General features: G+C 41.5%; 7 protein-coding genes and 1 non-coding gene across 10 annotated transcripts in view; 2 read left to right on the top strand and 6 right to left on the bottom strand.

The window, feature by feature from the left end:
* OTOA (otoancorin) overlaps positions 1-23,713 on the bottom strand; it is a 32,569-nt gene extending 8,856 nt beyond the window's left edge. Inside the window, exons 1-22 of the mRNA XM_077786951.1 lie at positions 23,094-23,713; positions 22,727-22,755; positions 22,603-22,633; positions 22,482-22,509; positions 21,543-21,630; positions 19,951-20,082; positions 19,117-19,352; positions 18,802-18,905; positions 16,311-16,417; positions 15,727-15,866; positions 13,165-13,288; positions 12,592-12,807; positions 11,909-12,076; positions 11,463-11,603; positions 10,825-10,880; positions 10,334-10,451; positions 9,741-9,814; positions 8,341-8,476; positions 7,294-7,484; positions 5,780-5,873; positions 4,536-4,665; positions 1,076-1,263 (exon numbers count right to left, since the gene is read on the bottom strand). Of these exons, the coding sequence (XP_077643077.1) occupies positions 1,076-1,263; positions 4,536-4,665; positions 5,780-5,873; positions 7,294-7,484; positions 8,341-8,476; positions 9,741-9,814; positions 10,334-10,451; positions 10,825-10,880; positions 11,463-11,603; positions 11,909-12,076; positions 12,592-12,807; positions 13,165-13,288; positions 15,727-15,866; positions 16,311-16,417; positions 18,802-18,905; positions 19,117-19,352; positions 19,951-20,082; positions 21,543-21,630; positions 22,482-22,509; positions 22,603-22,633; positions 22,727-22,755; positions 23,094-23,172 (2,610 nt within the window). The 5' untranslated portion in view covers positions 23,173-23,713. The remainder of the gene's footprint in view (positions 1-1,075; positions 1,264-4,535; positions 4,666-5,779; positions 5,874-7,293; positions 7,485-8,340; positions 8,477-9,740; positions 9,815-10,333; positions 10,452-10,824; positions 10,881-11,462; positions 11,604-11,908; positions 12,077-12,591; positions 12,808-13,164; positions 13,289-15,726; positions 15,867-16,310; positions 16,418-18,801; positions 18,906-19,116; positions 19,353-19,950; positions 20,083-21,542; positions 21,631-22,481; positions 22,510-22,602; positions 22,634-22,726; positions 22,756-23,093) is intronic.
* A 4,076-nt stretch (positions 23,714-27,789) lies between these two features.
* Positions 27,790-45,204, bottom strand: METTL9 (methyltransferase 9, His-X-His N1(pi)-histidine). Of its 2 annotated transcripts, none has more exons than XM_021539766.2 (5): positions 44,935-45,204; positions 41,331-41,521; positions 38,943-39,152; positions 38,327-38,511; positions 27,790-28,516 (listed from the first exon to the last, which is right to left on the bottom strand). In XM_021539766.2, exons 1-5 carry the CDS (start codon positions 45,106-45,108, stop codon positions 28,314-28,316), a joined length of 963 nt encoding a protein of 320 aa, XP_021395441.1. In that variant the 5' UTR covers positions 45,109-45,204; the 3' UTR covers positions 27,790-28,313. The 2 variants fall into 2 exon arrangements, with proteins under 2 accessions (XP_021395441.1, XP_021395440.1); XM_021539765.2 differs by having other exon boundaries at positions 27,790-28,519; positions 44,935-45,203.
* IGSF6 (immunoglobulin superfamily member 6) lies at positions 29,287-34,979 on the top strand. Its single transcript, XM_077786938.1, has 6 exons — positions 29,287-29,353; positions 30,945-31,292; positions 32,185-32,291; positions 33,304-33,357; positions 33,934-34,017; positions 34,962-34,979. Exons 1-6 carry the CDS (start codon positions 29,287-29,289, stop codon positions 34,977-34,979), a joined length of 678 nt encoding a protein of 225 aa, XP_077643064.1.
* Positions 45,205-51,027: 5,823 nt separating the features above from the next.
* On the bottom strand, positions 51,028-67,042 carry LOC116184174 (transmembrane protein 180-like). Its single transcript, XM_077786960.1, has 7 exons — positions 67,014-67,042; positions 63,631-63,809; positions 62,089-62,823; positions 59,023-59,177; positions 57,469-57,552; positions 56,301-56,444; positions 51,028-51,252 (listed from the first exon to the last, which is right to left on the bottom strand). The coding sequence occupies exons 2-7, from the start codon at positions 63,781-63,783 to the stop codon at positions 51,123-51,125; spliced, it is 1,401 nt and encodes a 466-aa protein (XP_077643086.1). The 5' UTR covers positions 63,784-63,809; positions 67,014-67,042; the 3' UTR covers positions 51,028-51,122.
* Positions 67,043-67,277: 235 nt separating this feature from the next.
* CDR2 (cerebellar degeneration related protein 2) lies at positions 67,278-82,813 on the top strand. Its single transcript, XM_021539769.2, has 5 exons — positions 67,278-67,502; positions 72,569-72,681; positions 77,145-77,293; positions 77,456-77,620; positions 78,743-82,813. Exons 1-5 carry the CDS (start codon positions 67,424-67,426, stop codon positions 79,605-79,607), a joined length of 1,371 nt encoding a protein of 456 aa, XP_021395444.2. The 5' UTR covers positions 67,278-67,423; the 3' UTR covers positions 79,608-82,813.
* Positions 82,331-111,376, bottom strand: POLR3E (RNA polymerase III subunit E). The gene is made up of 21 exons (XM_021539768.3): positions 111,265-111,376; positions 107,239-107,320; positions 106,089-106,139; positions 105,325-105,402; positions 103,701-103,816; positions 103,322-103,404; positions 102,532-102,639; positions 102,032-102,081; positions 101,617-101,736; positions 100,978-101,063; positions 99,937-99,981; positions 99,765-99,856; positions 98,950-99,070; positions 96,531-96,612; positions 94,291-94,350; positions 93,186-93,343; positions 92,835-92,899; positions 90,863-91,353; positions 86,348-86,425; positions 85,409-85,534; positions 82,331-83,176 (listed from the first exon to the last, which is right to left on the bottom strand). The coding sequence occupies exons 2-21, from the start codon at positions 107,272-107,274 to the stop codon at positions 83,120-83,122; spliced, it is 2,103 nt and encodes a 700-aa protein (XP_021395443.1). The 5' UTR covers positions 107,275-107,320; positions 111,265-111,376; the 3' UTR covers positions 82,331-83,119.
* Positions 111,377-111,467: 91 nt separating this feature from the next.
* On the bottom strand, positions 111,468-111,549 carry TRNAL-AAG (transfer RNA leucine (anticodon AAG)). Its single transcript has one exon. It is a non-coding gene; the product is annotated as a tRNA-Leu (tRNA).
* A 2,912-nt stretch (positions 111,550-114,461) lies between these two features.
* Positions 114,462-141,216, bottom strand: EEF2K (eukaryotic elongation factor 2 kinase). Of its 2 annotated transcripts, XM_021539770.2 has the most exons (19): positions 141,129-141,216; positions 136,572-136,893; positions 134,735-134,785; positions 132,969-133,069; positions 131,377-131,437; positions 130,510-130,547; positions 128,186-128,357; positions 126,921-127,070; positions 125,267-125,399; positions 124,477-124,604; positions 123,879-124,080; positions 123,557-123,609; positions 122,745-122,822; positions 121,895-121,957; positions 120,500-120,634; positions 119,336-119,524; positions 118,833-118,957; positions 118,090-118,268; positions 114,462-117,476 (listed from the first exon to the last, which is right to left on the bottom strand). In XM_021539770.2, exons 2-19 carry the CDS (start codon positions 136,812-136,814, stop codon positions 117,367-117,369), a joined length of 2,211 nt encoding a protein of 736 aa, XP_021395445.2. In that variant the 5' UTR covers positions 136,815-136,893; positions 141,129-141,216; the 3' UTR covers positions 114,462-117,366. The 2 variants fall into 2 exon arrangements, with proteins under 2 accessions (XP_021395445.2, XP_077642998.1); XM_077786872.1 differs by lacking the exon at positions 134,735-134,785.
* Positions 141,217-142,845: the final 1,629 nt, after the last annotated feature.

The following is a 142,845-nucleotide window of genomic DNA, read 5'->3' as shown; positions in this document are numbered from 1 at the left end:
CCTGCTTTCCTCCAGAGGTCACAGCCCTCAGGTCTCCAAGCCTCTTGCACTCTGTACTACTTGCAGCCAACTGCAACTTGTACATGCTTCCCAACCTCATTCTGTCAGAATGATCTGATGGAACCTAAAAAGGACTTTTACATGTTGGATCATTTTGACAGAAGGGAATTACAGAGCAACCATGCAGAGATGGAAGCAGAGAACAGATAACCTCCAGCAGATGCTGCTGACAGGAAGCTGAAGCCAGGTTGGGGCAGTAGCCTCTTTACCTCTGAGTTTTCTGCAACCAGAATAATTTGTCTTACTGCACCCTAAGGCTTTTTCTTGCTGAATTAAAAGTATGTTTGGGAATTTGCCTGTTCCCTCACAGTGCAGGCAACCACAAAGCAGCAAGAGGCCACCCCAGGGAGAAATGCAATGGCCACAGCAGGGATGGAGCAAAGCCTGACTTCTCTGCCAGCCCACTCTGTCTCAGGCAGGGCTGCTCAGAGCTCTGTTGATACCCCAGACCCAGGCAGAGTGCTGGCCTGCCCCCAGCACAGTCCTCTGTCCAACTGTGCTCCTGGTAAAGACAAAATGTAGGTGGGACTTTTCCTCCCTAAAATTTCCCACTGATGGATCTGTCCCTGCCCGTGAGAAGGTGGAAAAAGGAGCTTTATTCAGCCAATAACTGCCTATCAGTCAGTTTGGGTTCACCCCACTGTAAGCTATATTTAGCATCCACACAGACAGTTTAACATGCCAAGCTTAATTCTCAGCAGGGCAATCAACAGCCCCTAGTACTGCTTGCTGATTTTACATTTATGAAAGGAAAGTGAGAAGCAAGCAGAAAAGTAATTCAAAAGTAAAACCACTTCACTTTTCCAGCTGCCAATAGCTCAGAACTACTTGCCTGTTGACTCTAAAGCAAGGGCAATAGTCTTCTATCACCACTTCACATTATTTTTCCAATAAACCATAGATATTCTTGTGGCTGTAGTGACATTGACATAGCACAGTTATTTTAGAACTGCATAGTTCAATAACACCAAATCAAATTACAGATTTAATTTTCCTTCACAGACAGGACAGTTACCTGCTTGGCTTTTTCCTTCAAGGCAGTCAGTTGGGAGCTGTTAAAACCTGAGACACCCCCAAGAAGTTCCACATTTTTGTCAAAAGTCCCTGGATCCATGCATTTCAGTTCCTGAACTGACCAAAAGATATTTGCTTCTCCTAATTTAATGATTTCATTTGAAGAAGGAGTTCTGGTTCTCAGGCAATCTGAAAAAGGTCAAATAGCAAGAGTTTTCATTGAAGAGACAACAAAATAAATCAAAGCAATATTGATATTTAAGAGAGTAACAGACTATGAACATTTACTGCTGCTGATGTAATATTGTAACTGAAGAATTAAAAAATATTTATATTATTAATGTTCTGGATATAAAACTACCAGTATTTTGCAAGTTTCTTTCAAGTCTAATTCTCTAAAGGCATCAAAACCCAGGCAAGGGCTTGTTCTGAGTTTAAGCCACCATTTGCCGGGAGCCTTGATTCAACAGGAGTGAAATACAAATGTTTGGGATGACCCTGGTGGAAATTCACCCAAAAGAGCTTCAGCTGAATAAACATCACATTCAAACAGTGGATCCAACTCAACATGAACATAACAGACATGAGAGGTCCTTGCACTCTGAAATGCCTGATAGAGATATATGTCTTGTAAGACTTGCCTGACATTTAAACAAGGTGAAGACAGAAGCTGGATGTGTCAGAGAAGCATGGTGCTTTATCGTTATGTCAAGCCTGTTGTTAAAATGTCAGGATCTCGAGAGGACTGTACACTTACCATAGCAATGTTTGGACAGACAAACTGCCTTTAAAAATCTTATTTACAGTCAGGTTCCAGGCCTATGCATTATCAAACCAGACAGTTTCCATAGTGTGTTTTAACAAATCCTAGTCTTTGTTGACATAATCTACCTCTATTGTTGATGGAAAGCAGAAATAAGAATCCTAATGTGGTTGTTTACTGCTCCCTCTCCTGTCACTAATTTAGAGAAACCTTATTAAATAATTATCTAGACCAAATAATCCCTACATGTCTTTGGATATGGTCATTACCAGTAAAAAGCATGAATTTCACAGATGTTGTGCCTCAGCTAATCTCCCCCAGATAAATAAATTAGAGCGAGGATGTACAAAGTAGATTTGTACTTTAAAAGGAGGCAGAGGAGGGATTTATTTGCATCAAAGGAAGCTGCAGTAGTGGGTAGAACACTGAAAAGATTGAATCTGTTGAGCAAATGAAAATGCTGCTCAGCTTCCACTGTACCAGCTGATCTTCTGCTCTCCCTTTACCTCCCTCTTGTGAAGCTGCATTGTTTTCCTTTCCCTTGCTGCAGAAGGTCAGCTTTTCTCATGTAAATACTGCTCATCCAGACACAATGCAGCTCCCTTCCCCAAGTCATGAAAACCTAAGACTAGGTGTTCTTGAAAAAAAACATTGATTTTATAATTTTTAACACACAAGATACACTGATGCAATTAAAGAGGGAAATACTAATTAGGTTTTTGACCTGGTGCCACTTTGTTGTTCCTTTTGCTATAGATTTAGTTTGATGAAAAACATATATATACACATTATAACGTCTCCGTGCTTGTGGTGAGAAACCTGAATTCTTTCTCCAGCACTGCCACTGCCCTCTGGTAGCATCTCAGACACACAGTTCCCTAGTTTTGCTTTTCATGTTCCATCTTGCCTTAAGCACCTTAAAACCTTTGCTTTTAATCTTGATATAGATATAGGTGCAAGAACTCTGTAACTGGTAATTGCTACTGTTATTAAAATTAGCTCACAACTGGTCTGTGAGAAATGCAAAATAGCATTGGTGGCATGAAAAGCATCAACGTTATTCTGGAGTAATTTTCATAATACCAATTTTTTTAGTGATTTACAAATCAGTAATTAAATTTCATTCCTTACTGAAACCATTGTGTGAGTTGTATGGAGCTGATGAGATTATGTTTGATAACAGAAGTTCAATACCATGTTTGGGCTGCAGAAGCATTTCCTTCAACAAACAATGCTTCAACTTCTCATCTCCAAGATTTCCCCCAGTTGAGCTCATGGACCCCAAGTGGAGACTGAGGAGCCTCCATGGCCTTGGAACCAAGTTATCCTTTGACAAAGACCCTCAGCTTCACTGGCATTGGTCTTGCAATGCAGATGAGAGAGCTCTGCAACTGCACTGGACATGAGCTGGGCTGATTAGAGAAGTCTTTGGGATTCATGTAGATCCAGAGGCTTAAAAAAAAAACCACTTAGGGACACAAGCATACTGAAATACCTGTTGCTGAACCTTCAGTCCTATGGCCCATGTCTAAAGAAATATGACTTATGATCGGCTGATTTACTTGTTGAAGGAAGAGTGAATTTCAGGCATACAGGTGAACTAACCCCCTGCTATTTCACCAGCTGAGTCATGCTTTTTTTAGAGCCTGATGATTGTGTAATGACTTCTCCGATCAACTGAGGTTATGTTTTGTTTCAAGCTATGAAAAACACAACTCTCAGAACTGCCTCCACCTCTCTCTGCCTATGAATACAGCACTGTAAGAGGCAAATTCATGCCCAGAGACACACAGACATCATTCAGAGTTCCTGCCATACAAGCAGATGGATTTCCAGGGTGGCTCAGGGCTTGCTGAGAGCTTGAACCTCTATTCTGCCAGGCAGAGAACCAAGGGGGAGATTTTCAAAGACAAAGGCAGGCAAGATTAAATTCCTTGAATATCTTTGGGTCTAAATTCCCATTGGTGCTTTTCAAAAGCTTCCCCCACAGCAGGATTGTTTTCCATGGCATAGGATGGCACAGCTTACAAATTCTGCCTGGGTGAATTTCAGAGAAAGAATAGTTGTTATTATAATAATAGAATATAGTCAGAGTATCTATCTTATATAAAGAAAATAATCCATTTGTCACCAGAGATTCTAATAGATTAGTTTGGTTGCTAGCTAAAATACCTCTTAGATGATTACAAACTTTGTCCATTTGGACAGAAAAAACACAGTGCCACTACTGTCAGATTTAAGAACAGATCAGTCACCATATGCTCATGTCTGGCAAAGGATTAAGTATGTGCAATCTTTTGGCTCAATGGTAACTTGTCACCTTCACAGGTTTTTAATTCAAGGGGTTTCAATTAGATTACAAAGTAAAGATAAAAAAAAATTAAATTAAAAAAACCCTCTAATTCAAATAATTCATCTTTTTCCTTTGTGCACTCAGGATTCCAGGAAACGCTTAATTACGCAATCTTGTAATGAAAGTTTCAGCAATTAGTGCATTATACAACTCTGATGAGCAGCAGAATGAAGACTCTCACTGTTTTAGCCTGAAAGCCTGTAAGTTTATGAACTCAATACTTCACTTTTATCATTCAGCTTCTCAGAAGGCATTTGATGACAAAGTGAGACAAAGTCTGTTTGAATAGCACCATCTCAGCCCCAAATGGCAGCACTTTGAAGAGACCCCCGGTGCAATACTGACCAGCTCTGCTGAGAGACAGGCGGGCGCTGCCAGTGCCATTAGAGACTGACTCGAACACAGCTGACAGAAGCTCTTCAGCTGAAGAAACTGGTCCAATTGTCTTTGCTATTTGTAAAATGATATCTGGGAACTTCAAAAGGAAAGAAAGAATAAATAAGGCTTCTCTCCCTTTTAAAACAAATCAATTTGTGGAGAAAGACTTGTGCAGACCTTAGCAAAGCAGGGGTAACTAACAGTTCAGTCTCGTCCCATGGTGCAGATGTTTCAGAAAAGAGTAATTGGCTGCTACTGAAAGGTCACTGGCATACATTTGAGGGGGAAAAAATTAGAAACAAAGCAAATTCTGAGTGATTCTCCCACCTGTATGCCCTCCCAGCTTCTGGCAACACCTGAGCACTGGCTGATTGGTGTCTGTGTCCAGCCCCTCCTGGAGCAATGAGTGCCACAATTTTAATTCGGTCTTCATTTCACTTGTCTTAAATTTGCCAGATAAGTATGTGAATTGAGGATAGGGACCCAATTAAATGATGAGAAATAACTTTGACCTGTTTGCCTTCTTTAGGCTTTTCTGACCTCTCTCCTCCACCCTGCTAGACACCTTCCTTTCCTTTGATGAGTCCTATTCTATCTGGTCAATTATAAGCACTATCTCCAGTGGAAAAGCTGCTGACTGTGTTCACATATTTCTGCTGAAGAATGAATCCCTCACTTCAGTATAGTTTACTCCTATGCATAAAAAAATTAAGATTATATTAACTAAAGAGGGCAAGGAAATTACAAAGTGCAATGCTGAGGAAATCAGATATTGTTACTTGTGTTATGCTGGCCCCAGGGCAAAGGGCCACATGAGTAAATGCTAATTTGATCAGTATGACCCCATTAATAAAAGGATAAGAAACACAACTTTTATGGTTGGAAAGCAGAAGGATAGAGAAAAGAGCACTGCAAGGTGTAAAGTACTAAAAATGAGTCTGCATCACTATAAATGCCCCTTTTTCCCTATGTGACAATGTACAATTGTCATTGTACACATGCAAGTCATTGTTTATAGTAACATTACTCTCAAGAAGAAATCTCTTTGATGGAGTCAAGAATATATGAAACATTAACACAGGATTCCTTGACAAAATAATTATTTACCTAGTTCAGCATTCAGGTTAGTTAATTTAGACTGCATTATGATATTCACAAATCCAAGTTCCAAAATATATGGTACAAATTTAATTTTTTTAATAAAAGCATACCTTTTCAGCAAGGATGTTTAATTCCTCTCTTGACAACATAACTATGAATGGTCCAACATCTAATGTTGTTTCTGCTGTCCAGTTATTTGAGGAGCTGAAAAAATATTTTGAAAAATTATATTATTAAAGAACATTACAAAAAAATACTAAAATTTCAGTGTTTTTATAATACTTTCTCATACAGGAAACACAATTCTATGCTAATGTGATGATTCATTGTTATAAGCATCAGATTGCATTTTCTCATCTCTCTGGGCATAGGGCACTAGTGGAACTCACAATATAATCAGAAAAACCCTTCAAATATGGTGGTGATGGAGCTCTCCCTCAATAGTCAAGTGTTCTTAGTGTTACAGTGTTTGAACTAGGAGAAATAATTCTTTCTTTGAAAGAAATTTTACCATTTTCTGTCAGTTCATATTGCAATAGCATTCTGAAAATTGGTTATCAAAAGAGAAGTAGAAACATCATCCAAATCTGACAAATGTCAGTCAACCCATTTGGTGGGTGAATTAATAATGTACTTAGATAAGTTATTTTCAGCCTGACAGAGCCTATAGAAGAGTGTAGTAACAAATATGTTACTAGCTCATGTCCCCACAAACAATTTTATTTGCTTTGTTGCTCCACTATGAGGATGTTTAAATATCTTCAAAATTAAACTATAAAAAATAATGTAAAATCTTATTTAGCACAGTGAGCATGATTCAATAAAACTGATTTGTATCAAGATCAATGCAGGGATGGGATCTGCTGGAACATACAGCTATCCTATCACAGAAAAATGCTGACTAGCTGGCAGCTGAACAACATCTAACGTGATCAGGTGGATCAAGTGACTGACTTCAGGGTGAAGGAGTGGTTAGAAACTGTGCAACCAGTCTCCCTTTTCCAATGCAAGATACTTCCAAAGAACAATGTAAAACAGAAACCGTATATTCTTGCCAGATAGAGGATGGCTTTGTTCTTAGCATGACTGATACCAGTGAGGTTCCATTCGCCCTCCAAATCTGAGTCCTTAGTGACAACCAACACAATGCCCACTCTGCTGCTGCAAATGCTTGAACTTAACATCCCTCTGCTTCTTCTCTGCTGTCTCCTATTACCACAGCTGCTTGCAGACTTATTTACTTGTCTTCTCACACCAGCACACCAAGTACCCCACTTCCATTCTCCCATTCTTTGCGTTCCTGCACCATTCTCTGTTCATAACTCCCTTCTCTTGCCAGGCCAGTGAGTCTATTTGCCTGTCATCCCCTAAACATTACACTTTCCCTCCTTTTCCTCTGGGACTTAAGTCATACAGGGTGTCCTTGGGGTTGTATTTTGTTCCACAGTTATCACATTACACACAAGAACAGAAATGTCGTTCTAGTGGACAAGACTCTGAACTTGGGCAGTGACAGAAGCTGCTTTGTGCTGGTTTCACTGCAGTTCATCTGGGCAAATCAAATGCTTGGTGTTTGCATGGCCTAACCAGCATCATGACCACGGTGGTGTATCCAATACCTTACCCATATAACCGAAGGAGTTTGTATTTAATTTCAGTCTTCTGCTCGTGGCTGAGCTCTTGGCAAAGTTTGAATTGATGTAGGGCTGCTGCCATTGCCTTCAGGGACATTCTGCCATGTAGAAAGGCTGGAGGTAAGTGGCAGATTAGATTTCCAAGGAGGTCAACATCATATTCATCAGCAATGGAGCTGTTCTGAAACAAGAAGCATTTGCCCTGTTGGCAGACCTAACCTGGGCTCTTGCCCTGTATCACTTAGCTGCATCACAACTCATTTAAGCTATAAGGAACAAAGACACAACAGTTTGCACTGGCAACTTAATCTACATTTTCTGCTGAGACTACTTTACGTTTTTTGTTTTACCAATCTAAGTGGTAATATTTCATAAGCACTTCCCAGAGCTTTCAGTATTCTTTATTCCATACTGAATCACATAAAGAATGTGACCACCCAGCACCTGCAGAGCTGGTGCAGTTCTGTCTGGGCAGCACAGCCTTCACGTGGCCCCTTGCAGCAGAGGGGCCCCAAGCTCTTGCTGTTGGAAGGTTGAGCTCTAAGGAGTTTCTCAAGCAGCTGCCAAAACATTGGGGATTATACAGCTGGTGCTGTGTGTAAGGACAGGAATAGCCACAGCTACATCAAAGGGCTAGTTTCCCCTAAAAATTGGTGAGTGCTGCAGCTCTTAGACAGCAGAACTCACAAAATCCTCCTGTTACCATCACCTCTCCCATGGAGCTCCCTGTGCCACAACAGCTCTGCTTGGACTGGCACCGCTTGGACCCAGGGGAACAGCTCTAGGTGCAAACCGGTCAGCTCCAGGCTGTCCTGGCCAGCAAGGACATTTCATGAGAACACTTTCTAACATGCATGGAGTCAAGGAAAATTGCTAAACAAGCTATAAAAAGATTTCCTTAAGGAGCAAACAATAAAATTGAAACAGTACATAAATCCCCTCAAAAAATATAGATGGATGGGTGAAAAATTCATGTGGTGACTCTCTTCTCCTCCATGGTGACTCCACCTCTGCTGACCCCTCTCAGCCATACCCACCAAGCACTCCTGTACTTTTTGCAGGACAGCATCCCTTTTGTGAAGGCTTGGGTTCAGAAGGTCCATCCCAATCTTCCCCACACGGTCAAGGAAAGGGACACACAAAGGGCCTGTAACATACTCCAGGTACTCAGAACTGCAGAAAGAATGCAGAAGGTCTCAGAATGTAAACCTGACCTTCCTAAACCCACAACCATACCCATGAAATCTGATGACAGAAATATTTAGAGACAAGGCTGGACTTGAAAAATCATAAACCAGACAGGCCAAAAAAATTGCAATTAACCCTTGCCTTACTTCAAATACATCTTCTTCCAGTCCATCGGGACATGAACTGAACTTCAAAAAATGGCTAAGAATTATAAATAGCTGCAAGTGTATGAAAGTGCTCTGAGATTCTTTAACACAATATGGAACAACAGTTTACAGCTCAGAAGTTTTTCTCTTTCTCTGTTTTATTAGGAATAATTCTCCAATGAATGAAAATGTGGTGCATGGCCTGAGGACCACAAGTAGTTTTAGAGTAGGTTTCCTTTTTATCAAAATCCAAAAATCCTGCCAAATTAAAAAAAAAAATATGCTCTTCTCCACACAGAGTGGCAGATAATCTTGGCAAATAAAGCCATGGCCCACATCTGCACAGGTCCAGCCTTGACAGGGTCTGTAGACACCAGTAACTTCTGATGGCCCTGAACAGCCAACATGTGATTGTTGCCAAAAAACTGAGTGCTGCAGTTTGTAGGAAGCCTTGCATTAAAGTCTTTCTATTATTATTTTATAGTTGTTAAGTAGAATAGAGCCTTCTCAAATGGAATACTTTTCTTACTTTGTTCAATTAATAAATATTCCACAAAAAAGAAGAGCTCTCAGTCCCTTTTATCCCCTTAGGCACATAGAAAGAAAGAGAGAAAGGGCACAAGAGACAGAAAGAGAAAGTGAGAAAGAGACAAAGAAAGAAAGGAAGGAAGGAATTAACAAAATTTACAGTTCAGGAGTTCTCATCCATACACAAGTTATTTTTTCCTAAGGAAAAAAGCTGTCACTGAGAAGTTTTGCTAACTTACACAAATGTCTTGAAACACACTGGAATGTTTCCAACCATACAGAATAATATACTTCTGCAGTATCCAGTCATTTTGTCTTATATATCCACTCTTATAAAAACCCCTAAACAAATAAGCAAACCTAAACCAAATAAGCCTACCTATGGGGAAAAGAATCTACAATTGTGACAGAAATGTACTAAAAGACACAAAGTATTACCAGCTTTCACTTGAGACAGATTTTGCCTACAGTCAGTGACCACATTTGATAAATTACCATTCATTTGAATCATCAGTTTTCTTAGGACTGAAGAGATTATTTGAAAAGTGCTCACAAGTTAAGATGGACTAACTTACGGAAGCGCCAATAAGAGGAAGGGAGGAATGGATGCATTGGAGACTTTCCAAAATTTCCAAGCCAAACAATTAACCTAAAGGCAACAAAAATTTAGGATCTTAAACCTCTAGCAGTTTTGAAGAAGAATAAAAAATATGACTTGTTTATTGCAGCATATATATAAATTAGCATATATAAGACTGTGCATATTATCTTCAGAGAGCATTTTTATTTGGCTTGGTTTAGTTTTCTTTTTGTAGACATCAGAGATGAAACATTATATATTTGGGAACATGAGAACATTTGTATGTTTCTGAAACTTCTATGTATTTCCAAACAGATTACTCATGAATTAACAATTTGGAAGGGCTGTAGGAATTTCTTGCAATTTGTAAGTGACAAATGAAATTGTCAAAATGAAGTATGATAACAGACAAATTCACACATAAAAGATTTAAATAAAATATGCTAACAGACAAGTTGAGACATACAGAATTCTGAAAAAAAATCCCCAAAAATCCAAAGACAAAATAGAATGAGCCAAATTTTAATCTACCTAATTTGGATATTGGGTAGTATGTTTATGTACATAAATTCTTTTTTATTTGTTTACCTGATATGGAGAAAGCAGATGAAGATTAATTTCAAAGAATTTAAAATTGTTTAAAAATATGTCTGTGTCCATACTTTCAAAGAGTTGACAAGTTACTCCTTTCACAAGCTGTCCTGTGCTGATAGGAAAGGCAAATTTCAATCTTATGAATATTTAAGCAGGATCTAGTCCTTACTCTCCACTACCCCATTCTGACACACAGTTTCTTCACCTCTCCCATTTCCTGTAATTAAAAGGCTCTTGAAAGTAAAAATGCAAACAAATTGAAAAAATATCAACTTAAAACCTCCCTTCTGACATAAAAGGTACAATGCTTTGATCTTCATTTTGGTTTTGAAGACCCTTTTTAATAAGGAAGGTGAATTATCCTGTGGTATCCAGGAATGAATAAACATAAGGTAATACATAAAAATCACATATTGTTTACCCCAAAGTTGCTCTCATCACAAAACTACTCTTAAACCCCATTTCATAAGAGATACAGTTCATACCTTACAAGGTCAACAGGATAGTTTTCCTTGGACAGTAATTCATACAGATACAAAGCCTGAAAATAAACCCACCATAATTAAACGTAAATTCAGTTAATCCAGTTGTAAGAGATATAAACTACTGCAAGGTTTTTGTACTCTGAGCTCTCTTATGTACTCTACAGGTACTTATGTGGTCCAGCTTCAGCAACTAAAAGGTTTGGCATCCAGTTTAGATGAATTTTTTCTTCACAAGCCAAACCATCACTGCCTGGCATTATGGGATGATGTTAAAGCTGTACACAGCCCACAGCCACTCAAAAACTTAGGGCTGAAGGGAGCTCTGAAGATCATCTGATCCAACCTTTCATCTCTCTAGACATTACAAGCAAATGTCTAATATGCAGTACTGGAAAGAGAAAATTTACATGGAAGAAACCTGGGGGCTTAGATTCAACATATTAATGTTTCCTCTTCCATAGCATTGTCTCATAGTGCTGCCTGGGCTCTAAATGCCCTTTGGTGTTTATGTTGAGATTTAACTGGGGCAGTTCCTTCCTTTTACCTGTGTTCCTTGAAGACAAACACATTACACCACTTTTCCAATTCTCCCATCACACTAAATTGCAGTGGAATGGGAACTGCATAACAATTTTTACCTGGCTGCTTCTTAGTTCTTTTTCTTTCAGCATTGAAGAATAATATCCACTTTGCTTCCATAAACCAGAAAGAGAAACTTCTTTAAAGAAAGCTCCTTGTATATCTTTGACTGATGAAGAAAAATCTCCAGATGCAGCAATCTAAAAAGAGAAACACAGAAATACATGGCATTTCTGAACTGATGCTTAGATTTACAGGATTTGCCCTTCTTTCTATTCTGTGTAATATTTCTCTTAAGAGGATAAAGGAAAAACATGACAGTATTAAAAACTCAATGAAATAAGCAAGAGAGAGCCTTCAAAATACCCTTGGTGTTCAGAAAAAAAGCAGTAGAACCATTAACCATTGAGCTAAAGGACGTATCCTGGTTAATTCATGCTCTACAGTTCTGGTTATGGTGCTCTTGTGCAGAGAGAACCTGCCACAAGCTGGAGTTAATAATCACCTTCCTGAGGATGCCCTGCTGCTGTGCAGGAGATAAGTCAGACAAGTACTGGGATGTTGTGCCTCGGATGATCTGAGCCAGCTCCCTGGGGCTCATGCTGTGCAGTGACCGGGTGCCAATTCCTGCCACCAAGGCGCCCATTTGGCTCACGTTGTAAAATGATAAAACCTGCAGGGAGAACAGCACAAGCAAACAGGAAGTTTTATTGAGACCAGCAGATATATTTAAAAGCAAAAGTCAATAAATAAAGCAAAACTATTCTTCTTAAATACTTAATGCATTTCTTCCCTGGGAATGCATTTTCTGTGTCTGTCCATGAAACAAATGCCTGAAGTTTCTCAGAAGTTCCTTTTTCTGAAACTTAAACCAGGACCTGATTCCTTGCATTACAGTATACTTGAATATACAGCCTCAGATCTCTGATCATGCAAATTCTGTTTAGGGCAGTGACACAGATAAAATAATATACACAACTGCCAAATCCAAATACTCATTCTCTCTGTTACTCGAGAATTACTTTGGGATGTATAGTCTTGGATGCTTTTATTTGATTTAAACATATTTTCCAGGCCACTAACTAAATTGAATTCTTATACTAAACTTTTCAAAATCTACAGTTATTGTTGAGAAAAAGCCATTTCACTTTTAAAAACAGAAGGTAGGAAAGCTGTTCTCAGAGGTACCTTTTCATAAGAGAGATATTTACTGGATAAAATCATAACTTGGCTCTTTGCCCACCCAGAGACTTGGTTTAATGTTGCAACAGCATTATGCACTGCTTCAGGTGACAGAGATTCCAGCTGACTTGAAGTTAATCCAACCACAGCATCTGACAGGGATCCAAGGGTATCATTCAATGTCTGGTTTTGCATGGCAATGCTCAGGAGCTGAGATTTGAGCTAAATCAAACAAAAAGAGCAGATCACAAATAAAAATCTGCCAATAACCAATTTCCATTACCACCCAAAACATTAACTGGAATCTCTGGAATAGGCATTGGCAAATATTCATACACTTCATAAAATTTCAAAAATAGAACCACAGTTGTGAAAGGTATATGGAACAGGAATATGAAACAGAATGAGAAAAGAATAAGCACCCAAAATTAGTTTCTATTCTTTGCATTCTCAAGAACTATTTTCTCTTATTTCTTAAGTCCCAATAATTTTTCACTCATTTCTTTCCTTATTTAATAAGATCTTTCCTCCTCTGTTTACAGGATTATGTTAGGCAAGAAGAACAAGTGTTGTACACACCTCATGAACCTCAGCCTGGAAACCTCTCAGCTGATTGCATTTAATCATTTGATGAAGTAGAGCCCGGGCCACAGCTGCATCCATCTGTTCCAGGTCATCATAAAAACAAACCAACAAACCCAGCCTATAGAGCAGAAATACATTAGCTGCCTTCTGACATAAAAGGTGTCACTGTTGGGAAATGGAAACACAGCTTGGTACCCTCTCCTTGTGATCACAGCTTGAGCCATTTCTGTTTGTCATGAGTGCCTGAACCTGCAGTCCTTAAAACTTAGCCTGTAACAGGGGTATGAGAACATGCAGTAGCCTTTGTATTCAGCTGAAGCCTGCCTGGATTGCTTGTGCTTGAGAATTTACCTGTCCTGGATCCATTTGTTCATGGCTGGATTGTCCCAGTTAATGACTCCACTTCTCTGACAGAACAATCTTGAAAATTATGGAGGGCTATTACTAAGTCTCTAGAAGTGGCTTATTGAGTTCTTATCTGGTTTGATTGGATGTTTTGAACTCCAAGTCCTGCTTGGATTCCACATGTAACACAACCCATTTGTGTTTCAGAGCAGCAGCTGGGGCATGACATGGCCTCTTTATCATTTTAGGAATAAACAAAGCCTGCTGTATTTCACATCAAACACAGGACTGGCTGATGGATGGAGACCTGTCCAGTTCAACACTGGTCAGGAGAAAGCACATTGAGGCTCACTGCCCACTTGTGCCAGCACAGCAGTCTGCAAGGCAGGGGTTTGAACTGAGCTCACTTTCTTTCACAGTTCTCATGCTGTAATATTTAAGTTAAAATTTCCATTGACCTCTGTAAAGTGCAACCACAGCCATAGTTTTTGGAGAGGAGGAGTCACACCACCATGGAGACATGCCTTTTGTAGGTGTCCTAGCTTAGACCTAGAAGCTGCCTTAACCTGCAGCCCTGTAAAGAAAGAGCTCTGAATTGTGCATCACTATGTCTGGATTTTGAACTTGATAGTGATGGGGATGAACTGGTTTGTAGGAAGCCTGAGTCAATTCCCTGTCCCTGTAAAGTCAGGCTTTGCTTTTATAATTCACACATAACAAGAACCTTAAAGGTATGTCCAAAACCCAGCTTTCCTGCTACAGTCCCTGGTTTTTTTGCAGTTCAGTGAGACAGGCACAGGCAGAATCTGGGCAGTAATGTCCAAATGTGAATCAAATGATCAGTGGACAATGCTGCAGCACTACCACAAAATCAGTCAAATTCTGCAGCACAGAAAGGCTTTTAGTTCCTCCAGTCCCTCAACAACAACCTGCCAGCAATATAACAAAACAGTGCTTCAGCAGCACATCTGAATTCATGGGAGATCATCAAACCAACATACAAATCAAAGAAACATCTATAAGAGCATTTTTATAACAAATAATTACATTCTGTTGCATTATTGCATGGCCACCAAAAGCTCTTAATCTCCTTTGGGATTAGCAGAAATGAATAACACTACTTTCTTAAAAGTAAAAGTGCATTTAAATCAACAGTATGGTTAAAATGAGCAACATAAACTAAGCGTGTTGTAAAAATGGAATATATTAAGGATTATGGAGCATGACATTTCTCTCATCTGTGAGATTGTGGCAGCTCTTGTGAGTGACAAAATAATATTTAAGATTTCTGACATTGAAATTTAGAGTGTGGGCATAACTCTTCTCTCGCTTACTCCTCCGACAAGAGCAATGCTTCACGGAAGTCAGCGAGCTGCACTGCAGTAATGACAGGAGCTCTGAAGCTATAAAGCATATTCTCCATTAGTTTAAAACTCCAAGGTATCCCCCAAGGAGACTACAAATAATTTCAGACAGCATTATCTTGGGACTAAATACATCCATTGATATGACAATGAAAATGTAAATGTGGAGTGCAGAGCTCTCTTATGCTTGCTGCGTATTTATGAGTAACAGCAGTTTATTTTGGTTTTTTATTAGTGTTAAAGTTAGTTCAGTGCAGATTTGACAGCCCTGAAAATTCAGTTTCCTGCTTACACACTTAACATCCAAACATATTTAAGCATGGCTCATGTCTACCCTGCAGGACAAAGAGGACAGCAGGGCAGGCTTTACACTGCTTCACTTGGTGGTTTCTCTGGCGACACCCACACCAGTTTAAACCCACTCGCAGTCCTGGCTGGCAGGAGTTGAGATTTCCTCCTTCCATCCTAACTGTAACATGATTTCCACCAAACACCTCCATGTTCTATGATTCAAGCAGCCAAGACAACTCATGTCCTGCTGTCCCAGTTTATTTTATTGCTCTGTGATGTGGTGGAGCTCTGCTTAGGTCCCCCAGATACTGCTGCAGACTTCCTACAAATGCTACAGGCATTTCATCACTGCGGAGCAGGAGACAAAGCATTAGCTGATTAGGCACACTTCCAAAAAATCATAAAGTAGCAATTCTTCACTGTTGCTAAACAGAGTGGATTTCAGCCTAGATTTTTCCACTGGAATGAAAAAGCTGTGCCATGCTATCAATTTCCATGTTCTCCTTAGTTGCTCCATCCTTATGCAGCCATAAAAGAAAAAGCAAAACAGCCTTGCCTGTAGATAGTTGAAGTGTTCCTCATATCAAATCCTGACGAGTTTATCCTTTCCAGGAGGGCCTGTGCAAGCTCTGGTGTGATATCATACACCGTGTCCAACTGCTTTGTTGCGTTGTCGTAGCTAATGAACAGTCTGATCTGGCCAGCACAAACAAAACCATGCATCAGCACTGGGGGACAATGAATCCTATAAAGTCTGTGTCTCACACTCAGAATTAATTAGCCAAAATTAACAGAGAAAGGAAGAAGATTTGGATAAACCAGTATTTCTGAAGGCATAGCTGAGTGAGTGATTTGAGTGATTATCTGCCAAAATGTCATATAATTTGAGGGTCTTCTATCATTGGTCCCTTTCAGTAGAAATCACAGAACTCTGATACAAATAAATAATTACATATTAATGACAGGCACTTGAAAATTAAAAAGATAAAAGAATTTTATAAAGAATACATTTATATTTTCCCTCTGTAGTTTCTCTTTATAATTAATTAAGATATATTAAGTTATTTTTCATGTTTAAGTCTGCATTTGTGTTTATATTGTTTATAGCAATAATATATCCAACCACACTTTGTTACTTACTTCATTGAGACTAATTTTCAGAATTTCTTCTAATGGGAGATGGACCATGTATCTTCCCAAAATCCATAAGCTTTCTGCACTGACCCAAGAAGTTGATTCATTGAACTCTGTTTTGTACAAATAAATACTCACTACAATGTTCAGAAAGTAATTACTTTTCAAATATATTTTACCCAGTATATTGTTATTGTTAAATAATAAAAAATCTGAAAATCAGAAAAATCCTTAGCAGAGATAGATTCCCTCCATTTGCTACATTTTAGCACTCCAATTTTATGAGTACATACATTTTTTAATGGAAATTAAATAGTGCTTAAAGTGTCTCAAATTTTCTAATACAAAACCAATTAATGTTTTATGTTGCCAAAATAGAGAATGGATAAAGTGTAGGACAGGAAAAATTTATCCAAAAGTATTAAATATGGAACATTGTTTTAAAAATTCACTTTTCCTAATCAATTGCATTATTTAAGAACATCAGAAAGGCATGATACTTTATATATCTTATATATTATTATTGATGATGCCACTTATTTCAGCAATATGCAATAGCAATAATAGAGAAAATGAAAAACTGTTCAAATACCTACATGGAAATAGGCTGACAAAACCACAAAACACTGGATAATAAATGGTATTCATTAAGTAACATTCTCCCAAGGACCGAAAATTAAATCAAGATCCAAATATCCCTGAGAAAAAACATATTTATGGACTCCACGGGTACCCTGAGCCACAAAGACTGTTTTCTCCAGGCTGTTGTCGTTTGGATGGCTCAGTGTGTGACACCTCTGAATACATTCCTCAGCAGTGCTGATACTCACAGCTCTGCTAAAATAAAATCATCAGTGGACTTTGAAGAGTTTCCAGTGCTGGGAAAAAAACAGTCTGCATCTATCAGAAGCTGAAGGACTCCATTAAGTGATTTTTTTGAAAACACAGATCTAAGCTCCTTAACTGAGACAAGACGACGATCCCAGCAGACCTGTCAGGCCTGCGTTTTTTAAAGTGATATTACCTCCTATTACCCAGAATATTACAGGAGTTGAAAGACATGACAAGAGAGCTAAAATAAAAACCAGTAACATTTAAGGATGTTGACTGTGGCCTTTAGCAGAACAGACTTGCAGTTACCACCCATGGCAGCTGTGATCCCCAAAAACTGATCCATATCCCAGGTGGTCCCAGTGCTAACCACATATAAAGTGAATAAATCGCTCTCCTGCAGGACTGTTCCTGCACTCTGCTGTGGCCTAGGGAGTGCAGATAAACATGAGGGAGCTTTAGACTCCCAGTCCAAGTGTGCCTGCCCAGGGCTGATGGTTCACATGGTCACAACCAGCTGGGAATCAGCCCGCACTTGGTGCCCTGGGGGTGGATTCACCACATCTGTGCTGCTTTTGGCAGGTGAAGCAGCAACAGGGAGGAAAAAGAGGCACACCAACTCCCAGTCTTTCTCAAGCTGTGTGATCTTCCATAAATTGAGGGTTTGCCAATGCTTCAGACACAACTCAAGATGATGCAGAGGGATTTTCCCAGGACTGATGAGTAGCACCAGGCAAATTGTGCATCTTTGCTTCCTCATCAATGCACTGGCACTAACATCAGCTCACAACAGCAGCATGAACCTCCTCTCCACGACTTACTGGGTTACTCTGATATTTTGAAATGGCAGGAGACCCAGGAGGCAAATTTAGCTCTATTAAAGCAAGTGAGCATTTAACCTTTGATTTCTAAGGAGGGAGAAAGAACACACACATCTGTAAGTCTAAAATGCTCCCAGGACAGCTGTGCTGGGATGTTCAGTGAAACCCAGGCACCAGCTCTGATGTTCAGTGCCCTGCACAGCCCCCATGTGGAACCCATCCTGCCTGTCCCAGCTATGGAACAGCTGTTTCAGGCACATTAACCAGGTAAACAGATGTGGGAAAATGCATCCAATCAGAATTAATTAACTTTGGTTTTATCATGTCCCTTTGCTGATTGAGTTGGTGCCATGTGCTTTCACAACATCCTGCATTTCTTTTGTGTTTTTAAACAGTGCAGTGGATAATGTATCCTGAGCCAGAGCTGTTTTTCTCGTCTGAACAGGAGTTCAGAAGAGAACAACACGCCTTGGCAGAGCACCTGGCCACTGTATCCTATTTCAGACTTAGTACAGAGAGAAAAACTGGAGTACTAGAAAAAGCCTTTGTGAATAGCTCTGTGCAGAGCAGAAGAAGAGTCCATTGGTGGCACTTGTTGATCCTGGAGATCTTTTCCAGCCTTAACAATAGCATGATTCTACTCTACAAGTTCAAGCATCTCTGGAGAACTTTTTGTCATGAGTAACAAACACATTATATTTACTCTGCTCTGCAGAAAAGGTTTTCCAGATAGCTCTCTTACACAGACCTGTGTTAACTGGGGAAACAATTCAATACAATGGACAGGTCTTTTGCAGAGTGCTTTTCTCTTATGGTAAGCAGGAAGAAAACATTTTGTATCATACCACTCATGTTGTAAGATTTCTGTAGAATCTGCTTCATCCAGCCATAGAGAGCTCTCTGAGTGCTTGCTGAGGTTCTGTCATAGAGGTCCTTGAATAATGATGATCTAAGTGATAAACAGGTTTGTTAGTTCACTAATGAGTTAACCATTCATTTTATTTAATGACACATGGACAAATGATTATAGAAACAGCATTATTTACACATAAGCAGAAAGCTGTATCTGGAAAACAGACTGAAACCACATAGCAACCTCATTTTTAACAGTCAGCAAATCCAATATAGTATTAATTGTGCCTGAAAAATAAATGGCTTACAAGTTTCTGAAAGCATCCTCCAGCAGAAGGTTTGGGAGACTCCCAATGACATCAGGTTGGAGATAGTTCACTGCTGACACACGCAAAACCTGACTCAGGATATCCACACAGTCCAGGGCACTCAGAGCCAGGAAGCATTTATCCAGTGTTACAAGGAACAAGGTCCTGTTTACTCCTGGGCTTTGAAAAATTCTCTCTCTAGTCTTGCCCCAGTCAAGAATAATATTTCCTATTTCCTGCAAGCAACAAAGTGTTAAATCAACATCTGTGATTAACTCAAAATATTGTTCATTTTGAGGTCTGACAGAGAGCACTCTGAATATGATGCTGTTCTCATGAAAAACAGCTACAAACTGCTGGTTGTTTGTATTACTTCAAATAATTCCTTTCTGGCATTGGGTAGAGATCAGCTTGAAAGTTTTTACAAAACCAAACTTAAACCCAGAAAGATACTTCAAATGGCTGATTAACAAAATTACTAATTGCACCTTCTTTAGCTATCTTGGCTCTCTTTCCAGCCACAAAAAGAAGATACTCATTGAGAATTATTTGCCCTACCTGCCTTAGGTGTTACTGCAAGAGAGTGAACTCTTCTCTGGAGATGAGTTTCTCTCTATTGATTACAGTGAAAATCCAAATTACTGACTTGGACTTGCAGCAACCTTTAGATAGTAAGAGTTAAATGAACTAAGTCCAACCTAAGAGGAGAGGGAGTCCTGGAATCCAATCCAAGCCAGGTAAGCAACTATATTGTGAGCCCCCCAGTCTGTCCCTTTCCATTGTTCTAAACCACTGACAGCAGCTTTTACTTTTCACATGTAGAAATTCACTTACAAGATGCTCCTTTTTGCTGTTGAAGAGGTACTTCATTGCAGTTTGGAACTGCTGCTGATCAAGCTGTTGCAATTCAGACAATAGTTGCCTGGGCTGGTATAAAAGGTTCTTCAGGTAATTTTTTATGGACACCTGAAGTATAGAAAAATATGTGTAATATACATAAAACTCATACTATTGTACTTTTATCCCCTGAAAATCTGTGCTCAAGGAGAACTAAATGCTTAGCTCTGTATTGTCTGTGCTGCCAATGATCAAAATAACTATTTTCCACACAAACTGAAAACAAAAATAATCTAAATGCATTGTGAAATACAGTAATTTTCAAATCCTATTCTCGGCTTCATGAACAAGTCCTCTCAAGGGAGCTTTTTAACAAAGATGCCTCAGTTTCTCACTTCATAAAACAAGAGTAATAAAGCTTTTCTGCTTCACACAGCAGAGCTGTGAAAAATTAAACTTCTAAAGAGCTAAAAACAAAAAGCCTAAAAAAAAAATCAAATATCATGTGGATGTTACTTAAAAAAGGGAAGGAAATGTGAAATTAAATGGGAGGAAAAGTCTCTACGAGGTCATAAGCCAAAAATATTCTCTCTTGCATCAAGCTGCATTACCAGTTAAAAATCTCATGCCTGTTTTGAAAAATTGAAGGGAAATCATAATATTGGAACAGAAATAAATTTAAGGCTCATTAGCAGCAGACTGGAGTAAAATCCCTTCTATTTCCTGACATAATTATTTCAGAATTGGTTTGGAATTTGAGTTTCAATTGCTCTTTGCTGCCTTTGCTTAACTTGCATTGCCACCACCAAATATTAACACAATTCCTTTATGCCCTGGGGTTCAGCCTGCTGAAAGCCTCGGGCTGCCAATAAACCTGACAAAGGGAGGGGGCAGTGGCAGGAAAATGTAGGTGAGGATGAGCTGTGACAGCGACAGGGTGCTTGGGACAGATTTCAGGCGCTGTGGAGCTTCTGGGAATGCCTGAGGCTCAGGGATGGCACAGTTGACACTTCCCTGGTTCAGTGTGTGCAGGGACGAGGGAGGGCTCAGGTTTGATTAGCTGGGTACAGCTCCACTTAAAGCAGCTCCTCACTAAGCAGCAGGAGGAGGAACAACTCCTTCCTGCATCACTTCCACATCGAAAATTTACAAAAACAGCACTGAGAGGAGCTTTAAAACGTGGAGGCATTTTGTAGGATGCTCTGGAGCCCCCCAGTCCATGAGGAGCAGTATGAACTACAGCCAGTCAAAATCTGGGTGAAACCTATCATTTTCTGGGGAAACAGCATTTATGTACACTCAACTAAGAAACAATTAGCAGGAAAAATCCTAATTCCTGCTTTCCATCAGAGGAAAAGCAAAAAAAATTGTTATTATTTCTGCCTTGCATACTCCAGCAATGTTTGGGGAAAAAGACAACCTATTCCTATTTCCTATTTAACTGCTACACTGTAGGTATAGGTGCTGCTACACTGTAGGTGCATTAATTACCTCTATCATTGACCACCTAGCTTTGGTTACAGAGATAGGTTAAGTTTTTTTAATTCCTTTTCAAATAAAAATTTTCATGCATCTTAAATGTCACAAACCTGCAGACTGCCAAGAGTAAACATAACTTCCTTGGCATGAAAATATGCCATGACTTTTGTAAACAGATCTGCTGTCCAGACATTAGAGCTGTAACAGAAAACAGGATAAAAAATGCCAGTAAAATAATATAACAAGTTAAATAGCAGATTACAAGAGTAAAAAAGTAAAAGGATACAAAGATGCTAACACCATAATGGCAAAAATATTCAGTTTTTTGCCTATCCAGAGTAATAGTTTATCTGTTTATTGCAATGAAAATACAGGTTCAATGGGGAATGGAATTAATTAGTTTTTTTCCATCTAATTCCAAAATAAACTCAATTTTCCAAGGTGTTGCCATTAGTACCATCTCCAAGGCATGTGCTTTCTGGTACCCCATTATGCCTGTTCTGATCTGCTTGCAGAAAGCACAGGGAGTAACTGCTGCCTTTCTTCCAGCAGAGTCATTAATTTCACGGTGTCTTCCTTAAACAGACACTGATTTTCTCAAAATATGTAGGAGTGGAATGGTCTTTGAGGCTTATCCTGCTCTTTCAGATTTGGACAAAATTTGCAAATAATTCAAAAGCCACCAGGAGCTGGAGGATGGGGGATGGAGTGAGAATGAAAGAAGGAGGTGGACAGACAGCTGGAACTGCACCTAATTTCCTTAAGAAGCCATTTGGACACATGTGAGCAAAGTTAATTATCAAAACTTCTGAAAACTGTAGCAAGTATTTATTTTCAGCCCCATTCTATTTTTTTTTTTTAGTTTTTCATGGCAAACAGGTTTTTCCCTGTTAACAGAAAATACTCCTCCCAAGAGACCTAAATCCAAGTAATCATATGTGCCAATTTCATTCTATCTATAATTTTCCAGTTTCTGTGGATATGAAACAGATCATATCTGAAGTGCAAGGTAATATTGAAAAATCAAGATGGGGAGAGTAATACATTACCTTTGAAAATAAAGAATATCTAGGAGGGCTGCACATGAAAAATGGAACATAAGAAGTTATGGTGAGATACTGAGTTTTAATTCATTTTAGAAGCATAAGTGGGAACAACTGTGTACATTACCATTCAGGTATTTCCCAGCTATTACTTCCTCCTAAGGAAAAAATTACAAATATATGTAATAAATTATTATTTTTAGGTATTATAATATAAAATGTTAGTAGAGAGATCAAATAAAAATACTGACCACAGCTTTGTGTAACAATGGAGGCAAATCTGTAAAAGATTATCCCATTATTAGAAGTTAATTTAATGTTTTATCAGTCAGTTGTGTTACACAAAAATACATTTATTGTATGCAGTGATTATATACACATATATAATTTATTTTAAAACATTTAATGCAGTTTTGATTAAATTTACTTACAGAAAAACAGTGTGGGGGAAAAGGCTATTCAATAATAATCAGTCTTGATGAAATTATTTGCTGGTAGAGCTCCATGAAGCCAAGAGAGCAGAGACCATGGTCCCAGTTATTAAACAGCACCTAATTTATTACACACAACTTTTTCTGTGCCACAAATACACCCCTCAGACAGGAGTTCTGGTCTTACCTTCAGAGTTCTGACTGTGAGTAATCTTGGCATGATTCATTGATATCAACAAGAAACACATCTTCAAAAGTCTGGACATTTCTTCTGGTGTTATTAGAATAAAAAGATACTTGGATTGCAGAGGAAAATAGGAAGAACAGAGTCAAAATGCAATATTCACCCCAAATTTTATGGCTATAAATCAGAGACAGCTTATGCTATGGAGTACAAATAGAGATCAAAACAATCCAAAGCTGCTTGCTCCCAAGTTTTTAATTTAGATCTTTTTCTAGGATAGAGATACACTTTATGCAAACACAAGTTCACAAAGAGTGTGTGTGCAGACAGAATTATCTCCCTATAACAAATGGCTCATTTAATTTTCTCCCTTGTAGCACCATTTATTTACCAAGTTACACTGCACCTAAGTACAACTTCAATGCAGTTTTGTCAAAACAGGCAAACAAATCCTTTTAAAATCAGATAAAACAGAAGAGAAATGGAATGGAAAAGGAAATTATAAAATTATCAAACAAACCCAAAGCTTTTCCTAGCTGGTTAAGCTGCAGTATCACTGCAGGCTTGGTCTGGGACCCTCCATTTGCAGATCTCTGAATTCAGGGGTGGAACAGCCTGGCCCTGGTCCCTGCAGGGTGCTGCAGGCAGGGAGGGGGAAGGAGCACTCCCTTCCCTGCTGCCACATTTGGCAAAAAGGGAGAAAACGCCCTTATGCTCTTCTGAGGCAGAGGGAAAGTCACACATTTGGGAAACTGCCCATGTCACTTCACCTGGACAGATCAAAGCCATGGGCTTTGTACTGACAAGGTGTCCCATCAAAGTTTCACCAGCACCACAGACACAGTTTCTGTGGGAAGAGATGTTTTGGTAGCTCTTGCTATCCTTACTGCCATATGCTATGCAGCATAAAAAACACTGAAAGATAAATTGTCTGGAAGGGCAGTAATAGGGTACCCAGAGCTTTTCACTGGTTGTCACCAGAAAAAAACTGAGTTTCACAATTGTTCAAACCAAAATGAACGTGTTGCTTTTGGTCTAGTTCTTGAAGGACAAGGATACACACAGGAATAATGCAATGGGGTGGAAAGGAAGCAAAGACTGGGCAGGTTTCACTCACACAGGAGTTTCTGCAGCCACATCCCCTCCTCAGCTCTGAGGGCCATCAGCTGCTTCAATCCACACTGCAGGGAGGATTTTCTGCCTGGCCCTCTGCTCAGCCTGAGAATCACCACCCCCACAGGTAAAACAACAAATTAATCTGAGATATTAGACGATGCCTTGATCCACAGATGGCAACTTCTTACACTGGGATTAGTTCCCTGATTTTAGAAATGACACACAGGGTCCCATTGGCCGACTTGGCTCTGACCATAAAGAGACTTTGTTAGGTTTTGTCTCCCTCTCCCTCATTTCAAAGGTTTATCTGCAAGACACTGAATTTCTGCATTTCTTTTTGTTGCTGAATCCTGTGCTCTCTCTTTTTTCCCCCCTAAAGTTCTCTGCCATGGCTCGAGTTACAGATCTGAATATTTGATAAATGACACCTTTGTTGGACTGTTTAATTTCATGTACCAAGGTACTCTTTATAAAAATATCTTTCAACAAGCCTCCAGCAATACTTCGGTCTATTGCAAATACTTAACTGCAGTCTTGTAACAGGAGTGACTCAAACTGACAGATGATGAAAAATTTAAACATTTGACTTCAAGAAGCTATCACCTCTGTCCTGTTCTTACACACACTAAAACCCCTTTCAACTACTCTTTTGGGAGCACCATAGTAAATGTCTCTCATTCAGATGTATCTGGTTTCCTAGACAATGAACTTGTGTTTGTTCCTGCCTGTGCCCTAATAATTTTGCAGTAAGGTTTGATTACTCTGTATAGGTTAAAGAATGCTTCCAATGTCAGTCCCGATTTACTTATTCCAATTCATTCACTTTGATCAGGGAGTGTATTTTAATTAAAGCATGCTAACTTAATATATAAGGAGATTAAATGCTAAGGAAAGTGCTTTTTCATCCTAACTCACGCGGACAATCAGCAGGGCACAAAAAGGGCTGTGAAAACCCTGCCTGGCAAGCCAATCTACAGGATGAAGTAGTTAATTTTTTGAGTCAAATAGGTCGGTTTGCAGCTCACAGCAACTCCCAGACAGTCCCAAATCACGCTGTGGGGATGTCCTGCAGATCCCACCCGGCATTTCCCCGGAGATCACCCCTCGCATTTGCTGTGATGAGATTTCTGAGCCTTGCGGGACTCCCCGCTTATGAGAAGCTCCCGGATTACTTTATCCTCTCACTCCCAGAACAGCCACCCTTCCATCTACAGAAATCCTAGACATTTTATCACTCACTCCGTGCAGTCGCTGCCTTATCTGAAGCTCGATAACCATAAAGCTGAACTTACAATCACAACTCTTGCAGATGAAGCCTTGCGCTGCTCACCTTCCCCCTTGCACCGGGGCTCTGAGAAAAAGCACCACAAGCCGCGGGGGAAGCCGCAAGGGGTGCGGGCTGGAAAGGGAGAGAGGGAAGGAGGAGAGGAGGGCCGGGAGCCCGGAGGACTTTACCTGCTGTGCCGTGTGCGCCCCGGCTCTGCGGGCTGGCGGCCCCGCCAGGAGCCGGGCCCGGCCAGCGCCGCCCCGCAGCCCCGGCCCTCAGGGCGGGCGCAAAGGCTCCTCCGCCGGGCCTCGGCACCCCGGCGGGCAGAGGGGACGCTTCTGGCCGAGGTGAAGAGAGCTCAGCCAGCTGGGCAGGGGAAACACAGCTGCGCTGCCCTGCTCCCCCACCGCCCCAGCCCAAGCAGCGGCAGGCGGCCCGGCTCCCTCAGAAATGAACCGGCAAAGGCGGCTGTGGTTGTGAGGGATGAAGCTGTTCCAACTTTGCTTTGAAAGTTTCTGGCTAAATCGTGCGCTCGCACAGCATCGTTTTCCTGCAGTGCAACACACCCAGCCCACCCTGACAGCACAGAGCAGAGCAGCTCGGTCACTCCCCAGGGCAAAACTCGGCACGTTAATTAAAGCACTTTGGATGGACACTGTCACCCACTGCAGGACAAGGCAGCATTTCCAAACCCAGGAGTAATGAATCTGGACACTGGAATTGCAACACTCGTGCCCTTAGATGGCATCTTAGAGTATTTGGGGCAATTTAATGAACTACTGAACTCACAAGTTTCTTTCTGTGGGCAGCATTGCACACAAATACGCTCAGTGCCTGCAGGGAGGAAGAAGCGCCTTCCCTCGCAAGGAGCTCTGGCTTTAGATACAGGTGTAGGGACACTCCTGGGGGTTATTCTCTTGATTCAACAGGACTAAGCAGCTGTTCAACCCTGCTTAATTTAGGCTTTGTAGAAAGATTTTCATTACTGGTCATGTTTTAATTCCTCATGTCAAGTGTAAGAATACTTGGTTAAATAGAGTGAAAAAAATCCCTATTGTTTAAATTGCACCTTCTGTTCCCAAACCTCTCAAAGCCATTACAAACCAAAATCCTCAGTGACAGCACTAAAAGATGAGAGACATGAAATGCAGCCTCCTGTGTGATTTTTAACATGTGGGATTAAAACACTTAAATACCTTTGAAGAAGTTTGTCTTACTACATATTTGCTACCTTAACCTAAATTAATGACACATTAAAAAACATTTTCCCACTACTAGCTGAGTACAAAATGAAGGTAGCAGAAGATAAATTAATGGATTCACTCCTGAGCATACACAGCTCATTTTCCCAACAGACAAATCTGATTGCACTACGTGCCAAAATGCAACAGCACATCCTGAAATGATAATAACACTGAGTCTAAATTGCTGTTGAGAAGTAATTTGAAATTTCAGCATTCCTTGCCCTTGCCCCATACTACAGAATACTATTCCACAAAGATGACTGACAACAAAAAGCTAATAAATTGGCAGGAGAAATCATTAACCATCAGTCTGAGGTAAAGCTAAAATGACATGCTAAGCATCCTACCTGGCATAAAATCACCATTAATTATAAAAACTACAAAAAAACCCACAACAGACAACTTTTTTAGACTTCAAAAGCAACAGAAGTCAGTTCTCACTTTACTTACCTGAGGTTTCTCTGCTTTCTCACACTTGCAACCCAAGCACTGTATGACATACACCTGCCAGGTCTGTAGTACTTATGATGTCTCTTGTTTTAAAGAGAAGTCATATTCCAACTGCCAGAAATTATCCACTTAAACAGTTTTTAAAACAAGACATGTTAAAATAAATAGCATTCATTCAGTGCTTTTGAAGAAAGGAAAATGTCTCAAGCCCCTAAAGCCTGATCCTCACAGGCAGTTTTACTCAGAAAATTTGCAAGAAACCACCTGCAACTTTTTAAAGCTGAAAACATTTGGCAACAACCTGCTTAGAGGGTTTGTTTTTAAAGCCATCAGTTTAAAGTGCAGTTTTGACAAGTTCTACTGTAACCCCTTTAGCTGGAAAAAGGCAAATGCAAAAGCAATGAGGATTCATGAGGCTTTGACAGGGAAGAACATGAAGGAAACCCAACCAAAAGTGATACATTTTTTGTGTACTGCAATCCCATTAAACAATAATTAAATGCAGTTTAAATAAATGCAAGGTTGTGTTGCTACTGAAAGCTTGATTCTCAACACAAAATGCAGTTGCTGCAGACAAGCATGGCTATGGTTACGAAAATGAACACAAAAGTTAATGCAAAAGTCATCTCAAAAAAGTTTATTAGCATGATTAAAAACGTGAAGGATGACAGTAAGAGAGAAAGCAACTTAGCATGGAAGATTATCCATTTCAACAGTTTTATTCAACAAGGCTTGAACTGAATGGATAACTTTATTGCCAGATTTTGTTTGATTTCTTTTACAACAGTTCACACTGTATCAGTTTCACCATTATAAAGACTATTGCTTTTGTTTGGATATGATCCCTGTTGCAGGTAAGAATAAAAAAATATCCCCCATTGCTACTGGATTGCAGAATGCAATGTTGGTTTAAGAGCTGGTAAAAAAGAAATACTCAGCTGAGGAGTCCATTTAAAAAACAACCTTTCCCCACCCCCTAATCACACTACAAAGAAATACATTATTATTTTGGCCTTTAAATTTCTTACATGGTATTTATTTAGCATGGCAATCCCAAAATTCCCTCCCTTTAAGTAACCATAATTCAAAATCCTCTTTCAGAGGCTGCTTCTTGGGTTAGACTGTGGAGCTTTACTTCACACAGGCTTACACTGGCTTGAGGACAAAGACAGCATCATCCAGCACGTAGTAGTCATTGTACATGTCACCTTCACAGAGGTAGGGCAGTCTGGTGAAAGCCTCGATGGCAAAACCAGCTTTACTGAAAACTTCTGGCAGGCTGTTCACCTGTTCTTCCCAAGTGTGCCCTTTGATTTCCAAAACTTCTGAGGGCTTTTCCCACTTGCCACCTACTGAGAAAACAGAACAGTTTTGTTTTAATTATAATGAAAACTTTATTGTGTGCTGCATTTTCCTACAGAAAACATAATTACACTAATTATGTTCCATTCCACTCCACACAGGAGGTTGCCACACCACTTGCAGACTGATTGCAAGATCAGTCCATTTTATCCCTGCTGTTCAAAAGCAGCTTCTTTAAGGTTATCTTTTGTTACATTTTTAACTAGAAGTGCCAGGAGTGGCCTAAAGGTAACTGCCATTACTTACATTAGTTAAGAGGCTGGTGCCCAGCAGACAGGCACACAGGTAATTACAGTAATTAGAGTCAGCAAGTTGAAAACTATGATTTGCTATGAAGCTTTCACCAGCACATCACCCACATTACAGTGGATGGCTACTTTGTGCTTTCAGTGGTCACCTACCAGCTGATCTCCTAAAGGCTGCTTATGGTCATATAAAATTAAGAAGCTGATTCAATAGCATGCTGGAAAATGTCTTGTTATTTGTTATATCCAATGAAATAACCTGAAGGATTATAGCTACAATTCTCAGGAATTCAAAATATAGAGTTCTTCACTCATTTTCCAAGTAATGTCATCCACAACAAACAAAAGCTTTCTGGAGTGGTCTGTATCTTTAACCACTTTGCTAAATGCAATAGTAAACACCCTTCTAAACAGGAAGTTCTACATCTTGTGATTGAGACAGTTCCGTGAATCCAAACATTTCCTAAGTTCCTCTTCCTTCAAGTAGATTCATTTCCACAGAGTTACAAGAAATGGCATCTTTCAACAAATTAAAAAACGTGCTGATGCTGGTGTTTGACTGGATCCTGTATGGTGCTGGTAAGACTTGAAAATTTCTTACATTTTCTCACTTAACAGTGGTTAAACAAGACTGAGAATTTTGTGGTTATGATTTGCAACACAGCTACATAAGAAAAGCAGTGAAAAGTTTTGCTGAAAATCAGGTTAATTTCTGCTATCATCATATAACTTCCAAAGAACACAACTGCTAGCAAATGCTTTTTTCTTCAAAAATCCGAAATGCTGCTGTAACCTGTGATTTCTGGGTCAAATCCCGCTGCACTTCCCTGCTTGGAAGACTCCAGCAGCAGCCTGGTTTCAGAGCAACTGTGTTTGCTTGGGTGGAGGGTTTGGGAAGTTCAGCAGGCAGCACCTATATGACCTGAGGCCATGGAGTTCTGCTCTGCAAGGACACCAGAGCCTGTGGATGAGGTGGAAAAGAGAAGGGCACCAGCGGCAGAAGCACAAGCTACTGCCTTTCATCACACAGGGTGCAAGTACACCCACAACTTACAATCTTCAGATTGCTGCAGCTGCTGGGGAATGGCTCTGATATGGACCTGACACAGAATCAGTTTCACTTTATTCCTGTAGAAGTTACAGCCACTAAATCTGATTGGATTTAGTGAGAAAAATGGTGAAGGAACAATGCTAATTGTTCACCATGGACTGGTTTACAAACTATGTATCAGCAGTACACGAAGAAATTTCAGTTTATTTATCTTCTAGTTTCTTATTTACTGGCAAGCAGAAAAGGATGCTATTTAGATACTACCTTTATTCTCATTGCAATAACCTCAATGCTATAGTTTAATAACTACACTATTTATTTGAATAAAATTAAATATATTAACATGGAATTCACATGGATTTCAATAAGGACTTCAAAAAAAAATCTTCCAGACTAGTCATATTAGACCCCACATTTTAGTTCTTTAATTAGAATGCTCTTTTCTGATTAACCTTGTTTTCTCTGCACACATTTTTAAATGTCAGGACTAACAAGCACTATTATTCTTAGAAACCCAGAGTCAATATATGTGATGAAGTGGAGGAATATCTAGGAACTACTGTGAATTCTAATCAATGTTATGAAGTTGCTAAATTATAAATGTCTTGATTTATGACATTTCCACTGCTTACCTTCAGCTTGTCTGGCTTGACTCAGACCAGGAACAGTGGAGAAGTGGGAAAGCCCTGCAGAACTCTCCACTGAGGAACTAATTTAGGTCACACAACACCCATGCCCACTGGCCAGTACCCTCACAAACATGCAGCACTAAATCTGAGGCTAGAAACTGCACAAAGTATTCTTCTGGTCTTCTCCAGTGCCAAAGGAAACATTCACATTGCTTCAGATCTATCAGTCTTCTCTATTTTGTCAAAAAATAGAAAGCCAAGCACATTACCCTGTAGATAAAGGTGTTAAATGAGCACATGTGCAAGCTGTAGGAACTATCTAAAAACAAAGTTTGCTGAAAACAACCTTAATTTCAAATTTGAAACACAGTTGGTTTTGTCCTTTCTACCTACTGTTCCTTGAATAAACCAAAAGTAGTTGTTTTTTCTTTTCAGACTGTACCTGGCTTTTTAGCTGTCCCTCACATCATCAATTGTTCCTTCCCAACAGGTGTTGCAGGTCACTGCCAAGTCACTGTAACACAGCCCAGGTTTCAGCAAGCTGACTCCTCCATGAACGTGTCCCTAACATGCACTTTCTCTGCCTCTGGATGCTCCTCGTCCCAACCTGAAGTTCTGTGGTTTCGTTTTTTAACTAATACACATCAGAATTTGTGTACTCCTGGATGCACAGATCATAAGAAGTACAAAGTACATTCATCAAACAATAACATCTTACTTCAGATAAAAAATCTGACTGTAGATGACAGTGCTGTGTACATCTGTGGAATAGCATTTTCAGACTCCGATTCAGCCCTTTCTAAACAAACAGGAGCTGGAACAGTACTAACAGTAACAGGTCAGTTGATTATTCCTTCTTAATGAAGCACCTTAGAAGAAATAAATTATCTTTTCTAAATACTCTCTTTCTTTATACTTTCAAGAATGACATTTAAGATGGAAATACCAACAAACCCATTAGGAGTAGTATGGCTATATTAAGATGTTATTAATAAATCCAGAGGGATTCCACAAATAAGCATCTTAACCTTGTTTGCTAATTAGGCTGTTTTGTCATATGATGAAGATGATTCTAGAATTCTATAAAAGAAAGAAGTTTTGCACTTATGCTGTCTAACCACACTGTGCATCCTCTTACAGAAAGACTTTTGTGGCTGTCAGAAAGAAGTATTAACAAGAAAATGAGAAGTAGAGAAACCAACACTTAGTAGAAGTTGCAAGAGAGTGCAGGGCCTCAGACCTGGGGATTCACACTGCCAGCCTGAGAAAAATGCTACAAACCTTTGTATCACTTGCCTCTAGTTAAGAAAGTGATGAAACTTTAGTAACTACATTTCAGTTTTAAATGCCTAAAACAGAAAAAGAAAAAAAAACGCAGAAACACTCAGCTGGATTATTACTTTCTTTATATCCCTTCCTTCCTCTAATTCCATTTCTGAACAGAAGTCTATGAGCTTTATTCAGATATACCTTTACAGGAGAAGAACACTGAAGGCCATTCTCTCTCTATCCCTAAAGGAGAAGTTCGTAATCAAAACTAACAGGTCTCCATTGCCTGAGCAAACAGAAGGAAAATGATCTCACTAAGGAATTTAGACTGAAAATTACCCAGAAAAATATTGATGATACATGTTTTTTTAATTCCTCAGAGAAAGGGAACTGGAATACAGTCTTAAAAAAATTAAGTGAATCAGAACTGTCCTTTATTCTAACACTCATCTTTAATAAAGGATCAGGGAAGCAGCTCAGCAAAGGAAAACTCATCTCCATGATCATCACCTCATCCTTACTGTTCCTGTACAGTGCTGCTGTGTTCATTTCCTTTGTGGTCTACAAGGTAGGCTCAGAGTGGTTTTCTGATTTTGTTCATGTTGTAAATCAATGCAGTTTTAACATCTCCATAAGGGGAATAAAAACACATTTCTACATTTCATAACTATTATGGTTAAGTTTTAAAGAGGTGGTTGGTTGAAGTCCATGTGCTGCACACACACTTCTATGAACTCCTGTGTGGCATGTACCTGGACTCCCAACAGCAACCACATTTTCATTTTTCAGTAAAGTGTCTAAAATAAAAGGTATTCTGAATTTAAAATTATCCTGAGACTATAAATTTCCAGTAAAAGTAAAATAATTTAAATTCACATCAAATTATTTATGAGCTGCAGTAAAGTTACTGCAGACTCTTCTCTTCATACATGTACAGAGAGACCTTGGTAAAATTTAAAAATATCAGACACTTGAAAGAAGTTTTATGCTTACAGAAACAAACTCATTAAAATGCACATGGTTAAAAGTTAAGTAATTATCGTTGTTTTTTTTTAATCTAGAACAAAATTTGTGTTTAGATAAAAACAGAGCTACAACAGGAATATTTACATGATAATAAGACTTTGACAGGAGAATCAGAACTTCACAGTTCTTCCTGGTATGATATGGTAAAATGACTCTCTCCTGTAGTGACTACTGTCTAAGCATAAAGACAGGACTGGCTTTTTCATGTTTTTCTTTATAAGTGAAGGTACAGAGTGAATAGTGCAGTGGGAAAAATTAAACAAGCCTTCTGCAGGGGAAAAACTGGATCTGTGATGCCATTGGTTTATTTTTGAGAATTAAGTAGTGTTTCAAGCAGGTCCCACTGTGCTCAAAGCAAAAACACTTGCAGTATCCACTACCAGAAGCTGAAAAAGGCTTCACAAATGTGAAAACCTCTCTGATTTTTCCAATGGTACAAGCTAGAGAAACACTTGCCTACAAACTGACACTGCAAATGGGCAACAATTTTAACTACTCTGCTAACTTCTCATCTTATATTTTAATTGTTTTTTCGTTTATTTTCCTTCCTCCAGTTAAAAACAAAACTGCTAAAGAAAAGTGGGAAAGACCAAACAACAGAGAACTGTGTATGTTACCATGTTATTTGCTTTGTCTGTGATTCAGAGCTTCTTCTTCTTGTCTTTCTGAAGTATATTTGGCATCAAATTTGTGGTTAGTTGAGATTCCATTAAAGAGACATTCTGAGCTGTTAAGGCTTCACTTTAGATTTGTACAAAATTAGTTATCAATTTATATTTAACAAATCAGGTAATTTATTTTTAACATTGGATGCATGGTAAATTAATCTCTGTAAAGGCCATCTCTAACACTGTTTCCTTTAGGTTTTAAGTAAATTTTGTTCAAACTTCTGACAATAAAAGGTTTTGCTATTAATCAACAACAACCTTCACCACTATGTGTCCTTGTACAAAAATCAGAAGCCATGCATTTAAGGGGCCATTACAGAAGGTGTATATGTTATGTAATGCAATAATAATGTAAATTAAAACTCTTCTGTTTACCAAACTGTGTGTTTTTAAAATGCAACTTAGTAACATTCCCAAAGATATCCAGGTAGAAACCTAAATTAGAAAAGGTAGAAAAATATGTTTCCTCCAAGTTAAAATGTTGCACTGAACCAAAACATTTTAAATTATTTGCAGAAAATAAGTAGCGGCCGAAAAGTTTTTCAAGCAATTGCTCAAGAACTTCAAAAGCAGAGATATGCTCAACACTGGCAACAGCCTGTGAGTATCCACCCACCAATACCTAAATTTATGGGGAAAAAGGGAAACTGGAAGGTTTTAGGAGTTTACTGTAGTTATTTCCTTTAAAGTTGATAGAGATGTAAAAAAAAGGATTCTGAATGACAGAATACTGAAGGACATTATAAAGCATTCTAAATGGCCATATACATACAATTACATATATATATTTATACATGTGTGTGTATATATACACCCATACACACACTCCTTTTTAAATGCATGCTTGTACATTTAAAATTAAAACTGCCATAAATTTGTACTTTGCCAAGAAGAGGTCTAGTTCTGTACTGTTTGGTAAAATGCATGGAGCTATTAAGAGGTTATGTTTAAAAGTACTGATTTTTCAGCTCTTCTTGCTCCATTAACCCAGAGTAAGGGACAGAAACATAACACAACTATTACAAAAGCTCTGTAATATATTTAAAAGAATTTCCCTTCCTCCAACACACAGAGGCTAAATTAAATATTCAACATTACTGGGTAAAGCCACACAACTTACTTTATCATTCTAAATTTATGCCATTAAGTCTTACATGACAATAATTTTTCATGTGCCATGTAAATTATTAAAAAAAACCAACCAAAACCAAACCACACAACTTTAGAGATCACATATATTTGCAAGCAAGGAAAATCGCTTCAAAATCTTCCTTCTCTTGAGAAACAATGTTAATTCTTTCCAATTCTGAGCACAGAGATCATTCAGAGATGCAAGCAGGAACCAAATGACACATAGACCAAAGTCAAGCACTTCTCCTATGTACATTTCACTTCATATTTTTCCATACAGCTCAAATAATTTTCCTCTGTAATTACCCTTTAAAGCCTTTCAGTCCCTGCTGACATGACCTGCTCCTTGGTTTGACCATCAGATATGAAAATATGGGCAATGTTTTACTACCCCTGTTCTCTCTGGACCTTAGGAAAAGCCAACAGGATAAGAAACATGTACTGAAGCCTGTAGATACCACATGGACAAAAACAACTAGATAAGAGCAGAGAAAGGATTTTACTGAAACACTTAAGGGATGGAGTTTGCCTCAAAAAAGAAATTCTGGCTTTATTAAAAAAAAAAATCACCTCAGTAACAAAACACTTCTGTCCCTAGGATGATTTGGAAGATGACACTGTTTATCAGAACAGATGAACACGTGCAACACTTCAGATTTGTTCAACAGTTCTCCTGCATGCAAAGGAGCAGGTGAGGAAGTTAAGCTCCTTGCACCAGAGTGTTCTTTGGGAGTATCTTCTAAACAGATCACCAGAACCAAGTGCATTGTACCTTACATCTGTGTTACATATTCCATTTTCCATTTCCAAGAACCCTGGGCAAATACTTCATCTTTGTAAGACAATTGCTGATGCTTCATAAAAGTTTCCGTTTTTAGATTTAATTCTTTTTTTTTTCTCTTCATATAAACTTTCATGTATTCCTGTTACACGAAACAGGATGTGAAAGATGTTTGACAATTGACAGTAACAGAAAATAAACTCGTTTCATGGGTGAAATTCTGGAATTGTTCATAATTTGTTAATAGGGTGGTTATTGATGTAACATTTACAGACCAACAGTAAATGAGCCTTAGAACAGTTTAAACAGAGCAAAACCTGTGGATTAGACAGGCAAGCAGAAAAAACCTGACAATATAAATACACACACTATCCTTGCAAACCTCATTTGGGATGGGAGCATCTTCCAATCCTATTTAGGAAAGTAACTGTCATTCTGAAAACATTGCTCCTCCAATACTAAAATTCACCTGCTAGGCTGACAACCTCCATCTCCCAGTCCCACCATCCCAAGGTCAGGAATACCTGGAGCACCATGTTTTTCCTTTACAAGCCTGTTCAACATGGATACAAGCATAAAAAAGAACTACACTACCCAGCAAAAGGCAGTATACTTTTTTTAAAAAGTACCTTTTTCAGCAGTTACTACCTAGCCAATCTGCAAAATCAGCACTTTTACAAGATACCTGTGAGTATCAGGCATTTTCCCTTCCAAAGAACAGCTGCATCTTTTACCATAATTTAAATAAAGCAAGGTTTTGTTTAACAAATGAAGTGGCATTTCTCACTTCTGCAAGATGAGAACTGAAAACTGAGAAAAAGCAAGGGTCCATCTTACACACTGTGTTTCCAGTTCAATTAATAGTATTTCAGGAGGTTAAAATACACACCTTTGCCTTCTCATCCCTGTCAACCCATTACAAGGATATTAACATGTTCAATAAGGAAATTTCAGGTGCCCAGTGTTCACTACTTCTGAAGTATGGCATGACATTTTTATTTTAGAGAAACTCACACCAGTAATTTCTGTCTGTATTAGGAAATACAAAGGATTCTTATATGACTCTATGAGACACCTATTGAAAATGAAGTTGTGGTAATACTTGTTCTTAGTGACTAGTCTAATACCTGATGATTCATCAGGCTCTCTTGCCAAATTTAGACATCTGCAGTAACTGCATTCCTGGTTGTTCTGCATGCTGAAATAAAACTGAAAAGCCCCAGAGAGAATTTATAACTGAGCTCCTCTGGACTCTAGGTGTCACTGTCATTCCACAGACAGTGAGCACAGATCTGTATTTTAATTTCTTCTCCACCTTGCTTTGTTCTCTTAGAGAAGGTTTTATGTTATTCACATAGACAGCTTCCACCATTACCATTCCATTATACTGCATGTAATAACCCATATATCTCATTTTGATTAAAATAATTTCTCCACTTCAATCTATGGATCTATCACTGGATCAAACACCTTACCTGCCCCAACAATTTTCCATTTGATCTCCTTCTACAAAATTAAAAAGTTTCACTATATGGGTCCAAGCTGGTTTTAATGAGCTGCTGCAAGAAGTTACTTGAGCTATGGAATGTTCTCCTCTTTGAATGTTCCAAGTATAATTTTGTTATATATAAAACATATGTACATAACTATTTTTAAAATGCATCATGTAGAACAGCTGAATGAAAATACTGAAATTCTAAAATGGTTTTTGCATCATGAAGTCAGTCTGGCAGCTAATTGTCTGTTTCTTTAGCCCACAATTAAATTGATCTTTAGTGGGAAAGCTATAACTTTTGTGTGTGCTAACCTGCACTGTTAACAGTTTATACCATATCCATAATTGTGGCAAATAGTGGCAAAGGATTTCTACAAGGGGAAGCCATATTGTCCCACACTATAGGAACAATGAGTTGTAACCAAATATGCTTGAAATACTTTACAGATGCCTAAGACAAACACCAAATCTAATTTAAAACACATTACTTTTCAATATAGTTACAAAATTACAAGCTCAAATATGGTATTATAAGTAATTCTTCACCTGATGGCATTACTTCTTATACATATTTTTTCCCCTTTCCCATCAGAACACCACTAGCATGTTAAAAGAGAAAACCAGATTCAGTTTGACGCATTTGTGATTGCCAGAACATGATTAGTTCTGTATTTTCTGGGCATCCATGCCTTTCCACAGACAAGTTTTAACACTCAAGGAGAAGCAGAACAATGACTGATGAACATCAGCCTCCTGGAATTCAAACCACCTTCAAGGTGCTTCAAAGTCAACCCACAATCATGTGCATATAGAAAGGTTTCTAGTGTCTTTAGAAGTTTAGTCATAAGCAAAGATTCATATGAAAAATCTCTCATATATTTCTTTAAAATCCAAGTAGGGTAAATAACTGAGTTTCGGGAGTGAATTTTACTTTTTTATTCCTGTTATTAGTACAATGTAAATTCATACAATATTAATAGTGGTTGATACTTTGTGTTTGTAGGGGCCCATATTTTACTTTGAGACCTCCTGTTGGAAAGTCAAAGTTATCTTTGTATGGATTTTTAGGTGGGATTCATCTGGAACACTTGAAACAGTTTGACCTGAATGTCTCTATTCAACATTAGACAGTTCTGATGGATTTGCTCAACTGGTCACTAGAGACAGCTGGGATCACCTCTGGGTAAAAGGCCCTAATCAGGGACTAGTTTTCCCAAGTTGCTCCAACACAGCTGAAATATGCTAACTTGCAAAACAGGATCTGTGACTTCGATATTTGAGCTTTTTGTTAGTGTCAACAATGTATTCTGTGGAGTTAACAAAACAGTTTACATCATGTGGCCTATTTACCTATGATTTTATACTTTTGAACATACCCTCTACTAGTTATTTGTCAAAAATCAAATACAAACATGTCTTTTATGAAACATTTAATCTGGGGATACTAGATCCTACAAATGTTTTCTTTACCTGCTTAAACAGCTATTAATCTGTGTACTTACCATTTTCCACATAGGGGTGAAATGGCAGAACCAGTGCTAGGATGACTCTGCCTCTGGTTGGCTCCAGTACACTTCTAATATCTTTTAATACAGTCAGTGGTTGATCACAGCGATCCAGCAAATTCAAGCAGCTGATAACATCATACTGAAATCCTGTGTTTTGCCATTCATTTACACCAAGCACCCTGTGAAAGGAAAGAGATACAATCTGTTAAATAAAACCAAGCTGATTTCTGACAGAACTACTGAAGAGAAAAATTCCCTGTGGACATGTTGGTAGTGCAAGTAAGGTCAAGCATTTAGAGAAGAGACAGACATGATCCCTTCTGGTCTTTTGGAAAAGAAAACTAAATCAATGATCAGCATGGCTGCATGTCCAGTCCTATGAACATTTATACTGTCTGATAAGCATCAGGAAATAAAGGAGACAAAAACCAACACTGATAAGAGGGATCATCACATGTGTTTGTTTTTCTTCTTTTGTACAGGCTGACCCTTTCCTTAGCAATCAAGCAATAAAGCAATTGACTGAAAATACTGAGCATTCATTAAATTACAAATAGATTGCTTGCTGTAATGTCTGATATAAAGGATGTAGGAATTATTCAGTCAATACCTGTATTTCTTCTTCTGAAGCTGCCATATCATAGTTTCAGACAATTCAGTGGCATAGATTTCTTCAAAGTGAGGACTCATAACTTTAGTGACTTCTCCATCTCCAGCCCCTAAATCAAGAAGTCTGTGGGATTTCCATTCAGGATTTATTTTAAGCAGTCTTTGAAATTGTTCTGGGGAAAACACAAACATTGAGCCCCTTCCAAGCAGCCTAAAATGTAAAAACAAGAAATGACCGATTTTGTACAAACTTTAACAGGACAGGCAGTGAAGGAATTCAGAATGTGCTTTGGCAGGAACCAGTCATACATAATAGTAGACAAGGTCACTGCTCAGATAAATTTTAAATCCAGTTCAACTTCTCTTGCACTTGTAAGAGATCAAACACAGAGCCACATGCAGTTACAGTGGTTAAGACTCCAGAAGGAATTTGATTAGGTAAGGAAGAGCTCATGGGGTGCAGCTCAAGAAAATGATTGCATTAAAAAAAAAAAAAAGGAAGGGGGAGAAAGAGTAGGAAAGATAAAGACTGAACCTTATTTGTCACATCTGCAGATTTGAATCTCTGCTACCTATCTTAAAAAAAAACAATAGGATGAAATAACAGAGGAAATAAAATGGCTGCAGTCACAGAAGTATGCACAGTGAATGAGGAATGGGATGTGGAACAAGGAGGGAAGACAGGGAACAGATTTAAAGAAAGCATGGGGGTAACACTGCTGGAGAGGCAAAAGAGATTTTTTAAATTCTGTGTTACAATGGCTTTTGCTGCTATCTGCAGATCCTGCATTCAACATAAAAAGCTGTGGAACAGAAAATAGACAACTCATTAAGGAATTGGGCAGAGGTGACAGTTGGATTCCTTATGGATCAAGTCAATGCCATACCCGCCCATAACTGTTTGAAGACTACACAGTGACATGTTTCAGCTGTCATAGCAGAATTCAATGATGAAACAGTTAGAAGAACAGGCAGAGGAAGAAGAACTGGTTGCTAATAGACTGCAGGTAGATAAATACTATTCTTTAAACTCCAGTAGGTTAAACTTAAAGACAATGAACAGGAAAAAAAAAAAAGCAAACAGGAAAAAATGTAAACAGAGACAAAAAGACTGAAAGAATTACTAAAACCCAAAGAAACAAAAAGGACAGAGTATACAAAGTCACAGAGAAGAAACTAACCAGGATATCAAATGTATAAAAATAAACAGACTACATCCAATTTAAGTAGAGCCCCCTTGCAGCACACATGTCAGTCCACACTGTATAATTGGCTCATAGCTATTATTCCTAACAGCATTATGAGGTGTTATTCAAAGCCCTGAAGAGCCTTTGAAAAAAAATAGAAGAGAAAGGAAGAAGGGACCAAAGGAACCTTTATATAAAGCTACACATAACTAAGAACACCACAGGGAAGCTCATAAAGTCATCTGAGTAGAAAATAAGGAAAAAGACTATTTTTCTAGCCCCAGTAGACAGCTCCTATTTTGTATCAGACTGTGCAGAAGTATGTAGCAGGTGCAGAGGTGGGGATACTGGAGAAATTGGCTAAATGTAACAAAATGCATTTTTCATGAGGTCAAAGCTGATAATCTGTTAAATGTGTCTGAATGGAGTAAGGTGAGCAAAAAAGGGCTCTGCCTTGTTTGAAAAAAATACTAAAGCACCCATCAACAGCCAAACTCTCCTGCAACTGATGCAATAAGAATAGAAGAATGCTGTTTTATCAACTTATTTTTTCCTGCTCTGCTGATGGTTCATAAGTCAAACATGCTCCATCAGAAGTTATCTGTTCCAGCACAGCTTAAACACAAATTGAGGTGGAATTGTTTTAGAGAATAAGAGAAAGGACAATATTCCACATTTGTGTTACCAGGCACAGCACTTGGCCACCTCTGCAGTGTTTAGAAATGTGCCATGATTTGCCATGGACAGGCAAACACACTCCGGTAGGAAGAGTTTAAGGTACAATATTGAACAGTCTGGATACAGGATACAGTCTGCCACCAGGACAATCACAACAGTAACTATATAAAAATGTGGTTAGCAGGGAAGGGGCAAGGTGGGGGGGGAGGGAAGGGAAGAAAGCTGAGGGAAGAGATACTCTCTTCGAAGAAAATTAGCACAAGCAATTGTTTTAAAATGCAATTAGAATCCTCTGACTGTCTTCTATTAATTGCAATTACCTCCTCTGTCCCCCCACTGGAAATGGTGCTCACCAGTTAAGAGGGCTGGGAATGATGAACACAGGAGGGCATTTCACACCTGACAGAGCAGCAAAGGGAAATTGCACATTTTGAAAAGCTGGCAGATCAAGGGGCAGGGCTGAACACTTGGAAACTCTAAATCCAAACTGTATTAAGCTTACCCAATATTGACTTTTCACTTACCCATTGATAGATGTTCTAGACATAAAAAGGCTAAAAATAGAGGATACAAAAGAGTGATAGAGTTGGATAAACAGCCAGCCTGACTTCTCAATGCTGTTGTTTAAGAAGATCTGTGTTCCTTGGTCAAGGTAACTCTGGACAAAAATGGGCTGAAGGGATTCAGACAACTGTTCAGTATTGCAGACATACCACTAGAAAAAGAGATAAAGGTTCATTTAAAAAGTTCAACAATGTAAACCCAGAAGCAGTCAAAATTAATATATACAAAACTATTACCAATTTCCATAAATATGAAAATTTTGCTTTTATTACAAAATTTCAAACAAACTTCAGGGTTAAATTAATTTAGAATTGTTACAAAGTGAGGACTGATTACTTGCTTTTAATTTTTGTCCTAATTCCCTGTACTTGAAAGATATCTACAAGGTCAATTCCTTAGAAAGCAAACATAGGTCCTCTATGCAAAAGTTATATTAAGACAATTTAAATTTCTTTCTAATGAAGAGCATTACAATTATTTTTCACTCACCTACATTTACATGGAGTTAGTGCCAGTCCTTCTCACAAAATACCATTATGTCTATTTTCTACCATTAAGAATTATTCTCTACAGCCAATACACTCTCATCTCCCCCTTAAATCTTGCAATAATATTCCTTAATCTGACTGCATGTGTTCATTGTGCAGATAGGGAGCTTTAAGCATCCTAAAGTGAGATGTAGTTTTAGCAGAACCTTGTAAAAAATGCACATGGAAGGACAGAAACTGGGGTAACTCCACAAAGATTTAACACACGTGCTCAGATCTTGATCCCGTCACATTTGTTTGCCTTGTTGGGAGAGGAACACTCACTCAAGGCAGGTTTACACAGCAGTCAGCACAGTGGAACTTGCAGCCATCACTGGAATGGGACAGGATTCTTACTGCAGCTTCCCAGCAGCAGTGCCAGCAAGCACAGGGGAGCACACAGTGCTCCAGGGCCCTTTTGCCACATTCATGAGCAGGGGCTCCATCAAACACTGGCTCAAGGCAGCAGGGGAAGACCCCTCAGCTGAGCAGCAAACCTGCCTGCTGAGGTTTGAAAACCTCCTGTACAGTGGGTGCATTTCTGGCAGAATCAGGCTCTCAACTGTACTTTCAAACACCCTGGTGGGTGGAACAAGTGAGTGATCCTTTCCTCTGAAACACAGATTCTGAGCCTGGCACAGGGATCCCCAGAACTGCTGATTCACCACTTTAGGTCTCTTCTCACTGCAGCTCAGCACTTGTTAAATAAATCAGCGTAGGCCAGTGACTCCCAAAAGGAATCCTTAGTGGCTCCTGCAAAACCACTAAAGCAGCAGTTTGTGTACTCTGTCCATTCATTCAGAAGTCAATTCCAAGACTGTGGCAAAAGCAAATGATCCCAAGGAGTTCAGGAGCAGGTTGGGATGTGTCAGGTTCACTCACAAGGCTGCTGCCTCACTCCACTGAACAGGTTTGGAGTGGCTCAGATGATTTATTTGCCTTTTGCAATGTGTTGCCAGTTTCAATCCAGAAGAACAGCCTTGGGAAACAGAGGCTTTGTTCCATAAGCAGCATGACTACACCTGAGCTCATACACCTTGAGGTTCTGCACTGAACTCTCTCCTGCAGTTCCACTGAAAAACAACAGCCCTACAATTCTTGTCTTTAAAACTTCTAAATATTGACATAACCACTGGCAGAAAGATGATGATGACAACTAACAGAAGCTTATTTCCAAAAATTAGGTGTTGTTCACAGATCTCCACTTTCCTCTCAATAAGGTTTACTGAGTATGGTGTTATTTGGTCAAAGGTTGGACTTGATGATCTTGGAGCTCTTTTTCAACCTCAATGATTCAATGATTTTATGATCTCTCATGGTTAAACTTGCCAATAAGGTTATTGACAACTACCTATGTAACACTGGTGAATAACAGAAATTCTAAAACATTATAAAAGAAAAAACCAAAACAAAACAGCCCCCAAAAACCCCAACCTAAAAACCCCAATCTAAATTTCAAATGAAAAAATTGGTAAAAAACAGCTTAATTCCAGAACTACTTCCTCAGAATAGAAACTGCTTTTGTTTTCCTCCACACACAACATATGAAAGGCCACTGGTTATGTGACAAAGTATGTGCCAATCTCTTATGTATTTTCAGACTGTTGTGCTAAGACCATTGTTACAAAAAATTTATAAACATTGCAACTCTTGCCTAATATTAGTAAAATGATTAAAAGCTTCTTTTAGATAATTTACATAAAACTAGTTAAGTCAGTAAAACCGCAAAGTACCAGCAGTCTGAACATGCAACCCTTGCTTACCCCACAAACTCAGTAACCATAAATCTTACTAAATGTACCAAATCATCAATATCTACATTTAAAGTCTAGCTCAAATAAAATAGAGATGGAGATTATCCATTGCAGACCATCTACCTGTGAATGACACAGGCACCTCCACAACACATTTCCCTGACTTGTCTTTCTGCTACAGCTTTTAACAACACAAAAGACTTTCAGATTTTCTTTGTTCACCAGAAGGAAGTTCTTCGTGTAAACCCGAATTCTGCTTCTCTTTGTACTTATGTCCTGAATGTTCCCAACAGCAGAGCACAAGCATTAAATTCCAACAAGATTCTGGATGTCAGTGTCCACCCAGAGCACTAAGAAGGCTGCAGAAATGGATCAGCAGGAAGAATTATGGTCTTCCTTTGTACAGCAGTCCTCAAGTGTTTATACTACATCTTCGTTAGCTCGTTTCTGCATATTTAACCTAGATTAAGCTGCCAGCTTCCTTCTGCACGAAGACTTTTTATTAGCCCTTCTAACGCCTGTCAAATTTTTAGCAGCATTTCGCCAAAACATAGTACGGATCTGAACAAATCCCAAATGAAATCTATCACATAACCATTGCATTGCAAGGGCATGGCCCCTAACTTCTCCACAAGGTACCGACCCATGCGGCCACACTGCCCAAACATAGCACTAACCTTTCATCGCCGTCGGATCACATTGCAACAACTCATTCCTAGTCTGCCACCTCCTACTGCTCCGGGGCCTCTGGGGGAGTCTCAGTTTCCCACTTTTTTTTTGTTTTCCTCTAGATGCGCCGGTACTAATTACAAACATCTCTGTGATTACAAACCCACCCCCGTCACCACCAGCTGCAAACTTCCCTGGAGCGCTCTCACATCGCTCACCGGACAAACGGGGGCGTGCATTTTAAAAAACGGGGCGCACGAGCAGCAGCCGGGGCGCCGCTCTCCCGGGAGCAGCCCCGGCCCCGCCCCGCCCCGCCGCGGGTGCCGGGACCGGCGCTGCCGCCCCCGCCGGGTCCCCCGAGCCCGCAGCGCCGGGCGCGCTCCGCAGGGAGGGCCACGGCAACTTTCTCACCGCAGGACAGAGCAGTTCGCTCTCTTTGTCTGCGCCGCCCGGCCCGCTGCCCCGCAGCCCGCACCGCGTCCCCGCTGCTCCCGCCGATCCCCCCCGGCGGAGCTCCCCGGGCCGGGGGTCCCTGTGCCGGCCCCGCCGCCCAGCCCGGCACGGTGAGGAAGGGAGGGGAGGGGCGGGCAGCGCGGCCGCCGCCGGGGCTGTACCTGGTGGTTCTCCCTGGCGTCCGGGGCTGGCTGGCGGTGGCTGCCCATCATATTCACGTAGAGGGACCTGGATAAAGGGCTCCGCAGGTACCGGGCCGGGCCAGCCCACATCGTCCTCCTCAGCACCCACAGGAGCAGGGTGTAGCAGCCCAGCCAGCACAGCCACAGTCTCATGGGGAAGGGGCGCGATCAGCCCCGCGCGCCGCCGCCGCCCCCCCGCTCCATGGCAGCGGCGGCTCCGCTCGGGGCCCGCGCACACGCTCCGGGCGGAACGCGCCGCCGCGGCAGCGGGGCCCGCCCGGACGCCTTCGCTGCGACACGCCGGGGCCTGCCGCGCACACCCGCTCCCTCCCTCTCTCTCGCCGACGGCCGGGCGGGGCCGCGCCGCGTTCGAACCGGAGCGGGGCCGGGCAGGGTGGGCTGGCGGCTCGGCCGGGCCCCTCGCCCGGGCTCCTCCTTCGTCCCCGCCCCGCCCCGGGCCGGCGGGCGGGCGGGCGGGCGGCGGCCGCCTCGGCGGCGCTCGCGCACGTGCTGGGCGCCGCCCTGCCAGCCGCGCGTGCGCAGAGCGGCGCGGGCCGAGGCGCGGCCGAGCCCTCAGCGCGCGGGGCGCGCCTCAGAGCCGGGCAGGGTGGCGCTGGCAGCCAGAGCCCTCCGGGATCCTGCTTCTGCCTGGAACCCCCTCTGATCCAGCTCTGGTCACATCCAACCCTGGCAGACAAACCCCTCCGGGATCCTGCTTCTGCCTGGAACCTCCTCTGGTCCAGCTCTGGTCACATCCAACCCTGGCAGACAAACCCCTCCGGGATCCTGCTTCTGCCTGGAACCTCCTCTGGTCCAGCTCTGGTCACATCCAACCCTGGCAGACAAACCCCTCCGGGATCCTGCTTCTGCCTGGAACCTCCTCTGGTCCAGCTCTGGTCACATCCAACCCTGGCAGACAAACCCCTCCGGGATCCTGCTTCTGCCTGGAACCTCCTCTGGTCCAGCTCTGATCACATCCAACCTTGCCTACCCTGCGAAATCAGCAAAACCAGAGCAACAGCAGAACATTGCCAGAGGATTTTTGAGTGCAGTTCATTTTCTCTGATGTTCAACCCCCCTGAGGAAATTTTTTGACTTGAGAGCTTTAGACAGTGTTCCACTGCGGATTGTTTGGGTTTTTTTCTCCCTCCAATAGCTAGATGGGCTACAATGCCTTTTTGGTCTGTTTTTATTTGGCTTGGGATTAAGACTCTCCTTTCCATGCCTGTTCTTATTTGTAAAGACAGACTAGTTTATTTTTTCCACCTCCAGGAATAAAAGAACTTTTTAATCAAAATCCAAAATGACAAAAGATAAATTTACTGCTTTTTAAACAGACATCTGCTTACTGTATTATAAATTGGTAAATAAAATTAATTCAGGCTAGTTACGTGTTGTTTACAGGGAAATAGATCTTGGTTTTGTCACATAAAAAATACAGATAATTGATTGCACACCAAATAAATTAAGAAATTTGCTAGCTTTTGCCTTTGCATCATTAGCATACAACCTGGGTGTGTTTTAATGGATTTTTTCAAAATTCCTACCCAGTGTTACATTTGTCATTAACATTCTGATGCAGTAGTTGTATACTCAGCATATTTTTCTCTTGACAAGCCATAAAGAACTCACCATGTATATTTAGGTAATAATTTTGATGTAGTCATTTTCATATAAACTGTTGGAGTTGTAACCAACTTCTGGACAACCTCAGCAAATCCTCTGTGGTGTAAGCAAGCTTTGCCACTCAATTAGTGTGCTGAGAAAGGATTCCCAGAAAGAATGGAATCACTTTCTCTGTTTTCTGCTCCACTATTTGGAGAGTGTTTTCTCTTTGGATGGAAAATTGCTATAATCAATTGAATCCCTGGTGCTGAAAAGGTCCCAAGCACACTGAAGAGCTGAGCCCAGCTGTTGTTGCTGTGTGCTGACCCAAGGAGCCTGGCTTCTGGAGCAGCCTCGCTGGCAGGGCAGGCTGCACAGCCTCGTGTGGTCCATGATGTGGATCCTCCATTTTTCTAATAAAATGTGATGCCTCAGGTTTTAGCTTTTATATTTTTCAGATTCCGTACTGCTTTAGTGTGTGGGTCAAGGCTTCGTATTAGGGGATGGTGAGCTCTCTTCACAGAGTGGGTAGACAAAATATTTTCTTCTCTAGCTGGGGACCAAGGACAAATGATCCAAATCTCAGGCCCAAGAGCATAAGCAACATGGACTGGAGAGAAACGCAAGAAGGGTGGGACTTAATGAGCTAAAGCTCTAATTGGACAATGAATTCCAATCTGCAAATGGAGCAGAACTTATACAAGTGAGAGACCCCATGACTGGTCATGCATTTTGTGACCATTTTGGGTTCACCTTGGGTGTAGCCCAGGCTGGGCTCTTGTGCTGCCCAAGGTGGATCTGTTGAGGCCTCCTAATAAATCCCTACTTTATTCTTTAACTCTGTCTAGTCTCTGTTCCAGGTCAGCCTACACAAGGCATCAAATGCAGTGATAAAACAACTTTCCCTTCTATTATTGAAATGCTAGCAAGAAAGGGATTACCAGAAAGAGGTCTCTAAGGTAAACACAGATACCTAAAATCCTCTCCCCCAAAGGTAAGCCAGGGAGCCCAGCTGTGAGTCTCACCAGACCTTCAGAACAACTCCCCCCAGGCTCAGTTCTAAGTTCCTTCAGCAAACCAGCTGGAATTCTTTTGCCTGCATGTACTACTGAGCCTTTTCCCCCCACAAGCCTGCTTAATTATACAAGGAAGTGCCTAGCAGTCCTTGTGGAGATGTTGCTTATCTGAAGTGTTCCTTCCCCTTCCTGCTTGTCTTTCCTGACAGCACCCATTAGGCTGTGGAACTGTATTCAAATGTAAACATTCCTACCAGCCATGTCAACACAGTACATTCATGAATTACTGGGCAGTTCCAAAATCAGGGCAGCAGGAGACTGGGAAGGGCATTTTGTACAAGACCAGAACAGTGGTGGGCATGTAAGCTCCACAAAACATCATTTTTCCTCACTTAAAATTAAATATGCTTTGCTGTCATTTATTCAATATTTTCACTCTATCACTGACCACATATTATATTACTACTGTATTAGACTAACATTCTTTAGTGTCTATTGGGCAACATCCTTTTAAGCCTAGCAGACATTTCTGCTTATTGATTTTCAGTAAATAAAATTCATTCAGTGTATTAAGTTCCATATTCTCAGAATTTATAGAGAAACTCTAAGAAGGTAATTCAAGCATCACATTTCTCCTCCTCTGATCTTATCACAGCATTTCATATTTTATACTATACACACATTTATAGCCTCTTTATCAGTTATGAGACTGTTTTAGACACTTAAATTATCCAGATTAAATTGAGGCATTTTTCCAGCAGTGGGAGTTCAAGCTCAGATACTGTTGGCTAATAAGGAGAGAAAGCAGGGAAACCAGCTGTTGCAAGACACTGAACTCTTCCCTTTGATCATCCTTTACTTGATTCACAGCCAAAACCAATCATGTAGGTTTAGCAGAAGATAACAAAGTTTAGTGGGTGACAGAGAAATGGAGAATAAGCAATGTCAGTCACAGCACAGTGCCAACCTTCTATTCCCATAGGAAGACCACCACCCAAATTCAAAGCACTCTTCCAGTCCTCTTTGGGATTGACTATTGATGCTCTAAAAGACATTTCTCCTGCCCTTACAGCAAGGGAAATAGGACAGACAAATGGGAGAACAGTGTATAATAAATTTGGAATATTATTAATATTTTACATATCAAATAATTTGAATTGTAGTTCTCAGATTTTTTTTTCTAAACCGGTTTATTCTACAGTTAATGTCTCCTATCTTCAGGCTGTTTTGCTTAGAAATCTTTGATTATGTACTTTTCCTGTAGGAATTCTAGAGATGCAGCAGATTGTAGAGTCTACTCACCAGTGCATTGAGTCATATCACTCCTTACTCCTTATTTCAGCACATTAATGGTAACTTTATCAGACAGTTTCCATAAAAAAATAATTCTGATGATTTAATTGAATTCTTGATGTAATTTTGACTCTTAAAACCACTTATTAGATTTCCTGCTGTATAGCATGGTACTCTTCCAGTACACTATTTTCTAATAACTTAGTATTAGAAATAACTAACACAGTCACCTAACAAATCCCATTTATGGTACAATAACATTATTGTATATGTTAAAATATATATTCTATGAAGATAGGATAAACATGGGAAGTTTAGGAAATACAGAAACAATAAAGACAAAAGAGACTATTTAATGTCATTACCATTTTTTAAGGAACTGTCAGGGAGAAGACTGTTTCATATAATGAATCAAAGGTTATATTAACTTAAATTCCTTCAACTTCTGCTCCTGCCTTTCAGGCATGAAATAAATACATACAATGCAGGAAATCTTTTCAAATTCAAAACCTAAACACACAGGCTGTATCTGCTCTGGTATTTATATTTACCTATCCACAGAGTATTTACACAAGTGATGCTGTATGTGCACATAATGCTGTTAGCATGCACAATGCAAATGGGCAACAGCCTTTCTGACAAGACAGATAAAAACCAGGTAAGAAAACTTCAAACTTCACCACAGTTCTGGCTTCTTACATTTTAACATAAATCTTCATATTTCTATCAAAGGATTCATTTGGATTTTTAAATATTTAATGATGATCTCCCTCTTTTTCATTCATCATCTTGAAAGCACTTCACACTTCAAAAAAGGCAAGGAAATGATGTTGTTTTTACTCTGCAAATGTAGAAATCAAGGCACAAACGAATGTTTTTTTCAGCTCTGTTATTTCAAATTTCAAATTTCTTCATTCAATTATGCTGGTGTCCACCAAAATGCAAAGCCATTTCTTACACTCCTTTCTCTTCCAAGTTACCTGTCACAGTAAGTAGAGCCTTGAAAATCAGCTTGCTCAGCCTTTTAAAACTGGGATCCACACAATGCTCTTGTACTTTCAAGTGGCACTCCCTAAGAAAGGTGCTACTAAAACTGAGTTTGCCCAGATAAAACATAATACAAAAACGGAGTGATTGTATTATGCTAAAGGTATTTATCACTGCACAATTACACAGTGGATATACTGGAGGAAGAATAATATTGATTAAATGGGAGTACTGTAAACATGCCAATGTGTCTTACCATTACAATTTGTGAAATGAAGAGAGGACTCAATGTTTCTGAATTTTTATCAAAAGCTCTTTATTTTATAAAAATCACAGGATTAATTTAAAATCTTAACTGATAAGAATTAACCAGAAATTATCTAACTTCAACTTGATGATTCAGAAATTAACTTGAATAGTCACACAGCAAATGAGTTAGCCAGTGAACACTAATGAACAGGTAGAGCTTGGTTTAATAACTGTGTGTGCCCACGTTTGTCCAAGAGCTGAACCCTACATCCACAGACTAATGCTGTCCTTGCCACAATGACATTCTGTATGAGGTACTAACTATAGGATACCTTCAAAATTATTTTCCCATTTAAAGCCAGAAAACTGCACTGACCTTCCACCAACCAGAGATTCTGAAAGCCAGTGAGGACTTACTGAGCTTCTTCCATACTGAGCAACACTGAACAGCATCTGAATCCTTTTCTTCTTCAGCCTGACACAGACTTTCACAGGGTAGTTAATTACTCTTGGCTCTTCCCGTGGTAGCTGACAGATATGTCTTGAAACTGGCCAGCTAGATACCATCTAAATTTTTCTCTTTATCTCCCTGCCATCCATGAGGGATGTCCACTGGGATCTTCCAGATTAACTTCAGAGATCTGCCTTTTATCAATATGGCAAAATTAATCCACCAGTAGGCTTCAGAAAATACAGTTCCCTTGAATTCCAGGTGCTGGGTTGGGATCCCTTTCCCTGATCTGCCTAATCCTTTCTTCAAATGAGTTATCAGGAGTCATTATATACCAGAAATTACTTTAAATAAAGTAATTAAGGATAAACCCCATTAACAGAAAGCAAATGAATTAGGAAAAACTTGTGTAGGCTCAGCATTAAGGCTGAATGTGACTCAGTCTGTAGAGACTGAATGAAATAGCTCAGACTGTGTTTCCTCTTGCAATTTTGCTTTCTCACATGAAAAACTTACTGAACTCTCTTGTGGTTCAGCAGGAGATACACTGACCACTGGTTCCATATTTACTGTGGAGCTGCCAGGTGGCTGTTCTGGATGGAAAAGGAAGTCCAGGTCAGGATCTGTAGGACTGCAATGCAGAGGGGAACCAGACAGACCAGGTAGAACATGGCATCATGGAGATCTAAAAATGACCTGAAACAAATAAGAAGTCAGCTTTCACTATGAAGATTAACTTCCATGGTCATTAAACAAGTTATTTTAAAATCATTCCCATTATAAACACATAGACATGCTATGTATTTATCTGTACAGTCAATTCTACATAAAAGAAATAGAAATACCTTGTGTATTTTCTAATTTTACATACAGATATGTATTATATATTGCTTTCTCTAGGTGGGAGGAATTCAGACAATTAGCACACAAAGAGTTAATTTTAATACAACCTAAGAAATCCTGTTGACTACTTTCCTGATTATGTAATATAGACATCAATTTAAGCAAATTTCATTCAGTTATAGAACAGAGCATCCAAAAAACTTTAAAAAGATAGAAAAAACTGAAAGAGAAACAAATGTAGAAAATGAAAGCAAACATTTGAACATGAAATTAATTTATTTGAATTGAAATCTGTGCTACTTACTATCCACATAATGTGATGTTTCAGATGCTGAATGCTAGATAGAGGTAATGATAATTGCACAAAATTCAGGTGTGGTTTCAAGGGCCATTTGAACTATCAAGCCTTATTTCATTTGGTTTTAAAATAAATGATTACAAGATAATATAATCCAAAGAAAGAATAAATGTGAAATTGACACTAGTTTTCATTTTTTCTAGTGAATGCATGGCATTTCCTCATTTAAATCTTCTCTAATGAAAAATAAATAAAAGCATCAGCAAATATGAATGAAGAAAGAAAATACAGGAATTAAATGAGCTCCCTTTTGTGAGCAGTATGGTTTCTGACAGCTCAAAGCATGCATTTTGGCATTCATCTAGTAGGAATCATTATCTACTTGCATTCTGTTAATTATGGGATTCTAATTACTTAAATATCAGGAAAGTCAACTCAAGCTGAGAAACAGCCCCTAAGTGAACTTTCTCTCCATGAGGCAGTTTATGTTCCTTTCTAATTTTTTTCCTTAGCATTCAGGAATGAGATAAGAGACTCACAGAAAAGCTATGGACATGGTCCAAAAAAACTGAAATCTGTGAAAAATACCCCAAACTTTGAGCAGGTTTCTGAATAAAACCTACAAGCTCCTCTGAATCATGAAAAAATCAACTAATGTCTCACTCAGTTTTACAGAAAAAATGTTTGCAAGCTCCAGCAAAGCCCAGATTCTGTCCTTAGTACAGACCCAGGCTCATAAATGAGCACAGTTTATCTCAAACCATGTACATGCTAATGCTACATAAGAAAACAAAAGCCCACAGGCTCACAAGTGAATCACTTAATCACTCGGGCAATTGCATTTGTGACTGGAAGTGCTCACTAGCAGGCCACTGGTCCATAGCCAATGTTTATTGGCAGTGGCAATAATTTACCATTTAGAGTTGTTTACTGGCCTGTGTCCAACTGCATTTCCAGTGCACCTACAGGGGAAGGAGCCCACATCATGCACAGCTCTGGCTCAGCTGCCCCCAGGGACTGCAGGAGCAGTGCCAGCAGGGAGGCCACAGACACATTATTTAACCACCTAATGATGAGAACAGGACCCAGACACAGTTGACAGGATGTTGGGGCTTGCATTTGGCCTGTTCTGCACACTAAAGAGGATTGCAGTTTTCAGTGCTAACATTATTCCATCTTTACACAAAGAACATCTGCAAAATCACTCACACGCTGCAATCCTGATTTGGTTTCACTGGAACAATGCTGATTTAAGACAATAATATTACCTATTGTACTGTAAAACTTTAAGTTATCACGGGAATTATGAAAAAGTATCTATAATACACAAAACAAGGCATGGGAAAATATTTCATTAAGGGACTGGGATAAATCATGAGCAGAGTTTGGATTTTATCACAATTACAGCTGAACAAGTAACTTCAGAAATTTCCACATCTACCTTTTTTTTTTGCTTACACAGGAATAAAACACACAGCGTTTCCCTAAACAACCCTAAAATCACTCTGAACAGAATGTCAAGTAGTTCAGTAATTCAATATGAAAGCATTAACAGTTTAAAGTGCCTTCAATAAATAATGAAGAATTGATGCCAAATAAATTTATTCTGAAGAACGAATTTGAAAAGCACTCTCAAGAGAAGCTGGTGGTAGTTGCAGTGGCTCTCCAGAAGAGGGAGGTTTTAAACTAGGCATCTTGTCCATAGCAAACTAAAAAAAAAAAAAAATCAAGCCAAACTAAAAACAAAACAAAACAAAACAAAAACCAAACAACAAAACAAAACAAAACAAAAAACCCAACCAACCAACCAACCAAACAAAAAAACATACAAACAAACAAAAAAACCCAAACCCAAACAAGAACAAAAAACATCTCAAGCCATACAGGGCACATACTGCTGTCCTATGATGATGGAAGAAAGGAAAAATCAGGACACTCCATTCTCCAAAGTGTTGCTCACATTTTAAAGATATTAAAAACCAATTTCCATGACAAAGTGCAGTGACCACATTTCCTAAGGATGTGGCACAATGTGTGAGCAGAGGGGAAGGATCACCTTTGCCCTGCTGCAGGACTTTGGCTAATTCCAGTGCATTTCTCCAGCCTGAGATCCCCCCTGATGGCACTGTCACCCTCTGTGCAGGTGCCACAGCCCCAGCTTTGTGTCATCCCCAAACTTCCTGAGGGTCCATCCTGCCCCATCATCCTGGTCATCAGGAATGCAGCCCAGGCAGGCAATCAGGCAATCTCCACTGCCTTCCCCTGCCCACCAAGTCATTTAACTGTAGAAGTTTATCAAGTTGGTCAAGCATCGCTTCCCCTTGGAGGAGCCATGCTGGCTATTACTGATGATTTTATTGTCCTTACTGTGCCTGGAGCTTTCCAGCATTAGCTGCTCCCATCATTGTTGCTACCATTTAGCTCTAAGTTCAAGAAAAAGTAATAATTATTAGTAAAAGTAAAATAAATTATTAAAAAGAATTCACAATGCAGCAAATAGTGTATAGACTGCATATTCTGCCTTGTCCCAGTAAACAACATTGCTGGAAACTCTTCAGACATATTTATTGAGGGCCCAAACATTTTGTTAATGCAGAATAAGGGCCCTCTGTACTATCTTCACAATTCACTGCCACTACACCTAATAAAGCAAATGCTTTCCAGAGCATTTAATAGATATTGCCAGCTTTGGAGAAAGAGGAAGGACAGAGCTGAGACTGTATTGGCATGGGTCATAATACTTCATTTTATATAATTCATGTGTGAGAAAAGCTTTTTTTTTCCCAAAACAATTTGGGCACATTTTAAACAATCTCTTGTATTTAATTTCTGTTTGTCCTCAAACAACTTGGTCCTGGGGCAAGTGTATTTTAACTGTCTGCCTATGGCTGAAATGCGAGATCAGCCAATAGGCTTTTAATATATATAAGTAGTTTTAGCTCAGTCAGTGGTCTCAGAACAGTGCCAAGGGCACAATGACTCCCTGGAAACAACTTTGAGCTTTCTGATCTTCACGGATTGTGTATCAACCCTGCACTCCATATGCAAGCACAGGAAAACCCATTCAAACACTACATATACAGGAAACACAGGCAAACTGCTTCATATTTAAGAAATTATTTTTGAAAGGATTGGCAAAAGAAATACTATTTCAGGTGCTCTGATCCACTAATCTCAGCTTTGTATGTTTTATGCTGTTCCTGGCTCTAGTGAAATAAATAAAATTTCAGCATTACTCAAGTGAAAACACAGGATTTATAGATGGAGCATTCCAAGTATTTCAACCTCTATATAATAAATTCATTGTTGCTATAGTCCAGGGGCTATTTACCAGGCAAAAAAGATTTATGACTACTGTGATTTAAAATCCATCCACAAAGGGATAATTTCTCTGACTGAAAGGGATCAGAACTGCAGTTTTTATGTTTCAAATCTGAATTTCTCTGAATTATCAAGATGAATATATTCAGCCCTCTCATATCCACATCCAGTTCAACCTACCACTCTTCTGCAAAAATCACTCATCTTATTTGACATTATAATGAGGTTCATGTCCTCTTCACATCATCTCACTGGCTATCTACAGAATGCATTAAAGTAAGCTGTTCTCACACATAGCCTCAAACTTAAGCTGCCTTTGCTTCTGTCTGGATGCATTTCTGAAGACCACCTGTTGTTCTTTTATGTCATACTTGTCCTCATACATTTTTTTAGAAAATTCCTCAAATATGGAATGTTCTCCTAACCTTAGGTGACTCTCTATAACCAGACTTCTCTCCCTCAGGAGGTATCTCCACAAAAGTTCATATAAAATTGTGTTTATCTGTTCCTTTAGGTTTTTACTAAAAGTTTAGGAGAGCTATGTAGCTCTCAGGATATTCAAGTTGTACCTTCAGGTAAATCCTAATCAGGACTGAATTTTCCATTTAGCCCTGACTTCAGTTATTCCTTATGTTGCCACTTCCTCCTGATGGTCATAAATACAGCCTGTGACCCTTTCAGTGTGGCTATTCCCTGTTAATTTATTTTTATAAAAGCCCACACATGTCCAACTAACCAGCAACCACAACTTTATGCTGTTTTAAGGTATCCAGGGTCTGCAATGAAATCATTAGCATTAGAATGGTAAGGAGTATTGGAGCCAAAATGATACACTCCTACTCAAGGCAAAGTCTTTCTCTCCAGTGATTATACTGCTTCCTCTCAAACAGAAAAAAAAAAAAAAGATCTGATTTAACATTATATATTGTATATTTAAGGAAGTAGGTTTATGAGGTAAACAAAATGCAGATGCCAGGACAACGTGTATCTTAATAAGAGCTATTAGGTGATCTCAAACATTTTCTTATTTTATTGCAAAAAGCAAGGGGATGAAAGATATCCTTTGCTTTTCAAAATCAGGCAGATATCCTCATGTACACTGTTTAATAAATTATTTACTCTTTAAAAAACATTTTTACTTCTACGCAAACACAGCTGATAAGTATTTTAAAATGTTTATGTTTTTGAAGTTGATGCAAAGTAATTGCTGATCAATTTTATTTTTAGATTACAGAGTATTTAATGATATTTTCTAAGATTTAAAGTATCTCTTTTGACTAACCTTATATCAGGATGACCAGGTACATTATTCAGGTTATAATATCCATAATGATTTAGTACTGTAACCACAACCATTGGAGCCAAAGATTGGGCAGGCTTAGTAAATAAAGCATTGGTACCAAAAACCATAGAGGAAAGTGGTAACCTAAAATATTTGGGGAAAAAAGAAGTTAATGCACAACACAAACTTATTAGTGTATTAATTACAATTGTGATTTTAAAAAGCTTGAAATCTTGTTAATGTGCAAATCCTAAATATCATGATCCTTAGATTTATCTAGTTCACACATTATAGCAAAGAGATCTACTCTCATAATGGAATTTAAATTTATTTGGAAATTAAAGGTTACAAACCTCTACAGGGTGTGTGTATGAGTCTATATATATATCTACACATATATACATAGACACAGCTTGGCCCTAATTCTGAAGTGACTTATACTTAAATTCAACTTTGTGCACTTTGAGTAATTATTGAAGTTAAATTAGACTGAACAGTGCATGGAGAATTAATTACAACTGAAGATTTTGCATGCATAGGCCAGAAAATGAGGCAATTTTTTCCTCATGAAAGCAACAGATCTTCCATTTGAGGGGTAAGTTCTTTAACAGGAGTGAATCTGCACTTACATAACAATTGACTGAACCAACAGGAAGTTATGTGCACTTTGATAAAAATCCAAAAGATCAGTGAGTTGCAATATACTATTCTGCAGCAGGTTTTATCACTTTTATTTCAGGGAGATAAAGGAACCAGTTAGACTTTGAAATCTGCATTTTACCTAGCATAGGCAAAGCTTTCTTAACACCTTTTCCATCTTGGAAAGGCCTCATTCAGAAAATTCCATACATGATCATAGATGTACCTGGTTACAAAGTAATTCAATTTGAGCTAACAAAAATAAAGCCACAAAAATTGGAAGGACTTGGGTTATATTATAGTATAAGAAAAAAGCGAAATGACCTAATAATCTGTTCAAATGACTACTGGAGGAACTGCAGGAAACTTTACTCAAGTTCTGATCTTCACTTATGCTAAGTTGTTCTCACAATAAGTACTCCTATATCAAGGATCCCAGATAATTTACTGTCTTTACATTGACATAATTTATTACTAAAGAGTAACAAGGCAAACAGCGTGTTTAAAAAAATGGTAATGACTGACATACCTCCTCTTGTGCTTTATTAAATCTGCATCAACAATATCTGCCAAAGGCAAATTGAACAAGCTAAATGAAGCTTGCACAATTATCCTAAAGAAAAAAAAATATTGAAGATGTTCACAGTTCTTATATTCACCTTATAATGAAATTGTAACTGACATTCTAACACAAACACACCAACATAGATATTCTGCAAGCACACAAAGCTGAGATGTTCCTTAAAACATGAAAGCATTACCAGATCTGTTTTTAGTTGAGATTTAGAAATCAATATGCAAACCTAGAAGTGGGGGATTTTCTTCTTTTTTTTTTTTTTTTGCTGGACATTGGTGTAAAAGGTAATGAAAACTGACAATAAATTTACATTATCAGTAAATGTCATTTTAAATGATCAGGAGAAAAGAAACACCTCAGAAAAAGGGGAAACTGAACATTTGCTCTTGAAATTTGGAAAAAACGTGACTATGTGGAAGATAAACTTCAAGGTCTAAGAATTAGAATAGAAAGAACAGTTTGCATGCATTCCTGTATATATATTTACAGTGTATATAGATGTATATAGATATGCAACATACACATACAAACACACACATACAAAGCTGACTTTTAACAAATGGCCAAATTAAACAATAAACTCAAATATTACAATTTCTGTGTCATTAAATTTTGGGTGTGATGAGCTTTTACTAACAAGGTACTTTGAACAACTAGCACTTTAAACATACAGTCTTTAGGTACCTCAGAATTTTTTTCTTGTAGAAATCAAAACACATCTTCATCATTTAAAACATGCAGATAACGAAATTCAATTTATTGTTCACACAATTCAGTGTTAGAGTATCCCACAACTGCAATACTGAAAATAAGAAAGAAAATGGGGTGGGGAGGGAAAGATGAAGAAAAAGAGAGCAGGAAAGACAACAACAGAGAAAGACAACAATGAAAGAGAACATGAAGAAATAAAAACAAAGTGCTGTAACAGTATTCTGAACAAACAGCTCTTTATGTTGAAATAAGGTTTTTCATGTATTATTATATATTTATGTGAAAATACCACTGCTTGGCATCTTAGTACTGAGCACCAGTGGGAGTGGGCTTGTTGCTGGTTACCCAACAGACACCCGAGTTACCCAGATCTGCCTGCAGTGCAGCACACAAGTGTTCCTGCAACACAGGGGGGGCTCTGAGCTTTCCCAGCAAACAGCCCCTGGGGAGAGAGACTGTTTCCTCTGCTGAGCTCTTCCATGTCTGTGGAAAACATGAGATTCTCCTTCCCTTGTATCTCAGGTTAAAGTGACTGGAGGCATGTACCTGCAAACCGTAATTGCTGTTTGCATTTTAGGCTTTTTTATTTCAAGCAGAATATAAAAGCTGGAACAGAATAAAATGAAAGAGAAAAAAAAAAAAAAAGTTGTAACTGGAGTTTCAATTTTTCTGGTAAGTGAAACAGAATGAAAACCATGAAAGCAGAGGCAGAATCTTCATGATAATAAAAGCAAGTATCTACTCTATTAGAAGTATTTCAGCTGTGTCTATAAACAGGGGAGTGGATTTACTTACATGTTTGTTGTGACATAAAATGCCAGCAGATAATAGTGTTCTTGCCCTAGAAGACACATGACAGCAGCAGCTATTCCTTCATAGTAAAAGGAAAACAAGATAATTCTGTAATAACCAAACTTCTTCAATGAAGCATGACTGAGAAGAACAAGGCACTGAAAAGATAACATATACACATACAGGATGAAAAGATACATACAGTATCTCAGCATTAGGAGAATTATAAAACACAAACCTGGCATAATTAATACCCTTTAAAGAAAAAAAAAATGCAAAGAATGACCCTTTCTAAGAAGTTCAACAAAATAAAAAAATACAAATTGAACAAAGACAACTCTCCACTGGCTCATTCTATGCCACTTCTACTAGGTACAGTCTCCTTTCACTCAAAAACTAGCCACTGAGAACTGCTATACTGCTATATCCTGAGGAAAACAGTTCCCCACAATGCCTATTATTTAAAACTTATGATCTTTACTTTTGATATCCCTTAAAGTATTAGCTTTGCAGTATGATAACTAAATCAAGCATCTTGCCATGAAACAGCTGAAAAGATGTATTTTCAGTATTTACTTTTTCATTAATATTAATATTTTCATTGACATTTATAGAAATGAAGCAAGATTTTTAAGTTGTCAAAGCAAGCTCACCAGGACAGCTTTAACTAAGCAAGTTAGAGGCTTTACTAGCAAATAGAGAAAGGCAGAGGCCAGTGCTTGTGCATGACTGAGTTTTAATTTTGCCAGTCTTGGCAAGGAGTAGATTCTGAATATCTAGTGACTGGCTAACTCAAGAAAATTAAGTGCTCATTATAGTATGAACAAAATTTAAGTTCTTCTACATTGTTCCTCACTTTTCAGTTTCAGTGGGACATTCTGTAATGAATTATGTTCTTTTTATTATATGGGCCTTTGTCACCATCTACATGGTCCTCATGTCTGTCACAAATATACAAACTGTATACAGATCCACACTTTCTCCTTTTTTCTGTGTTACAGAGATGAACTGTGTAATATTCAGATGAAGAACAGGAAAGAATTTTCTTTGTACAATTGTTCCCACACCGAACTGCTTTAACATAACAAATAAAACCAGGATGCTCCAGTCAGACAAAGATTACCACAGCAAATGCTATTGTATAAAAAGCTCAAGATTTCTGCTTGATCAGGGAGGCAAAACTAATCTGGAAAGGTGATCTAAGAAAAATATCTTCTTATAAGAAATTTAAAACATACTCCTCCCCCTGGCTGTTTTCAGGCATTTTGTTGAAAAGTGCCTCCAGTAGAAATATTAAGGGATCATGTAATGCCTGCAACTGTAAACACTATGTTCCTGTCTCCCTGTAATTGTAAAATAACCCTGTCTCAGGAAGTACTTATGACTTAGAAAATTCCTCACTACTTGTATGTTTTTAAGACTGTGTGTTTATAAGGAAAATACTAACAATGATGCAAATTCAAAGTTGCTTGTCTGTGTTACAGCAGCGTTTTCCTTGTGGGCAGGTTGTGCTCCTCACACCCACTACTAGAAGAAACCTAAGTCAGAAGCTGAATTCTAGTTTAGCAAAGGCCACTGAAGCAGAGTTCATAAAAAGGAGCTTTATTTTACAAGGGTCGTGTGTTTTTCCAGTAAGTGAAGTTCAGGACATTGCCATTAGAGAATTCTCTTATTGTATCTTGAACTCAAAGGGACAAAACCTGAGAAAAATAAGGTCACAGCAAACCCTCTACGGTTCAGTGACCTTCTAGACAAAGAGTCTCTGGGGAGCAAGACAGAGATGCATTTTCTGAAAGATTGTTCTTTTCACACTGTCACACTGATTTTATCAATAAAAATGATTGCTATATATTAAGTGTAAAATTATTTAAACTTTCCTAACTTCTGTAGCCTCTGATTTATTTCCAAAGTTCATTACCTAAATGCCTGAGGTACAGATGAAAACACCAAAACTATTAAACCTGTGATAAGGACAAAAGTTGAAATTATAGATAGTTAGGAGTTATGGAACAGAAGGTATGTTCAGGATCTCTATGTTTTATATGCAAAAGCCAAAATGAGAACTGAAATTGAGCTGTGAATTCCAGTTGCATTTTCATATATCTTCTTATACATATTACTTATCAAAACCCATTACAATTCAATGAATATAACAGCCTGATTTTAAAAAATTCTGAACACCATCAGCACACCTATGATGAATGTCAGAATACTCATATTTTGAGTATCCTAACTTTCAATGTCCAAAAAGTAAACACAGAGAATTTGTTTTTTAAATCTAGAGGAAGAAGTTAGAAGGCAATGAACAAAAGAATTTTTTATTTACTGCAGACAAGTATGGTCTCTGGGATGTAGTTTTGCTGCTCTTCTTGTTCTCACACATTACTCTTTTGGGTTCTCTTTCTCTTTTCAGTTCATTATTCCTCCCCTCATCCCTGACTGGGCTCTTAAAAGTATGTTTCTCTTCCCCATAAATACTATTGACCAAGAGACCAATCAACAAAATAAATGGGAATGTATTATTTACCAAAAGCAGCTATTTAGAGTTTTGTTTGGTTTCCATGACTTAGATACCACATATTTTAACAATGCTTTTCATACTTAATAATTTTTTTCTGGTATTTTGTGCATTTTATTTCAGAAACTTCCTGAAGAAGAGCTTAGTCTTTCATTTGTAATACACACATTGGAAAACAAAACAAATCAAAGAAAGAATTCAGAATTATGTCGATTTTGCTTCAGAAACATTTGATCTTGGCCATGTTTTTCATTCCTTTATGCTGAGGTATTATAAGCAGTGGAGGATACAAAACATTCATTCCTTGCCTACTCAAGTCTCACATTGTTTTAAACACATGTTCTACCAGCCTGTCTGCTCCCTCTACCTCTTACACTCGATCAGCCTACACAGAGGTACTTTCTTCTTCTAGAGCACTGGGGAGTGAGACTTGGTACTCATTTTGGCAAAAGCCTTATGCCAAATACAGCATTTTTTCAAGCATTAAATGAATACTGTGAGCTACCAAAACACCAGGTTTTCATATTTAGAAATAAAGTATGACTGCCTACCTGAGGACAAATAAAACCTGCTCCATACATGATACTTCTTACTGAGGAAGAAAGGACATCCTTAGGAATAAGATTATCCGCAAAGATCATCATAAAATTGTTGTAGAAGGCTAGGTGGAAGACTTGGAAGAAATTCATTGTTACAAAACATAGAAAGTTCTTCTCTGTCATGATCTGTTTCGTCAATGAAACCACTGAGGCCAAGGAGAAAGCTCCATCCCTGTTTTCCAGATTAGCATCCTCAGTATGAATTTCCCTCTGCTCGTACTGACTTGTGCTGCATTTACCTGTGCAACACATACAAGCTGTCGCGAGCGCTGCGATCAAAACGGTGAAAGCCTGAAAATAAGCAAAGTTTTCCATATTATCCGACACGAGCCCGCAAAAGAGAACGCTCGTGGAGCCCAGCAGCGTTGCCACCTGGTTGTACTTGATGAGCTGGAGCCTGCCCTCGTGCCTGCTGGGGCTCTCGGCGAAGAGCGCGCACTGCGCCAGCAGCACGAAGGTCAGCAGCCCGTCGAAGGCGCACAGCGCGGCCGCCAGCTGCAGGCCGCCCACCCAGTCGCCCTCCTCGTAGCGCCGCCAGGGGAACCACGGCAGCAGGAAGGCCAGGCCGTACAGAGGGGCTCCGTACAAAATGGAGACCTGGCGCCTGGAGCAGCACTTCAGCCTCCAGTTGTCTTGGATGTACCCAAAAAGGGGATTGTTGATGGCGTTCCAGATCATAAACACAACCTGCCACGGACAAGGGAATTTGTCACTGCTGTCGTTCTTCTACAACGTATTTATTTAAAATAAATCTCTATTCAGACAATAAATAAATACATAGAAAAGCTACTCCGAGTAGAACAAGTCTTAGAGTCTTACTGAAGCTACTCAGGTCTTATTAACAGCTACTTAGAGTCTTAAGAGATACTTAGAATTTAGAGTCAAAACAGACTCTAAAACAAATTCTTATTGGTATTCATAGGTTTATAGAAATTTTGAAAAAATAAGATGAGTAAGTAAGTGGGTGACCAACTACATGTGAAATAAACTGTCTCTAAGACTCCAGTCTTTCAAAACCTTCTATATTTGTGCTTTCATCCTGCAAAGCTCAGATATGATTCTCACAGTTGGTTAATTCAAAACATGAGCTGGCCCATTACTTTCAGGAGACCATTTACAACGTGAGTTACTCACATGGATAATGACTTCCAGGATAAATGCAGTATTCAAGTACTTAAACTGTTCATAGGAAAGCACTAATGTCAAACTTATCTATGGACCTGATGTGCAAAATCAGTTTAGAAAATTACTTAAAGCTATGAAATGTAAAAATCTTTTCAGCAATTAACTCTGGAGATTTTTACTCTATGGACTGTAAATTATGTGCTTTATATATAAGTTCCATTGCTTATGGATTAACTAAAGTCAAAGATAATTTACTGTTAATTAATTGCAATTATTTCAAAATTAATCTGTCATTAAAAGAATCACTTTGTTGTAATAACACTGACGCACAGCACAACATGGTAATCAAAATATTCCATTGTACAGTACCTGTGCTACATGAAATGCCGTTTCTGAAATTTTGTATCGGTTTAGGAAAAGCTTAACGTAGTAGAAATTAAAAATGCTATTCATCATTCCAGCACCCAAGGTAGTCATAGAATATGCCAGTGCATTAGCATGAATTCCCCAAAGAATCTTCATCTTCCAAGAGTACAGCTCTCTTCTTCCTCAAGTTACAAAAGAGAATTACAACAATTAGTAGAATAATTTTCCAAATTAAAATAACATGGGGGATTTGCTCGTTTCAGAGGTGCTGAACTACTGGAGGAAAATGTTCCCATTCTTCCTTTTTTTTTACAATCAGAAACACATTTTACTGAGTTACAAGACACTGAGCCCAAAATAATAAGTTATTAGGTGACATTTCTAAGTATAATCAGTACTTAAAAGTCAATGGAACAAGTAGACAAAAATTTGAAAGAAACCCTTCCTAATTGATGTATTGACTCCACTTAAAAACCTACTTTTGCAAACACTCATTTTGGTGTAGAGTTCAAAGTAATTACTTACATTTTAGATCTTTCTTGCTAGCTATATATTCTTAAAATTATGGACTGTGTTGGAATGAAGTGACTCAACTCTTTATGTATTCCAATGCTATGAATGTCAAGTGCAGCATGCACGTAGGTATTTCTTTCAAAACAAATACTAAATTTTGCCCTTCTATTTTAAAATACTAATGGTTAAGAAGCCATGGAAGCAATATTTTCACCTAATAAACCATAAAACAATTAAACCAAAACACCTTTAAATTAACATTTCCATGGTATGGAAGAGTGCATGTAAATAAAACGTAGCAAGTAGCAAACACACCATTTTATGTATGCCCAAGTATCAGACATTTCTTTAATCTGCCATTCAGAGATTCAGCCAACAAATTTTTAAGATGCTGATCTTTTCCATCAATTAGCATGTTTGGTGTAAACAGTGCCATGAAAGGAGCCAGCTCCAGGGAATCTCTACCTTTTAAAGCTATTTAATAGCTACCTAAAAGTAGCCTTTGACCATACTTGATTCTATAAGCCCAATACAAAATTACTCCCAGGTATCTGTTTTTTAATTGAGGCTTTATTCATTTTTACATCTGTTGAAGGAAGCTGCCATTAATTTTGATACGTCAAGTTCAAATTTCAGCCTTACTATGCAAAGCTTTACAACCTGCTTTATGTCAATAGTTCACACTTTGCTCCTCTGCATATCAACAATTTTACGTAAATGCAATTTTCACATGTCCATCAAAACACCTACTTTGAATATCTGCTTGATCAGCAGCTCTATAAGCAGCTCCCTGAACTCCTCATAAAAATAACCATGGAAGAAACAGGAAATGAAAGCCAAGGCTCTTTCCAGCCTTCCTGAGGTTTACAAGGCGGCTGAAGAGAGGAAGGGAGGAACTTCCGAATCACCGGGCAAGGACCATGCCAAAGCCACAATCAGGTAGGGACTGGGAAGATGAACAGGCAGGTTTTCCATCCCCCCCACCACGGGAAATGAGCTCTTGAAGAGCAAATAAATTGTGGATGCACATTTGCATATATAAGATGCTGTGATATGAAACAAAGCTAAGAAAAAAGTCAAGCTGACAAACAACTAGAAGCCTAGCATTCCTTTTATTAAAGCAAATTTGTTTCTAAGAATATGACTGATTTTTAAAAATATTTAAGGATAACCATTATGTATATCTTCAAACTTATTTTTCTGCACCTGTAAAGACAATACATTTTCAGGGGAGAAAATTTTGCATTTTTGCAGCAAGTTTGGTTTCACAGTCTTTTACTGAGAAACCTAAAATGCAGGAAAAGGTTATTGAAAAGATGTAAAATTGAAATGTTTATTTTTAAAAATAAGTTTGATATTAATACGAAAATCATTACAATGAGTATGTTATTGGCAAGTGCCACATTTGCTTTTTCAAGCCTTCACAAATATACTTAACGGAATTATTTATATAGTGGATATTAGGGCTTTTGGAAAAGTAGACACTTCACTTCTATTTCTACCTGGAGCACCCTGCACAAGTCTTCAAAATGGAGAACTCGGAAACTTTACTTTCCTTCAAATTCCACAAGCACCAAGAATACAAGTGCTTCACACTAACTTTACCAGCATGAGTTCTAAATTGTTTTACTCGATTCCTTCTGACACAAATAAAAAAAAAAAATTGGTCCCCTCAGTTTCAGAAAATTTGAAAGATGTTTGGTATTTCTTCAATAAAAATTTTCTTACAATGCACAAACTGGTCCCTAGTACCATGACTAATTGTAATATGCAGGATCTGACACAACTCTACCCTAATTGGTACATCTGGTCAAGCACCTTGTTTATGAAACAGGTTCAATTAGAAGTTGAGGTACCACACTTCCTTCCCCAGATGTTCCCTTTAATAGCACTACAATGGAATCATGCATGAGCATCCCCTCCCTCTTCTTAATAGTCAGCCTTTATATTCAGCAGGTTAAAGCACTGGTGAACATTTCGTGACTCACAGAAGGCAAATGGGTTTCAGAAATTTCTAGTGGTTACAACCGTGTTAATACTCAAGAGGCCGAAAGAACAGGCTGTTAGGGCCAGTGAGATGCAGTGTCACATTACCTGCGATTCTCCCACAGCAGGATGACAACTGCTAAAAGAAATTAGAGCAAGAGTCTAAAGAAGAAAAGTGGATTCCGAGAGATAATAGCAAACGTTGCCTGAGGGGCACTAGCTGCCATCCTGCTCTGCCGTTCTGGGTCCCAAACCGCTGTGCAATGCTCACAGCCCTGACAGACTGGTTGGACGCACGATCTTCCTCATCCCTCTGACGCGACTGGCAGCACATTAGGACGGAAAGCAGAAGGAACGCGGTGCTAGTGCCGAGGGGCAGCGCTGAGGGGAGGCGCTCAGCGGCGCTCCCGGAGGCGGCCGGGCTGCCCCGCCGAGCCCGAGCTGCGGGCTGCACCCTTGGAAGGGCTCCTCTGTCAAAAACAGGGACGTTCGGCTCGTTTTTCAGCAGATCCCGGGAGAGGACACACGGCTCCCTCCGCTTTGTGCGGTAAAGAGGCGACAGCGAGCGGCGGCCGCTCGAGGGAGGTGCGGGGATGGAGCCAGCCCTCTTCGGACTGCAGGCTCCCCGGTCCGCCCTTCCCTCCCGCACTCCGGCCCGCACCTGGACGCCACGCCACGCTGCTCCTCACGGGCTCTGCCCTCAGCGCTCCCAACACGGGGCAACAGCGAGCCTCGGCTTTCCCTACGCCAAGTCGCACTGCCCCACCCCAGCCTGTGTCAGCTCTGCTCCGCCACAAGCCGCAGCCGACATCCCTCAGTAACAGCCCCCCACCATGCACGTCCCCGAGCGCCGGCGACCACCGCCCTTTCCAGAGGCACCGACCCACCTCTTCTGACGGGAGGCTGCGCACCGCGAGCCGGGGGGGCGCGGCTGCCCCGGGCCCACCCTCTCTTCGCTCTCATTGGTCGCTTGATATGGATTCGCGTTATGATTGGTGTAGCCTCCTTTCGGTCTGTGCGGCGCGCGGCTCCCCATTGGCTGCCCGCCGGCGGGGCGAGGCGAGGATGCCGTGTTTGAATCGCGGGAGGCGGGGGGCGGGCAGCGGCTGCCACGTTGCCGCCGGCGCAGCCCGGCCAGAAGGGGGAGAGGTTCGGCAAAGTCCGGAACCGCTCGGCAATGGCCGGAGGCGGCTGCTGAGGCGGGGAGCGGCTGCCGGCTCGCTCTGCCCCGCTCGGCGCAAGGGGCATCGTGGGGTGGGCGCTGCCGGCTCAGCCGCCCGTGAGGGAAAGGGGCGCGATGCTGGCCGACAGCCTGGTGGAGGAGTTCGAAATCCGAGAGGATGAGCCCTGGTACGACCAGCAGGACCTGCAGCAAGGTGAGCCGGGGCGGCGGCGGGGGGCGTGTGAGGGAGGGTGTGCGAGGGCAGGGGCCGCGTTGAGCGGGGCGGGTGAGGCGAGGAGCTGCGGGGCAGCGCCGGGCGCGGGCTGTGCGCGGGGGGCCGCGGCGGCACGGCGGCGGCACGGCGGGGCGCCGGGCGGGGCGGGGCCGGGCGGCGGCGGGCGCGTCGGTCGTGCCGGGCTCGGAGCGGCGGAGCTCGGGATCCCCGCACGGCCGCTTCCCGCCGCCGCGGGATCGCTGTCACCGGTAACGACTGCGGTCTTTGTCTGAGGGAAGGAGGTGCGGCAGCCCAGCGGAATGGTGCCGGGGTCCCTCTCCGCCCGGGGGGAGGGAAGCGGCTCCCCGGAAAGTTGCACCTTGCGCAGAACGTGAAGGTGCCTTGTTCAGGGCTGGTGCTGGAAGCGCCGGGGTCTGATGCGCTATTGCGCCCTGTTGAGCTCTTTGTCAGGGTTTCCACTCGATGAAGTTGTAGTCGTAGGAATGCTCGATTAGTCGCAGGTTCATTATTAGAAACTCTTTAGGCTGTCTTATTAAAATATCAAATAACTCCGCTACGCCTCAGAAAAACACAAGTATAGCTTCTGTATGTAATTCCATCAGTAGGTCTTAAAACACTACATGCAACACGTAAATGCTGTTCATTTCACAAATGAGTAAGGAGCCATAGGAATACAAGATTGCACTAAAAATCTTTTAACAGGCATGATACGGAAAGAATGTGCAATTTCCTTAAGAGCTTAGTGGCATTTATGACTGGTATTTACTTAAGTTACTTAGTTCTACTTTTTGTTCTTAATCCCGAGTTTGTTTTGAAAGGCGAGTGCAAAGCTGTGGCTTCCTGCAAACCTACTCCAGTTTTACACGTTTTGCTTTTATATTGAAATACATTAATTCTTGGGATTGGTGGGTGCTGCTGGACTGTAAACCATAGAGAAAGCTAAGCAGTATTCACACTGAGATCAGGTATCTGACCGCAGAAACTATTTTTGAGACGAGGCCAGGTCTCTCTAATTGTACGCTATAAAAAATAGCTAACTGAAAGCTGTATTTAGGTACTCCTCACCCAAAACTGAAGTTTTCCTGGCTCTAGGATACAAACAAATCAGTTAAAATAAGATCCTGAAACTACAGTTTGCTGTCAAAAGGGAGAGAGTGAAAAGTTTGAAGGCATAATTCAGTAATGTTTTTACTATGTCAGTGTTTATGGAGTTGAAGATGTGCAAAAACACTTTACAATGTATAACAACTGACTTCTTGTCGTTTCTCTGCTTTCATCTTTTAATTAAAATGAGTGGAATAATCACTCTGCTGTCGGCTTTTAAGAAACAGTATTCCATTCTAGAGGTTTAGTGCATTTTGGGGATTTGGTTGATGTACCCTCAACACATGGACACAATCTTTCTGGGGATTCTCTCTTTTTCCTAAATGGAAGCCATGAATAGCCTTGCCAAAAGCAAAAAGAGAAAAATAAAGTGATGAGCAAGTTGAAATGCAAAGAAGAAATTCCTTACAGGAACGTTTTTTAAATGTTGTGCTGTACTTTATTTCTGGGCTCTGAAGGATACTACTCCTGCTGCTAAGGCTAAGACACACGGATGTGTAAACAGGGTAGTAAGTGCTTATCAAGGTCTCGTGAAACTCTTCACAACCCAAACAATCAGTGCATGTTTAAAAACCGATGAGTATGGCTATGAGAACCTAGGTTGTAAAACATTAGAAAGCACCTTGAAACATGCTTGAAGTCCTTGTCAATTGGTCTTTGAAACTTAAAATGAGGGTAGGGGTTTTGGAGAACTCGACAGTCTTCCTACGCACCAAAGATTTTTGCCTAGACAATGGAGATGGGCTTTTCTGGCATACTGCTCATGCATAAAGTGCTCATGGAATTCTTGTGAGGATGGGAACAGACATCCTTCTGCGATGTTTGCTGAAGTATGCTGACCTTTAAAAAAGAATTTATATGGACTGCTCTTTTTGCATCTTGCTGTTACTCACTTTTATAGAACAGAGGGTATTCTGAATACAGAACAGGAAATAGGAAACTAAGTAGATTAAAAAAAATAATTTTACAATTAAGTAAACTTACACTAGGCTTACTTTTACATTTTGCACAATTAGTGCCTGTTGCTGTTTAAAAGACTAGGCTAATTTTAGACTGAAAATTCTCTTAATAATTTTGTTAGGTGGGTTATGAATAAGCAGAAGAGAAGGATTTTGGTATTGTTTTTATCTTTTTTTCAATGATGGTAATGCAGTCTGAAGAGATTGTGAAGCACTGCTGAGGGTTGTTCAACATCACAGAAGACATCTTTGAAGTCTTGTCTTGGAGATTTCTGATGGAGCTGTTAAACACCAGTACAACTAATCAGATTTACTAAAACAAAGATCTTTAGATTTGCATATATGCATTTTGCATTATTAAAAATCTCTCTGCTTCTGTCTTTATGGTGAAAAGGAAAAAGGCATGTCTGTCAGAATTTAGCTTTGCTTTGCATAAATTTACAACAGAAAATGCAATTCTGCTTCTAGTGTTCTACCATAACTCTCTCCAGAGAAATGTAAATTAATACTTCCCATTTTGTATCTGGAAAACATACATGGCACATCTCTCTTGTAAAATTTGCTCTTTGTAGGGCTTCCAGGTACATGACACTGTGGAAAATGGATGCAAAAAAAAAAAAAAATCTGAATTTTAGAAGAGATTAAATTATTTCAGTACTTGCTTTCTCTAGAGTTGAGGTTTTATTGTGTGTTCCTGAGTGCTCCCACTTGTATTTTCCCCCTCAGAAACAAATTGTCTTAATTATAAAAGTGTTTCTCCCATAGTAACCCATTTATGCTTCTGCCAGTCTAACAAACAGAATGGGTGTGAAGTATGACATGAACTCCATTATTCACTTTGTATTCCAAGTACTGTGTGCTATGTGCTATTTGATTAGTAGATGAGGGGGCATTTAAGAATGAAGCTGTAAACTCCTAAATGTACTTAAACATGAAAACAAACTTTCACTTTGGGAAGTGAAATGGTAGTAATTCCATTATGCATTATGTCTTTAACAAAATCCTAAATCCTCTCTAAAGCTTTTTTTCTACTCTATTAATATAAAAGAATAGACTATTTAGTTTTTATCTTGAATGATGCTAGTATTGTTTTAAAGATGGTGGCTCCTAGTAAAGATCTGTGCAGAACAAGAAGCAGGACTCCATTTTCTATAGGATAATGAATTCACTGAATTTGAAGACTACAGTATTCTGTAACGAGATAGAACAAACAGCTTGGTGTTTGACTGGGAGTTACTCTGTCCATGGGTAAACAATGTGCAATCTGTTTACCAAATGGGAAAAATTTAAGCAGGATGCCTTAAGGTTTTCTTATCCAAATACTTTAAATCCTGCTTCATAATGAGTGGTGCCTCAGTGAAAAACTACTGGGAGGATAAACTCCTAAGTACAGACCAATATGCCTTGTGGCTTCTAATTGTATATCTTTTGAAACTGAAGAACTCCCATGCAGTGGGTTTTCTTTTAAATAATTTTTATGGCATTTAAGCTAAGAATCTGATCTTAAGGCAGGAAACAATGCATTGTGGCTGTAAAAATTGTATAAAGAATAGCACAGCTGTTGTTTTGCCAGAATTGGACATCTACAACTTCACAGACAAATGTTTGTACTGACTTGTCCTTGTAAGTCTGAATTTGGTCTTTGGCTTATGTATGGAGATGGAGTAATCATTTTGGACAGGCTGCCAAACTGAAGGTTAGCACAAAACAATCTTGGAGCACTATTGTATGTATTACAGTTCCTAGTGATAAGATAACTGCGAGGGAGCAGGAAAGAGGTAGCATAACATGTTAAAAAAAGGGCATCGCAATCAAATGGAAATGGAATTAATGTGTTTGCTTCTCTGGCTGTAATTACTGATGATGCAATACACGTCTCCTGTTTATTCATTTATGGCTTCTTGATGCGACTCACAGATTTTCTTGACTTTTCTTCTCTTTCTGATTAATGATACAAGTTCTATGTGAGCACTAACTAGGTGGTATTGCATGCATGCAGGTCATGGGTCATGTGATGAGAAGGAGGTGGAAAATAAGCTATTTCTAGAAATCTGTTGGATCCTTGACATGTAGTACCCTCCACAGAGTAACCAGTTTTAGCATTAATTCCAGGATTTATTACTTTGTCACATTATGCTAGCTTTTAAATTACATATGTCTTTCAACATAATAATACAGAATATCTAGCATTTCGGATGTTGTTGAGCAAATATCAAGCTTCCCTCTAGAATGGAGCTGAGTGTTCAGATGACTTATTTCTTAATTTGCAACAGCTACAGTCACTGCACCCTGGAGGTGATTGAAGATGACTGAAGTGAAATTGAGATTAAATGCCTGAGAACAAATGACATTTAAGGTGATGTTTTGGAGCACATGAAACAGTTCTTGTCACCCGAGTTTATGAGCTTGAAAAGCAGAATAGCTGCAAGTCTCCATCAGTTTTATGTCCTTTGATATTATTGTTTCACCATGAAAAGCATCTGAAACCTTCATTTAGCACTTTGATCCTGAGTGGCCTGAACTCTGGTAGAGCGGTAATGGGGAGGAACAGTCAAGTCAATAAAGAGTTCATCAGCTTTGGCCTGGGTCTAGACTGATGAGCATTTATAGGACCTGCTGTGCTTATTCTTCTGAGTGCTGTAAAGAGGGTGAAGCCCAAGAAGCCTTGGGCAGAGCTGGTGCAGACTGGGCACAGTGGGGAGGTGAACATGGCTGGGTGTGTCTGAAGGGCCAGGGGGAAACTGAGGAAGCTTCATGACATAAGAGTGTCCCTGGGTCTCAGGGCTGACTTAGACTTGCATCAGTGATGGTAGATGAATGTTCCACTTGGGTATAAGCTAACTTCCATGTTGGGTACTGGAGATAACTTGAAGCAGTTGTAACAGCAATAAGAAAATACTTCAAGTATTTGATAACAGGCTTTAGAATTAGATTACATCATGGTTTCTCTCACTTACATGCAAACATGATTTCTTTGTTTAGATCTTCACCTTGCTGCTGAGCTTGGGAAGACACTACTGGACCGTAACACTGAACTAGAAGAATCCTTACAGCAAATGTATGCAACAAATCAAGAGCAATTGCAGGAGATAGAGGTAAAATATCTAAAGGATCCCCATGTGAAAGCATCTAGACCTGCAACATACAGAGTATAAAGTTAAGATCTGAATTTCTTAAGATCTAATGGAAAATATTGAACAATCTTTCACCACTTCTGCTATTTTGAGAATTTGAGAACCAGTATAGGTAGCTCATACTTAGAACTTTTCTCTGATCACCAGAAGCTTTGTTGCACTAAATGTTGGATTTGGTTTGTTTAATGAAAAATTACTGATATTTTTTTGTTTTGTACAGAAGAAATACTGCAGTTATTTTTATTGCTAAACTTTCTGATTTTGCCAGGTAAAATAACATTAAATTATATGATGATAAATACATTGATAATTTAAAATATTACATGAGAATTAATGAGTGCAGCATTGAAATTTAAATACCGATAAGTGCAGATGTGAGATTTAAGTAAAATCTGAAGATCTATACTTCCAGTAAACTGATCTGTGATAAGGGGAGGTAAAGTCTATTTCAATGTAAAAGAAACCCTGCAATGACCAAAAAAACAATAACCCACAACAAACAAACAACAAAAAAGCCCAGGAAAAAAAAAATCCCGTTGAAGTATATAGGATATAGGTGATATATTGTTCCATATTTTCCAGAGAAAAAAAACCAAAAATATAACCATCCCTTCAAAACCAGTCATCTTTAGGTAACAGAGTGGAAAAACCTGGCTATTTTTGGCAATTTCTCTTTTTTTAAATATTGCCTGTGTTCTTGCAGAGCTAGCATTTGTCAGCATAATGAGATTTTTTCAGCTATTAGAGGGCAATGTATGGTCTCTAATAATTAAATTATTAAATATTCAGGACTTCACTGACTGACAACATATTGAAAATGTAGTCAGCATTTCCATTTGGTTCTGGTGTGAATCATAGGGAGCAGGCTGTGACTGGTATGTACCAGATTTTTACAAAATCTAAATTCCTTTGTGCTAGCAGTACTGCAATTAGAGATGTGCATTTTGTACAGCTGCAACTTCAGACAAATGCTCACTATTGTAGTGGAAACAGGTAACTGAAAGCATCCTAACCTTAATAAATACAAAATTATAGGTGTCTTTAAAGTAGTCAACACAAATGCAGCATTTTTTGTAAGTGACGAGGAATTTCTGAGTGCAGGTTTGATTTATTTTCTGAGTGCAAGTGTGTTTTTAGAAGTTACTTTTGTTTTGTACCTCACCTACTGGCTCTTGTGTTATGTGCTAACTGTAATCCATGTTACCCTATTCATTCTGAGATACAGTGCTTAGAATGGCTGATATTTATATTACTGCCACAGCATTAGAAGATCTATTTACTTCTGCAGAGACTGAAAATACTTCATTGCCATGAATAGTTTTTATAAAAAGATCAATTCTTACGGTGTAGAGAAGACAAACACTTCCAAGGTGCTAAACAAATACTGTACACAAGGTACTTGTATGAATAACCATATTTAAGAAAGTGTTTAGCAGAATTACAACATACCTTTTGAAATAACACACTAGAACTTTGTGATAGGCAACTAACCTGGCTAATGGAGTGTAGCTACTTAATAAACAGCATCTTAACACTATCTAGAAATGTGGAAAATACATTATTGCTAGGCTACATTGATTTACAGACACAGTCTAGTGCTGTTAAGAATGCAATATCCTATTGGTTTAAGCCAGTTTATTTGCTTAAGCTGTTCTGGTGGTTCAGTGTTTATAGAGGACATAAGAGAGCTGCAGCTCCAGGAAGTGTCACCAGTGTCCTTCCAGCAGTGATCTGTAGCTGGTGTGTTGCAGGGTCAAGTGCATGTGCAGTCAGACAAACTGAGACATGACACATTAATTTTTTTCTCTAAATGTCTTGCTCTGCCAAGACTTGGGCAATGCTACTTTTGAAGGCTTTAATATGATACCTCTTCAATCTCTTTCCTCTTCTTCATCAAGGAGAGTAGCAATGCACTGGATTGTCCTATTAGCTCCCTCCAAGAGGAGAGGGAGAGAGTGGGAGAACAGTTTTTGTGATGCTTCTGATGTATAAATATTGCCTTCACCTTTTCTTTCCTTGAGCCAAAGGCTGTATTTGTATCTGCTATAGGAACATGCTGTCTTCTCAGTCCTTTTTCCTGTCTCAATGTTTTTTCTTTCCCCAGTGTCATTTTAAAGTGTAATAGCTGCACAAAACTTTTTTTGCTCCAAAGAAGTTGCTCTTGCATCTGGATTTCTGGCAGAAAAGGGAAAATTAACCTCTTGTTCAAATACCCAAAGACCCTCCAATTAGGGAGCTGAATATGTTAGCTTAATGGCACAAGGGATTGTTACAGGATTTCACTGAAACAAATGGGAATAAAATTTGCATATGCAAGGTATAAAGCAGTTCAGTCCGTTATTTTCATATCAGCATTTCTGGCTCTTGTGGGATCACAGGATACCCTGTTGCACAGGGTACATGTGCAAATGGCATATTCAATCTCTATGCTTGATTTTTCCCAGTTTTCAAGTTCTTGTCTTTGTAACTTACATGTGATCTTTCAGCTGTTCCTGTGGCTACTCCACTGAATTTCTATACTAGATTTTTCATTCTCATTTTACAGGTAGCAAAGTCTAGAGCTGGCTGAGAAATCATTCTGAAATACAGCATTGCCTTGTCTGTACTACAGGGGAAGGGTCAAAGACTGTGGTGTGCTTAAGATTACATCTCATATATTAAATACTAACACATTAAGCATTTTACAGCTTTGGATGATTATATCTGACCTTTGTGCTGACACGTGTGCCAATAACTAATCACTGTAGATGTAATAAAGGCTGCATGGAAACAGCAACTTTATGCCTGCCTGGATCTGTTCTCAGCTCTCAGACTTTGGAAATCCTGACACGCCAGTTTTCATGTGCTAGAATGCAAGGTGCTGCTTCATGTTAGGTGCTCAGTTGTAGGTGACATAGATTAAACATGAACTTCTGAAGTATTTGTTACATCATCTTTGGTGGTCTGGTTATACCAGGCCAACTGGACACCAGCCCTGAAGATACTGGGGATGGGAGGTGGAGGAAGTGGTGCTTCATCCCTTCCATTCATCTCAAAGGTCTGCAAAAGCCCATTGTAGTAAGTGGCAACATCTCTTCAGGCACCAAAGCCTTGGCTCCTGTGCTTAGCCACACTTGTATTGCAAAAGTCTGAGGGCCTCCAGCTCCTTCCTTCAGCTATAACCAGTAGGGAAAGTTAATCTGGAATGGGTCACACTGAGATTCGACTGCTAATCTACGTTCTATTTTTGTGTAAATCCTCTGTCATGTGTGCACAGGCTACAAAAGGATCTAGCCAACAGCTATCATGTTGATCTTCTAGAAGTCTGTATGGAGCAATTACTAGTCCTAGATTAACTTATTATCTGTTCTTAAATTGCCTAAAATGTAAACCCACCGATCTTTTAATGAGGTAAAAGGTTAAGTAGAATATTAGAAGTTTTGAGTATGTAACAGGCCTATGTAAAGAGAAGTAATTCTGCCTAGGAGTTTGCTGAATGTTCCTACTTGAAGCTTAGTTTTAAGAAAGTAATGTGTAGCAATACAGAATATATTGTAAAATACAAATTCTATATAAGAACAAAATATTTCAGATTTAGGGAGTTAGACTCAAACAGAAAAGAACTGTCTCATATAAATGCTCATGTCCTGGGTGGGAGAATATAAGACACTTTTTTAAAGAGCTTTAGGTGATTGTGAACCGCTTAGACTAAGAATTCTGAGCTTTCTGACGTTATTCAGGAAACTAAACTGTGTGTAGTTAATTGTAAAACCCAAGAAGATTAAATTGAGAATACTTCATGTGAGGTTTTATTTTTTAAAAAAAGGTCAGGAGGCCTTTGTTTTGGATTACAGTAACTGGCATAATTCCCTGTGAGTAATTAAAGATTTGAATTCAATAACTTATACTTCCTGACACATTGTAGCCACACACTGTCCTAAGAATGGCCACAACCTAAATTCTGCCATGCTGAACCTAATGCTGCTTCAGACTGGAAGAACTTGGGTCAGCTGAAAATATGTTTAATTATAGATGGTGCTACCCAATATTTCAGTTTTAATGTTGAGAAAATTGTTGGGTCAATAGATAAGAAATTTCTGTTGGAGCAGACTGCAGCCTTAGAACACAGTGGACAGGTAAGGGCTGTGTTGGAGCCTGAAGGCTCTATCAGTGCTGACTGCAGCACAGCCCCATACAGAAGGCATGGGCACAGATAAAGACAGCTGGCACCACCAAACCCAGCTCCTCCATGAGCCTGGGATGACCTCCATGACAAAGGCAGACTGCTTAGTTACTGATAGTGTTTCTTCAGCCTAACAAAGCAAGCACAGGAATTTACATTTGGAAAACTCAGGAGTTTCTCCCTGAATGTGAGCAGAAATGCAGCATAGGAGCTGTAGCTTGTGTTTCAAGAGTAAACCAGTAACAGCAGACCTGTCTTGCAGTACCTCACAAAGCAAGTGGAGCTCTTGCGGCAGATGAATGACCAGCATGCAAAAGTCTATGAACAGCTGGATGTGACAGCAAGAGAACTGGAAGACACTAATCAAAAACTGGTTGCCGAGAGTAGAGCTTCACAACAAAAGATAATAAGGTAACACACTTTTAAAGATTCCCTCCCCCCAGCTGTTAATATCAATAAGAGCAGTCCAGGTGTATTTGTGTAGTTACTGGGTGGCTGTCTCTGCCTAGTGGTGTTCTACAATACTGGCAAATTGAAAGGTCAGTTTTACTTAAAGGTCTTTTCACCTTTTAGCTTGACAGAGACTATTGAAAGTCTACAAACACACATAGATGACCTGCAGCGACAAGTGGAAGAACTGAAAAAGCCTGGACGAGGCCGGATGAGCCAGGAGAGATCTGAGCAGCCAAGATCAATGCACAGTTTCTCATGTTTGAAGGAGCTGTATGACCTCCGCCAGTAAGACTTTCTACCTTACATAGTAAAGAACACTGAAACTATTTTAAGCAAAACTTTAAAATATAAGACAGGAGCACAAATACCAGACAAGCTGGAAAAAAATTACCTGATGTTCACAACTAGTAAAGTATCTCTGCTGTATGGTACTGTCATTACTTCTGGCCTGCTTCTAGACCACACCAGTATTGGTCTCCACTTTGTCCCCAGAGCCAGCATATAAAATGGTAGCCTAGAAAGCTTACAACAATTTTTGCCCCAGTGTTTTCAGTCAGATAAATGCAAACACACAGATAATCTGAAAAACAAACTCAGTAAATGCAAAATATTTCCTGTAACTTACTCTTTCCTTGGATGTCCACAGATATTTCCTTAGGTTTTTCGAGCTTAAGCTGATGAGAATAACACCTAAACTGGGAAGATGGTGCCTGGGCTGCTGGGCCTTTTAAATGTAGAGCCATTTGACCCAGCTGAACTGCATTAATGGGGCCATAGGGACAATCACCTGGTAAAAGCTCAGACTAACTCCAAGCCTAGAGGGCAATTTTGTAAAGAAAGCACCTCCAAAGACAGAACAGGCTGTTGTATCTACATGGAGGTAATACTCTAGAATGAATCATAAATCCAAAAAGAAATTATTTCTTTACAATTCAAAAGATAACTGGATTCTTCAAGCTGCCAAAGGCTTATGAAAATACCAGCCTCTAGCATTGCTTTGTCAATTAAGAAGCTTGTTTCTACATCAATAATGACAAAAGTTACAAGAGCGGAGTGCTGTAGAAAAAATAGTGTCAGAAAGTACTGCATGGTACAGGGAGGCAGTGTGTATTTAAACTTAAATTATTATTTAAACTTGTATTATTCAATCAGCTTGTCTGTAACATGAAACTGTTATCAAGCTGCCATTCTGCCTAGGCTGTGAGCTTGGTTTGATGGCATATAAGTCCTTACAAACCCTGTTCTGATTACTAAATCAACTGATTGGTTAGTGCAATGGCCCCTGTTAGTGCACTGAAGTGTGTTAGCACACAGTTTAAATATATCATTAGTTACCCAGGACAGGAAAACTTTAGGTGTGGCCAGCTGTACTTCCTACGTTTGATAATCCTTATTTTGTTTCTGCAGGTATTTTGTTTATGATCACGTCTTTGCAGAAAAGATTACTTCGATGGATAGTCAGCTAAGTCCTTTAGAAGAAGAGAATGAGAAGTTAAAGAAGGCAGTGACAGTTCTGCAAGCCCAGCTGAATGCAGAGAAAGAGAAGAGAGTAACCATGGAAGAGGAATACAGTCTGATGGTGAAAGAAAACTGTGACCTGGAGCGGAGGCTGGTTGATACAGACTTGTATCGGGCTCGTGCGGAGGAGCTGGAAGCAGAAGTAGCTGAAATGAGACAGATACTTCAGTCTGAAAACACACTCCATAGTGCAGAGAAATTGGTGCCAGAGTCCTTTTTCATTTCATTCAAGGAATCTCTAGACAGGGAGCTTGGCCAGAGCCTGGCAGATGATGGACTGACAGTGTCAGAGCTTGAGAAGAAGGCACTAAAACGGTGCAGCAGCGAAAGCCTCCTGAGCAGCGCTGCTGGGGCAGACATTCTCAGGGGCCATGAAGAAACGTGTATTAGGAGAGCTGAAGCTGTGAAGCAGAGAGGGATCTCTGTACTCAATGAAGTTGATGCTCAGTACAACGCTCTGAAAGTGAAGTATGAGGAACTTCTGAAGAAGTGTCAAGTGGATGAAGATTCTTTGAAACACAAGGCTGTACAAACACTGAAGCAGTATTCCAAAGACCTAAATGTGGGGAACACCCAGTATGATCTTTCAGCTAGCAATCAAGAATTCACAATTGCTGAGCTAAGTGACTCTTCCACACATGCTCCCCCTGAATATAAAGCACTCTTCAAAGAGATTTTTAGCTGTATCAGAAAAACAAAAGAAGAAATAGATGAACACAGAGCAAAGTACAAGACAGTCTTCTCTCAACCATAACCTTATCTGTTAGTCAAGAACACACTTCATATGAATGTCAGAAGACCCCTTAAACTGAAGAGTTTCTTGAACACTCAAAATGAATGTTTTGGATAGGCTGGTAGCCCTGTAGTTATTAAGCTAGTTAGTTATCAGCTAGATTCCCTGTTCCTGTGTAGCAGTAGATTTAATGTTTAGCACTGTCACACAAACCAGTGGTTGTAAAGCAAACATCATAGCTTTATGCTACACTACTACTTCATATTACACTTCATCTCTGGCCAGAGCAGTGACTGACACTTGTTTCCTTAGTCCACTTCAGAAATAACAGAGCTAAGAACTGTGAATCTCTCACAAGAACCAGACTAAAGTTTTCTTTTGGTTCACAGGGATGATCTAGCCCTATGACTACACTGACAGAAAATGAACAAAAGCAAAGCCCTGGCGAGTCCCAGGGGCAGCATCTCCTCAGCTCCAGGAGGGGAGCAGTCCAGCTGATCTTGCTTTGGCAGGGTGGTGGAAAGCTGTGCTTGCTTTAAGCCAATACCACATTTTCACAATCACTAAACTCTCCACAGATTAGTATAAATGTCTTTCTACCAAGAAAGGATTTGATGTAATGTTTGTGTGGCTTTTTAGATACGGTTTCCTTTGTAGGGCACTTTGTCTTAAGGCAAGATACTGTGAATTGACTCTATGTGTTACTTGGGTCCTACGGTTCTCCGGTGGAATGTCTGCAAAGTACATTTTTATGTGTATTTGGTGAGTTAGAGAGTTGTTATTTAGCTATTTAACTTTAGAAGTAGCATTGACATAGTGGAGTAGCTTCTAATGTTGCAATACCACAAACTCCAAGTGCTTGAGGAGACAGGCCAGGTAAAACCTTACATTGTTCTGTCTGTTGCTTCCAGTGTTGGCCTCTCTTGACCAATTCCATGCTGCCTGGGGGGTGGGAGGATGGACTCAACACTGGCAGCACATATTCTACTGAAAATGGGACCACACTCTTGTTCTCCGTCTCCTTTTCCACTTCCTAATAGTAAGTCATACAATACTTAATTTCTGAAAAACAATGAACATGGAGGTTTTCCTTTGGAACAGAGAGAAATGAGGAGGAAGGAAAAAAGGCACAAAGAAAGGTGACATCCTTCTCTTTCTCCTTGTAAAGGGTCTCATAGCTTAATGTGGCCAGCAATTCTTGGGAAGCAGCTCCCTGCTGAGTTGCTGCAAGGTACCAAACCTTTGACCCAGAATGTTGACAATTTCTCAGCTTTAGTCCAGCTGCTGCTGCTGCAGCTCTGCTGCCTTATGCTGTTCTCTATTCAGCTCGTCCTTCAGGTGCAGTATTAACACTTCATGTTGTGGGAGTTTCTCTAAAACATGTATTGTAGTCTGAAAATTATTTAAAAATGGGAATTTGAATCTTCTGAATATTTTTCTAAGCAAATAAATAATCCAGTCAAGCTACATGTGTAAGTAGTAATTATATCCATCTGTGCCAATCAGGAAACTGAACTTGGTGCAGCTAGCACCTGCATTATCTTGTCTTGCCATCTTTCCAACAGAGCTCAGATGGAGTTCCCATGAAATTTGTATTTTAGAAAAGTTATGCTACATGGAAAAGAACAGGCCTGTCTAGGACAGAAATACAGATGGAAGTAAGTAGTTTCCCCTCATTGTTGTGATTTTGTCAGTGCTGTTCAAAAAAAAGGTGAGGGTAGGGAGAGCAGAAAAGGTGCTCTGCCATGGCGTTACTGTCCTGTCACTGTGTCCCTGCCCTCTGCACCCATCTCACCCCAATTCAGAGGCTGGAAAGCAGTAACCTGAGAAAGACACAAAGTGGTTCACTACCAGTGTTCCTTACCACTTCAGGGATGGGGGCAAACCACACCTGCTGGGCAGAAGACATATAAAAGCAGTTCCAGATTTTTGGTTAAATAAGTGATCTTCAGTGATTTATTACTTTCGGCTAATTTAGAGCACTTTGATAGAAACAATTTCTATGCTTTCAAAATACCAAAAATATTTCCTTAGAACTTCTTGATTCTTCTGTACTGTACTCCCCCCTTGGCTGCCTGTTCCATTGTTAGCTTGAGCTGTCCTGCAGCACTTACCTGTGCAGGCTGTGCAATAAATCCTCCAGGCTGAGCTCTTCTTAGAGCTTCTCCTGGAGTGTGGCTTTCCCAGAGAGCTTTCCAGCCACAGCCACTGGGCCAGTGCCTGTCAGGGCTGCTTGAACATAAAACACATCCCAGTTTTATTGATGCAGTTAATAAACTACACTAACCTATTAAATAAGGTAGAGTTTTAGCAGTTCAGAATTAGCCATTTTCCACCAAAATGTGAAATGCTGTAAGTATGGGGACAATATTCTTAGCCAATCTTATCTGGATTAACTACCTTAATCTTCTTATTTTGGTCAACAACTCAACTCAGCCTTTTCTGAGCATAAGTGGATGAAATCAATAGAATCCCCTTTAGCTTCTCATGTGATGGAAGCTGCAGCAGAGACTGTGCTGTGCAGTGCCCACAGCAGACACTCCTGCTGGTACTGCAGGTAAGGCCAGTTCAGGACGAGCCACCAGGGCTGGGTCCCTGTCCCTGCTGCTGGGCAGCCCCAGGGAGCTCAGGGACTGCACTGCACTTTGCTCCCCACCTCTGGCCTTCCTCCCCAAGCCTTCAGGATGTAAAAGGAGCAGGTGCAGCTTCCGTTTCTTTTTGGACAAATACAAGGCAGGGTAGAATTGACCTTTGAGATAAAATTTTATTTAAAAATTACACAAAATAGAGGTTTTACATGGTTGCTGTGTGGTAACTACACCTGGATACCTTCCAGAGGGTGCCCTTGGTTACTTACCTTGCTCTCACATACAGTAATGCACAAAGTCTCTCAAACCAACCCCATACCAGTAGAAGAAATCCAGTAGCTGTTCCCCATGTCTCAGATGTAGGTACTTCTCCAAATAATTCATTTCACAGACAACAGGTGAGAACAATGGTTATGTAGTACAGAGTTCACAGACAGTGATTTTGTTCCCCACTCCCAGGCCTGACATTCCCATGAACATGACTACCTGCTCTCTATGAAGAGGGCTGCAAGGGCTATGACAATGCTCACACTAAAGTATGAGCATCCAGGGATTTAACAAAAACTGGGATGTTTGTAAACAAATTTAATTTATTGGCATTACTTACAAAATAAAGTTTTAGACCATGATTTTCCATCATGTCTGTGTCACTATATGGTTTTATTTTTTCATAACGAAACAGAAGGAGAATTGCAATACATTAGAAATCCCAGATTAATCAAGCTGCAGACAGGGTCCCACGGTGCCTTCCCGGCGGCTCCCGCGCCTGGGAGGCCATGCAAACTCTGAGTCTGGGGGTGGCAGTGGCTGCCCGCAGTGCCCACGGGCCCCAGGGCAGCTCAGATCCTGCCCTGGCTGCCGAGGCCACGGCCTTGCTCCAGCTGTGCCACCCGCTGCGGGCTCCTCCTGCGTCCCGGAGATCGCCTGACGCCTCTGCCACCGCTGTCAGGACTGCACTGTCCCCTTAAGATACCACATTCCTCCGTAGCTCACGCAGCAGTCCTGGGCAGACAGGGAAAGGCTCTGTTAGGCTGCTCAGGCCCTGGGAGGGGCTGGAGGTGCCTTCCCTAGGGGTGTGTAAGGGGTGTCTGCATCTGTGCTGGGTGACGTTTCCTGGTTACAGTGGCACTGCTGCGTTGATGGTTGGACTGGATGATCTCAAAGGTCTCTTCCAACCTTGAAGATCCTATGATTCTAAAGTCCATAAAGCCTTGGGAATGACTGGCTGGGACAATAAACATGATCAGTAACAAGCCCTTCTCCAGTGCACAGGAGAGGGCATGAACCCAGGGCACAGGGTTTCTCCACCCTGAAGGACAGGTGGCTTCCACGGAGGGGACACATGAGGAGGGGAAGGCTGAGAGCCACAAAGGGACAAACGATGCCAAGGCAGTGAGGAACAGCAGTGGCTCCTGGGGGAGAACCTGGGGCCCATGCAGAAGCCAGCTGAGGGAGGGAAGGATGTGTGAGGGCTGGGGGAGCAGGGCAATGGAGGGGTAAAGAGGTGATGAAGCTCAGGGGATGAGGCTGAGGGGAGCAGGAGGACAGAGCAGGAAAGTGAGGACAGTCACAGGAGATGAAGCCTTTTAAGAAACCCTTTCTATGATAATGAAGTGTCAAACCTCAGCCCTGCTGTGACCACACGTGTGCTATGCTTACAGCACCTCAGCAAAGGAGTGCAGGAATTGGGTTGTCCTGGGGCTCATTGCCTTGTTTCTATTAGGTGAGCACAAAGTCTCTGGAGTGCTGAGCTAACGCTTCCCTTTCTTTTGCTCCAGCCTCCCTCTTAGGTAATTCAACACAGGCTCAAGTACTACTGGCAGAACTGAGGCTGTGGAGATTGAATGTATCTTTGTTTCTGAAGTCGGGGGTCGTCCGTAACAAACACAAACCCAGAAGTTAAAAAGAGGGTTTGCAGACTGATCTATAAATGCAAAAATACAACCCCTGTCAGTCTGTTCCTCTGTGTATAAAAATGAGCACAGGCAGATGGGGAAATATGAGTCAACAAAACCAATTTCACTCAAAGTGGAATCCAATCTCTTGTGGCTTAAAGAAGCCAGAGAATCTTCCCATTTCATTAAATGATACTTCTAAATTTTATTTCAGAAACAAAGGTAATTTCCCCTAGTCCTATGACAGAAGTATTCAAGGCAATAAAGCCTGCCACAACACAAGACTTGTCACCCACTGACTTACTGATTTACATAAAAACAGTGCCTGATGACTTAGGAGCAAATATTTTTTCTAGAAATAGGTTATCTGTTAAATAGCAACAGCATCATGAAAAACTAATGCCAGTACATTGTGTAGATGTTCCAGGAGAGCTGACACTTGAGCTGACAAATTCCCCGGGACTGGGAGCCAAAGGAAATATTGTCTAGCAGGCAGAAATGTCTCAGCTTATTTTACAGCTAAGACGACCAGGTTCTTTCAAGCAAGACCAGTTTGCTTATTATCACAGCAACAGATCTGTAGTTCTTCAAAGATGCTATTATTCATTTGCAGATCACAATGTAATAAAGTACTTAAACACTTGTCTTATTGAAGTGGGTGACAGTGAGCAAAGGCCCAGCCACAATGATTAAAGTATTACATTAGTTGGCAAATTTCTGCTTGGCCATCCAGCATCCCTTTTAAAGTCATGGCCTGTGTGGTCTGTACTTTATACCTTAAATTACTTGAGCAAGTAAATGGTGCATCTTCAAAGAGAGATGAAAGGATTTAAATAAACATTTACAATGAGATGTGTTAACTACTACTCTGCCTGCTGGTTTTGGCCAGGGTTTTGTTCTGTGCAAAGCTGCACATCCTGCTAGAGAATAAAATCCACTTCCTTCTGAACATGCGGCACTTGTGCTTTTCAGCACTAACCAGCAGCAGTCAGCTGGTAACACAAAGCACCTGGCAGAGCCCTCCCACCTCCTTAATGTTTAATTCTGCATTACTTAAAAAGAACTCAAGTATCACATTTACTACGCTCTGTTCTCTGCTGCTCCAATGACAGAGAGATTTGTTGCAAAAATACAAAATAATGGAGAGAAAGAAGATAGAGTGAGACAAGTGCATTTTTAAGAAAACAAGTTGAAACAGAGGCTGTGTCCATATTCCAACAACAACTGTTCTATCATCCTTATCATTTGTCAGTTCAAGGTAAAATATAATCCTTTGCTCAAATCAAGCATTAAAACTCATGTATTAATTGGATCAAACCCAAAGTGAACAGAAGCTTACCTTTAACACTCTATCCACCTCCTGCTTGTTGAGATCCTCCCCACACTCCTGACTCAGCTGGTTCTGGATGACATTCCTGCGCACTCGGTAGTTTTTTGAAAAGATTTCAAGCAAAACTTGGCGATGCTTTAAAAAAAATGTATTGTAAGTACACAGAGAACAATTATTCCTGACTTTCTATCAAAACTGCACATGCCTTGGTCTGTACAAATTAGAGGATTCTTGCTTCATAATCCTGAAACCATCCCATATATTCCTGCTCTCTGGCAGTGCCTTATCCTCCAAGGGCTCTACAGGGGTCCCTGCAGAGCCTGTGGTCACACCTGCACCTGTTCTGTGACTTGGGGCACCCCAAAAGTACAAAAACACACCGAAGAAGGCATTGCAATGTATCCCTCTCAAATGCTTGCATGGGAGTTCACATCACTCCAGGCAAGAGGTTGGCTAGGTCTTGCCTCTTTCTTATAAAAATGTATTCAGTTCCTGGAGCTAGGAATTGCACTGCCCATCCACAGGTCGTTAGGCACCTGCCCTTTCACTTTGTTTACTCTGACAGCAGTTAGAACTCAGCAGATGCTCACAAATGCTGCAATCATTTCCTACTCCTAAGTATAAACAGATACAACAGATGCACCTGGTAATCTCTGGTTAATGTTGCATTACCATCAAAAGGAAAAAGCCCTTGCACTGGATCCTGGTCTGAGGCTTGCATTGGAGAATCCTTTCTTCTCACAGGTTCAGAAATAGCCACTGAGATGGTTACTGACATGATCACCAACATGTGATGAGTTTCCTTTCAGTTGGGAATAGGTTGGTGTTAAAAACACCAACCGAGAATGAGGAAAATTATCTGCTACACCAGTAACAGAAACATGGATGCACACAATGCCAAACACTCTATAAAAATATAGTGGGGAATGTCCCTTAATTTATCTTTACCTGATCATAAGTGTCACCAGCTTCCCAAAGTGCATAGACCTTTAGTTCATCTGGTGAGGCAGCAGTCTGTGGAGGAAACTGAGAACAAGAGGCTGTTAAAAATAACCAGCTATTTAATAAGTTCTGCTTAATGACTCCATGATACTGTATCCCTGGACACCCATTACTGAATCAAAACTCTGGCTGCCATGGAATAATAACTGCTGAAAAAACCCAATTGCTGTTCCACCCCACACTGGAAGGGGTGCCTTGGCTCTGGCAGCCCTGTGCCTGCTCAGTACCTTCTCACAGCCCCAGTGACAGAGCAGGAACATGGTCTGTGTCACATCTGTGACCCAGGGAATGGGATGAGCACCATGGCACCCTGAGGTTGTCTCAATGTGCCCAGGTTTGACTGATGGCTCTGGTCAGGGTGGGACAACCTGCACAGGGCACTGGTGCCACATCTGTCACACACCAACCACAGCTGGGCTTTCAAGGGAACTGCTGGACATCCTGGAATCCCATGAACTGTGCATGGGAACAGTTTCCCAGTGGTGAAGAGTTGACTACCACGTACCAGAAGAATCCCAGGGCTTGGACCTTCATGGTATCCCATGGCAAGGTATCTGTGGATTTTTCCTATCAGCAGTGTTTGCTTCCAGACTATCCAGAAGAGCTGAGAGCACCAAGTGCAGTGCAGGGTTCTTCTGGCAGTTTTTGCATTTACAGTGTCAGGTTTTACAGATTCAGAGTCCATCCTGCGTTACCTGCTTCCCTAATCCCCAGTCAGCAATACTGACAAGCAGGTGCTTCTGCTGCATTGCTATCTCTGTTTTGGGGCAGACTACAGGACTCAGAAGACTGAACACTGAGAGACAGTGAACAGACATTTGCTCATTTCAGGCTCCAGAAGTGACAGTGGTTTTGCGTGTTTTGTTTTTCCCCCATGTGCCAAGCTAGAGAAACACAGCTTTTCTGAGGCAGAAGCCTCACACCCCTGCAGACAGGAAGGAGCACAACTGCCTCTCCCCCTAAAAAAATAAAATACCATCCATTTGCCTTAACATTTCCCCTTGGAGCTGTGACTAATGAGCACTGCTGGAATATGCCTTCACTCCTGACATGTCTCTTCCTGTCTGTCACTAACAATTTATTCCTTGCTAACTGCCCAGATGACCTAAATCAATCATCTATGAAAAGCTAACAAGCCAGTCCCAATTGTTTCAGCATCCCTCAATCCTGGCTGCTGGCACAAACCAAACCTTTCTTCCCAGCCTCCCTCACCAGTCAAAAGACTTGTGCATTGCAGAGTGAAAAGATCAGCATTTTCTTTCATGTTCTGCCTCTGATCTTATTGCAAAGGGGAAGGGTTTTGTCCAGTGGGAGCTGCCTAGTGGGATTAGCAGCTTTGACTTCCAGGTTAGTCCAAATGGCTGGGATATAACAAGGTTTTACACTTGGTTTTGAGCCAGGATTCAGGCTGACTAGGCTCACAGCACCTGACATAATTCTCCTCCCATAAGGATGCTTGCTTTTGAGGAATAATCTCTCTTGTAGGTTTTCAGCAGAGATAAAATCAAATACTCCAGCTTCCCTCCACAGCAGGAATGGCAAAGAGCAGCAGGGCACTGGGAGCACCCAGGCACAACCTGCTGGGCTCGACAAGTGAGCCAGCACAGCCCAGAGTGCAAACTCCTCCTGCCCCAGCCACAGGGCTGAAACACAGCTGTGTTTATCCAGCCACTCTGTGAGGAAACGGCTTCCAAACAAACACAATACTTGGGAAGAAAAATGCACAGAATCTCCTCCTCCCAGCCAGCTTTCCTTGCAAACTGCTGCAAGCCAACAGCTCCCCGCTCGCTTGCTCCTGTCACACAGCCTGGCCATGGGAGTGGGAAATGCCATCAGGGATTCTTCAGAGGGACATACAGCACAAACAGCTTCACTGCCTTGCCATCTGCTGTCCCTTTGTGGCTTATGTCACCTTGATCTCCCCAGCCTCACCTGGATATAGTTCTCTGCTACCTTAAAATCCTTTTAAAAACATTTGCCCTGTGCTCTTTCCTGCTCTAAGCTCCTGGAGCAAGTGCTGGGCTCTTGGGAGATGAACTCCACGCTGTCCCAGGTCCCAGGGCTGCCACGTTCAAATGGAACCTCTCAGGGAGGAGCCCTGGCCTCTGGGAAATGTCTCACTCAAGCACTGAGCCGCTGCCAGGCAGCCTCACATTATAGCTACACCAGATGGAAGGGGCTGAGAGAGCCAGAAAAAAAAAACTTATCAGCTGGAGAAATCCTAAAGGTAAACTGCTGATCTCACCTCTCAGGGAGCCTGGCCTTGGCACCAGCCTGCAGGGCTCTTTGTGAGTGCAGGGCTGCACTCCCCTCCTGCCAGCCCAGCCAGGCAGCACGCACACAGCAGTTACATCATTTCCTGAGGCCTCAAAAATATCCTCAAGTTTTGGGCAGAACCTTGCCACTCCAGGGGCCATGGGAAGGGAGCCATGGCAGGAGCCAGCCACCCCCCAGTCTGCAGGAAATGGGTGTTGATCCTCAGGAGCCAGAGTCCTGCACAGACACTTCCCATGGGATGGGAGAGTGGCTCAGCTCAGGGCATAGGCACCAAATCCTGCCTGCCCAGGGCCTCTCTCCTCTGTCTGTCCCCTCTCCTCACCCTCTCCCATGGCAGCACCAGCTCAGGATTTGCTCTTTCCTGTGTTTTTCCTTCACACTTGATGAGGCACAGCAAGCACAGCACCCTGTAGGCATCCCCATGGCCTCAGCTGCAGCTGGAGTGGCCTCTCCTGGCTCCCCACAAATCCTGTTTATCTCACACCCCGGGTGCTGCTGGTCAGCTCTGTAATAGATCCTGCATTTCCCTGGTAAGGTTTCAATTGCCATTTTCAGCCACATGTTTTCTCTAATATGTAAGCAGTCATGCCAAGAGTGTCTTCACCCGCCAAAGAACATCATTTTAATTACCTCAGATCGTTGATTTTTATCACCAAAGCACTTTCAATTACAGAAAACTAATGAGTAACTATGAAATCCCACACTGAACAGCCCTCTAGGCTTTCCCTGAGCTCAGGCATCCTTGTTGGGTTCTGACAAAATTGTCCATGGGAACAATCAAGAAACACCAAATTGTCTGAGCCCATGCAAAGAGTAAACCCAGCCCCAGCACCTTTGCCATCTGCACAGAGCATCAGGGGAGGCTCAGGGGCAATGATTTACATTGCTGACAGCAGTACAGGCTCAAGTATTGCAGTAAATTCTGAGTCAGTAGAACTAAAACTTGAAACAGTCTCCTCAAGAGACACTCCAGGGACCACTTCTGCACCTCTTCAGGTCTCCTGTGACAGGGTTTTCAACACAGAAGGAAGTTCCCGGCCACCTTTCTTCAGCAGGATTTTATTTTGCTTTTTGAAAAGATAAATGAGCTCTCTTTCACTTCTTGTGTGGATTTTCAAAATCCCCAAATTTCCAAAGCACACAAGCCCCAATCCCAAACAACAGATCAAGAATGACCTCAGCTGTTCACCATCAGCATGGCAGAGGCACACATTACATCAGGTGCAGAGGAGAGCCTGGCCAGCACTGAGACAGTTCCAGGCAAGCACCACCCCAGGCCTTGGAACTGCCAGGAGAGGAAGCAGAAAGCACAACTGGTGCTCTCCCAGTGACATTTCCAGGCTGTTACTCGGCTCCCAGGTGCCACAACATGTACTTTGCACAGGACTGAACACGTTCCTGCTGTCCCCCAGCAGCTCCCATGCTCCAGGCTCTCCCAGCCCTCCTGCTTCCTGCTCTTTTGAGCAGTTCACATGTTCCTTCTCCTCTCTCCCTAAAGGCAGCTGCTCCCAGGCTCCTTCTGGTTGTAACCCAATCAGCAATGCCAGATGTCTTGTAAAATTAATTTCCTTTTAGGCTCTTTCCTATGATGCCAGATTCTCTTTGCTCTCCTAAGCAATCCACCGTCTCCCAGCCCTGCTCTGTCTCACGCAATCACACCCATCCTTTCCATACAGACAAAGCAACAGACACCTCTGCACAGCCTAGGAGGAAACAGAGAGGCCAAGGAAACCTGCTGCAGATGGGCTTTGTCACTTCCCAGAGGCTCTGCTGGGTGTGCCCTGCTGCTCCCAGGCAGTCAATGTCACCTGTCCTCTCCCAGCTGGGTCCCTGTCCCCAAGGGAAGGAGCTTGTGCAATTCCAGGAGAACTGATGGGAACCTGGGCCCGCCTTAGATCACATTAACAGGAGCAAGCTGGGACAGCAAATCACTGTGGCACAACACCTTGGATGTGGAAATGGAGCCCCAAGGACAACAGGGCAGAGTGCAGAGCCTGCCAGGAGCAGGACCTCAAACAGAATTCCAGCAGCTTCAACAAGTCCAGTATCGGACAGGTACTCTGAGCACATCTGTCCTTCTGGTCCATCAGCACAGGACACAAATATTTCACATCTCAGATGTTGAACTGCCACCCTCCGTCCCCATCCCTCCCCCAAAGCACACCAAGGGAAAATCATACTTACAGGCACCAAAATCTGTTTGCAGCCAGTGTCCAGCACCATGTCCTGTAACATTTTGTCTGAAATGCCACTGAACAAGGTATGTCCTGGGGGCAGACTGGCTAAGTGAAGGTTAAATAACCGTTTAAGCTCACTCAGGGTGAGTACAAATTGTTTCTTAAATGTGGATGACACAAAGGCCTTCAGTTCCTGGGCGACCCTGTCGATGCAGCCCCCGGGCAGGTGGCCATTCACAGGGTCCATGGAGCCCTGGGCTGGGTGCAGGCCATTGACCAGGCCGTTGTTCAGGCCCTCGTGGGTGTCCATGGGCTCCTCCACACCCACAGGCTCCTCTTTAATGCGGATGTTGGGAACGTCCGTCTTGGCCGAGCTGTCATTTGATTTCATCTCTGCCTTCTGCTTCTGGAACTCCTTCTCCAGCTGCCCATAGTTCTGCTTGACTTTTGCTTTAGCCATGTTGACCCTTTGCTCCCCAGAAACCAGCAATGGATGAGCTGGTAAGAAACAAAAGGTACCATAAATCTCAGCAGGGCTCATAGTGAAATAAAACCAGGAAACATTAATATGCTTATGAAACCTAAAGCATAAACCCAAGTCTGTTGATTGGATGTTACATTGGAGGGTTTTGCTGGTTTTTTTGAGGGAAGTGTGTGTTTGTTTTTCTAAAGCCAAGTGCTTGGGGAAGGGTGTTCCAGTCAAGGAATCCAAAGCAAAGTTTGGTCAATCACCAGGACCTTTTCCATATTTCAGGAAACCAGGATACAGACTGCTTACACATCTCTGCTTGTGACCCAAATACATCTTTGTCCAACTCTTCTTTTTGTCTTTTAGATTCTCTAGTGGCTGGTGGGCCTGGTGCAGCCCCTGCCAGAGGCAGCACCAGGATGTCACAGGTACAGAGAGAAGTGTGGGAGGGTTAACAGTGAACCTGAACAGCCCTGCAGCAGGAGATGCACAGCACAAGAGGCCGAGACCCTCTGCTTAGTGTTATTGCCCAGTAATAGGGAGAAAGGGACGGGAAGTTCTTTCCCATGGGATCCTGCACTTCTTCCCCTCTCCACACCCAGCCACCCAAAGGTGAAAGGGAGGGGTGTGCTGGCAGCAGAAGAATCCAGTCCTTGCCAAAGCAAGGAGCACAGTGTTTGAGATAAAGGCATGCCCAGCACACATGCTGTTACCTTCTCTGCTGCTAGGCTCACTGATCCTCTCCAAATAACCCAACACCTAATCCTTCTGAGCAGATCAGACACAGGGTATTGAAATGGATTCATATACTCCTTTGTCAGTTCTGCTTACATTCCTCAATTGCTCCAGTGTCTGGCACTGAGCCAAATGTCCAGTTAAAACTCTGGAATCTCAAGTTTTCACAATCTTTTAGGATTTTGGAGCAGCTACTTCAATTCTCTCACTGCCAGTCATAGTGAAGAAGGATGTCAAAACCAGACAGCTTCACATCTCCTTACAGCCTCCTGCCATTAATTCTCCAGTAATTGCTTGGCCCTCAAGCACACCAGAGAGCCTAGTGCAAATCAGAGAAATAAAAACTTATCTCATTCACATTAAGTTGCATTAACATTAAATTGAGAGGTGAGAATTATTTGTGCACTGGATCTGTCTGTTCTCCCTTCAAGAGCTGGTTACACCCCCACAAACTGCCTTAAATGAGCAAATGGGTAAGAGAACCAGCTGATTTTATAGTGTCAAACAGTGAGTCCCCAGGGCCACAGACTTCTCCTGCCTCTGCTACAGGGATGCCACAGGAGCTGGTGTCACCCCAACTTCAGTGACCTTAGTGCAGACCATGATCTGTCTTAAATATTCCAGAGGAAATAGTCAGAAAAAAAAAAATACATTAAGCAAAACCAGTCTCCACCACATTCAAAACCAGAGAGGAACTCCAAAACATCAAGGAATATGGATGGGCAGATGAATACATGCAAATGTGTCCACATGATCCAAGCACAATTCCATTTACCTGATTGTGCCTCTTGTTTCTTTGGTGTCAAGTGCTCCTTTAAGAGATTATAGACCTTTTCTAATCTGAAAAAGAAAGACACAATATTCCAGAACAGTTTCAGTTGTTATGTCTGCATGCAGCCATGCCAGCTTTAGCCATTAACTAGAACATTCCATCTCTCCAGGGAGCCAAGAACCAGGAATTACTTGAATGATGTAGTAACACCTCCCACCACACCACTGCCTGGGCACTGTGAGGGAGAAACCTGGAGGCAATACAGATCAGAATATCTATCAGTGCCTACAGAACCTTTGTACTAAACAGTTCATTGTTTTTAGCTTATTCCCCAAAACACAGTAAACTAATTACTTGGCCTGAATGCCCATCCACAGCATCTGTTGCCTCTGAACTATATCTGGATGCTTCTTAACAAAGTCTTCATCGTAAGGGAGCATGAACTCCCAGCCTTTGTTTATTCTTGCCACAGACATGTGCTCTAGGAAGTCTTTCACATCTTCTGGGCAAAGCTAAAAGAAAAAGAAAAAGCATAAATAACATGGAAGTCAGTTTACACAGGACAGATGCAGCAGTGAGCATCGTGCACGAGACAGGAGAGCTGGGCTGATTTGGTGTGTATGGAGCACCTCTGTGGGCACACACCCAGCTAAGTCAGAGATACTCATCCTGCTCTGCAGCACAACACTTTCACACACTGTTAAAAGCCCAGGACTTCAGAGAGCCGTGGTGATTAATCACCCGAGAGTCAAATCGCTCATGGCATGTTTTGCAAAGAAAAGGGAGTTTCCAAACTGAGATGAAAAGGTTCCATGGAGAAAAGAAGCATATTCTACAATGTTAATCTTATTTTAGAGCTGCAGGCCAGACATCCTGCACCTACACATGCCCAGCTTTTATGCAGCACTGGTTCTTACATTCCAAAAATAGATGGTCTGTGCATAAACTGACTCATGTTTTATCATTTTAGCGCATTTAAAGAATTTGGGGTTTGTCCTTTTGACTTAATGTTTCTCATTCATTTGCCGCTTTTAACAGAATATTCAGGTGCCTGAGCTGCTTTAAAGGTTTTACTCAATACTGTAGCTGGCAAATGCCAACAGAAGAGTTGCTCTTAAGACACCCAAAGCACAGCAGCTACTGTGGGCTGTGTAAGCACCTTCAGTCAGCTCAATTCACACTGTGCCCACTTTCCACTGAAACACAGGAGAGGGCATGATGCATTCCAGTGGCTCAGCTACAAGGCCAATCTTGGAGCTGTGGAAACTTGTGGGAGCTGCTCAGAATGTTTTTCTCTAGCAAGAGTATTATCTATACCTGTTCCAAATGGAGAGCAAAGCAGGCACTGTGAGAGGAAAGACATGCAGCAGCATCCACTATCTACACCTACACAATGCCCAGCAACATTTGGCCGATTTATCACCACCTTTGAATTTAGGAAGAAAAGGAATCCACTCACTTTTGTAACTGCTGCCACTTCCTTTCTCACAACCCAGCGGTCCTGTGTGAACTTCCACATCTGGAAGGGAACAAAAGAGGAAAATCTAATAACTGCATGAAGCAGTAGCTTTACTGAAGTTGTAGCAATGACCTTGTTCAATGATGTTACCACAAAAATAGAACCCCCATTCCTTTCAAGAATGTAGAAGTAAGTGATTCTCAGCTAGCTAGATGAAAAACATCTCCTGGCTCCTTCTGCCCTCCAACGGCCATGAACACAGGCCCAAAAGCTTTGAGCATGGTGTGCCTTGGCAAACCTATGACTACAGAAGCTACGAGAAATCTCTTGAACTCAAACTCCATTTAGTTTCAAAACAAAAACAAACAAACAAACAAACACAACAAAAAAACCAAAACCAACAAAGCACTGCAGTGCAGTGATGCTGGGACCCCAGAAGTCACTTCTCCCACACCTCATCAACAGCCTAGAGACACTCTCCATGCACTCTTACCCAGGAGCCTGTGGAGGCTGACAACTGTTGCCCTTCAGCAGCACAGAGCCCTACGAAGTGTCTGTTCCCTTCTTCCACCCCTACCACAGTCACTTACAGTTATGCCAAGATGTCCTGTCACTCACACACTTGTCCCCAGGCAGGGGACAGCCAGGTGCTCTGCACAGCAGCTCCTGAGGTCCAAATCCTGAGGCAGCTGCTGAGGGCAGGCTGACAGGCAGAACACTGAACATGACCTTTCATTTCTTCCTGTCTCCATTTAAACAAGCTACAGCCTCTTTTACTCTGATGTTGTTAAGAATCCAAATCTCATTACTGACAATTTCTTCCTGGCCTACAACGTCATCCGTGCCTCCATCTCTCCCATACAGCTTCTCTCTGCCCACAAACAAACAAACCCAATCCACTCACTTTAGGGTACAGGGCATTTTTGTTTTAAAGCACAGGAAGTCCATAAATGTTTTTTGAACTTATTAATTATTTCACACAAATATATCCAGGGAAATAAAGTTCACTTTTTAAGCTAGAGCACATCTTATCCACAGATGCCATACACCATTACATACTATTTCTGAGTCTTAAAACCATACATTTCTCTTTGTCTGAAAGCCAGAAATATTGATCCTTTCTATTTTCTAACATTTAAACTTTTTCCTTCTTGTAGTATTAATCAGGAAAATATCTGCCTTTAAGATCAACACAGATCCAGTTTTCATGGAAGGTATATTTGACGTAATCCAAATGAAAATAATGTATCTTTTCATCCTAAATATTAAACAGTATCCCTTACTTAACCGAGCACAATAATTCTTGTCCCTGAACTTTACACACGACGTGTCACCTAATCTGCTGTGTCCTAAACACCTGTGTCACTGGGTCACACCTGAATCCAGGTCTCCATATGGCAGTGTCTTGGGCAGACACCAAGAGACAAGGAAAAGTCAATTTCAATCACCATCAGTTTGATCTTACAGTAGTACTGTAATACCCTTAAAGTCTCTTGCCGAGCATTCTCCTGTTCAGAGCTAAAACTCATGAACAAATTCTGCAAAAACAGTCAGGTCTAACTGAAACAAATGAGAGCTGTGCACTCATCAGATTTGCTCTGGTGGGGTGGAAGTCATAAACTGATTATGAACTTAGGAACTTAATTCTTTCCATGGTTAGTGAAAATAAACACAATGCAGAGGTTGTTCCTTTTTGCTGTGGTTATGTGTGTTTAAAAGACCAATATTCATTTCAACTTCCATGTGTGGCTACTGCTCACAAAAGGTGCCTGGGAACAAAGTCCTTTCACTGATAAGCAGCCCTAGGGAATAAAGTCCTTTTTAAAGATCAACAGTGCATGCTCAGGGAGCACAAGGCTTACCCACACTGCCCTCCCGAGCCCTGAGTCCTGAGCCCATGGAAATAGAGCTGGAGAAACAAGCACTTCATTATCCAGTCCTGGCTGTTCTGCAAGCCCCACATTATGGGGGCAATGTGATAGTGCTCTACAGCATGTGTTAGAAAGGGATGAATGCTGCTAATGACAGATGATCTGAGCCTGCCAGGCAGATACAACGTGAGCCTACACCAACACTCCCACGGCAGACTTGTAAGAACACCTTCAGGATTAAAGCACAAACAACTTCCTTGCAGGAAACACCTCACTGCAGTAGAGCAGAAGAGTTTTGCAATGCTGTGGCCTCCCAGTCAAGCTTCACCCGTGTTTTCCTTTAAAAGCAACAAACACTTTTATACTTACAACAAAATCTCTCCCTCTACAGAGCACTTCTGCAGGAACTCCACTATGGGGACTAGAAGTATCTTTCGGGTACAGAACATCACTGTTAATTAAAAAGGAAGAGAAATTAGTTACTAGGTACTCCAGAAAAATGGCATTAGTGAAGATTAACATAACAAACATGCCCTCCCTGTTCTGCAGTTAAATTATACCTTTATCCAAAGCGTGGTTTTCATTAAAGGCATTAACACTGGTGTAATTACACCAATGTAATTACACTAGTGCAGAAAGGCTTAAACCAGCAAAGTACAGCCTTGTAGCAAGCAGGTGTGTGCGAGAGCTACAAGCTCTGCTTTGTTCTTGCAAAGCCTATCCTCCCTTGGATCCATGTAAACAAGACCAGAATGATCTTAAGAAGTGCTTAGGCTAACCTGCAATGCAGCCTTGAAGGCAGCACTTAGCCAAAATGCTGATGTACAGGCAAGACAGTTTTTTATTTCCTTCCCAGCAATCAAGGGTTTAACAGAACAATATTACAAAATGCCATACTTGAATCAACAGCCCCAAGACCAACATTACTCTGTGTCTGTGTCCTTGCCTGCTTGCAGGGCCAGCTGATGGCATGTATTACCAGGCTCTCCAAAGCCTCACAGCAACTCAGGTTCATGATCTTGATCCTACCCAGGCCAAAGAGATGGGTGCCCACTCTGTTCAAAGCTCTGATGTGTGCTGCTCTGTGCCCAAACACCTCATCCACTACAGATCCACACATCCTCCTCAGACTAATAGCAAAGAATCAGTTATAACCTGATTATCTGATTATCAACTACAACCTAAGAACAATCTGAACGCTAACATACTGTCTTTTAACTTGCTCCCAGCTTCCTCCTGTGACAGCTGGAGGGACAGCAGGGTTGCTGTAAAAGCTGGTCACATTGCTAATACAGGCCTGTACCACAATAGCTGAAACATCCTGCTGGCATACTTGGACTGGCAGCTGATGCCATTCATCTCAACACAGCTATTCCAGAGACTATAAATCTCTGTATGCAGGGCTCCACCCAGGTGAAAAAAAAAAAAAAAAAAGCAAAACCATACTGCATTTTAGATTTCAATTCCCAATAGGATGTCTATCCTAATAAACAGGAAGACGAAACAGGCTCCAGCTCATGTGGTACACTCAGTAACCCCCATGCTTGATTTTTTGGGGGTAGTTTTCAGCTGACAAGAACAACATCCACTGATGAACAACAACAGGACTGCACAGAGATCCTTACAGGGCTGCATTTTGCTAAGAGATACTGTAACTGACATTGGTTTAATTTTCTGTGTTTCTATTTGATGCTAATCTCTGGAAGAACTCAGAACACCTTTCTTACAAAAGAACATGAGCGCAGACATCAAAAACCTGTCACAACTCAGCTACAGACACAGATTACATCCCTGCTCAGCCACAATCCCACCTGGGACCGGTACTAAGGCATTATCCTTTCACAGCAACCCTTTGGATAGGGAATTCACTGACTGCACTGAGATGAAGACAACACGAAACCAAAGGTTCCACCCGCGAGCTGGGAGCGCGGGCGTTTTGGGCCACGAGGGCGGGTTCACCAAGCCCGCCCAGAGCGGTCCCGGCTCGATGCCGGAGTGATGCCCGGGCGGTCCCGGGGGGATGTCGGGGTGGTCCCGGGGGGATGTCGGGGCGGTCCCGGGGGGGATAACGGCACGGTCCTGGGGGGATGTCAGCGCGGTCCCGGGGGGATGTCGGGGCGGTCCCGGGGGGGATAACGGCACGGTCCTGGGGGGATGTCAGGGCAGTGCCGGGGGGATGTCAGGGCGGTGCCGGGGGGATGTCGGGGTGGTGCCGGGGGGATAACGGCGCGGTCCCGGGGGGATAACAGCGTGGTCCCGGGGGGATGTCGGGGTGCTGCCGGGGGGGATAACGGCACAGTGCCGGAGGAATGTCGGGGCGGTACCGGGGGGATGTCGGGGCGCTGCCAGGGGGATGTCGGGGCGGTGCCGGGGGGATAACGGCACAGTGCCGGAGGGATGTCGGGGCGGTGCTGGGGGCGATAACGGCACGGTCCCGGGGGGATGTCGGGGCGGTACCGGGGGGATGTTGGCGCGGTCCCGGGGGGATGTCGGGGCGGTGCCGGGGCGGTGCCGGGGGGATGTCGGGGCGGTGCCGGGGGGGATAACGGCACGGTCCCGGGGGGATAACGGCACAGTGCCGGGGGGATGTCGGGGCGCTGCCGGGGGGATGTCGGGGCGGTGCCGGGGGGGATAACGGCACGGTCCCGGGGGGATAACGGCACAGTGCCGGAGGAATGTCGGGGCGCTGCCGGGGGGATGTCGGGGCGGTGCCGGGGGGATAACGGCGCGGTGCCGGGGGGATGTCGGGGCGGTCCCCGGGCGGTGCGGGGACAAAGCCGGGCCGTACCTCTTCACCACCCAGTTTCCCTGCACCAGCAGCGCCACCTGCTGCACGCAGCGCAGCACGGCCGTGGGGTCGGTGCCCGAGCCCAGCAGACCCAGCAGGTTGGCGAACGGCATCACCTTCACTGCAAGGCAAACACAGAGTCAAACACCGCTCACAACGCCAGGAACGGGGTTCAGCGTGTGCACGGGAAAAGGTTTGTCTTGGGGAAAGAAATAAAGCCTCAGTTTTACCCCGCGATGCTGTAGGCGTCATCTGCTCTGAAAGTATCTGCTAGTGTTAGAGCAGAATTGGCTGCCTTAACTGGTCACAAATTAATGTATTTATAAAATAACAATTACAAAAAAGTTCTTTGGCAATATCTATAAGCAGAGATACCTGAAAAAGCAGAACACTCCTGAGGCAAAATCCTCAGGATTTGCTCTCATCAGAGAGTAATCCTGAAGAGACAAAATAAAATTCCTAGGTGACACTCATAAAGTGTGTAACATTAAAAACTTTCCAGAAAATGCCAGAGTACTGGCTGTACATACTCAAATCCCCACAATCCAGGAGATACATGCTGAATGTGTATCCAGAAAGCTATCATGAAATTAGAAATTTTTCTAAGAGTAAACTGATGGCAGGTATATCAAGAGTCAGATCAGCTGTCACTGCTCTTTTTAGGGAAAGGCTTGGGATTTAGATTCTTCAGAGAACCAGAGAGACAGACGGTCTGTCTGGTGGGGTGACAGAACTGGTAATACAGGGGAAGGCACTTTATCTGAGGCAACTGAAGTCACAAAGTGAAGTGCAAATGTATTACAAAAGCTACAAACCATTCTTCATCAGGATCTTGATCTGATCAGCAAGGGGTAAAGTTCTCAGCTGGGCCATAGAAAGCACATTGCTTGGAGCCATTGGTTTCTCACTGCAGATAAACAGATTTGCAGCCCATGAAAAGGAGAATCCAGCCAATGTGGACTTTGAACATTATGTACAAACACTTACTTCTCTTCCTCTACGCTTGGAGGCATCAGCATCATTAAATATTCACTAGAAAAAAAGGAAACACATTTTTTAAAATGCTTGTCTTGGGACTTGCCAGGTTTAAGTACAGTAATTTCTCACTGAGAGTAAACCTGCTTGTGTGAATCTACAAAACAAACATCTGCCTGAAAAGCGCTCTCCCTTCCACTCCCACCTCCTCAGAGCTAGTAAAAGCTACTGACATCTGCTCAAAGTGAGAGTATGAGAGGTAAAGTGAGTCAGAATTCCAGCTCTTTTGTTACAGCAAAGGTGTCCAAACAGAGGATCTGCACAAGGAAATACATTAAACACAGATGCTCTGACAGCCATCAGCAGGGTCATACGAAACCCCACAGACAGACAGCATCAGGCCAGCAAAAAGCAAAATTTCTGTCCCATCCAAGCAATTACCAGTGTCTGTGAGAAAGAATCAGATCCAAAAGACTCTTCAGAACACCTATCACTGATTTACAAGAAAAACATACCAACACCTTTACCAGAGCCAGATTCTGCCACTTCACTATTATTTGGGCCATGGGTGTCCCAGGTGACAGGGAAGCACTAACTGCATTATGGAAGGCTCCTGTAGAGCTGCAGTCACCAAGAAATAAACACAAACACCTTTCAAGTAGTTTCAGTTGTCCCCACAAATCACAAAGGGAAGTTTTATAACATTTGCTAACAATGGAAGTTATTGGCTTCAGAGTATTAATTTATATTATCCAGAAAAAGTCTTTTGTTTTAATTTTCCTTTGCGGTACTTACAGTCCAAATAATGTAGGGCTGTGATAATGTACAAGAACACTGAGTAAAAACAAGAGGTTTTAATCTCAAGGATATAGGGAAACAAAGCAACCTCAGGAAGATGAAGGCTAGTTTGTTTCTGTGTTTTTTAAACAATTCAACTTTTGTCATGAATAGGATTTTCAAAGAGCAGATTTTTAAAGAATGTACCTGCTTATTATTCTGAAAACAATCCCAACTAATTAATGCAATTTCTGTAGGAAACCAGCAAACCATTACCTGGGAGATTTAATTAATTCTGTGTTTTCAGCAAGGCCATGACCTTGACTAAATAAATACTGGCGCTCATGTTCAGAACGGCTATCCTGGAAATAGGGAAAAAACAGAGTCATTATCACATACTGAAAATATACAAAATGCCAGAGAGCTGGATTTCTCATTTCAAACCATCACCACTCTGTCATCATTCCACCACTCAAATGTTCCACCTCGCTATCTGATGTTCCGCTTTCACTTCCTTGTATGATGTTCATGTGATGTGGGAACATTTCCCTTGCTATGCCTTTGAAACCTCCTGACAGACATGCACAAGTCAGCCAAACAGGATTTCTCACACCTGACTGAATGGGTTTCCCAAGTCTTTCACAAAATCCATTTTATAATCCACCACCCAAGTGATTCTTACACTCAGACCCCACCTCTTTATATTTGTTCAGCTCTCAGTTTTGAAGTGTGGAGACCCCAAAGCATTATCCAGCAGGAGATACAGAGCACTTCAGGGTCTGTTGCAGCCTACAGACCTCCTCTTCATTCTTCTGACGATTCCCTGGTTTCCATGGGCCCAGATTTAAAAACAGTTCTGGACCTGGCTGAGCCTTCAGGCCCAGTCAGCCTCCTCAGGAACCAGCACACACCTACCTTCAAGCCATAATAATGCAGGTGAACCCAGTGCTCTTCTGCCTGTCTCTTCTGCAGGAACTCATAGGACTGAACACGTCGCTGCCGAGCTTGTTCGGTCTCAGGCCGGGAGAATCGGACCTAGAAGATTTGGGCATCATTCAAAACAGCCCTAAACCCTTGGGAAAAGCCCATCTGCATTATTGATGTGGTGTATCAGTACCAAACAAGGGGCCCTAGCCCCAATGAATCACCTCTTGCTCCCAGTGCCATCTTTATGCCTGTGCAACAAGGGTGAGTTCACCTGGCCTCCCCCACCCAAGCCCAGGTCAGCAGGACTAGCTGAGGTTTGCTGTCCTTTAATTTCACTCTGAACTGTCAAGCTTTATTGTGAACTGTTGCCTGAACCAGCATAAAAATGAAAATGTGGACATACAGTAATTTGCTTAACATCATCTTCAGCTTCATCCTGGGATGAATCACCACCTGCCAGAAAACACAGAAATAAACACACCACTGCAGTGAAAGAGGCAAACTCAGTCTGGGAGCCCATGCAGGAAGAAAGCACACTGAAAACTCCATATGCATGGGTTCAACTCCAGCCTGCCAAACTACGACATGTACAACAGCACCACACTGCTCCTGTGAAAGGATATCCTGGTGCCAAGACCTCCCAGTGGCAGTGGGGACACAGTCCCCACCGCCACCCTTTGTCACCACCCAGCACCTCCTATCCCTCTGCTAATCCCCCACACTGTGCTCATAAAAGTATTTAGGTAAAAAAAAACAAATTCAGTGAAACAATCTAAGAAATGGCCTAATAATGACTATGTTGTTAGAATAACACCTCCAGAACAGAATGACTCTTATCAGTCACATTATGGAGAGAACACGTATCTCACCTCCCCTAAGAAAACACAATTGTGGAGAACTGACCTTCATTAGCAGCTTCTCTTTCTCGGTGTTTTGCATCAGCCTTGTCCAAGTAGGTGAAGCTTGGCCTCAGCTGAAGAATTCCATGTAGTGGAGTCAAGTGAAGTTCACCTGAAAAAAAGAATTACTGTTGGTTAAAATTGATTTTCTCCACTGCACAAGGACACAAGTTTTCATTATCTTCCTGTCTCCATAAAGCCACAGCTTCAATTGAGCATAAATATTTAATACAGCAAAACGTAAAAAAGGATTGAAGTGAAAAATTCATCCAGTGCTCAGGATTTCAAGGGAATATGAAAGACCAGATCTTGTAGAGAGCCACATTCTGGCACAGGCCTGACCCATAGTCTGGAAGACCGCTAGTAAAATAGTCAACACTGAAAACAATCTACATATTGCCATCTCAAATGACCACCAGACAAAAACTCTGTGATAGCCTGGGCAGTCAAGAGAGGGTCAAAAACTGCAGAACAGGAAAATGAGACAGACAAAATTAGATTAAGCAATATAAATAATAATGATAATTTCATGCTACAAGTGTGAATTATTTCAGGCCACCATGAACTGTAAGATTCTGGAGGCATTTACAAACCCAGGGTGCTCTTACATGATATTTACAGTTTTGCTAGACCTACTCAAGGACTCTTGGGACACTGATAAGGGAAAATTTTTCTTTCTTTAAAGACCCATCAGTCAATTAAACCTGGGCCAAAAAAAAAGATCAAATAGGTCTTATCTTAACACTGAAATGAGTATGTTGCCCTGATGGGAGGGTTAAACAAAAGAAACTTACCTTTTTTATAAACAGCAGCTGCATAGCGGGAAACATTACTGGCAGCTTGGGAAGAGCAGAAAGTCTGTTTGTCCATCAGCTTCCTGCAGACACAGGAGGGCAGTGAGATGGCATTCCACAGGCAATGTGGCATGCAGGTGTAACAAGTCTGAAAGCACCAATTCTCAAAATGGACTCTCAACAACTGCACCAGACAAATATCCATAGCTTCTGTCTGCAAATCTGAATTCATGATCCATCCCAAAAAATGTAGATTACTCTAAAGAATACTTGCTATAGGACAATGTCCAAAGCAGCCCCTGTGACTGTACAGCCACTGGTGGACACACAGATGTCCATGCTCACCCCAAAAAGGAAAGGAAGGCAAAGAGACACCTACGAGGAATAGGTGCTTGTTTCATCTGTACATGTGCCATCCACGTTGAGAGCGATCTGCTCTCCCTTGCTGCGACAATAATTGGGGTTCAAAGTATCAATGGCCATTTCGAGTTCAACCTAAAGAATAGCAGGGAAAAACAGCTAATTACCATGGCACAACCCCACACATATCAATTAAAACCCAACCCCACACTTTCTAACATTTTCACAGGTTTACAGCAAATTTAAGTACATAGCAGCATCATTCAAATCCACAGGACTAATCTCACACAGAGCTGAACAGCACGTGGGTGATGATGGGCTTGGTACAGTGAGGTCATTTAAACAACAACCTGGAGATAAATCAACTCCCATGTACACAGATGGGATCAGAAAAAGCAGAGTTATTTAGGCAGCTCTGAAATACACATTCACTTTTCTGGATTCTTTCCATGACATTAACAGTCTAATTTACTTACCAGCACAGATCAGGTGCACAAGCAACCTCATTCAAGCCTCCCCATCACCAAGGAACCATTCAGAATCCTTTATAAGATGGATTTCCTTTTAGTTTGGCTACCAAGAATACAAAGTAACTCCTCTTCAGAGGTAAAGGCCTAGATTCTGCTAACTATGACTGCAGCACTCAGCACTGACTTCAGTTACTCCTGACTTTCACTTTTCAGAGCACTGTAACAAGCTCCAAATCTTTAATTATAAGAACTATTCCCCCCCACATCAACTTCAAATTTAAGACCAATGTCCAAAAATAAGCATACTCCTGCATATTATTTCTATTTATATACTATGACAATACAGAGCATATTCTTCTTCAGGGTGTGTCAAAGCCCTTATAAATTTGTGTATCACAGCCACCATCTTATTTTTTCTTTCCCTTTATGTTATTCATAAACTGAACTAGTTTCAAGTCCCTGGATGAGACAGCATATTTACAAAGGTTTGCACAGGGCTTACAGTGCAAATGTTTGCTGAATTTAATAAAAGACTTCATGAACACAACATGCATTCAAACTCCAAAGTTCACCAAAGCACTTCCCTTAACCATTTCCCAGAATGAAATTCTAGTAACATAGAAATCTACTGCTGCAGTTTTAAAGTAAGATACTGTAAAATATTAGCCAGAGTTCTGGGATACATTTGCAAGCAAGTGCAATGATTGTGGTTTTGGCTATACTTTACCTGTACTGCCCCTGTGATTTCAAAAGGACTCCTGATGATTCACTGCCAGGTGAGAGAGAAATCAAGACTTGCACTGACACTGAAACAGAGGATGGCTCCAAGGCTCAATCCTTCTTCAACCCTTCTCTGAATACTGTAAAGACCTTTTCATTCAAGCTCTTTTTACACAAGCATCCACAGACTGAATTACTATTAGTAACTATGTTTCCCTGAGTGATTCTGTTTTCTGTTAAAATAGTGGCTTTCCCACCATGATTTACAAACTTTTATTCCAAACTCTACCTTACAGACCCAGTAAAAGACTCTTCATACCTTCAAACACAGAGATCTGGTCCTGCAAGTAGCTGCATGGTTAGAACAGCTCAACAGCATAATATGCTTTTCTTAAGTACATTCTGCACATCATAATAAAAACTTTTACAGACTGGACTCAAATGATGACCAACCTTTTGCTGCTTTGGTTTTATCTTGGCTGACAAATGTGTAACATCATCGTAGGTCATGGAAGCTGGGCGAATGGGATACTGGAAAACAGATAATTTCATACACCCCTCTGCTTTTAAAGATCAAAGAATTTCACAGAAATTAACTCAATTTCCCCTGTTCCCTCACATGAAGATCCACTTGCCAGATCTCAGAGACAAGACACCAAGAAAAGACATTAATTGACAGATTTGTGAGTCATCAGGGGATTTAGAAGCATGACCTAGAAAGTCTGTTGTTTTCCTCCCAGCCCTCTGCTTTTATCACTTCACAGCCCCCTTCCTGCCCCTCACACACCACAATAACCTGTAACACACTAGTCCAGCAGAAAAAGAAAACCTTATCCCTCAGCATTAACTCTCAGTAGAGTTATCAGAAGTAAAATATCTGTGGGTATACAAGTAAATGTTACCTTAGAAAGTACAAGTCACATTGCTGATCAGGAGAGCAGACCCAGGTTTAGCTCCATGGGTCTCTGTTCTGACCTCTGGGAATGCTGAGAGGACAGTGAGGTATCCCAATGAGATCTCCCAGCCACAGCAGCATCCTGCTAAAGCTGCCAGGATAACACCCACAGACCCCACCACCAACCAGCCTCACTCCTGCCTCCAAACTGAGACCCAAACAGGTTCTCTATATCCAAGACCTTGGCAGACTGAAGCATTAAGTTACGCTCATTGCATTTATTTTAAACAAATTATCACTGCATAAAAGTTAACTGAAATACCTGAAATAGATAGAGTTTCTCCAGTAGACTTCTGGCCAGGAACACATCAATCTAAAAAGCAAAATAACTTTCATCAGATGCCAACTGTAATAAAAGTATAACCCTTAGAGCTCAAATACTGACAACATTAACTTTTCATTATGAACTCTAACATAAAATAGATTTGTGACTTTCCTGTCAAAAGTTTCCTCTCTCCTGACTTTGACATGAAATTCTGCAGCTGGCCTTTTTAAAAACCAAACCTAAAAATCCCACTACAAAGAGGCAGCAGAGAACGGCTCTAGCTGTGTTTCTCCTCTCTAAGGAAACATGGCAAACAAATGTGAAAGAGGAATTTTTTTCCTCCAAGGATCTGAAGCAAATCTGTTATCACAATTATAGAAAGAGGAGGAAGTTCTCAGTTTGGCAGCACAACTGAAAGGTAAGTTCCTTACTGGTATTTTGGCATAAAACCTTCCTAAATTAGACAAGAGACACCCACATCCTCAAGCTGGTTCAATACTTGCATTTGGCCATCAGAACTGAAAATGCACAGATGTTTCATGAATAAGACATACGGAAGCTGCCACTTCTGTCAGGAGATACAGTCCTGACAATTGCCACTCCTTTTCTCATGGCTTTTCACCTCTATGGATTTGCCCTTCCTTGTGCTTCTGGTGTGTAAACTCACATATCAAGTGACAAGACACTGTGGCTATTTCTTGGGACACAACAGTCCTTTAAAGAAGTCCCAGACTCAGAACACAACTCCTTACTTCAGCAGAAGGCACAAACACTGTAGATTCATGTTTAACAAATCATCAAAGTCATTCCAATTTTATCAGCTCACATGCACTGGAGTTCACTAGGAGCACAATGGTAGAAGTGAATTCCCCCCACTTTCTCTTCTGCCATGGACAGATTACAAAGGGTGAAAAACCTGAGCTGCATCTGCTAACATGGACAAGACTATTCTGACAAAACAGATACCATGAGCCATACCCTGGCCCACACAACATAATTCCTTGTACAACCCCAGCCATTGCTTATAAGACAGCTACTGATGTTGATGACACATTGTTTCAGCAATGTAGGAATACTTGGAACTGTAGTAATAAAAAAAATAAAAAAATTCTCATGTACAATCACTGTTGCCACAATGCACTTTTACCTCTTGTATAATTGGATCATCTTCTTCATTTGCCATGCTAGGATAAAACAAAGCTTTTTCTTGGTTTATTCCTTGGCACAATCTGAAAGAAAACAGGGATGTCATATGAATCATTTCATCTGTGTCACATACCACATGCAGCCTAGAGTATTGTTCAAGTTAACTTGGCTCCTTTCAGTGATAATCTGTTTAGTCTGTATTTTGGAGGAATGTGTTTGCATGAACAGGTCCCTGATACTCAACAATCTTGACCAAAGGTGACAAAATTGTGGAGACGAGCAAATGTCTCAAAAATAGGTAAACTGCTATAACTTCTGTGAAAGCTGCAGTTAGTAAGAAAGCCCTGACCTAGTACCCGAAGGAGGGAAAGACAGCCTTTTGCACTTGCATAAAAAGTATCTCTTCCCGCTGTGTAACAGTAACACACAGGTAGCAGCAGTTTTCCAGCCACAACTGGCCCTGCAGGGTCACCCACTGGGATATTCCAGTCTGGGAACACCCCGACTTTGATTTCAGGTCCCTGACAAGCTGCAGCCTTGTCTCCTGACCTGCCACTCTTCAGACTGTACTGCTAAATGAGAGCTCCAGAACACACTGCTCAGCCTTTCCTGAAGGCCTCTGAAACCAGCAGAAAGCAGATTTTTCTTCATAATTACACCAACTCCAATGAAAATAAGACTCTGATATTAACTGAGGACTGGATACTCTGGAACAAAAGGTCATTATGTTCAATCCAGTGCTGGAGTCAGTGTTGTGCCTGGTTCAGACCTCTGAATAAAAAATGATCTCTCAGCTAAATCAACAACAGTTTTTCCCTGCTGAAATCAAACAAAAGGATTTACAAATTATTCAGGATGCCACTGCAACAATGTTATGTTAATCAGTCAGTACTGGTCAAGATAGGCGTAAGAAAATAAGACCTCTCACAAACTGACCAAGGAAAGTTTTAGCAACATAGATGATCAGGCAAAGAAACAAGATCTGTGTTCAGGAACTCTCCCTCATTGTTTCCTTACTCCTTGAGGACACCTTGCTTCTTTGCTGGACCTCCTATGGAGGAAAAGAAGGAGAAACAAGCAGCATCCAGGATCAGCTGGGAACTGAGCAGTTGGGAAAGAATGAACCCAGCATCCATGTTACATCTACAACAATGGCATTTTTTTCAAATACTCAAGCCACCACACAATTTAGGCAGCTCAGTATATTTCAGTTGACATACAGGCTTCTCAAATATCACACTAATGTACACATAGGTATCTAAGAAACCTTTCAAAGAGGCTAGACATTCTGGATGCAAGTGTTATTAACATCCATTCAGGCTTATAGTGTTTCTGCCATTCCACCAAGAAATATAATTCCGTATTTTTCACTTACAGACTCTCTGCTACCAAAAAAGTGCCCCTCCCAATACTGAGCTGGCATTTTCCATTTCTTTATGCACCAGCATGTCCCAGGGTCTTTGTACCATACATATGTATTTAAAAATTTATGCCTCAGTATTTCAGATTCCTATCTGAAGTAATGTTGTAGAAATGCAAAACACCTTCACAGCAAAAAGCCAGTACCTTAACCACAGGCTGGACTGTGAGCAAAACCATGAGTATGTGATATCTGACTGATATCAGTGTTTTTCTGTGATCAGGCACCCAGTTCCTCCCAGAAAGACACATTAATATGTTTTAAAGAAATAAGGTTAGTCAGTTCCTTTTTTGCTTTCCCCACTCACGTCCCCAGGTGGCCCAACACCTGACAGCTCTGCAGACATGGAACAACTGCAGCTTGCACTCAGCTCAGAGCTGATGGTGGGAGGATGCCCAAGATGTGTGAGGACATGTGGCAACACCCAAAAGGTGGGACACTTGGGTCCAAACCCTCCTTCCTCACACCCCTGAGAGAACCAAGAACCACCCTTCCCTTCCTGACAGCCTGCATGCCAAGTATCTGCTAGGCTTGTTCTTTTCTGAGCAAGTTATTTCACTTCCAAGAAGAGAAAACCCTCCTGGGCTAACAGGGACAGAGAAACTCAGCCTGAAGAACCTGGTCTCTGGCCCCTCACTGAACACTGCCTATGCAATTATACACAAAATCTCCTTGGGAATCCACCTGTCACTGCTCAGGGGAAATGCTGCATTACAAAAACTACTTTTTTTTTTCTTAGTCCTGTAAAGATAAAGCATGACTACAGATACTTTTACTGGAAAATGAGACTGACACATCTATAAATAGGAAGCAGTGTGTCCCAGTACAACTTATAATACTCATGCAACCAGAAGAAATCCTCTGAATCAGAATGAAGGCATGCAGACACAATGTCTGATATATACATACATAGTGTTAATTTCCACACTTCTCATATACATATATTTACGATACCACAAGAGTTACATAATGGAATCAAACATTAAGAGACAGCAAAAATGGTCAGCAGGTTTTGGTAGAACCTTCTTGTTTTAAGGACTTTCCTTTAAGGTGCAAATCAAAGTATAATGTGAGTTATCAACTAGCAGGAGGGCAAGAGATAGAAATCTTCTCATTTCTCCTGCAAAGTGACTAATGCAAGGACCAATCCATGATACTGCTCTTTAGCTGCCAATAACACCATCAACATAGAGCCATTGAAGAAAAATTTTGTGGTTAAAAAAACTGTAAAAATGAGTGATGAAGCAACTGAATCCTACATCTCCCTCTGAGCTTTGAAGGGCATTTGAGTATTAGAGATTTAATTTTATTTACTACCAAAGACTTAAATGTAACTGCAAGAAGGTAAATTGCAAACCTGCACATCATTTGACACACATACTTTTAGTCAGGCCTGCAAGAAATGCTCCAGTATTTCATTTTTACCTAAATTTGTCAGTAATAATAGACCCCCAAAGTGCTAACACTAAAACCTGATATATTCTTCATATAATCATGCAGTGACAAAGAAAGGCCAACAACTCCTTCTGGATCAGTGCCTGAAAGTATAAATGCTGAAACGGCAGCGTGGGAAAAATGCCATTTCCTGAATCAGTACCACAACTACCTCTGGCACCCGGGCTCCTCTAGAAGGGGCTCTGAGCAACTCTCTAGCTCAGGGTGGCCCATGGCGCACAGTAAAATGGAATCTGCAAAAAGAAGCTAAAGCACCTTCCATACATTTATGGCAATTATCATTTTGACCCAATTACTTGCTTCATTTTCTCCTCGCCTGCAAGCAGCTTTGCACAGTCATCTTCTGGCAGTGAACCCAAGAGGGCTCCTCTGCACCAGGACCTCTCTCTGGAGGTGATGTCACCGAAGCAAACCTTTGGGGTTTAAGAGATTATGCACCAAGCACAAACCTTTCTTCAGCACCTCACCCCGTGTGCAGCACGGGACGTGCCAGGCCGGGGCTGCCGGGGGCAGGGGTCACTCCCGCCGCGGTGGGACGCTCCCGGGGCAGGTCGCGGTGCCCGAGCCGTGCTCCCCGCGGGCAGCGCTCCCGCCGGCCGCCCCTGGCGCCCGCCCCCTCCTGACACAGCAGCGGGGCAGGGCAGGGGGAAAGGGGAAAGGGGAAAGGGGAAAGGCCACAGCGGCCGCCCGAGCCGCCCGGACCGCGGGGACGCAGCGGATCCCCCCGGGCAGGACGGCTGGGCTGGGCTGCGGCCCCGCAGCGCCGGTGCCACGCAGGGGCAGGCGCTGCACTTCGGGGCGAGTGCGCCGAGTCCTGCCCGGGGAAGGGGCTGCGGGCCCGGCAGGACCGGCGGGGCCGCCGCTCGCAGCCCCCAGAGGAACGGCCGGCAACCCCCGGTGCTGCCGCGGCAGGCGAGGGGCCGCGGCTGCGGCCGGACCCGGCCCGGCCCCCAAGCGCCCCGGCCCGAGCCAGGTCCTGTCAGGGCGCTGCGGCCCCGCGGTGCCGGGTCCTCGCAGTGTCGGCTCCGCCGTCCTCCCCGGACAGGCAGAGCCCACCCCAGCCCAGGCCGCGCTCCTCCCTCGCCACCACCCGCAGGGTCCCCGGCGCCGGGGCGGCCCCGGGAGGCGCAAAAGCAGCGCGGCCCCGCGTACCTGTGTGCGGGCCGGGCGGCGGCGGCGGCGCCGCTCCCCCGCTCCCCGTGTCGGTGGGGCAGCGGTCAGGCAGCCGCCATGTTGGTGGCCCGCGGGCCGGCACGTGGGGACGCGGCGCCTCCTCCTACCCACAATGCTCTCCCGGCCGCCGCTGCCGCCAGGGGGCGATGGCGGCGGCCCGCGGCGCAAAAAGGAACCCGGGCTGGCAGCGGTGGGATTCGAACCCACGCCCCCGAAGAGACTGGAGCCTTAATCCAGCGCCTTAGACCGCTCGGCCACGCTACCGCCACGAGCATGCTGCCTTTTGGCAATGCTTTTACTGCACACCGGTTTGTCCCCGTCTTTCCCACCCTTCTCCTTCCCCAACAACCGCTCTGCCTACACACCCCCTCTACCCGGAAAATAAAATGCGGGGGGGTCCTTTTCAGCCCGTTCCCAAGCAGCGGCACTTGGAGCTGCGCGATGCACCCGAGCCCTCCGCGCCGCGCCCGCTGCCACGTGGATGCCACGGAGCAGCACAGCCGCCTGCGCCGTACGTGTGGCACCGCCCGGGCACCCCCTCTGAAAGCCTAAAAAAAGTTCTAAATTCTAATTGTCCGTTGCAAAGTCAGAGCTCCCTGAATTCGCAAAGTCAAAAGTCAGCAGTTTATGCCTGGGGGGTTGTTCTTTTGCGTATAGCACAGGGACCAGCACGGCAGTACTCAGTACACCTGTGCAAATGCATGGTAGCACACCTCAGCTGCTGGTGCTCCATGCACGTGCCTCTGGAAGTCTCTGGTCGCATTTTGCCTGAAAGTCTGGTGAGTTTTCGTAAAGAATTAATCTTTTTTTTCACCACTTAATTACAACTGAAGGGTTGTATTTTGAGGAAGAACTCCAGCTTCTCTATGGTAAGGCCACAAAGCCTTAATGCAGCTTGATTTAATTCTGTCCTTGTGGCAGTTCATTTAAATAGGATAGAGAAAATAAACCTGCGGGAGCCCTGCTGACAGCATCATTCAACCCTTTCCCCTGGCACCTCCCACAGCCTGTCCCTGCAGCACCCGGTGGTGCCAGCTCTCTTTCCAGGGAGCTGCTGAAATGGAAGCAGGGAATGGTTTTGTTGGGGTTGGAAGTGTCTAAAAAATGTCTGATAGTCCATCCACTAAAGTGAAAAGGGACATCTTCAACCAGATCAGGTAGCTCAGAGCCCTGTCCAACCTGACCTTGAATGTTTACAGGGATAAGGCATCCACCACCTCTCAGAGCAACCTGTGCCAGGCTTTTAGCACTCTCATTGTGAGAGGCTGAAGCACGGCACAGTCTTGCTAAAAAATTCAATTCACTGCCTACAAGTATTGAGGAATAACAGCATACACATGTAAACATGAATAAACTCCTCTAGTGCTGCTGAAGTTTCACACCCTCAGTTCAGTGCCTTTTCAGGATGTGCGGCTTTTTAAGAACAGAGCAGCAGGAGAGGTTCAGGGAGGAGAGAAGGCAGGCAGACCTGAACTGGCTTCACACAACAAATCACCTGTAACCTGCTCAAGAGAAAAGTTTTGGCAAAGAGTCAGTTTTAACAGTCTTCAAGCCTGTGTGTGTGTGCAGGAGGCTGCGTAGCACACTCATTACAAACTGTTCCTTACTGTGTGGGATGCTCAGTCCCACAGGCCCTTTTGCCCAGGCAGTGCAGGGAACTAACACCCTCCTGAAAAGTGCTTTTCTGCCCTGAGCTCAGCCTCTGTCCCTGAAGTGTTTCTGTGCCTGGCCACAGAGACATTTCTCCTGAGCACCAAAGGAAGCCTGTGTACCCAAGATTATTCACATCAGCCACGTGGGAAACAGGGGCTAAGAGCACAGGCTGTCCCTCGGGGGTGGCAGCTGGGTCACCAGTTTTTTCATTTCACCTGTGCAACATCAGTTATAATGGCAGAATCATTTCCAAATTAAAAAATAATTAACGTGAGGAGAACTCAAAATATAGGACAAGCCTCATTACTTTGTTTTCTGGCACAGGATAGCCAAGGACTAGCAAGGACCCACATATACTGGAGTATGTCAGACTCCCAGACTAAAGGCAAGGCCCAATAGCTACAAAGCCCTGAGCTGTCCCCACACAGGAGTTAAGTCCATCAGCAGGAGCAACTGAGAGATATCCCTGAACTTAAACCTGAAAATACCCTGACTCACCCCTGGCAGCATTGCCCTGCATCCGTCCTGAGAGGGTCAAATGAAATTCTGCCTCTCCAAATTCAGATGAGAAGTCCTGACTTGACCCATCGTAACTACACCTGGCTCTGTCAGCACTCATTCTACTCTGAGTGAAATTTTATCTGTGGGGAAGAGAACGAGATTCAAATCAGTCCCACAGACCAGTAATTAAGAAAAAGCCAATATACTTATTTACACTTTATAAGCTGTAAGAGTTTGCTGTCTCCATGGTTTCTGAAGAATGCTATTCTTACTTTGTTACATTTGCCAAACACTCCATCTCTGTGACAGCAGCTATATCTAAAAACTCCAAAGGCCTATAAAGCTAGAGCAGTGCCAAATTTCACCATTTTTCATCTTAGTGATTTCCACAATGCAGAGGCCCACATGGTGCTTTTTTGTTAGGAAATTCTGCTATTTCACAGTGCCCTTTCTAGAAGATAATTTCACATTGTTTAAACTACACAGGTATAAGAAGTTCCACCTGTCTAAATAAAGCAGTAAAAAGGCAACACTAAGAGCTCCATTTTTAACAGTTTGAAAGAGCCTGTTTCAAACAGGCAAGATGACAGTGTATCATTAGATATTGTATCCCACCTGAAATCATAGAGCCCAAGAATTTCCAGCCTATTCTCAGGACTAAACAAAAGCTAAAAGGATAGGGAGGCCTCCGTAGCACCCTGGACATGAGCTTTCCTGTCTTTATATTTTATCCTCCATTGGCTACAGACATATGTAATTACGTGTGTAATCAAATGTAAATCAGAGAGCACATCAACCATTTTGTTTTCTGGTGGAAAACAGATAATTTCCTCCCAGTTAGTTACTTCTGACTGTTAAAAGGGAATAAGGGAATGAAATTGGGAATAGAATAATACAAACAACAGAGAGGATTTCTGGAAGCTTGCAATAGTAGGATTGAATTTTGGCAATTTATAAAGAAAAAAAAAACAACCCAAAAGCAAATACCCACAAGCAATGAGTAACACTCTACTGAGAAAAAGTGACAAAAAGAACAATTTTATTTACTAGCCAGAATGAACCCAGACAAAGTGAATGAGAGTACTAAGTGATGCAGGCAAGAAGTATTTGCTTGTCTGACATACAAAGTCTTCCATCTCACTGTCCTTACCCAAGAAATATTCTGGCAACGCTGAGCCCAGGTAAGTCCTGGCAGGCTGAGCCTCAGATTTATTTTCACATTTTTAAAAAATACAGATTTTTATTTATTCATTGTGAATAGATTAAAAATACAGCGTAAAGCAATATAATTACAAAAAGTCTTTAAAATATACAGTTTTTTCCCTTCAAAAGAATGTCACAGACTAAGTTGCGTATATTTCTGTAAACAATTTCCATTTTCATATTATTGACAGTCCCATTTATTGTATGGCTAAATCATCTGATACATCTTAGGACAGAAGGTAGTCTTCATCACCAAAAAGTAGTATTTGCAAATAAAAAATTAATTAATTTTGCACTGAGTTGTGTGCACATTTACATACCAGATCTACACTGAGCTGTCAGCAACTTCAGCAACTACTGAATTTAGCAAATTAAACTACACCAAGAAGTGTCAATAATTACACTCTACATCCTTTGCATGCACATTTTGGACACTTTCAATCTCCTCCCTAAATGGTTAGTGGTGTGGTAACACATGCTTCCTTCTCAAGGAAAATCTTAAAGATTTGGCATCACCACCTTTTGAGGGAAGCACATCAGGGAAATCCTTCTGTCTGATTTATAGTCCCTCCACTGTATAGGTTCTGCACAAAACAGACTATTCAATTGTCTTCACCTTTCATTGACAGCTGACACCTTAATGCTATGAACTGAAATAGCAAAACAGGCCACATTCCTAGAGAGGCTTTAGGCATCTAAAGCAGAATTTTGGATAGGCACTGAAAAGATTAATATTAATTGCAGTCCTCTGGTTCTATTTCAGCATGTACAAAAAATATTAGGTCCAAAAATCTGGTCGTTTTAGTACCTCACTACCTAAGACCAGCTGAGATCTAGAAATGAGACATTCCTCCATTAATGGGTGAAGAGCTTTGCCCTCACTCTCAAAACGAAACAAAAAAGAAAGAGGCCATGGACACTACTTTCCCACAACCCCTGCTATCTACAGCAAAAAGATGTTGCCATGTGTTGCAAGGCTGCTCACCGCTACAACTGCCTGGTGGTTACAGCACCAGCCAGAAGCAGGACATCCGAGGGTAACTTTCCCTTCCCTCCTAGAAAAGATTCAAATTCTCCCTTAACCACTAGGAGTTCACCTCTTTCAGACAGTGGCAGATGTTACTGACACCACCCTTGGATAAATGTCTAAACAGCAAGTCAAGATCCACTTGCCATAAAAAAGAGAAAATGGGAGCATAATTTGATTCCAGTGACAGGCACTTGGACAGGAAGGGAAGAACCGATTTCTGTTCCCTAAACAGTTTCTGCATTTTACAAGAAATTAATATTCCTTGGCTATGCATGCAAGAAATCCTGATCAATCCTGCATCATCTCATGGCCTGCTTAGCTTTACACCTGCTTTTAAGAGCTTGGCTGAAGTGGTGAGCATTACAGGTCATTCAGCACTTCACAGGGGCTGCCCCTTGTGCACATCAGTTTACACCTCAGGAGACTGCCAGGCCAAGGAGGCAGAAGCTTCCATCTTAAATCTCCTGCAAAAACTGTTAACCACAACCAAGGAACAGGAACAGCTTCTGTACTATCCACACAGATGGCACAGCAGCTTTGGAATAAAAGACTGGATCTGAAGAAACCTATCTCTAGGAAATGATAATTCAACCATCACCAGGTATTTGTCCTCCCTCACTGATTAGAATTAGGCAAAGAGGACACAAATTCAAGTATTTGGGGGTTAATACTGTTTTCCCTTTCTAATCAGAAAGTCTTCTCTAAACAGTATTTGCAGATAAAATACCACTTAAAAATATACTTAAAACATGTAAATTGTTTTCTGTATGTAAAAATAGGTGAATCAACATCTCCTAACCTCTTCAAACATCCATCTGGAAAAGGTGGAAAGTATGTTCTCATCTTAAGTGAGATGATCTAGCTCCACTGAGATTTGAGATACCACTGTAAAACTAACTTCAAATTACCCATATATAACAAATCTTGCTACTGTACATCATTGGACACATATAAGATCAGTAGACTTTCATACAAATAAAATTTTATATGGTGCAAAATGTGAAAATGAGAGAGGTAGCTGAATGCCTCACCTCATCAAGAACATGAACGATTTTCTAATGGTATAATATGCCCTGTTGGTAACGAATAAAACATTCCACCCTGAATATCCTCACTGCCAATCTAAATTATCTTCCCTACCCCTCCCAAACAAAGGATTCCATCTGAAATTCATTTGAGAGTAAGTGTCCAATAACATCAGCAAAATAGAATGGGACTGTTTAACATCAGTAGCTGCATCCATAAATTAAAAAATTACATTCATGTGCAAATTTGGTGAGATACACCAAAAATGATGAAGAAATGCTGAGAATTTAGGAAAATGTTTTTCTGTATGTGGGGAGGAGAAGAAAATGGTAAACACACTGATCATTTATTGTGTAAAAAACAAGACATGTAAAACCAAAACAATAAGGCCTGGTTTTCTTTTGTCAAAAAACTAGGCCCCTCAGTTCTAACAGTAAAAAAAGTACAAAAGGTTCAAGTGTGTGTGTATTACAACTTTGAAACAAACAGAAGTATGCTACGGCACCCTACATACTGCTTACATTTAGATTTCTACCCTCAAAAAAAATTATAAAACTAAAATATGAAGAAAAACCAACCTGGTAACATCACATAAAACTACATCTTTGTAGCTGCAAATGCAGCAAGTCTATAACAAATTTATATACAAGGACTGCTTAATTTCGGTGTCATTCTTCCATCATCGCCCAAGCCTCTTCTGCTTTTTGGTAATACTGATTTGCCAGTCTGCCCTTCATGGCTTCCATGGCTGCTTCTGCTGCTTCTGTGTAAAGCTCACCTAGAGAGGAAACAGCATCAGTTATGTTGACAAAGCAAAGAAAGAATATGGCTTTGGCCTCAAGCAAATAATGGACAAAGGGAGAAATTGAGGTCAAACTGTAGGGCCGGATGTGTATGGGTGTGTTTTAACAGTGTCATCAGCTGGGAACCCAGCCTCTGCTCTTCAAGCTGAAAGTTATACAACTGGCTGCTGATGGCTCCCCAATGTATCTGGAAGGACTGCAAATAGGACCAGCCTGTAGGAGCCCCCCTACAGACATCTAGCATGTAGGATACACAGCAACTAAGAGAATGCTGTGTAGGGCCTCGGGAGTCATGGATGTAGCTCAAACTACAAGCAGCAATCTGCAGCTCAGGGGAGTGACCCACAAGAGCAACTTCAGAGGGAGTGAAGGCTGCCTGGCAGTGACTCAGTGTGCCACAGATTTGACCTGGCACCACCCACTACCCTGTTGCTGCCAAGAGCTCTTCTTTCAATGTTACACCCAGCATCATTAAATGTGAAGGTATTGAACCTCTCTATGTTTTGTAACAGCAGAAGCAAGAAATCTACTTTTGGGGTACATGCTGAGGGAGAAGGGAAGGATAACAGAAATAAAATGAGGCCTCACCTGATCTCTGTGGATCCTTATCCAGGTTGAACCCTCCCATCATTAGCATCTCTGCTTCCCTGGCCAGGAGCAGATACCGGGGCTCATCCTGAGTGCCATCATATTCGCCTCCCTCATCATAGTCAGTCATGTTCAGCGCAGCGTTGTACCAGTGAAGTGCCTCCTTCCAATCCTGGGCTCTGAAGTCAAAAATAATTTCTGAAGATGGTTCCCTTAGGAAATAAATGTACTTTGCATTGGAGATTCAGCATCCCATTTTGTACTGACTTCTCAGAGCCTTGATGCTCTCCAAGAAAGCAAATGTTCTCATGGACTGCACTGTGGCATTAGGTCACCACAGCAAAATGAGGCTGGGGTCATTTCATGCACGAATTACAGGAGAAAGTATCAAATTGAAGTGTTTTGCTGAACTCCAGAGTCTTGAGTTTCATTCCCAAGTTGCATGGTTTGGGCATTTATATTTGTGGGAGTAACCAATTTTTAAAAAAACTGAAGTTGCAGAGTCTTGTTTCATAAATACTTTAGAATCAGTTATTTTGCACACTGAGAATGCTCAGTGAACTTCAATTTTAAGTTTAATGTTATTTGACAGTGGGAAATTTAAAGAGTATCACTGTTATGTAAAACAGAAAACTCATGTAAATAACAAAGACATGCCTAAAATACAAAAGCAGAAAAATCACTGCCCCAGCCTTGCCTCAATGAAGTACCACCAAGTTAACTTACTCAGCTATGCACAGTACCTGTCTGCACCAAGATTTACACCTGTATCATATGCTCTTGCTACCAGAATCATGGAAGGCCGGTCTCCAGCTTCTGCTGCCCTCAGCAAGTAATTAAATCCTTTATTTCTGTTCTCCTTTGTATCCTAGTAAAGAAAACAAAACCTTTAAAATGCATGCTTCTAAAACCAACCCTTTACCATTAAATGCAGTTTCTCAAAGTCAGCAAGTATTTAGTATTTCTGAGAAACTGGTACAGCCACAAGAAACAAAGCAGCTGAACAGTAAAGGTGGCTTCAAAAGCTTCCCAAAGGCATGCAGTAATTTGCTGGCAAAACCAGAAAGAGGCAGCATTTTTTTGCTGTTTTGTCCAAATCCTTAATTACAAAGTAATCTATTTTGTCTGAAGAGGCTACAGAATACCTAGGTGTTCTGTACCAGGTTTTCGTTTAATCTCCATTTCCTGCTATTCTTACATTATTTTTACAATGAACCACAATTTTGCTTTTTGGCATCTTCCATACCTCGAGAGTGACCTCGGAAAGGATGTGATGTGGCAGCTGAGAGCACATGAGGCCTAACCCAACGATGGCTTCCAGCTCCCCACAGTCTGCAGCATGCTCCAGGTGGAACAGGGCCGACTCCTGATCCCATTCCTTGTCCTTCTCACAGAACCGCCCGGCTTCATGATAGCGAACCATGGCCAGGTGAACCTGGACACAATTGCACAGGAGAGACACAGCATGATGTAAGCATCTGATCCTTCAAAAGCCCTCTGCTTACATTTTACCAGGTCTTAGAGCTAAGTCATGGAGTGAGCGGAAGCTCAGGGGAAAACTCAGCACTCTCTACAATTATCTGAAAGGAGGTTCTAGCAAGATGGGGGTCAGCAACTTCTCCCAAGCAGCTGGTGACAGTATGAGAGGACATAGCCTCTAGCTGCACCATGGGAGGTTCAGGTTGGACATCAAGAAGAATTTTTTCATGGGAAGGGTTGTTAAACATCGGAATGGACTGCCCAGGGAAGTGGTGGAATCACAGTTCCAGCATGTGTTCAGGAAATAACTGCACATGGCACTTAGTGTTATGGTTTGGTTGACAAGGTGGTGATTGGTCAGAGGTTGGACTTGATGATATTAGAGATCTTTTCCAACCTAAAAGATTCTCTGAAAAATAGTTTTTTTCCCACATCAAAAGGTTTGAGAACACCTAAGACTCCCGGGATGTTCAGTAAGATTTACATCATGTTTTAGGAGTGGGCTTAAGGCCATAAATAACCGCAAACTTAATTTACATTTGCATTATCTGGAATAGTCTGGAGTAAAAAGGGTCAGTCCATGCTACCAGTTTTCAGGAGCTCAGCTTTGCCTATGTGCACAGTATGTGGGTCAGGCAAAGCACACCCAACCCACTGTATCCTCCCCGTGTGATGCCTCTGGAAATGCAGATTAAAAACAGGAGGGTTCTTCCCAAAGGAGCCCAGATGCTGCAAGGCCAAAAGCAGATGGAATTCACAGGTTTCTGAACTCAGATGTCCCTTATACAACACAGGTAGGTGACAGAAAGGTATAGATGTGTTGTTTTAAATTGTATCAGAAAATAAATGCAAGCAGGGCAACACTTCTATGAAAGTAATAAATACAAGATGTTTCCTGTTGGATAAAACAGTATCAGCAGACCCATCCCACCTTTCCAAGGACTGACTTCCCAATTTTCTTTTCAAGTTCTAGTGCATTGAGCCTCTGAATTTCTTGGGCAACACAGGATGGTCTGTGGATGTGGACTCTGGAAGAGTTGTAAAGATTCCACTTCTCCACACTGATCTGAAATACAAAATACACTATTATTTTTATTCAAAATTAAAATTCTCATCCATATGGGTTATCATCCAGGAATCAAAGCCTTTATTAATATAGTTATGTAGTAGTAAATACTGTATTTTAAAACAGTGCTTTCAAAAGTCATGTTAGTAGCTGAATAATTGGTTATTACTCTTCATTAAAGAAATTGAGTAAACCCCTCTATTTCTAATCTGAACATTATCACTTTGAAGAATCATCTCAAAGTTCTGAATCAGAAAAAGTTACCTACACAAATAAGCAACTGAACAGTCACACTGCAAACCCTGAAATTATCCCTGCACAAAAAAAAAAAAAATAAAAATTAAACCCATACTTTTCTGCCCAGAATTTCAGAATTTCTGTTCCCAACACTTTAAATGCAGCTTGCATTCTAGAACGCTAGAAAAATGACACGTAATCATGCAGAAGATTACAGGCAGATACATGCATTGGCATTTCTCAGGAGGAGCAACCCAAATGAAGAAATTTTTTAACATAATGGATCAGTGGGAAACAGTAGCTGAAAATAATCCTATCACAATTAATGCTATTGCAGGTACACAGAGAAAACACAACAGGAAAGGCTACTGGCACAGAACTTCAGTCTGTTAAAGCTGTCTCAATTTTCTGAAACAGGAATATATATAATAATTAAAAGGAAATTCTGAAAATTGTATCTAAATAAATTATTAATTGTCAAAGCTCTGGGGTTTTTTTGTCTTTCACAATACTTATTTGTTTAAGCTTATATCCAGGACCAATTATCACAGAACTTATACTTTGTAAAAGCATAAAAGATCTGGTCTTTCCTAACTCAAGTGACAGGCGCTCTCTTCACTGTATGTTTCAAACACTGCATGTTTTTAAGAAATCATATAGCTACATACAGGATATAATTCCAAATGCAAAGTGCAAAAAGGAAATATAATTTAGTTAAGCAGAAAATAAATCCACAGAGCTGTAATTTTTTTAAGTGAGAAACCCATGCATAAAAACTAATTTATGACAGAGGTCAGCTACAGAGGTGACAATTTGTATCACAGTACTTCTTTAATTAGAAAACAAAAACAAAACATAAAAGGAAATAATAGAGTGGTAAATTGATATTAATAAACATTTTCTGTAGCTGAAAAGGAAGGGAAACCAACATGTGGTTTAGTGATATGGTTAGGTGGCAGAAGACTGGAACAAAGGACAAGCAGAGCAGCAAACTCAGTCTGTGAACATTTCTGCTTTATTTACCCTTGCAGAGCTTCCCAAACTGTCTTCATCAGACTCCTGCTTCCGGTTGTTGTTTGAATGGCCCTACGTTAACGTAAAGATTTGCATCATTCAATTTGCAGCAACTGATGTGTGCCAGTTATGCCTCTAGACTATTCCTACCCTGTAGAATTAATACTGACAAGGAGCAAAACTGTTTCCATTTGATCATTTCCTTTCAGTGCTATCACAATATATTAAGACACACACCAAAATGACAAAGAACTTGGCACACTTGCGCTTTAATCCTGTAAGCTGGAGATGCCATGACAAATAACTTGCCAAAGGAGGTGACAAAAGGAGTAGCATCTCTGGAACCAGTATTCTCTTTCCTGTCTTCTAATTAAATATCTTCAGGTCAAAAAGCATTTATTTAAAAATTTGTATTTTAGAGGAGTAACCAACTAACCCCCAGGAATTCTAAAGTTCCATATTATTACCTGACAACAACGTTAAGTTCTGTAATATTTCAAGCCACACAAAGTAGAGAAGGTAAATGAGTCTGAAAGCAGATCATATTAATGGCATCCACATGATATGAAGATAGCTATACGTCCTAAACACAATATGTAATACTTTAAAAACCCACACAACAACATCTAATAAAATATGATATTTGAAATTAAGCTACTCATTACAAATCATTTTCCTGTAAGAGTGTCATTCCCAGTATGAGTAACTTTGCAACATGGGGGAATTTGTTTTGTCTGCTTTCAAAGTCTAGATCAAGATCAGATCTAGATAAGGAAGGATAAATAAGAAGATACTTCTACAAAAACAGTTTAATTATGAATAGGCTATATCAACTCTGCTATACCAGTCAGGTTCTTACCCTCTCTCTATGATCCAGATCTTCTGTCTCGCTTCTCTTTTCACTGGGATATCCGCTGTCTCCACCATTTTCAAAATCCTACAGAAGTCAAGAACAGAATAGCATTCGCATTATACTTTGTAAGGACCTCAGCTTGATATTTCTCACAGGGCAAAGAGTTTGCTCTTTCAATGAAAAATACTAGATGGTTATACTGGATGAAAATGATTGTGCTACCTTTGTCAGAAGCAGCACAACTTAATGATACATGAAGTAGTCTAAAATTGTCTTCTCCCTTACATACCTTAAAACAAATCAAGGACTTACATGTTTTAGCAAATCAAGAATCTTCTAAATATAGTTTTCAGCTTCAGTGAACCACTAACTGTCAGCCCCTGGCACTAAGGCCCAGCACTGGAAAATGCCCATTGCAGTCCTGCACTGCCTCAGGCAAGGTTCTCTAACATTCCTAGTACGAGGATTTGCAGTGACCTAATCCATAAGGATTATTTAGCTTTAATACCACAGGAGCTGGGACAAGCACCCAAGACACAGTATGCCGGCAGAGGAATAGGCACATGCTTTAACTACATGTTAAAATTCACCTGATGCAAATAAATTTCTGTTGGCAAAATAATGAATACTAAAATAGTAAGATAAAATGTTCTTCCTTTACTAGAAACAGCAAATGCACAGAGGTAACATGATCTGCAACAAGAGAAATAGGCACAGCACCTTTATGTGCTTTTACTGAACAAAACCTTTGGGAAGTTCTATAAAGACATATTTTACTAGGCAACTGCAGCCTCATTTTCTGTTGGAAAGACCCTCACCCTTTTGTTGTCAAGGTGATCCAAGTTATCTACTTCACTGAACACAGGCCAATCTAGGAGAAAAAAATATTTGCTGTTATTATAATGATAACATATTTGAGGAAAAAGCTCTAGATATCATCATTTTATTGCTGTTTCTTTTCACAGAAGCATCTGTGCATTAATTATCTACATAGAAGTACATTCAGTCTTATTTCTACTCAAAGAGCAGCACTAGAAACAATCGTTCTGGACTAAATCAATGCTGTTCTGCTTAGAACCAAAATAAGACAAGTCCAATGTTCAGGAACCCCCCCAGAGGTGATGGTTGAGGCTCACTCACTAAGCATGTCCACCTTGTGGCTGTGAGGGGTCGCCGAGGAGGGAGAGCAGGGCAGGGAGTCAAATGCCACATCACTCATGCTTTCATCCCCGGAGTTTTCAGACAGGCGGAAGAGCAGCGGGGGCCGGCTCCCGGACACCGTCCTCACCCGGCTGCTGCCACACTTCTCCTCTGTGCCACGGAGAATTGTTTGAGCAGATTCCTTGGCAAATCAATGAGAAAGTCCTGTCAATAATCCTTCTGTGTATTCTATGCATTCCATTCAAGCCAATGTGAATATTTATTAGGAGTCCTCTATAAATGTACACATGTATACAGAAGTATTTGTTTTGAAAAGCTCTACACTGCAATAAAATATCAAGCCCAGACATTTTTACTTGTCAGTTTTGTTCAGGACTGAGTTTCATTCCAAGTGTTACATCAAGTCCCATTGCCACCAAAATCAGATGAAACTCAGATCAGTTTGCAACAAGCATCAAATCAGTTTTGTGAGATCCAAAACTTATAAATTATTCAAGCATTCTAAGATCTACTTGGTCCCAAATTAACACTAGTTACAAAGCTACAGCTTAATTACACTTTTTCATCAAACACTTACAAGCAATTTTTTATTATAATCCAAGGCATCTTTCTCTTTGGATGAAAGATCAAATGGTGCAAGCCCCATGCTTTTGCAGATGTTGTTGCAGAAATGAGAATGAAAGAACAAGGCCATACCTCGAACACCTAAGGCATTAAAAGAAAGTTAAGACAGGATTTACTCAAATTTTATATTACAATTTACTTCCTAAAAAGCCAAGAGAGAGAAAATGCTTTGTAGCACTAACAAACAGCCTAACCCACTTCCATTTCAACACCTGTAAGAGTTTTTCACTCTCTCTGCATGAGAGTGAAAGAAGTGAGAAAAATCTTGGAAAGCCACGTATGAACAAGATATAACAAAAACCTAATCCAACTGCATCACTGAGAAATGTGCCTAAATTTGATCCCGCTTATAGAACTTGCAGTGTCCTATGAACAACTTCATGTATAGACACTTGAAACTTCAAAAATACACCATGCCTATCTCTCTGCATTTAGCTATATCCATTCCTGCAACGTGGCAAGGAAATAAAAAGCCGTGATTACTGTTCTCACAATGTAGAAACTACTTAATTACACTACTTGTTTAGGGGTAGGCCAGGAGATATGAGCCAGCTCTCTTTTTAAAACTGCTCTTATATGACAGATAACCTGTACAGGACCCCTCACAACAGGATTTCCCCAGCTGTTTGCAAGGCCCTCAGAAATATGTCAGCTCACCCACTGCAGTGGCTACTCAGCAGAGTAAAAGAAGAAAGGAAGAAAAGAGAAGCGTCCTTTAGTGAAACAGAATAATTGATTTTTACCTAGGTTGCCATCTCCAAAATCTTTACCACTCTCTGTATGGATCTGAGGGTCTGTGTAAAGATCTCCAACTCCCTGGATATCAACAACAATGAGCTGGTGTCCTGAGCGCTCAAAGGTGAAGTGACTGAATGCCTGGAAAGAACAATAGAAGATGTCTGAGAACACTCTCCCTCCATCTACTGAAAACAGCAACACATATTCCCCTGTTATAAATGGGAAAAGAAGTCTGATAACCCTATCAGTGAAATATAACTGGTATAAACATCATGATGAAAGCAGCAAGAGAGACCAAAAGCATGTTGTATCCTGTCTCTCCAACCTGCTCTAACTCGCAGAGAGGCTAAAAAGGCAGAGTGAAAAGCAGCAGTGGGCACAGGCAGGGGAAAGGAGATTGCTTAATTCCTCATTTGTGTACTAGAGATTATTTTCCACTACAGTTTTCACCTTAGGTAGTGGGGAGCTGGCTGGCAGAGAGAAAAACAGTGGGCTCTGAAGCCAGTGCTGAATAACTTCTGTATAAACATTCTGGCTGTGCCTGTGAATCTGCAAGCTCTGCATCTCTGGGGCACTGCTTCCTTCTGCCAACAAGCATTAGCTCAACCACAGTTTGGAGAAAGAACTCATAAATAAATGTGAGCATCTCAACAAATTCTTCTTCCCCTTTGAGTAATCCCCCTGAGAAACTGCTTTGTATCAAATAATGAAATTACATTTGTGCTCTTGAAAAAACACATTTAAAGAATCAGGTATAAAAAGCCCTTCTCTTTAGAATAAAGCTGAGATATTAAGAATCTTCTGGGAAGGCCTCCAAAAAAACATTGCCAGGCCTGGGGGAGGTGACTGGTGGTGATAGACAAACATTTTAACTGCAGCAAATACCAGGGAACATTTTGTTCCCAACCTGTGAAAGCACAGCACTGATTCAGTGCACAAATGACAGCCCAGAACATAACTTCTCTGCTTACATTAAGCCTCATGACAAATACTTTAAAAATAGTGGAAAAAAATGTAAAGAACCAAACTCTCAAGGCCCAGTAAAATACCTCTTTGTTACACTGACCACTTTGCATTTTTCAATAATATTTTAAATTTATTTTACAAGATTCAAGAATCACTTGAAATCTGTCCTTGTATTTCTATATGCAATCTCAGTTTCAGCTATTCAGAGGCTGCAGCTAGAAAAAAAATCAACATTTTTATATGCAAATGGACTAGATTTATTTGCATGAATTGGATACCAGCCACCTCTTGTGTATTACAGGAGGAACCAAAACACTGTTCAGTACATAGTATATGAGAGATCTCTTCACTGCCTCAATATGAAGAAAGTTTGAAACATTTTGCTGCCTGCAGTAATAATTAGAGTCAATGGGCTTAAGGTTTCCAAAGAGTATTAACCCTGTTCAACTCAACTGTAATCAACTGAAATCCAATAAAGAAGCACTCAGTGCTTGAAAGAGCAGGCCCCAAGTAAGGGGCAGACAAACTGCAAATAGAAAAATTAATCTAGCATTGTACTGCAGAGCCTGCAATTTCCTTTCTTGGCAGTAATGCAAAACCTCTGGAGAGAGCCCAGGAATTCTCTGCAGCAGAGAACTAATGGAAAGCATGGAAAACATTAAACAAAATGGAAAACATTAAACAAAGCCTCACTTGTGGAGTTAGACGAATGCTGTCGTCTCGCACAAATCCAGAATTTGAGTTGTATTTAATGTATTTGCCCTCAATGTAATGTTCCAGATGAAAGAGAGGCTTTCCAGGCCTGTTCTGCATTTCAATAATACAGGTCTGTACTATATCCACCTGGGGAGGGAAAGAAGATAAACAATGACTAACAGAATATTGCCTTCAGATCAAAGTGTATGTGAATCCTCCAGCTGTGAAAACTTTCCCAATGCAAGAATCTGAACAATTGCAAAGATCCTTCTGTTTAACAAGGGGGTGGGGGAAGAGTCATGTGCTTCTTGAGTTATTGGAAGAATTCCATAAATTAAAAGCAGTCACTTCAAAACAGCTCACTTCTGCAACAAACCCCTCTGAAAAAATTCTTAGCAAGTGCCGGTTTTCTATCTTATTTTGTGGGTACCTCTGCAAAGAGTCTGCACCCAGAGAACAAAACATACAGTCACTACTGCACAACCTGAAATGCATTCTCAGAGGAGGGCTGAGGGTATCTATTGTTCAGGTATTTCTGTATCCTGCCTCACCTTCTCCCTCTGTCCCATACACATTCCTAAAGCAGAAACCATCACAACTCCCACTCCACTTATATATTTTCTCCAACATGGCATTTAAAGCTTCTAGATTTGTGGATTTCCCTCTGCATGTTTCACTGTAGACCTCACCTTGCTATTATGAGCCAAGGTAGTCGTTAACTAACCCTCACAGGGGAGGCAATGCAAATATCCCACATATCAAAACCACACATTTTGGCCATTAAAATTGCTAAGGCTTCCAGCAGGTTTCCAGCTCATCTCAAAAATCAATGCTAATTACATGTTTGGATAGGTGTAGAAGATTTAAGCATCTACCTTCCTGGAGCAATAACAGTTAAGTGCTTGCTGAGACTGCTGCTGGTAATAAATTCTGTGACATCTCTGGTCATCACAAAAGCAGCTGGGCACACATCAAAGAGAGCAATACAAACATCATTTTATTCTGGTTTTCAGTCAACAACCAAGGACAGTAAGACATTTACAAACACACAGCCCCTAGTTCTGGAAATATAATTTCTGTACTCACTCCACTCAAAATCAGCTATCATTTAACAAAACACACAGAAGGGCAAACAAATCTATCCAAGCATTTAGATGTGATGGAATGTGAACAAATAATTAATTCCCTCTAAATTATGTCTGAAAACTAACCTAACAGAAGAACAATATTGCATTTTTGCTTAGCAAGGTCTTTCAATGCACCTGTTTTGGTGGCTTGTGCCGGTTGTACTCTTCTCCCCAGAGTTTTGCTTCCATCTGCAGTCGAACATCCTCAAAATAAACATCTCTGCTCACACTCTCTATGTATTGCTTGGCAACATAATTATAGGCACCTTTCCAGTTCTGAGTGTGTAAGAAGTTGGACAGCTTTTTTCTGAAAGATAAATCAATTGTTGGTGAAAGGAAACTCAAGGATTTAAATTCAATCTTTCCCATTTCCTTGTCTGCATGGATAGAACCAGGCTCCAAGATGAGCATTAACCTCAGTCATTTTTACCAGGTATTCTACTTGAAATGTGAAGCACAAGAAAGGGACAAGGGAAAATTAAACCCACGGTAATGGCTGGGATGTGCCAAACTGGTTTAGCTGCAGCTACTTGCGCTCTGAACTTTCTCCTTTTCTCAATCCTTTTCCCTTCCTGTTCGACTCAAACCTGGAGTATGAAGGGTTGGTGCCTTGTCAACAACCTGTTCTAATGTCAACAATTATTTTCTGCAGAAATTAAAAGGGAGTGGCCTTTCAAACATGAACTGAGAAACCTCTCCTGGGATAAAAGCGATCTGCTGCTTCTCAACATACAACAGCGACTGCTCAGTAACCCACATACTCCCAGAAGGAAAACTGCACCTGACGGTTCTCATGATGCAACTTTTCCCTTTTGTTGATGTGCAAATCTTTAATCCACAGATCCCTCCAAGGCAGGGGGGCTGGTAGTGTGTAGCATAGGAAAACTTTGATAAGAAAGGATCTGCTGGTTGCCAACAAATACATTAAGCAGGTGCTTTAATTAGTAGCAGCACTACAAAACTCTCAACTACAAACTCTCAACCCTTCCCCCTCCTTCTTTTTCCTCTCCCTGCCAAGAACTTGATGCAGAGGTCTTGGTACAGGGGACCCTCTACAGGCAAAGCAACTTCATGCTGCCTGTCCTCCCGCAGGAATAGGCACACAGTCACAGCAACAGAGACCTTGGAAAGAATGAACAAGGAAATGACAAAAGAATTTCAGCCAGATCCCAAACCTTCCCAGTTCTTCAAGGAACACTCCTCTGCATAAAACAAGCCAGCTCATGTTTTATTGAAGTCAATATCTTCACATTGGTTCATTGGGCCATGGGGAGCTAATGCTGTCACTGTGTTATCTAAAACCTTGCAGAGTAATAAAAATCTAGGAGAGAGTTCCAGATGGGAAATATCCCTGTACCACTGACACATATGGGAAACCCAGCAGTATGAAGCTGACATTCAAGTTATGCTTTTTTAGTACTAGAGGTTAATGCAAAACTGCCAACAAATTTCTGTTTATGGCATTTCTCAAAATATTGTGCAATGGAGAGTTTGGTAAGCAACAAGAACTAAAAGCAATGTCAGCAGGCTGAGATTTGTTACTTCCCAGGCTTCATTCACTACTGTATCCAGCTGGCTTTGCACGAACAGAGCCACCAGCATGAACTGATACTGAATTGCCCATGCCAGACTGCAGCACTGTAGGGTTACTTTTCTTCCTTTTTGCTCAAGTTCAAAACATCATATTTCCATCTTTTAGAAGTGTCTATCTTTCTAGAGCTGAAACCACACATGAAGTGCAATTTCTCTCAATTCCACATATGGGAAGAAGGGGGAATATTTTTAAACGCACTCCCCAACATTTTCCAGGAAACATTTATCTCCAGAGCCTGGAAGGCGTGGGGTAATCTCTTAGCTGGATTTATAGCTGGATGCTGATCCCCACAATAACATTTGATAACACTCTCCAAGGAAGGAAAAGTTCCTCCTCAGTCTACCTCTACACTTTTTCTTTCTGGGAAAAATGACTGTTAGTGTTCAAGTTCTGCCTTACTCAGAACATAATACTGGTATATGTGATAATATATAGGAGGATAACCTTCTTCACCAATGGAGGCTCTTCCTGTTGAGACTGCATCATCCAAATATTCTTTCTTTCTCTTTTCTCTGTCTAACTATAGACTCAATTTGGTTTCCAGGCTGCACACACCTATGACCTCCTATCAACTTTTAAGATGTTTTAGCACACAAGGAACACAGAAATTAAGTCGCTGTTACTATACTTTGATGAATACTTTGCCTCCCAGGGACAGCTGAAAAGAATGTTGAGAGAACATTCTTCTTTCTGAACCCCACTCCCTTCAGGTGGAGTCACACAAACTGGGATAAACCTCTCAGCAAAGCCTTTTAGAAAGGAGTCAAGCTTTACACAATTTCCACTACATCTAAGTGAAATTCCAGTCACCACAGAAAAAAATACTGCAAGGAGGCCAACAAAGATGAAGTGGGCAGATACTCACGTTCTGAAACACTCTCGCATTGCTCCACGGCCAAAAGGCTGGGAAAAAGAAAAAACCAAAAATGCAGCATTACCATTTCCACAAAGTTGATTTCTAACCAGTAGGAAACAAAGCCATGACTTCCCCTTTATACCATGCAGAAAGCAGTTTTCAAACAGGCTCTATAGAAATACTTCCTCAAGAAAAAGTGAAAACCCCTGGTAGTGTAAATAGGTATCTGGGGAAAAGGCATTTGGATAAACTCCCCCTACCAATATCCCATGCAGAAGAAATGGTATATATTTTAAATAAGTGATTTAAATTTTCTCCCCAGCTGGGAGTCAGCTCTGTGTGACTGCCTAAAGAAGCTTCAGACTTCATGCTCTCTGCATTTAGGCTTCTGTAGAGGATGTGCCAAAGGGAGCATCATCTCCTCAGATGCCAGATACTCGGCCAGCAGCACAGAGCAAGGCAACCCCAACACACAGTCAACCCCAGGACCTAACTGGGAAATGACAGTTCCTTCTACCCTCACATACAGAAAATTCAGTTTGTTTTCGTTCTAACAACAGAAATTACTTGGGAAGACACAAAATAGCAGAACTACTGCCAGGCAGGGAAATTACGCCAGAAGAAAATGGGAGGGGTGACATAGAAGGGAAATCACTGGGAATGGAACAAAATGCCTCATGTTGCTCACAGGGAAGGTCTGACTCCATTTTCTACTCTATTTTGGAGAGAAGGATACAAAGAAAAAGAGGTAGGTGAAAATAATTGCACTGAGACTTCAAAATTTCTATAAGGAAAACATTTTGATGCCACTATTCAGGAGCAGAAAGGAAATTACAAACTTGCTGTTAGTAAACATGAAGGACAGCGTGATCTTACTTGAGAAGCCATCTTTATAAGGACTTCATCTTCAACCCAGTCCCCAGTAACTGCATTGTACCTGCAAAATCAGGAGTTACATCTCAGAAGAATGCAAAGGGAACCCAAATCCTCCCATTTCCAGCACCTGTCCTTCCTTATCTGTAACTGACTGGAAAGTGCTGCTGCCACTCCCACACAAAGGCTTCCAGTCTTCCCACTACACTCTGGCCCTCCTCATTTTGGGCAGGCAAAGAGAAACACATTTAGCTCTTTGAAGAGACACTTAACCCTCCTGTCAATGAGCAGATTTTAAAGCAGAATGTGAACTTCTGTAACACTACAAATGAGGCTTTATCTGCTTTGAAGTTAAACCTGCTCTGTGATGCCTGGGCAGCACACTGGGGGCAGAAAGGGCTTCACCAAGCTCTACACACTGAACAGGTTGTCTCCCCCAATTCTAAACTTGCATAAGCCTGGTTCTGGCTGGGTATTAGCCTTGGGGCTGTGGAGAATGTGAGCAGCACCAGCTGTGAGACACAGTGGGGCCAGGAACTGCCCAACACCGCACTGAGGGAGGAGCGAGTCCCTGCACAACCCTGTGATAATACAAAGAGTACGACTGTGGTTTCTCCCCACCCCTTTAACTCCCAACACAGTGAAAGCCAAATTGGGAACCACAGCAGCTGAGTCATCAACACGTGATTGTTTCCAGCCTGGTTCCCCCAACCCTGACAGAGTAATTCATGCATGCAGACACCCCATATTCTCACTTATATATTACATATCACCCCAGTTTGCAGCAAATAAAGAGGTAAAAACAACACTATCAGAGCCATCTCTCTAAACTAAAATTATCACTTATTTGTATTTTAAAATATGCAAACTGTTTCAGGACTGTGTGGCTGACCAGGGTCAGATGTAGTCTATGGGGAAGAGCAGCACTGCATGACTGGTATGAGATTGGAAGGGAGACCTCCCCAAACACTGATGCTAAGTGGGGATTAACTGGCCTCTAACCCCTAACCCTTCCTCCCTGAAATCTGTGTCAATAGAGTAAATATTTTGGCAAAGCTTGTCTTAAAGCACTGAAACCAGTTTCAGGGCCAAACTCCTTTTTAGCACATAGACCACACTGAGCTATTCTGGGCTTTATAAGGATTTAAATTCCAGCCACATGCAACAATACTGCATGGACTAGCAAAATTGAAACCACTATTTTGGAAATGTTGTGGAGGGCTATGCTGCTTTCTTTCCCAAACTATATAAACTAAGTATGCTCCCTCTTATTTGGGGTTAATTTCCATTTTAGATTACATTTATGGCATTAACAAATCAACCACAAAATACTTTTCAGCCTTGTTTCCTGTCTACACAGTGAAAGTACTAGATACTGCTTAGGTGGGAGAGAAAGTGTGGCAATGGTTTGCTGAAAGGTTTATTTTTTGATGATGTGCAGTATTGACATATTCCTGGGAGACTGAATTAAGAGCCATTCACTGTGGGCACTATGAAAGCTCTTCAGACAGATATTCTGCACGACACAAACTCAGCCCTTGCACAAACCAGCTGTCCTACTGAACATCAGCACCCAAGCAGGAAGACCCACAGACCTGTAGCGAGTGGCATGCTCCGTCTCAATGTCCTCCAGGTGAAATTCTGCCCAGGGATCAGGCATGTGCTTGGCTTTCTCAATAGCATGTTTCCAGGTTTCCTGAAGAAGTTACAGATTGGCACTTTATTTATAATCAGCAGCAGCTCACAAAACCAGCACTTCCTAGAGCACATCAGGATCTCAATGCTATGGAGATGTGCAAATACACAAGCCCCCAAAGCACTGCTCAGAGCAGAGTCCAAGTGGACCAAAGACCACTCTGACCTTTTTTAATTTCAATTATAATGAAACCCAGCTCAGATATATAAAGCATAGATCTCAGTTCAATTTGCACCACTGTAAAGTTACTGAGAACAGAATCTGGCACAGTATATACCAGATACAATTGACAACATCTGTGGTAATTTGCAGATATCTCTAACATGCTCTGCAAATGGCAATAAGGCACACCCAGATGATAATTCAGCTTTTCATATGTAGCAGCATATGCTGGTTTTGCATGCATAAGTAAAAAAAGTCCATTAAAGATACATTTAATATGGATAAAGTAAGAAGTTCTGTGAACTCCAGGGTCCCAGACTGTGCTCAGCATGAGAGAAGAAATTAGAATGTTGTAAAAATTGATTATTATAACAATTCCAGACAAGTAGCAATTTAAATGTTCACCAAGTCAAGAGCAAAATATCAAAGCAATTTTCTGGAGTACAAACAGTCTCTTTTTAGCAGCCATTTTGGATGCTTTACTCTTAACATTTTGTTCTCTCTCTCTTACATTGTATATTTCCAAGAAAACTGGAGATACGATCCCGTGATGTGCCAAATGCTTTCTGCAAAGTGAGCAGGAGAAAAAGCACTCTGCACCCTGCCAATAAAGAAGTATTGAGCTCTGAGGTATTATTTCTGCCTCTCTGACTGAACTCTTAGTGTGCAGAAACAGTAACTTTTAATTTTGTGATTGTGTTTTATCTTCGGGAATTAAATCAGTCCTATTTTATTAAATAAATACACTATAAATTTGTGTCAGCAATGGCAGCAAGGAAGTTTTTGAAGCAGTTAAGCTTTAAATGGTTGTGTTTATTTTGAATTTCAGCTTTAACTATACATACCTTGCAAATTATTTAAATGCTCTCCTTTCTGACAATACCACAAAATGAAAACAATACTATATTAAATAAAACTACTTTAAAGGGCATGTTGAGAAAGATTGCCTACATGTTTCATAAGAAAACAAAGTTGCCTCAGGTCATGCAATGACAGTACATATGGACCTGAAAATTTCCATACTTACACACCTATGACAGACATAAGGAGAGACAGCAACAAGAACTGTTTGGTTGATCAGCTGTATTGAATTGTTTTTGAGAAGATTCCCTCTCCAAAAGGTGATTTGTGTTCATGTTAGATGATAATTTAAATAAGTTAATAATAATCTCTTGAGGTGCTTTGTACAAAAGCTGTATCCTAATCTTCAAACAAACACTAGTTGGATTTCAGGAAATGGTGCTAACAGTGCAATTTTTCTCCTGCTGGAGGCATATGGCTGCCACACAGTGAAATTTCAGGGTAGAAAACACACAATGGTATTATTCCATTTAACAGGTACCTCTTTTAGTTTTGACTTGATGACTCTTATGGACTGAGGCAATCCCAAACAATAATGAACAAAAAATTTCATAAAAGAAAAAAAAAACAAACAACAAAACCAAACCAAAAAATCATAATGCATCTATTAGATATGCTGTTGACATTTTCTTTTTAACCTACCCGACCATGGTCAACCACAGAGCCATGCTTAGAACGATGTTGTGTGTCATTCTAAAGGATCCATGAGAGACATGAAAGTAGGAAAATACATGTGATAAGACAAATGATTGACAAAGAGTCTTGGCTCTCTTTGTTAGTAAAAAAACCCAAAAAACTTCCAGTTAAAAGCCACTCTTCAATTTCTATTCCAAATTTAAGTTCATTCTTAGAACACCTGCAAAGAAACCTATTGAGGTAAGTTGGTAATTTTTTTTATTGGCAACTATTTATTAAAAGGGTTTTGCCTATTAACTAGCTAATTAAACATTGTTGAATCCTGTTTAAAGCAGAGAGTTAACTTCTCTATCTGGCTCTGCCTTTCATTATCAATGGCCGTCTCTGCCTTGCTTTATCTTTGAGGTCTGACAGGCAGACTCTCCTAGGCCAGGCTGTGGGGTTTAGGATGTCATCAGCCCTGGCTGTCTCCTTCATTGTGCTGGAAATCACCATTCCTGCAGCTTAAGCAGGAGATGGAGACTGGCTTGTTCCAAATCTTGACATAAAGCAATTTATCTGTGATAGGACCTATAATTCCAAACTAGATATTATAGAGACCAAAATATGGGAACAAACATTCTGCAGAAGCAAAATGACAGCTCAGGAAGGAGGAAATAATTGCAATTTCTGAAGTCCTTATCAGTTTTATCTCATACCACATGACTCAGAAATTGCTCTGCAGACCCAGAAGCAAGTGTTTAGTACATGTTAAAATGTACACACAAATGAAGACTAAGCTCCCTATCAGGTCTTAACTCGCCCAGTTTAACATATACCAACATCTGTCCCATTTCTATACTAAGCTTTTGCTCCTCACCTTCCTTAGGCATATTACCTTTTAATGTTTCTGTTAACTAGCTTTGGCAAAAATATTCCTGCAGACAAGCCAGCTTCACTTTTAATGTGTTACTCACTATGTTATCTGACTGAAATAAAACCCAGTATTTTTTCACAATTAAAGCATGCATTAGGCATAACTGAGATTTTAGAGTATTAATTAAATGTTAATATCTATAATAAGAAATGTGTTAATGAAACACATTAAATATAGGAAAATCTAAGAGACATGCCAGTTTAGCATGTAAGCACAAATAACAAAACACAAACTGTATTTATATAGTATATGTAAGTTACAGAGTGGATGTCACTTGGGGCTCCACTGTCTGGCCTGATCTGTGTGAAGGGAGCTGAGTGAAAAAGGACACACTGCCAAGGAAGCACCAGCTACATCCCCTCTGACCTCCCTGCAATTCTGTAGCTGCTGTTCATCCCAAAAAGGTCAGATACTGCTTGTGTACAAATCAGGAACTACTGCCAGTGTGATGCTTCATGCCCAAGCATGAAAGTCAACATGTCAAAAGCTCCCTGAGAAGGAACTATAACATAAAAACTTACCCTTACAATTTTATAACTACAGTTTTATTTGTCCAACTAAAAATATCACAGAGTAGCAAAATTCATGATAAATTATCTTCTGACAAGCCCTAACTTTTCTTATACCAATTGTATTATCTTTTGAATCTCCCAATCAACATACTGCATTGTAAATGGTTTGATCCTAAAGGCAGTGAATTTTCTCCTGGACTGAATGAAGGAAGCTCCGTCCTGGACTGAAAGGGACAGTAAGCAATTCCATGGCAGTGTCAGACTATTGGCTTAAAGGAATTAACTGCAGGTCTGGAAAAAACAGATGAGTACCTTCATCAAAAAGTGTTAGTTACAAGAGATGAAGCAGTTAGAAAGTGTCTCATGCCAACTAAGTAAACCCAAAACCTTAATAAAGACCAAAGCCAATACTTACCTTAAAGCTAAAGCTTCTGGGGGAAGAGCTTGAACTGTACTGCTCAGTTTTTGCTAAGCTGCTGTAATAATTGTCTACTTTGGCATTGGCAGACTTGTTAGAAACTGGATCATCAGTTATTGGACAGATAAAATAATTGTCTTCATCATCACTGTCAGCATCAAGATAATTCCCAGAGTCCACTGGAGTCGTTCTGGCATTATCAATCCCTTCCATACGGAAAATAAGGTCCTCGTCTGCCATGTTTGCAGGAGGTTGGTTTAACTCCTGCAAGGACTGGAACACCCACTACTCCAATGCACATGCAAACAGGGGGAAGAAGCTGGGTGAGAGAGCAAAAAAGGAAAAGGTTGTTATTAAAAGAACAAATAATGCATGACACTGATGTCAGCACACTGGCAGAAAAGAAATATATTTGCATCTGGCTCTGTAAAAGCAATCCTCAAATACCTACATGTAGTTTTGAACACCTCTGCTAGGGCTGCTGAGAATCATCATTCTGGTTTTAAACTGCTACGGGACTGAGAAGATAGGAGCTTAGTACCCTTGGTTATCTTCTCCTCCAAATGTCTTTATTCTTCCTTATATGAAATGCTGAGTTTCACAACACTAGTGTTAGAAAGTTGAGAGAATTTTACCTCAACCACCATAGTCACATTTTCAAATCTTTTCAGGACAAGTCTTCTCAAGGATATTCTGTACAAATTAGTAGTCAAATGAATTAGAGAGTATTATAAAAACAACACAGAAGAATTTTCCACCATCCACAAGACTTAAGTTGGCTTTTAGCTTACATACAGGCAATGGTCCACAGGCTGCTGAAAGTATAGCAGAAAAATGAGGTGGAGGAATAATTAAAGTCCTTGGAAGAGGTGGAAGTTAACACAGATACTCTGGAAATACTGGCATGTACAAAATAGAGGATTAGTGAGAATATTCAAAATTTGGCCCTGATGCTGGCTGAGCAATGGGATTTAATTTAAAACAGACACTTTTAACCGTTGCATTGTTTAGTTCTTCACCCACCTAGCAAAATCAGGGATTTTCACACAGTTAGTCTAATAAAACAACCACACACCAAGGTTTTCAGTTTTGCTTTACAGTTATTCCTCAGCCTTTTGCATTTTTCAGTCTTTTTTCTGCATGAAACAGGAAGATGAATACACTCCTACAGAAGTATTCATAGCTGCTGACCTCACTCCCCAGCAAGAAAGTGGTCACCACAGAAACAGTGCCTTAACATGAGGCAGCTTTCACCAGCAGCATTATCTTGCTGGTTTACTGCTCTCCTGGCTGAGGCAGAAATTCCCACACTTCAGCCAGCAGCACAGCTAAGTCCAGCACTCCATCAGGCAGCAGCTGCTCTGAACACCACTGCTGGAGGAGGTCTCAGCCAGCTCACCTCACCTGGCACTGGAGTAGCTCTGCAGCGCTCACCTGCTCTTCCAGCAAAGACCAAGCAGGAGCTGGTGAGTCTGGGAAGGTGTCACTGCACACACACCGGGCAGGGGAAGTGTCACTGCACACACACCGCGCAGGGGAAGTGTCACTGCACACACACCGGGCAGGGGAAGGTGTCACCGCACACACACCGGGCAGGGGAAGGTGTCACCGCACACACACCGGGCAGGGGAAGGTGTCATTGCACACACACCGGGCAGGGGAAGTGTCACTGCACACACACCGGGCAGGGGAAGTGTCACCGCACACACACCGGGCAGAGGAAGTGTCACTGCACACACACCGGGCAGGGGAAGGTGTCACTGCACACACACCGGGCAGGGGAAGTGTCACTGCACACACACCGGGCAGGGGAAGGTGTCCTCAGCTGCCACTGCCCTTTTTACTGTGATTGTCTTAGCAGTGTGCACAGAGTGCTGGAGAACCCCTACTGCCTGTCACGCACACAGCCAGCAGCTGTCAAACGATGCTTCAAGGACGTGACTGTGACTAATCCAGGACATACCACAGCACTGGACAGCCACATTACACCCAAGTGCTGTCCTGCACTCCCTTCTGCTCCTGCTGTCACACACATCAGCAGATCCCTGGAGTTCAGGACAGTTTGAGAAGCAGCAGCAATGCAGGAATGTGAGTTTGTGCAGCAGTGACTGCAAAAATTCTGATTTCTGTGACTTGTGTAAATGAAATATCACCACACAAATCAATTTCTATTTAAAGCTAATGGTGTTTATGAAAGTCTCTTGGTTTTTCTTGGAACCATAGTTCTTGTAAAGTACTTGTGATATTTACTTTGGAAGTGTTATGTGCCAAGAATCATACTCACATAAAATTATCTTCAAAACAGAATTCAATAACCACACTTTCAACTACACAAACACTGCTCTAAACCTCACAGTTTGCTTGACAAAAAGCCTTCATCCCAAGGGTTATATTCTGTGCTTTTGCATTATATCACAGAAGTTGTATTATATAGGAATTTCTGTTACTACTGCTGTTGTGTTTTGATCATTTAATCTTTAATATCCATTACAGAAGCATTCATAAGGCTAAGCAACAAGGAGAGTGAGACTGCAGTAAACCAAGCCTGCCAGCCTGCATTATCACACACAACCTATAATTTTAACTACCCACTCCAACCCACTTTGAAAATTTATTCAATTTTTAATCAACCTTGTACTATGTGATTCAAAATGCAGATAATTTAAAATACAGTTCTTAATCCGCTCTAGTCTGTATTTATTACTGTTTTTCCAATGCCTGTTTCAAGCATTTTTCCTTCTCTTGCCTTTATATCCAGGAGCCACATGGCCAGGAGGGGCAGGTGAGTCGCAAGGACAACATACAAATATGTGAACACAGATAAACAGCAGGGAAAATTCACATCACAGGGCTGTTAAAGCATGACTTTTTTTCTTGTAGGTGTCTGCTGTTACAAAGCACTGCTGGGTTTAGTGAGACTCTTGGACAAAGTTCTACAGTGTCCTCAGCATCTAAACATGCCTAAAATCATCCCAAAGAGCTGAGTGATAGAAATACTACAGTCAGCAAAAGAGGGAACAACTGGAGCATGTTCATTTACTTCTAATTCACTGTTTCAGCTCAGACACAGCCCCCTGCAACTCCTCAACACAGGACAGGGGGGCAGGAACTGTCCTGTAACAGAAGTCCCAGACTGTCTTGTGGAGAAGCATTAAAGCAAGCATGACCCAGCTTTCCCTGGTATAATACTAAATCCCTTTTGGTTTAATACCACATCAGTCAAAGCCATTTAACAGGATACCTGTAAGAGTAACAAACAGGTTTTTTCTTAAAAGATAGAAGTCATCTTTCAGATTAACATTCTTTTAAAGTCCAGATTCAAAATTTAACCTAAGCAACTATACAGACTTTGCACCTTAAAAAGTATTATCACCTTTATGAGGTACAGATCCAAAGCTACATAAACTTGTCCAGAACAATCCCACTAGCTATGTTAATGTCCTGTAGCATATTACAGAGCTACTATGCTTTCCAAACACCCAACTGACCGCCACAATGTAAATGTCTGTTCTCATCTGCTCCACATACTGCAAGAAAACAAGTTCAGTGAGTCCAGGTAAGAGCTGTGATTAAAAAACAAGATTAAAAACCCCAGAGATATCTGAACTCGCTGTCCATCTTTGAAAACCTTGTCTTACCAAAGACAGATTTCTAATGAGAAGCCTTTAACACAGGTCCCCTTCCAGTGTATCACTACTGCAAACACCATGGCACAAATCCCATTCAGTTTGCCTGCAAGCACAGCTGGGATAATAATTTTATTAGTGTGAGTGCTAGAGAGAAACAATGCAAAATTTATGAAGCAAAAGGGTAAGTTCAACTGCACCAGCGCAGAATACGAAGCATTTGAGACAAAACAAGGAAACACAGCACGGCTTCAGACACACCAATGGCTTTTAGAGCCGCAGGCAGTGAGGCACAAGAACAGCCCTTCCGAGTCAAGTCCACCCTGCTGCCAAGCATGCAAATAAACACTATGTTAAGAGTATCCAAAACACGCGGGTTGAAAAGGACACAAAAGGAACTCCAAGATAACTTTAAAATATCCTTCCATTGCCATTAATAGACTTGTCATTTCAACTGGCTTTAAATACTCTGCACAATTACCTATCGCTGACTTTTTGTAGGCATTTGCTCAGTACCCCACGCTATTAATTCACTCCATGCGTTTACGCGCATTGAGGTATTTGAAGAATTCCCCGAGCACGAACCGCCCTGGAGCAGTCCCAAGCTGTCAGGACGGACTCAGCCCCTCACACAGCAGCTGTTCCACGGTCACAGACAGCAACTGGCACTTTTAAACAGCCTAAGCACCAAACTGTGCGCGCTGTCGTGGAAACACAAATGGCAAAACGCCAACCTTCAGGTGTGAGCGCAGCACTGCTGCCCAATGCCACAAACCAGGTTGTTCTTGGGCCCGCCGGCCTTTCGCAGGCTCTGACCATTTTCCGCGGTTAAAATCGCCCTTCCCGCGCTCCCCGCCGCGGGCGGCGCTGAGGCGGCTCCCAGCGCCGCCGGGCCAGGCCCCGCACCCCGACCCAGAGAGGCGCCTACCGGCTTCCGAGAGCCCGGATCCGCCGCGCAACCCCTACGGAGCGACCGCACAAGCCCTGCACGCCGCCCCAGCTGCCGCCCTGCTAAGGGAAGGCAGCGGTGGGAGGAGAAGCCGACCGCGAGGGGCGGGCGGAGCCGGGCAGCGGGGCCGCCCCTCACCGCCCGCGCCTGCACGGCGCCGCCGCCCGCTCCCGCAGCGGGCCCCGCTCCTCTCCACAGCAGCACGACCCTGCCAGATACTTTATCCCAGTGAGAAAACCGACAGAAGTCTGAGCAGAACCCCCTGCTAACACCGCTAGGTATTAGCGATGGGGAATCCCGGGGCGAGCGCGGACAGGAAGGGGAGCGGCTGTGCAGGTCTCACACGATAGGTCTCACGGGTGTCGGCCGCTCACAGGAGAGCCACCCAAATTTGCTTTCATTTCTGCTCCTGCTGGGCACGGAGCTAAACGAAGGGGGTGTCCTGGGGCAGGTGCTCCCATGGGAAGCACCCACTGCACGGCAGCGCCCGAAGGTCCCAGCCCCGAGGGAAGGCACAGGGAGCGGACACGGGCAGCGACCACGGGGCCTGCCTGCGCTTCAGGTTGGTCTTTTCGGCTAAATCAAATTGCGCTATTGCACATTTCCCTATGAGAAATGGCAGTATTGTGCACCAGATTTCACGTTCTAAAAACCACGTTTTCTCAAAACACTCACATTTGTCCCCAGACACTGACTTTCTGGGTTGAAAATGCCCACGTTTAAGCTTTTCCTCAAGCTAGAATTTGTGGAAAATTTAAACTAAACTCCTTATCCTTTAATGAGTTACATGGAAATTAATGTAAATAGGTTCTGGCTTAATTGTATTATGGCAGCCTGCAAAGAGTCTGCCTTTTTTACTGCTGTTCAATCCCTTACTCATGTAAATAATCCTCATTAGTGCTTTTTACCATGAATAGGGGTTACAGAACCGAGACTGGAAGATGTGAGTACGTCCTTCCTTCGTGACAGATGGATGGTCTCTTGCAGCACCACAGACAGAAAAATGCACAGTCCCTGTGCTCTCCAAAGAGAGCAGAAAAATACTGCTGCTGAGATAATCTTCAGGAGGAAGATTATCAATATTTAATTAAAAATACACAGAGCAGATGCTCTGACTCTGCCAGGAAAATCCATCATTACTTACATAAATTGAACTGTATCTCAGCATGAGGGAGCAGCACACATGTGCAGGAGAACCACCTGCAATTTGACTGTACCTGTAATTTTGTCACCAATTTCCAGCACCATGCTGAGGCTGCAATCCCTGTTTTGAGAATGTCAAGCAGACTCTTGGCTGAGCCCCTGTTAAATACTGTTCCCTAAGGGCACATTTTTTCTCAAATTCACGCAGAATTTAAACTGAAACACATTTGCAACATTAGTGATTGTGCAGAAAAATTTTTCAGGTCCTATTCATCTCCAAGCTGCAAATCACTGTGGTAAATATTAGCAGTTATCAATAACTTTTGCCCCACGAGCAGCAGAACCTGCATTTCTTCATTTTTCAGTCTGCTCTCAGCCCAGCTGAGCACCCTGAGGAGAGCAGCACCCAGCAAGGCTGGTGTTGGGATGATTCATGGCAGGCCTGGGAAGAACACAGACTCATCAAATTAATTCTGAAAGCCTAGAAGAAGCCAGATGTCTGGTTCCCACTGTGTGAAATTGTGTTGATAATGACTAAAAAATCACCACCTGC

This window comes from Lonchura striata, chromosome 16 (assembly GCF_046129695.1).
Source record: "Lonchura striata isolate bLonStr1 chromosome 16, bLonStr1.mat, whole genome shotgun sequence".
Taxonomy (NCBI): Eukaryota; Metazoa; Chordata; class Aves; order Passeriformes; family Estrildidae; genus Lonchura; species Lonchura striata.
Note: the sequence above shows the minus strand (reverse complement) of the source record. Positions and strands in the feature narration are given on the sequence as shown.

Excerpts from the sequence above, each read along its gene's own strand:
- IGSF6 (XM_077786938.1), top strand. The coding sequence starts at position 29,287 with ATGGCATCTTTCAACAAATTAAAAAACGTGCTGATGCTGGTGTTTGAC. Across the intron at positions 29,354-30,944 it reads CTGGATCCTGTATGGTGCTG|GTGTTGCAGGTCACTGCCAA; the intron begins GTAAGACTTGAA and ends CCTTCCCAACAG. Across the intron at positions 33,358-33,933 it reads ACCAAACAACAGAGAACTGT|AAAATAAGTAGCGGCCGAAA; the intron begins GTATGTTACCAT and ends AATTATTTGCAG.
- METTL9 (XM_021539765.2), bottom strand. The coding sequence starts at position 45,108 with ATGAGACTGTGGCTGTGCTGGCTGGGCTGCTACACCCTGCTCCTGTGG. Across the intron at positions 41,522-44,934 it reads ACGCCAGGGAGAACCACCAG|TGGTATGTCTGCAATACTGA; the intron begins GTACAGCCCCGG and ends CTCTTTTTCTAG. Across the intron at positions 28,520-38,326 it reads TCACCCCTATGTGGAAAATG|TAGGTGGCAAGTGGGAAAAG; the intron begins GTAAGTACACAG and ends CTGTTTTCTCAG.
- LOC116184174 (XM_077786960.1), bottom strand. The coding sequence starts at position 63,783 with ATGAAGATTCTTTGGGGAATTCATGCTAATGCACTGGCATATTCTATG. Across the intron at positions 56,445-57,468 it reads TTAATAAAGCACAAGAGGAG|GTTACCACTTTCCTCTATGG; the intron begins GTATGTCAGTCA and ends CAAATATTTTAG. Across the intron at positions 51,253-56,300 it reads CCTGGTCATCCTGATATAAG|GTCATTTTTAGATCTCCATG; the intron begins GTTAGTCAAAAG and ends TATTTGTTTCAG.
- CDR2 (XM_021539769.2), top strand. The coding sequence starts at position 67,424 with ATGCTGGCCGACAGCCTGGTGGAGGAGTTCGAAATCCGAGAGGATGAG. Across the intron at positions 72,682-77,144 it reads AGCAATTGCAGGAGATAGAG|TACCTCACAAAGCAAGTGGA; the intron begins GTAAAATATCTA and ends CCTGTCTTGCAG. Across the intron at positions 77,621-78,742 it reads GAGCTGTATGACCTCCGCCA|GTATTTTGTTTATGATCACG; the intron begins GTAAGACTTTCT and ends TTGTTTCTGCAG.
- POLR3E (XM_021539768.3), bottom strand. The coding sequence starts at position 107,274 with ATGGCAAATGAAGAAGATGATCCAATTATACAAGAG. Across the intron at positions 106,140-107,238 it reads ATGATCCAATTATACAAGAG|ATTGATGTGTTCCTGGCCAG; the intron begins GTAAAAGTGCAT and ends TTTGCTTTTTAG. Across the intron at positions 102,640-103,321 it reads AGCTGCTGTTTATAAAAAAG|GTGAACTTCACTTGACTCCA; the intron begins GTAAGTTTCTTT and ends TCTTTTTTTCAG.
- EEF2K (XM_021539770.2), bottom strand. The coding sequence starts at position 136,814 with ATGGCAGACGAGGACCTTATTTTCCGTATGGAAGGGATTGATAATGCC. Across the intron at positions 118,958-119,335 it reads TTTCCGAGGTCACTCTCGAG|GATACAAAGGAGAACAGAAA; the intron begins GTATGGAAGATG and ends TTTCTTTACTAG. Across the intron at positions 117,477-118,089 it reads TAAGGATCCACAGAGATCAG|GTGAGCTTTACACAGAAGCA; the intron begins GTGAGGCCTCAT and ends TTTCCTCTCTAG.